The 137,410-nt window shown below is 37.6% G+C and overlaps 1 protein-coding gene and 1 pseudogene across 1 annotated transcript; one reads left to right on the forward strand and one right to left on the reverse strand.

Moving 5' to 3' along the window:
* Window positions 1-6,179: 6,179 nt before the first annotated feature.
* LOC140515397 (eIF5-mimic protein 2 pseudogene) lies at window positions 6,180-108,844 on the forward strand (annotated as a pseudogene).
* On the reverse strand, window positions 51,059-52,015 carry LOC140516307 (mortality factor 4-like protein 2). The gene has a single exon (XM_072627309.1). The coding sequence runs from the start codon at window positions 52,013-52,015 to the stop codon at window positions 51,059-51,061; it is 957 nt and encodes a 318-aa protein (XP_072483410.1).
* Window positions 108,845-137,410: the final 28,566 nt, after the last annotated feature.

The raw sequence follows: 137,410 nt of genomic DNA on the forward strand, positions 1-137,410 counted from the left end.
GTTATCATCATCATCATTATCATATCACTGAAATTTTGAGGTTGGTGGCAGGAAAGATGATGGCATTCCATAACATGCCTCATTGCTAATGAAACAGAATACGAGGTTAGAGTAACCATATGGGTTTGAACTAGTATAATAATTCTGACGTTCTTAATGCATTTTTGAATTTTCCAATAGGGATCAGTCAGAACTATTGCAAAATAAACTTTGAAATTAATACACTAATGAATTAAACTGTTAATTGTGTAGGAAACAGAGGAAGGAATTCTGTTTCCACAGGTTAATCAGAGTTGTGATCTGGCACGGTCAGAGTAAAGGTCAGAAATTTGTGCTCACACTTGATGAGGTGTTTGAGGGAAAGACTATCAGAGAGGAGAACATGAAGTCATGTAGCAATAGATGGTGTGGTGGGAGGTCCAAAACTCAGAACAGTATATGAAGCTTCCACTGGTCTGAACAAATTGTACTCTTCCTGTAACCTTACTTGGGAAGCTACCTGTGCATTCAGGGGGAATGAACCTAAAGATTAATAAAAGCTTTCCTGATTTCTCAACAGCTATTGTGCTTTGTTTCAGGTGAGCATGTTTGTCACAGTTGGGGGCTAGTTAGTTGGGCTCACTTATCACAATAGTTGTATTAATATTTAATCCTGACACAAATTGTAGACATAGGTAATATCATACAATACCATTGTTCTCTTTAGAGTTTCATCTTAGGAATTTGAGGACAGATTGTCTGACATATTACTGAAAAAATTGTAAATTTTAATTGATTAAAATTTTGGATTTTAATTTGGAACAAGGTAACAGTAAACTACTTATATATTCTTTAGGATCCCTGAGATGTTCACAGTGCAAGCAAACATACTATTGCTGTGTAGCATGCCAAAGAAGAGACTGATCTGCACACAGCATTGTGTGCAAACCTATTAAACAAAAGTGAGTATATGAGATTTTTAGAGTTAAAAATTGATCTGAAAGATCAATATATAGCTATTCATGGTATTTATAAGCACCAGTTTTATTAGAGTTTTACTGTTGAAGATATTAATATTTTGAAGTTCCAGGTACTATTTATCTTTTTCTTAGGGTTAATTGCCTTTTTTTCCTTTTATTTTATTCCTTGTGACAGGTGATGTAGATGATGTGTCCATTTGGTGGTGCTGTTAAAACATAACCTAATCATTTCTAGCTGACTTCCATGCTTTCTGCCTTCTTCAGAGATTTTTATCAGTTAACTAGAATGGAATACATTTCAGTCAGGAGGTGACATTGCCCTCAGGCCACCATCCCCTTGGCTACACCAGAGCCTGTCTTATTTAGGTGTGTTTGCACTGACTTTTCCCAAGGTTACAGTATCTCTTCTGCTTACTAGAGAGTGCTTGCCTAGAAGTTCGTAGGCTGCTGTCCTTTTGAGCTAGGAAATGAAAATAGAATATCAGAATTATGGGAATCCCTGTAGGTCTTTGGCCCTACCCTGTATGTGAGAAATTCTTTTCAATCTGACCAACTTTCTGTATTTCATAGCATTCTACAGTGTACTCACACACATGTTCATCATACACAAAAAAGGATTCAGAAAAGAATTTTTAAGAACTACTCAGTATAGGACTATGATGGCTTCACCCTCTCCCTCAGTGCTTTCAAGCATTTCTTCAAGTAGAAAATTTTCTTCTGAACACTTCTCCTTTTACTCAGGTGATGAAAGGATTAGGGGCAGGAGATGTCAGTTCTAGGACCTCATTTTAGAGGGCTGAAGAGTCATTCAAGACATTCTCTACTTGGGAATTCCTTTGTTTCCTGTCTCTATCTTTGTGATTTTACCTGTCCTTCAAAACCCAGATTTAATGCTACTTTTTCCAGGAAGCCTTTGAATTATTTCACTCTCCTCCCCTTCAGAAGTTTTTTTCCTTCTCACCTTGAACTTCTCTTGTATGCTTATTATAGTCTTCACTATGCTTATTGATTATGTATTATTCCTCTGCTTGTCATTCATTTCAACAAATGTGCAAGGCTCCTTCTGGATTAGAAACTCCATGAAAGAAGAGAATATGTCTTACTTAGATTTTACTTTTCTTAGCACCTAGTATGGTTTACAGATATGACATAATAAATAGTAGGTAAATAAATCAATTAAAATATACCTTATTAGATTTAATACAGTGTAATTTTCAACACCTCTTTAAGTAGTATTGAGGAGAACCATAATAATACCTTTATTATCACTCAGCTATCCGGGAAAATTTTGGATATCCACCCATGCTTCACTGTGTTCCTAGCATAGAGCTAATATTTTACTTTATGGTTGCTTTTTTCTGTAGAGAGATTAAGCTATTTTTGTTTTTAAGGATAATTGTGTTTTAATTGCTTCTTTAATTCTGTAGTATTAATATTTTAACCATTTGCTATGTTCCAGTTTCACTTACCTGAAGATACAAAATTATCTTGTGAAACAAAGAAAATGGAAGTAAATAAAGAGGTATAACACGTTTCTCTTCACCTTTAGATTTAGAATTTGGACCAAAATTTTACGGAATTAAGAGTAAGCACCTTTATTGTCATCAATGTACTTTGCTTCTTTGGGCTTTTTTAATAGTTTTGTTGGAGCAGTGGTATACCATTATATACAGTATTAAGAGTAGAGCCCAATGTTGCCAGAAGTCATTTGTAAAATCTGAGGAATAGCACTGAGGTAGTATAACATTAATGCAAACTCTTTGAAAAACCTCATTTTCTTTCCTATTCTTCCTTTCTTCCCTCTCTTTTCTTGCTCCCTTTTTCTCTCCCCACTTACCCCGTCCCTTTCTCTCACCTTAGGAGTAGGGATCAATGCATTATGTTTCTATCCCTTGAAACACAGTAAGTGCTTAATAAATATTTAATTGCATTTTTCCTTTTAAAAATATGTGTCTTTATTAAAGTTTTGGTTACAGATGAGGGATTATTTCCACTTCTTTGTATATCATTTTGTTTTTTTAAAAATTAAATATAATTTTGTCATAGAAATTTTGAAGTTGTTCATCTTTTCTACAAGTAGTCAGACTTAGTGTGATGAAGATGGGATATTATATGATGAAGCTGGAGAGGCTGTTAATGACTTTAAGAGCCTGAAAGAGAAGTTTCACATGACTAGTATTAGAAATAAGTTTTACATGATTGCACATAATAAATAACCTTTATCAAATTATTTACTGTTTTAGGGAAGGGGGAATTGAGGAAGGGAAAAATTTGGAACTCAAAAAAACTTTTAAATGAATGTTAAAAATTGCCTTTACAATGTAATTGAAAATAATAAAATGCTATTTAAAGGTAAATAGAAGTTTTATGTTTTATTTCAGAGGCCATAACTAGAGTCTGCAGTTAAAGTTGTTTCACATGACATAAAATAAAAGAATTTTAAAAAGATTTGCATCTGTGATTTCTCTAAACCAAAACAACTCCAATTAAACAGACATGTAATACACCATGGTTGGAAATGAAAAATTGTTTTTTATGGAATTTTAAAGTTTTACTTAAAAATTTGAGGTTTCTGGATAAAGCTTCAATATAAAACATACATTTAAACATCATTTATAGCTTTTTAAAGAGGAAAATCAGTTGCTATTGCCCATTCTTTCAATGTAGAATACCTTTCATTTCTTTCAGGCCATAAAATGCTTTGTTGCCAGTGTAATTCCAGCAGAAGGAAGTTGCAACAATGACTGTGCCAATTCTATTACACACTTAAAAACAGTATTGTTCTTCTAAAATTCTTGATATATTACAAGAAGAAATGATTTCTTTTGCTGGTGATGTTTGGCTTCTGGTCTCTGGTAAGATCAAAAAATCATTTATTTTCTATCCTTCTGTAGAATTTAAAGCATTTCAGTTTTCTCATTTATTTTCCAAGTATTCCTGAAAAGACGGTAAGGAAACATGAGACTCATCCCAGCCATTTTGAAAAATTCATCTTTTATTTTTTAAATTTGGGAAAGAGCTTCTTCCCTTAAGTAATTGATGTTTAAGTCTGGTCAGTAAAGTCTCTTTGAGAAGTCTGCATAAATTTGAATTTCATCACTGTATCAAGCAGGCATTGTAAGCACCTCAAAATCATTGGGCTTTGTAATTTTTTAAGGACTTTGTATTCTAGACTTTTAGAATTTAAAACTAGTCTTCCTTGATTCAAGCCTAATGCAGTTGAAATGATGTATTTGAGTGAATTCAGTTAATATGATATACTTAGCACTGATCTCTCTTTCAGTTTCTGATACTGTATCATTGCTGATTTTGAATTTACATGGTATATGTTGAAATTACTGTAACTGAATAGAGCATGGGCTTTGGACTTAGGGGGACCTGAGTTCCAATCTGGCCTCAGTCACTTACTAGCTGTGTGGAAATCACTTTACCCCAATTCCCTTCCAAAAAAACTCTAAGAAAAAAAATCATTCTTAACTCTTTTCAGGACTTTTAGAAAACACACTTCTATAGAATTTTTTTAACTATTAGTTAAGTGATTTACCACTATTTGACTGATATGTATGTGTAATATATAATGACATCAATATTTGAGTATCTTTTCAGAAAACTTTTGATAATCTTAATTTTTACAGTATTTTCAGTAATTTTCACTGAGCATAACCTTTAGGTGTGTTAAGTGATTACTATTTTAAGGTTCATTTTTTTTGCATTATGCCACGTTTCCCATTTTTTAATTTTATTTTTTAAATAGCTAGCTAGCTATCTCCCAAAACATAATGCCCTTAAGCTCAAAAGAGCTTCATTTACTAAATATTTCAAGTCTTGTTCTTTGTACCGAATTTACTAATAAATAATATTTGGAGATATGTAATCTATGTTGTACTATTTGATTAAAAATATAGCATACATTTTTAAAAGAAGTAACTGCTTTCTTATATCATATAGGAAAACCCTCAGATCATGTACTTTTGGAAATGGGGTATAGTTTGAGATCCATGGGACAAAATTCCAACATGCAAAGTTCAGATAAAAGCGAGTATTCATGTTTTTGAAATATTTTTGTCAATAATATTGACTTCAGATGGAGAAAATTAACTCAGTTTGAGATTGCGGAATAAAATGTCTCTTATTGCTTCCCCCCATATGCTTTTTATATAGTTTCTTGTTCCATGTATAGTAGGTCACCCTCTTAAATTTAATTGTGAAGAAATCTTTTTCTCATTTTGTTTTAAATGAGGTCATACTTAATAATTTGGGGAAGAGGACAGACTTTTTTGTTGGCATGAGGTTCAGAAACTTATTGAAAATTATGTCCACCTTGGACAGTTGGTCAGGAACTGAGAGGATGCTAAATGACCAGAGGCAGGGCTTCAACAACTGATCCCCCTGAATTCCATGGCCAGACTTCTTCGGTAGACCATATTATTTAAAATAAGAATAGACATTTCCATGGTGCTTTTAAGGTTTACAAAATGCTTTCTTCATCCCATCCCTATGAAAGAAGTATTGAAAATAGAGTTAGTTCTACTTAAAAAATAAGGTTCAAAGAGGTTGTTACCTTTCCTTGGTCATACATATCAAAACATGGATTTTTCAATTCAATAAACTATTATTAAATACCTTCTATATGCCAGGCATGGTACTGGGCACTGGGGATATATATATAAGAAATACAGCCCTTGTCCTAAAGGAGCTTTGCTGTCTAATGGGGAAAGACAACACATAACAGGAAGGGAGAAAGAGGAGGGGGCTGATTGTAGGAGGTGCCTGGCACAGGGGAGTCATGTTCTTTGGACTTCAAACCAAGCAGAGTGGAAGATTGAATGTGGAGGATTCTAATTGAGTCTCCTGATTGTTTTCCAGCACTGTCCTTCACAAAAGATTTGTTCCTGGTTTACCAGTTTTGTGTTGTAATTTTTAATCTGCACTTCACTGATTCAACTAAATATTTCCCTGATAGTGTGCTGATTCTATACAACAGATAAATATTATGGAGTATCAGGCTTAGCACTTTGATTTAATTTTTGTAGCTGTTAAAACTCATTTTAAAATAATTGATCCTAAATTTTTGTTATTTGAATTTTCTGGCAAGGTGATTTTGAAGATTCTGGAAGAAATACAGGTGAACATACAACACTGTCTGAATATAAAAGTAATCTCATTCCAAAGGTGTTATCCCCAAATGTTGGAGATGAATTTTGTGGTGTCGTTGCTCATATTGAAATTCCAGAAGACTTCTTTTGTCAACAAAGTGACTGTAAGTAAATTTCATTGTACCCACTAGCTGATGAATGTCAGCCCCCTTCACATTGTATATTTCTTCATATATTTTTCTTGCTAATTTACAAATGGATATTTGTATTTTTAAAAACATGTTTTCTGAGGGATAGTTAGGTGGTGCAGTGGATAGAGCACCAGCCCTGAAATTAGGAGGATCTGAGTTCAAATGTGGTCTCAGGCACTTTATACTTACTAGCTGTGTGACCTGTGGCAAATCACTTAACCCTGATTGCCTTGAAAAAAAATTAAAACTTAACTTCTGTCTACAGGCCAGCTTGCTGAACTTCAGTTGTCTCTCAGCAAGTACTGTAATAAAATATCTACCCAGTCTGACTTTTAACCAGCCATTGGAGGTATCTGGTGTGCACAGTTCTCAGAGAAGAGAAAATTATAGAACCAATTGTTATGTTTGATCAAGGCTACATCAGACTGTCTCGACCCACTGCTGTTAAGGATTTTCAATAAAATTATCCATTTTCTTCTCTTTAAGTGATCTATTGCAGTTAGGACTAATTACTAACTAAGAGCAATAAAAATAAATTTTTCTAAATTTTCTCAATAAAGTTTTGCTACAGCAAAAGCTAAGTTATCAAAATAAATCAATTCTTTAAAAAAAAAAGCAACTGAGGCAGAGCCAAGATCATAGAGTAAAGGTAGGAACCCACCTGAGCATTCTCAATTTACCCTCCAGATAACTTTAAAATTAATTACCACAAATCTAATTCTGGAGTGGCAGAACTAACAAAAAGTTGGGTTGAAACAATTTTTCAGCCCAAGACAATGTAGATGATTGGAAGGAAAGTTCTGTCTGAGGTGGTGGTAAGGCCTAGAGCATAGTACAGTGCAGGTTGTGTGCTGGCAAACCAGCAGCAGGCTTTGGAGGCAGTTCAGCAGTGGCAATGGAAGGAGGTCTCAGCCTGCAGACCATGAGTGGGTCAGATAACTAATCAGAAAGAGATTACAGTGCATCCTTTGCTGGCACTGGATGTAGGACACTGTTGCATTGACAATGTGCAGTTCTGAGTTGCAGTCTTAGGGCAAAAAGGAGCAAAAGCCCACTAACATTTATTGCCATAGGGGAGCAGGGGCCCTGATCACAGTTCCAGAGTAGAAAATAGTGCTTGTGGTTGCTCACAAGAGAATCGGGGTGCTGTTATCAAGTTTAAGGCTTCAAAGACTGTTTTGGCTGTCCACATAGCAGAGCATAGGCCAGGACAACAGTGGCTGTACCTCTCTTTAACTGCTACATCATTGGATGAACTGACAACTTATGGGTCCAGTAGAATTGACTTTGAAAACAGAAGCACAAAAAAATCTGAAACTTGGGAACAGTGCCTCATACACCCCAGCATCAGAGCCCAACTTTAACATAAAGTAAAAAGTCAAGAAATAGGCTAGAAAAAACAAGTATAAAGAACCTGACCATAGTGATTACTGACTGTGATAACAGGGAAGATCAAACTCTAATCTCAGAAGAAGACAAAAAAATCAAAACAGCTATGTGCAAAGACAAAACAAAACAAAACAAAACAAAACAAAACTATTGGTTGGACACAAGCCCAAAAAGAATTCCTGTAAGAGCTCAAAAAGGATTTTAAAAATCAAATTAAAGAGGTGGAGAAAAAAATTGGGGATAAAGAGAGCAATAGTAGAAAATCATGAAAAAAGAGTCAATAACTTGGTAAAGGAGGCACAAAAAAATGCTGAAGAAAATAACACCTTAAAAAAGCACAATATACCAAATGATAAAAGAGACACAAAAATCCATTGACGAGAACTCCTTTACAAAGCAGAACTGGCCAAATGGAAAAAGTGGTATGAAAGCTTCTTGAAGGAACTAATTCCTTAAAAATTTAAATTGAGCAAGTGGAAGCTAATCCAATGATTCCATGAGATATGAAGAAACAAAAGAAAATTGAAAGAATGAAAAAAATTAGAAAAAAATGTGAAATATATAATTGGAACAAACAACTGACCTGGAAAATATATCAAATAAGAGATAGGCTCAGAATTATTGGACTACCTGAAAGACATCATCAAAAGAAGAGCCTAGACATCATTTTTCAAGAAATTATCATAGAAAACTGTCCCAATATCCTAGAAATAGAGAGTAAAATAGAAATTGAAAAAATCCCCTGGTAATATCCAGAGCTAAATAGAAAAGTTTTACTTTAAAATTGAGGACTCACGGGAAGTAGAACAAGGTAAACATGAAAGAGAAATTATAAGGGATTCAGTAAAGTTAAACTATATACATTCCATATGGAAAGATGATACTTGTAACTCCTAATAGCTTTATCATTATTAAGGAGACAAAAGGCATGAGTGTAAGTTGGCTATGATGGGATGATTTTTGAAAAATAAAATTAAGAAGTGAGAAAGTGATTCACTTGGAGAAGGTGGAAGGTTGAATATGGAAAATTATATCCTATAAAAAAGGTGCTAAAGGCAGAGCTTTTACTAGAGGAGGAGTTGAGGGATGATAGGCAATACTTGAAACTTATTCTCATCAGAATTGGTTCAAAGAGGGAGTAATACACACTCAGTTGGGTATAGAAATCTGTTTTACCCAATAGAGAAGTAAAGGGATGAGAAAAGGGGGAGTGATAGAAGGGAGAGTGGATTAGAGGAAGTAGTAATCAAGAGTGAGATTGACTTTTGAGAAGGAACAGCTTAAAAACAGAGCAAGAAAAGGATAAATGGGGAAAAATAGGATTAAGGAAAATATATAGTAATCATAATTGTGAGTGGGATGAACTCACTCAAAAAACATAAGCAGATGGTGGAATGGAGTAAAAATCAGAATCCGATAACATGTTGTCACAAGAAACATATTTGAAACAGAGGGACACCCAGAGTATAAAAAAGGACTGTTGAAGCAGAATCTTTTATGCTAAAAAAGTAAGGCTAGCAATCCTGATCTCATTCACAGAAAAAGCAAAATTAGATCTAATTAGAGAGATAAGAAGGGATTACATTATGTTAAAGGTCCCGTAGACAATAAAGTGTTACCAATACTAAACATTCTAAACTATCAATACTAAACTATATATACCATCAAATGGTATAGCATCCAAAGTTTTAAAGGAGAAATTTAATGAGTTTAAGGAGGAAGTAGACAAAAAAATATACTAGCAGAGGACCTCAACTTCCCCATCTCAGAACTAAATAAATCTAACCAAAAATAAACAAAAGTTAAGGAGATGAACAGAATCTTAGAAATGTTACATATGATAGACCTCTAGAGAAAATTGAATGGGACTAGAAAGGAGTATACCTTTTTTAACCTTCACAAAAATTGACCATTTTTAGGACATTTAAACCTCACAACCAAATGCAAAAAAGCAGAAATATTAAATGCACCTGTTTTAGATCATAATGCAGTGAAAATTATATACAATAAAGAGCCATGGAAACAACTGATACCTAAACGAGAAAGAGAGATCAGAGAAAGAAAACTATAGATCTTATTTCCCTAGTGAATATTGATACAAAAAATGTAAATAAAATACTAGCAAGAAGAATACAGCTATGTATCACAACGTTCATACGCTGTAACTAAGTGGGATTTATTTCAAGAATGTAAGACTTGTTCAGTGTTAGGAAAACTATCAGCATAATTGATCATATCAGTAACAAAATCAATAAAAATCATGATTATCTGAATAGATACAGAAGCTTTTTACAAAATATAATACCCATTCCTATAAAAATACTAGAGAATAGGAATAAATGGAGCTTTCCTTAAAATAAGTGTTATCTAAAACCATCAGCAAGAATTATCTGTAATGGAGATAAGCCAAGCAAGGATGTCCATGATCACTACTGTTATTCAATATCGTACTGGAAATATAGCTATAGCAATAAGAGAAGAAACAGAAAGTGAAGGAATTGCAATCATCAATAAGGAAAGAAAACTATCACTTTTTGCAGATGTTATGATAGTGTACTTGGAGAATTCTAGAGAATCAACTTAAAAAACTACTTGCGATAATTAACCACTTTAGCAAAGTTCCAGGATATTAAACAAACCCACAGTAACTCTTGGCATTTCTGTGCATTGCCAACAAACTCGAGCAGCAAGAGATAGAAAAGTTCCATTAAAAATGTAGACAGTATAAAATATTTGGGAGTCTGTCTGCCAAGGCAAACCTGGGAACTAACATGATTACAAAACATTTTACACAAATAAAGTCAGGTCAGAAAAAATTGGAAAAATATTAGTGTCTCATGGATAGGCCAAACCAATATGATAAAAATGACAATTCCACCTAAATTAATTTACTTTTTCAGTGCCATACTAATCAAACTACCAAAAATTATTTAATAAAGTGTAAAAAATAATAAAATTCCCCTGGAAGAAATTAAAGGTCGAGAATATCAAAAGAATTAATGAAAAATGTGAGGAAAGGTAGCCTTAGCAGTATCAGAAATCAAAATGTATTATACAGTGGTAATCATCAAAACAATCTGGTACTGGCTAAGAAATAGATCAGTAGATCAGTGGAATAAATTAGGTATACAATACAAAGTGGTAAATTATCATAATAATCTAGTGTTTGATAAACTCAACGATCTAAGCTTTTAGGACAAGAATTCACTATTTGACAAAAATTGATTGAAAAACTGGAAAAGTTTGGCAGAAGCAAGGTATAGACCAATATTTCATACCATATACCAACATAAGATCAATATTGAACATAAACAGTAATACTGTGAGCAAATTAGAGAAACATGGAATATTTTACCTTTCAAATCTGGCTAAGGGAAGAACTTATGACCAAATGACACCACATTGTGCAATGTAAAATGGATCATTTTTATTATATTCAGTTAAAAAGGTTTGCACAAACAAAACCAGTGCTACCAAGATTAGAAGGAAATCAGAAAATGGTGGGGGGGGGGGGAATTTTATAGCAAGCTTTTCTGATTAAAGCCTTATATCAGAAGTATATAGGAAGGTGAGTCTAATTTATAAGAATATAAGTCTTTATCCAATTGATAGTCAAAGGTTATGAACAAACAGGTTTCTGATGAAAAACAGAACTATATGTAGTCATATAAAATGCTCTAACTTGTTATTGGTTAGAAAAATGCACATTAAAACAACACTGTGGTACATACCTCACACCTATTTAATAAGACAGAAAAGGAAAATGATAAATGATTGCAAGGATATGGGAAAGCTGGTATGTCAGTGCACTGTTGGTAGAGTTGTGAACTGATCCAAATATTCTGAAGAGAAATTTGAAACTATGGCCAAAGGGCTATAAAACTATGAATACCCTTTGACCCAGCAATACCACTATTAGGTCTGTATCCCACAGAGATAAAATGAAAAGGACCTAGAGTGTATAAAATATAGCAGCTCTTTATGTGGTGACAAAGAATTGGAAATTGAGGGGATACCTATCATTTGTAGAATGGCTGAACAAGTTGTGGTATATAATTGTGACAAAACGGTATCAAGCTTTAAAAAATTATGATTATATTGCTTTCAGAAAAACTTGAGAAAACTTGGCTGAATGAATATAGAATGAAGTAAGTAAAACTAGGAGAACATTGTACATAGTAACAGCATTGTTGTATGATGATCAATGTGAATGATTCAACTATTCCTGGCAATAAATGATTCAAGACAATTCTGAAGGACTTAGGATGAAAGATGCTGTCTACCCCCAGAGAAAGAATTGATGGAGCCTGAATGCAGATAAAAGCATTCTTTTTTTACATTATTTTTCTTTTTTTTTGGCTCAGTTTTCTATTGCAACATGGCTAATATGGGAATGTTCACTGTACATGTATACTCTATATCAAATTGCTTGCCTTCTCAAGGAGGAGTTGAAGGGAGTTTTAAAGTTTTTAAAGTTTCAAAAAACATGTTAAAATTGTTTTACATGTAATTGAGAAAAATGAAAAAAGTTTGAATTTTCTAAAAAGTTCTCAGTTTTGTATGAAGTAAAATTTTAAAGTTTACAGAATTGTGAACTTTTCTGAGATGTCAAAAGATGAGTTAATAAGCCAAGTCTTTTCAGTATTGTACTATTGCACAATAGAAGTAGTGGAGTTGACTATAGAAAACTGGCTTCAGAGTTAGGAGAACTTGTGTCCCAGGTCTTGCTCTGAGTGACTATAACTCTAAGCAAATCACTCAACTTCAGTTGATCCAGGCAACTCTCCAAGTTGTACATCTGTACTGGTAAAAGCAGTTTCCTCACCACGGTTTCTTCTAACTGTGAACTCAGAGTTTGGACTGGAATTGCTTTAGATAATTTATTGTATCATAGCCATATCTTGCATGTACCATTTATTTTGAACCTTTCTAAAATCGTTCAAGACAGCAGTTGTTATTAAGTGTCTACTCTGTGTATGGCACTGTGCTAAAACACTGGGGATGCAAAGGACAGAAAATAGTCCTTACTCTCATGGAACAAACAGCTGTACAAACAAGACATATATTGGATGAATTGGGGATGATCTCATAGGGAAGGCTCCGAGGTAAAGACTTCTTGCTGGAAGTGCGAGTTGAGCAGAGACCAGAGGGAAGCCAGGAGTTGGAGTTGAGGAAGGAGAGAGATCCAGGCAAGGAGGATGGTCAGAGAGAATGCCAGGAGCAGAAAAATTTAGATATGGACTTGGGAATCAGAGCCATTCTTTTCTTGTGGAGATTTGGATAGAGGAAGACATAATTTTTCTATTGCAGAATTCTTTATTATTGTGACATAAATTGTTGTACACTTACCACCAAAATGAGGTTCAATTGGGCACATTGTGAGTATGCAGTAAAGAATTGTTTATTAATTGAACCTAAAGAAGTTTTACCTAACAGAGTTCACATTTCCTCTGAAATGGAAGTTCTTGAAGACATCTTGGAAAAATGCTACATTTGAGGAAGTGGTGGCTAAAGAAGAGATATGCTACTCTTGTTAAAACAGATTTCCAGTTTGCTTAAAATACATTTAATATTAAATAGATGTGTTACTATAAATGTTAGAAAAGTATTTTGGTTCTAACACATATGTATACATATGCATACATATATATGTACATATATACTATATATGTATCTACACATATGTATATGTATATATGTCTGTATTTTTCAGAGGATAATCAGTGGTACCTTGCCTCAGTACTGGCATATGCTTCTGAAGTTTCTGCTTTAGTGGGCTACGTTGATTACGGAAACTTTGACATCCTTAAATTGAATAAACTTTTGCCCCATGGCACCAAGATTATTGGAATTGCCAGTGCAGGCCATAAAGTGTATCTTGGCCAGTATAGAGTAGTTAGACATTTTTATATCATTTTAGGGTTCAGACTAAAAAATTATGGTACGGCAATTTATAGACTAAAGACCAAAGTAAAGGTGTTGCGTTGAGAGTGACAAGCGTTTTGCTTTTTCTTGGAAGCTGAAAATATTAGAAGAGGGAATGTGAGGTTTGTACTCTAATTTCTACAAAGGGATGAATTTTACCCATAATTTAAAAGAAAGTGACATGAAAGGAATAATTGGGAATTTATACTATGATTTCCATAAAAGTATTTTATTCATTATTGACTATATTTTATTTTGGTTCTGGGCTTCTGTTGTTGAATTATTCCTTTGAAAAGGATAAGCAATGTTTTAAAAAGAACTGTTTTAAGGACTGAAGCCATCACCAGGAATCTGGTCACTGGAGGCAATTTGAGTCAGGAAGAAATTAATATGAAATAAGATCATTATGGTGAAAGTTGTACGCAAGAAGGAAAAGAGTTCTGTAGCGGAGCTTATAGATAAGTCATTTAAACTCTGCGTCACTGTTTCTAAAATCCTCATCAAAGCCAGCTTTGCTGTAGGAGAGGGCAAGATATGGACAACAGATGCATCCAGTGACTTGAGAGAAATTAGTTGTAAGTAAATATTTGAGTAGTCACTCTTAATAGCATATATAGTGGAGTACTAAATGGGAAGTGGTCTAAGTTCAACAAAGACATGAATAAAACTATGAACATACCTGACTGATAACTTGATTCATTCACAGGATAGGTAGACTGTGATAACAGGAATTCATTTAAATATCAAGGAGGAAGTCTTGTTATCTCCGATTCTATCCCTAAATGTGCTCTGATTCTAAAATGCCTCTGATTCTAACCCTAACCCAATTCTAACCCTAACCCTAATCCTAAATGCTCTCTGATTCTAACCCTAAACCTAACACTAACCCTAAGCCTATCCCTACCCCTACCAGGCAAGAATAGACTAATCCTTGTCCTCAAGGAATTTATATTCTACTGAGAAAGACAAGAGCATTAAGAATATAGATGGTATTAACACAAAAAAGGTAAAACATAATTTTGGGAGAGTACTAGTAGCTGCAGAGATCAGGAAAGGTTTCAAAAAGAAGTTGGTGCCCGATCTGAGTCTTCAAGGATGTAAGGGATTCTGCCAGCTGAAGGCCACAAAGAGAGAGTGTTCCATGCACGAGGCACAGCCAGTGAAAAGAAGAGCAAGAAAGGAGTAATGTGTAATGAAGCTGGAAGGATTGATGGAGGCCAAGTTGTGTTTTTTTTTTAAATAATTAATTTTCTCCCAGTTAAAAAAAACAATTTTTCACCTTAGTTTACAAAATTTTGAGTTTCAAATTCTCTCCCTTACTCACTCCTCAACCCTCCATTGAGAAGGCAAGAACTAAATATAGGTTATACATGTACAGTCATGCAAAATATATCCATAGTACTCATGTTGTGAAAGAAAACATACACAAAAACATTTAGGAAAATAAAAACTATTCTTCAATCTGTATTCAGACACTATTAGTTCTTTCTCTGGAGATGGATAGCATTTTTCATCGTAAGTCCTTCAGAGCTGTCTTGCTAAGAATAGCATTTTTATGCTGATCATCTTACAGTATTGCTGTTACTTCATACACGGTATATTTCACCTTGCTTCAGCCCGTGCAAGTCTTCCTTAGATTTTTCTGAGACCATCCTGCTCATCATTTCTTATAGTACAATAGTATTCCATCAAAATCTCATACCACAGCTTGTTCAGCCATTCCCCAACTGATGGGCATCCCCTCAATTTCTACTTAGCTGCCCCTAGAAATGAGCTACTATAAATGTAGATCTATATAAACATAGGTCCTTTTCCATTTATTTTTTTTAAACTCTTTTAGGATACAGCCATAATAGTGGTATTGCTAAGTCAAAGGGTGTGCATGGTTTTGCAGCTCTTTGGGGTTCCAAATTGTTCTACAGAATAGTTGAATCAGTCACAATTCCAGCCACAGCACATTGAAGTCTTGTTTTTCTCACATGCCCTCCAACATTTTCATTCAGCTTTTCAGTCCTATTAACCTATCTAATAAATATGAAGTAGTACCTCAGAAATGTTTTAATTTGTATTTCTCCAATCAGTAGTGAGTTAGAATGTTTTTTTCATATAGCTATAGATATACCACCTGAAAACTGATCATATCTTTTGACCATTTATCAGTTTGAAAATGGTTCTTATTTTTCTAAATTTGACTCAGTTCTCTATATGTTTGAGAAATGAAACCTTTCTCAGAGAAACATGCATCAAACATTTTTTTCATAATTCCTTTTACTCACTTTATTTCCCTCCATCCTGTCCCACCTCCTCCATTTATTCTGTTCTCTCTCTGCTTTCACCCTGTCTCTCCTCAAAATATTGCTTCTGATTACCCTCTTCCTCAATGTGCTTTCCCTATCATAACCCTGTCCCTTATCCCCTTCCCCTCTTACTTTCTTGGAGGGTAAGATGTCTATATACACTCAATTGAGTGTGTATGTTATTCCCTGTTTGAGCCAATTTTGATGAGAGTAAGGTTCACTCACTCCCCCTCACTTCACTTTTCTTCCTCTCCACTGTAAAAGCTTTTCCTTGCCTCTTTTATGTAAGATAAATTACCCCATTCTACCTCACCCTTTCCGAAGACGCCAAGTTTTAAAGGGTTTAAATGACAGAGGAATTTATGTATTTGATATTAGTGTTAGTTACATGTTATGTTGCATGAATTATGTGAATTATAACTAGTTCTTCATTAGGGGTTCACTGGAGTTAGAGCAGGGAGTGACATGGTCTGACCCATAAGAAAAATTACTTTGGAAAAACTTTAGGAAAAATTATATTAAGTGATATATAGTGAAGTGAGCAGAACCAGGAGAACAGTTTTTACAGTAACAACAGTATTATAAAGATCATTAATTTGAAAAGATTGAATAGCTCATCAATATAATGACCAACCATAATTTCACATAGTCAATAGACTTAGAGAACAGATTGAAGTATAATTTCTTCTCTTTTTCTGTTTAATTTTGAACATGACAAATGCAGAAATTTGTTTTGTGTGACTACTCATATTTTTAGATGTTTTGTTTTCTTTGCTGTCTTGATGAGTGGGGGAGGGAGAAAGGAGAGACTTTGAAACTGAAAACATAATTGAGTTTTTTTGAGAAAAATAAAGTTAAAATAGGAATATCACTAGCAGCTGTGTGGAAGATGGATTGGAATGGGGAGAGATTTGAGTCAGGGAGGTGAATTAGGAAGCTTTTGCAATAGTTCAGACAGTATGTAATGCAAGTTTGAATGAAAGTGGTGGTTTTATGAATAATGAGAAGTATGAGGTAAAAACTTTTCTGGGAGTGGGGCATAGAAACAAGATTTGACAATCATTTGTGAATGTGGAGTGAGATACATGTAAGTTGAGCATAATACTGAAGTTGCAAATCTGGATGACTGGAAGAACGGTGGTACCCTTGACAGAAATAATGCAGGTCTAAGATGGTCGAGTTACTGAATTGGAGATAGCTATGCGCCATCTAATTTGACATATCTAATACACAGTTGAAGATGCAAGATCAGAGTCAGGAGCGAAGCTAGAGCTGAATCTATGGATCTAAGAGTTATCTCCATAGAAATGAGACAGATGTTTAAAAACAAGAGGGAAGTGATGGAGAGAGCAGTCAGAAGGAGGGAGGGAATTGAGGTCAAGGGCCGATGTAGAAAACTGTCTTGTTAAAGAGAGTCAGAGGCGATGTGGGTTTTGAAATGGAGTAAAAGGACAAAAACACATTTTTTCGACAGATCCTAAGTTACCATTAGAAGACCAAGGACTGAATTTAGTGTTAAAGGTGACATCCAATTGAAGCAGGTAGGTGGCAGTGCATAGAGCACTGGTCCTGGAGTCCGGAAGACCAGAATTTTATTTATTCAAAATTTTCAAGATTCATTTCCACAAGCTTTTGAGTTCCAAATTTTCTCCCCATATCTGCCCTCCCCCCACCCCAGGCAACCAAGCTTTCTGATTATCCCTTTCCCCAATCTTCCTTCCCCTCTGTCACACCTCTTCCTTCCCTTATCCCAATCTTCTCTCTTTTCTTGTATGGCAAGACAGATTTCTGTACACCATTACCTGTATTTCTTATTTCCCAGTTGCATGCAAAAACACTTCTCAACATTTGGTCCTAAAACTTTGAATTCCAACTTCTCTCTCTTCTTCCCTCCCCACCCACGCTCACTGAGAAGGCAAGCATTCAATATAGGCTATGCATGTGTAGTTATGCAAAAGACTTCCGTAATAGTCATGTTGTGAAAGACTAACTATATTTCCCTCCATTCTATCCTGCCCCCCATTTATTCTATTCTGTCTTTTGACCTTGTCTCTCCCCAAAAGTGTTTACTTTTACTTTTAATTACTCCCTCCTCCCATTTGCCCTCCCATTCCCTCACTCCACTTATCCCTTTCTCCCCTAATTTCTTGTAGTGTAAGATAGATTTTAAAATGAGATTCAGTGTGCATGTTATTCCCTCCTTAAGCCAAATGTGATGAGAGTAAGCGTCACTTTTCCCCTCTTACTTCCCCCCTTATTCTCTCCATCGAAAAAGCTTTTTCTTGCCTCTTTTATGAGAGATAATATGCCCCGTTCCATTTCTCCCTTTCTCCCAATATATTCCTCTCTTACCCCTTAATTTTATTTTTCTGGATATCACCTCTTCCTATGCAGATCACCCTGAGTCCTGTGTCTATATGTATGTGTATAATCCCTCCAACTACTCAATACTGAGAAAAGTTTCAGGAGTTACAAATATTATCTTTCCATGTAGGAATGTAAACAGTTCAACTTTAGTAAGTCCTTTATGATTTCTCTTTCCTGTTTACCTTTTCATGCTTCTCTTGATTCTTGTGTTTGAAAGTCAAGTTTTCTATTCAGCTCTGGTCTTTTCATCAAGAATGCTTGAAAGTCCTCTATTTCATTGAAATATAATTTTTCCCCCTGAAGTATTGTACTCAGTTTTGCTGGGTAGGTGATTCTTGGTTTTAATCCTAGTTCCTTTGACTTCTGGAATATCCTATTCCAAGCCCTTCGATTCCTTAATGCAGAAGCTGCTGGATCTTGTGTTATCATGACTGTATTTCCACAATACTCGAATTCTTTCTTTCTGCTTCACCTGGGAACTCTGAAATTTGGCTATAATATTATTAGGAGTTTTTCTGTTCGGATCTCATTTAGGAGGTGAAAGGTGGATTCTTTCAATATTTATTTTACCCTCTGGTTCTAGAATATCAGGGCAGTTTTCCTTGATAGTTTCCTGAAAGGGCAGTTTTCCTTGATAATTTCATGAAAGGTGATGTCTGGGCTCTTTTTTTGATCATGGCTTTCAGGTAATCCCATAAATTTTGAATTGTCTCTGCTGGATCTATTTTCCAGGTCGGTTGTTTTTCCAATAGATATTTCACATTGTCTTCTACTTTTTCATTGTTTTGAAAAGGGAGTCAACAGCTTGTTAAGGAGACTCAAAAAAAATGCTGAAGAAAATAATAGCTTTAAAAATAGACTAAATCAAATGGGAAAATAGGCCCAAAAAGCAAATGAAGAGAAAAATGCTTTAAAAAGCAGAATTAGGTAAATGAAAAAGGAGGTTCAAAAGCTCAATGAATACAGACCCAGGAAAAAGTGAAGCTTACTCTTATCACATTTGGCTTAAGGAGGGAATAACATGCATACTCAATTTTGTATGAAAATCTATCTTATACTACAGGAAAGTAGAGGAGAAGGGGAGAAGTGGGGTGGAGGGAAAAATAGAAGGGAGGGCAAATGTGAGGAGGGAGTAATTAGAAATAAACATTTTAGGGGAGGAAGAGGATCCAAAGAGAGAATAGAATAAGTGGGGGCAGGATAGGATGGAGGGAAATATAGTTAGTATTTCACACCATGACTATTTTGGAAGTCTGTTGTAAAATTACACATACATAGCCTATATTGAATTGTTTGCCTTCTCAGTGGTGATGGGTGGGGAAGGAGGAAGGGAGAGAAGTTGGAACACAAAAGTTTTAGGAATTAATGTGCTTTTTTATTTTTTATTTTATTTTTAATTGATTATTAAAATTTATTTTGAGTGTTCTGCAATCATTACCATACAATTTAGATTTTTTCCCTCTCTCCCCCTCCTTTTCCCCTTCCTCCTCACTCCCTCCCTGAGACAGCATACAATTTTATATAGGTTCTACACATACATTCCTATTAAATATGTTTTCACCGTAGTCTATACTGTAGTATAGAAGAATTAAAATGATTGGGAGACATCACATAAGAAACCAAAATGTAATACACAAGAAAATGATCTGCTACATTCTGTGATTGAATTCCCTATTCTTTCTCTGGATGTGGAAGGCATTTTGCCTTAAAAGACCACTGGGAATTTTTTAAGTCCTTGCATTGCAATGAAGTTGTAAATCTATCAGAAAAAAATTCTCACACTGTGGTTGTTGCTGTGTACAAAGTCCTCCTGGTTCTGCTCCTTTTGCTCAGCATCAGATCATATAAGTCTTTCTGGGCCTCTCTGAAGTCTTCTTGTTTATCCTTTCTTATAGCACAATAGTATTCCATTACATTCATATACCATAATTTATTCAGCCATCCCCTAATTGATGGGCATCCTCTTGATTTCCAGTTTTTGGCTACCACAGAGAGTGCTGCTATAAATATTTTAGTACATGTGGGACCATTTCCCATTTTTATGATCTCTTTGGGACACAGTCCTAGAAGCAGTATTGCTGGGTCAAAGGGTATGCATATTTTTGTAGCTCTTTGGGCATAGTTTCAAATTGCTATCCAGGATAGTTGGATCAGCTCACAGCTCCACCAACAATGAATTAGTGTTTCATCCTTCCCACATCTTCTCCAACATTTATCATCTTCCTGTTTTGTCATGTCAGCCAATCTGATTGGTAGAATGTGATATCTCAGAGTTGTTTTGATTTGCATATCTGTAATCAATAGTGATTTAGAGCATTTTCATATGGCTATAGATATCTTTAATTTCTTCCTCTGAAAACTGCCTGTTCATATCCTTTGACCATTTATCAGTTGGGGAGTGACATGGATTCTTGTACATTTGCCTTAGTTCTCTATGTATTTTAGAAATTGAGGCCTTTATCACAGATACTAGCTCCAAAAATTCTTTCCCAGTTTTCTGCTTCCCTCCTAATCTTGGTTACATTGGGTTTGGTTGTGCAAAAACTTGTCAGTTTAATGTAATCAAAATTATCCATTTTATACTTCATAATGTTTTCTATCTCCTGTTTAGTCAAAAATTCTTCCCTTCTCCATAAATCTGATAAATACATTATTCCTTGCTCCACTAATTTTGTTTATAATATTAATCTTTATACCTAGATCATGTACCCATTTGGACTTTATTCTTGTGTACTGTGTCAGGCATTGGTCCGTGCTTAGTTTCTGCCACGCTGTTATCCAGGTTTCCCAGCAATTTTTGTTGAACAGTGAGTTCTTATCCCAGAAGCTGGAGTCCTTGGGTTTATCAAACAGCAGATTGCCATATTCATTGCTTATTGTGTCTTGAGTACCTAGAATATTCCACTTGTCTACCCTTCTGTTTCTTAGCCAGTACCAAGTGGTTTTGAAAATTGCTGCTTGATAATACAATTTGAGATTTGGTAGAGCTATGCCAGCTTCCCTAGCTTTTCTTTTCATTAGTTCCCTGAGTTGGATCTTTTGTTTTTCCAGATGAATTTTGATATTATTTTTTCTAGCTCTAGAAAGTAATTATCTGATAGTTTAATTGGTATGGCACTAAATAAGTAAATTAAATTAGGTAGAATTGTCATTTTTATTATATTGACTCAGCCTACCCACGAGCAAGTGATGTTTTTCCACTTATTTAGGTCTGATTTTATTTGTATAAAAAGTGTCTTATAATTGTGTTCATATAGTCTCTGGATTTGTTTTTGGCAGGTAGACTCCCAAATATTTTATAGGGTCTACCCTAGCTTTAAATGGGATTCATCTTTCTATGTCTTGCTGTTGGACTTTGTTAGTAATATGTAGAAATGCAGAAGATTTCTGTGGATTTATTTTATAACCTGCAACTTTGCCAAAGTTGTTTATTATTTCAAGTAGTTTTTTACTTGAAACTCTGGGATTCTCTCAGCATATCATTGTATCATATGCATAGAGTGATAACTTTATTCTTTGCCTGTTCTAATTCCTTCAATTTCTTTGTCTTCTCTAATTGCTGCAGCTAACATTTCTAGTACCATATTGAATAATAGTGCTGAAAATGGACTTTCTTGTTTCGTCCCTGATCGTATTGGAAAGTCATCTAGCTTATCTCCATTGTATATAATGCTCCAATGTATATAATGCTGAAGGTTTTAGGTAGATACTGCTTATTGTTTTATGGAAAGTTCCCTTTATTCCTATGCTTGCCAGTGTTTTTAATAGGAATGGGTATTGTATTTTGTCAAAACCTTTTTCTGCATCTGTTGAGGTAATCATGTGGTTTCTTTTAGCTTTGTTGTTGATGTTATCAGTGGTGCTAATAGTTTTGCTAGTATTGAACCAGCCCAGCATTCCCGTTTTGAATCCTACCTGATCATATTGTATTATTCTCATGAGAAGTTGCTGTATTCATTTTGCTAAAATCTTATTTAAAATGTTTGCATCTATGTTCATTAGAGAAGTTGGTCTATAATTTTCTTTCTCTGTTTTGGCTCTTCATGATTTAGGTTTTAAAAACCATATTTGTACCATAAAAACAATTTGGGAGGGCTACTTCTTCCCCAATTTTCCCAAATAGTCTATATAGTATTAGAATTAACTGTTCTTTAAATGTCTGATAGAATTCACTTGTAAATCCATCTGGCCCTGGAGATGTTTTTCCTAGAGAATTCATTGATGACTTGTTCAGTTTCTTTTTCTGAGATGGGGCTATTTAAGTATTCAACATCCTCTTTTGTTAATCTGAGCATTTTATATTTTTTAAAATAGTCATCCATCTCTTTTAGATTGTCAAATTTATGGGCATAATGATGGGCAAAATAATTTCTGATTATTATTTTAACTTCCTCCTCATTGGAGGTGAGTTCATCCCTTTCATTTTTGATAGTGGTAATTTGATTTTCTTCTTTCTTTTTTGTAATCAAATTGACCCAAGGTTTATCAATTTTATTGTTTTTTTTCATAAAACCAAACCTTAGGTTTTATTTATTAGTTCAACAGTTTTCTTAATTTCAATTTTATTAATCTCTCCTTTGGTTTTCAGTATTTCTAATTTGGTATTTACTTGGGAATTTTCTATTTGGTTTTTTTTTCGAGCTTTTTCAGCTGCATTCCCAATTTATTGATCTCCTCTTTCTCTATTTTCTTCATGTAGGTATTCAAACATATAAAGCTTCCCCTAAGAGAATTGTTTTTCCATGCAAGAGGGAAATAAGAAATACAGGTAATGGGGTGTAGAAATATTATCTTGCTCTACAAGGAAAGAGAGAAGATGGGGATAAGGGGTGGAAGGATGTGATAGAAGGGAGGGTAGATTGGAGGTAGGGGTATTCAGAATGCATGGTGTTTGGTGGTGGGAAAGGGGAGAGATGGGAGATGGAGAGAAAATTTGGAACTGAAAATCTTATGGAAATGGAGGTTGAAAAGTAAAAATAAATAAGTAAATATTTTTTAAAAATTTTGCCAAATGGCAAGAGATCCAAAAAGTAAATGAGGAGAAGAATGCTTTAAGAAGCAGAATCAGCCAAATGGAAAAGGAGGTTCAAAGGCTCACTGAAGAAAATAGTTCTTTAAAAATTAGAATGGAGCAGATGGGGACTAATGACTTTATGAGAAAACCAATAAATTACAAAACAAAACCAAACGAATGAGAAAACAGAAGGCTGTGAAATATCTCATAGGAAAAACAGCTGACCTGGAGTATAGATCCAGGAGAGACAATTTAAAAATTATGGGACTACCTGAAAGCCATGCTCAGAAAAAGAGCCTAGACATCATCTTTCATGAAGTTATGGAGGAAGTCTGTCTTGATATTCTAGGATCAGAGGGTACAATAAATAACGAAAGAATCCACCAATCACCTCCTGAAATAAATCCAAAAAGAAAAACTAGGAATATTGGAGCCAGATTCCCGAGTTCCCAGGTCAAAAATAAATATTGCAATCAGCTCAAAAGAAATACTTCATGTTTTGTGGAAAGTGAGATTGTCCTTTGTTGCTGAAGAAGACCACGACATCAGAGAAATGATGACATGACTTGCACTTGACTTTGTTTTGGGGGGGGGGGGTGCTGTGCAGGTCACCAGCCTCACTTCTCCTCCAGAGCCATCTGAATCCAGTGACTAGATATTCATCAGGATGACTGGAGATGACCCAGGATGAAGCAGTTGGGCTTAAGTGACTTACCCAAGGTCACACAGCTGGTGAATGTCAAGTGTCTGAGGTGAGAGTTGAACTCAGGCTCTCCTGAGTCCTGCACTTGTACTCTACCCACTGCACCACCTATCTGCCTCTATGTTTTGTGGAAATACAATTAGGATAACACAAGATTTAGTAGTTTCTTTATTGAAGGAATGGAGGACCTGGAATATGATATTCCAGAAGTCAAGAGATCTAGGATTAAAACTGGCAAAACTGAGTATAATGCTTCAAGGGGAAAAAAGTAGTTATTCAGTGAAATAGAGGACTTTCAAGCATTTTTGAAGAAACAACCAGAGCTGAATAAAAAATAGAAAAAAAACCCAGAAAAAGAAGCCGTAAGAGACTTCTTAAAGTTGAACGGTTTACTTTCCTTCATGGAAAGATGATATTTGTGACTCATGAGACCTTTCTCAGAGTTAGGGTCATTGGAGGGAATATATACACACACATATACATATACATATTAGTATATGTACATACATATTTACACAGAAGGAGGGATGATAGAAAAGAGGGCAAATTGGGGGAGGGGTAATTAGAAGCAAACACTTTTGAAGTGGGGTCAAAGGAGATAATAGAATAAAAGGGTAGCAGGACAGGATGGAGGGAAATATAGTTAGTCTTTCCCAACATGACTATCATGGAAGTGTTTTCCATGACTACACATATGTAACCTACCTCAAATTACTTGCCTTCTCAATGAGGGTGGGTGGGGAGGGGGGAAGGGAGAGAATATGGAACTCAGAATTTTTCAGAGGAATGGTAATAATTGTTTTTCCATGCAACTGGGAAATAAGATATATAGGCAATGGGGTATAGAAATCTATCTTGCTCTACATTTAAATAGAAGGGGAAGGGGATAAGAGAAGGGAGAGCAGATTGGGGGAAGGGGTAATCAGAATGCATGCTGCCTTTAGGTGGGAGGAAAGGAGAGATGGGGTTAAAATTTGGAACTCTAAATCTTGTGGAAATGAATGTTGAAAATTAAAAATTAATTAACTAATTTGAAAAAAAAATTCCTGTGGTGAATTCATAGCTGGACTTGTACAAATGTAATATAGGTTCAGTAGGCATGGGCAGGTTGTAGTCTGCATCACTGGAAGAAATATTCGTGTTGGCTTTGTTATATTGAAATGAGACCAGTTTAGGTGATTAAGGGAGTTTGAGTTGATGAGTATTCAGTGATATGTGTAGAAAGACAGATTAATTGGCTTAAGGACTTTCAGGAGAAAGACTTAAATGCCATGCTAAGGAGTTAGGTTTTTTTCTTGTGTACAATAAATAACATTTTGATACATTGGAAAATTTTACCCAGAATGTGACACAGAACAAAACAATTTAGAGTTAGAAGCACCTTTGACTTCTGTCAAGCCATTCTTCTCCTATTTCGTATTTGTGATGTTGATTTGTAAAAAATCTTAATTATACTATTTTATTTGGCTTTACTGATTTTCACCTTCATTGACCCCAATCTTCTCCTTTCTCCAAAAATGTTTTTGATTTCATTGCTCAGCTCATTATAGGTTACCTCTCTTTAGTAGCTTTGGATCACTTGTAGATGTGATGAACATGATAGGTATACTGTTATCCAGGATACATTTTAAAATTTTAAACAGCACAAGATCAATCACTGATTTCCTAAGATTCTCCCATAGATCTTTTTCCAAATTGAACAATTAACGACGCTTCTTTGTAGCTTTTTGAATTTTTTGAATCCATCTAATTGCATTATATAATCTACATCTCTTCACCTATTGGACAAGCGTGAGAAAACTTTTATCCAAAGCTTTGGTAAAATCTAGATAAACAGTGTTTGCAGCATTCTACTTTACCTCATAACCTTGTTAAAAAAAAAAAAACAAACTTGATTTAGTTTGGTTCTAGCTATGCTTGATGAAGCCAAGCTGACTGTGATTGATGCTTCCCTATTTACATGATCACTAATTGCCTGGCTAGTTTGATGAATATTTGATAAGTACCTACTGTGTGTCAGACACTGTGCTAAGTGTTGAGAATACCACAAGAATGCAAAGATAATTCCTGACCTTAAAGATTTCACAATCTAATGGGAAAGACATCTTGCAAATAAATATAGACAAACAAACTGCATACAGGATTAATTGGAAATGATTAAAGAGGAAAGGATTGAGATTTAGAGCTGTTGGGAGCAACTCTGTGGAAAATAGGATTTTAGTTGTGAATTGAAGGATGGTCAGTGAATCAGTATGCAGAAGTTAGGAGGGAGAGAGCATTCCAGGGATGGGGAACAGCAAGAGAAAATGCCTAGAACCAAGAGATGAAGTGTCTTGTTTATGGAACATGGAGGACAGTGTCACTGGTTCAAAGAGTAGTGCTGGGGAGTATCAGGTGTAAAAAAAGTAGAAAGGTAGAAGAGGACTAGGTTACAAAGGACTTCAAATGCTAAACAGAGGAATTTGTATTTGGTCCTAGAGGTTATAGGGAATCCATTGGAGTTTATTGAATGAGGAGAAGGAGTGAATTAATCAGACTTACAGTTTGGAAAAATCACTTTGGTGGCTGATTGGAGGCTGGACTGGAGTAAGGACAAACTTGACGCAGGTAGACCTACCAGCAAGCTGTTTCAGTAATCTCGGCATGAGAGGATGAGGGCTTGCCCCAGAGTTTCAAAAATATCAGAAGAGAGAGAGAATGGATTTGAATCCTACATTCAAGAGATGTTGCAAAGGTGAAATGAAGTGCCTGGAGAACAGATTGGATATGAGGGTGACAGATAGTGAGGAGTCAAGGATGACACCTAAGTTTCAAGCCAATAGAACTGGGAAGATGGTGTTGCCCTCTACATTAATAGGGGAGGCCTATTTATTAATGTATTCTAGAATTTTTCTTGAAATTGAAATCAAACTCATTGGCTGCCATTATCCTTTTTTGACCATCAAGACATTTGCACTTCTCCAATCTCACAGATCTCTTCCTTTCTCCATAATCTTTTAGATATCCCCAACACGATAAAACAAAGGTGCTGCCTCTGTTTACTCTCTCATGGCTATAATGACCATTTTAGCTTAATATTGTAATTCTCTAGTTGTTTCAGTACCGTAAGATGTAGATATCTATGGTAGGGACTTAAACGCATCAGGAACAATTAGGTCTTTTATAATTTTCTCCCTATATACCTTGGAAACTGATTCCCTATTAGTCATTTTCATTCTATTCTTTCCAGGCCAAATTCCTTATTAGAGAAATGAAGCTAAGTAAGTTTTCTTTATTAGTAATCATCCCTTCTACCCCATCAGCAGTCCTATTCCTCCTTTTGCCCTCAATGTATCTTTAAAAAAACATCACTTTTTATTTTCCTTAACTTCCCTCACTGGCCTCAGCTAATTCTAAGCTATAACAACACTAACATTCTATTAGGAATCTTTTGTAATCATCCTCTTACTTCTGGCTTCTGACATGACTTAAAAATGTAGGTTGATTAAGTGAGTTCCTTGTGCAAGTCTTTTTGGAGAACCGTTCCAGATCTAAACCCTTCAGGATATGAACGATGAGGGCAAATGTTGAGAATGCTGACCTTTCCTTTCAGTTTTCTTGGAGTTAATCCATTTCGGTACCTTATCCCCATACTTACTGTTGACTGTTGATTGTTAGAGGTTGTTGAATAGAGTGGGATCTCCTAACTTGTCTTTGCTTGGCTTATGCCCTGAGTTGGCATTCTCCAGCCTGAACAACTGTTTGGATCCTATTTACTTTCCTCTCTGTGTTACCTCAAAAATGATAACTGTCGGGCATGATTCCAAAAAGGTTGTAAGGAGGAAAGGAGAAGATACAGAAGGAATACAACAATAAAGGAATTTGTTAATGCTTGCTTAAGTTTACATATCAATATCTATATGTCTGTAGATCCCTGTGTATATACATATATACACGCACATACAAACACACACATACACATGTGTGTCCTGGGCCTGATGTAAAAGTGTAAGCATTTGGAGAAAGGAGGACAATCCAACTGTGCTATTACTGTCCTTTTATATTTTTCTTCTGAAGCATTATCTCTACTTCCTTTGTGTTTGTGTGTGTGTGTGTGTGTGTGCATGCATGCGTGTGCATGTGTCTGAACCATTGTATGTGTGATCAGATCATAATTTGTTTTATGGTTCTTTTTCGTATTGTGTTTGAGATGTTTGTGATGGTTAATAATTGTTGGTTTCACAGACACACACACTCATAGTTCTTTCTAGGCATTGCTCAAGTCGTTATTGTCTGGCATATAGACAGCTAATGAATGCTTGACCGCATCCCCAATGTATTAATTCCACCAAGGTTACCATCTTGTTTTAAAATAGTCTTATTATTAGCATCTGGCTAGTGATAAGCACTGCCTCCACTAAGATGAAGAGGGTAATCACTGTTACTTTTGAGATCTATACCATAGCTAGATATTATTTTTTCTGAGCATTTTAGTTTTCCATATAAACAGAAGAGGTGATTGTCAGGACATGAAACCAAGCTCTGTGTTGTGAAATATGTTTACTTGATTGCTCAAATACACTTTCTCCTTTCTATATAATTTATGATATTTTTCAGTCTTCCAAAGCATACCTTCAGGGAATATGACTGAGAGGTTTAAAATATATTATGAAAACTTTCTAACCATTGGAGAAATTTGTGAATTTGTGTCACAGTGTATTCTATATTTTGGGGTAGAGGGTAATAAAGAATTTCACTAATAATATGCACTTCAGTTGAGAATAACTTTTATAGATATTTCATTTTTGTTTCACCCTTTTTGTTCAAATAATTAACCAAAACAAAAGAGTGCTGGGGTGATTAGGACACAAATGGTACTGAAACCTGGTGGTCATCTCTTAGAACTGATGGAACTATGACTGCGAATATGCATACCAATATAAAATAAAGTCTTGGTCACAGAATTAGAATTAGTCTCAGATCTCAAAATTAGTATTAAAATCTCAGAACAAAAAATTAGAATTAAAGTCTTAGAACACAGTCAACTCTTACGTCTCTATTATTATAAAATCAAATTTGGAAACTTTGAGGCCAGGGAGCTTACATTTTTATATTGGCCAATTGTCATGGTGATATATCTAAGAAACTCAAATAGAAACAGAAAAATTAGAACCCAGTTTTTGTCCTTAGCATTATTTATTCCCCCACTAGCATGATGAGATTTCAGTATAAAACTTTTTATATGAAGGTGGACTCCAATACATAAACGAATTCATTTAAAAGTTTCCCAGTTAACACGAGTGTTGCAAAAGAATCAGCAGTAGTACACATAAATACGTTGAATAATCAGTTTTAAAACAGTGCATATCAAGTAAGTTATTTCCAATAAAATATTTCCAAGTTCTAGCCATATTCAAATGAATAGCCTTTAATTAAGGTGAATGCTTCTTTTAAGGCATTTACAAGATAGGCCACAACCCATTCTTTTTCTAAGACAGCTAATTGTAATACAACTGAGAGGGATATGACATTAACTAAATTAACAGAATCATATCTTGGTTTCACAAGGCTTTGAAATAATAATCTCCACACCATTATGATTAATTAAACCACCTTAACTTATAGAGAAATATATGACTAGGCTTAATATAGAAACTCAAAGATGTTCCACTATCAATCTCTTATTTAATAGATTTAATATTGTGGGTGCTCATCATTTCTAATTACACAGTTAACATTCCATTACAGTCATAAATCACAACTTGACCTGCCATTCCCCAAATGGTGTGTAATGCCTCAGTTTCCAGTTCTTTGCCACCATAAAAGAGCTGTTACAAGTATTTTTGTACAATTAAGTCCTTTGCTGGTTTTTTTGTGATCTCCTTCAGATATGGACTTAGGGATGGCATTGCTGAATTGAAGGGTATGTACAGTTTTATACCTGTTTGGGCATATTCCCAAATTGCTCTCCAGAATGGTTGGATAAGCTCACAGCTCCACTAGCAATGAATTAGTGTTCCAACTCTCCCACATCTTCTCCAACATTTATCATCTTCCTGTTTTGTCATGTTAGCCAATCTGATAGGTGTGATGTGGTATCTCAGAGTTGTTTTGATTTGCATCTCTAATCAATAATGATTTAGAGCATTTTTTCATATGACTACAGATATCTTTAATTTCTTCCTCTGAAAACTGCCTGTTCATATCCTTTGACCCTTTATCGATTGAGGAATGACTTGTATTCTTGTACATTTGACGCAGTTCCATATGTATTTTAGGAATGAGGCCTTTATCACAGCCACTAGTTGCAAAAATTCTTTCCAAGTTTTCTGCTTCCCTCCTAATCTTATTTTATGTAAATTCACATTTTGCAAGTTGGACTTAGTGTAAGAAATTCCATAAGAAATCTGCATTCCCCAAAAATCACCAATGTAAACTTTACCATACTGTACTGGGATCTCTTTCTGTTCCTGCCCTCAACTCCCAGAAAAACTTTTTAAAAATCCTCCACGTGAAAGTAGAGGAACTGACCTGCAGAGAGACAGCCACCACCACTGGTGGATCAGGGCTTGTCTTGAGCTCTCCAATGCTGAGAGAAGGGACCTTGGTGTCAGACACCTACCCACCAGAGAGTTTGGTCCCTGCTTTTTGGTATTTTGTCCATGCATGTTGGGGTACCATGTGTCTGTCATCTTCTGAATGTTGCTGTGCTCTGCCCCCATGCGTCTGCCTGCTAGAGTGTTCTTCCTTTCAGTTCCAGCCAGACCTTCATGGGACTGGCCCCAGCAGCCTTCTTTTGCTCTTGCTTCTCTGTGCCCAGCCCTGGTGTGTCCTTCAACCATGTGCCAGCCCCTCTCCCTTGGGAGTGCAGCCCTTTCCACCTCCCTCCTGCCCGTTTCCACATCCATGGGTAAATTCACATTAATAAAGGATCTGCAGAATGATCCACTTACATTGTTTTATAATAGTTACTTAGTATTTTATTTTCTGCCAATTACAAGTAAAAATCATATTTTTACTTTTGTTTTTAATTTTTTTAGTTCCATATATATTACAAATGAAGTCTTTATCAGAAACACTGACTAAAAAATGTTTTAGAGCTTTCTGCTTTCCTTCCAATCTTGGTTGCACTGGTTTTGTTTCTGCAAATCCTTTTTTTATTTGACCTAAACAAAATTATCCATTTTTCATTCATTAACACTCTGTCTCATTTTTGGTCATAAATTCTTTCCTTCTTCATAGATATGACACATACATTGTTTCTTGTTCTTTTAATTTGTTTATAGTGTCACCTTTTATGTCTAAATCATCTACCCATTTTGACCTTATCTTTGTATGCACTATACCTAGTTTCTGCCGTACAGTTTTTCCAGCAATTTTTGTTAGATTCTGAGTTGTTATTCCAAAAGCTAGTCTTTGACTTTATCAAAGAGTAGATTACTAGAGTCATTGACCATAGTGGCTTGTATACCTAACCTATTCCAATGACACATCACTTTATTTCTTAGCCAGTACCAAACAGTCCAGATGATTGTCCATTCATAAAATAATTTTAGATCTCATACAGCCAGACCACTTTCCTTCACATTTGTTTTCATCAGTTCCCTTGATATTCTTGACCTTTTGTTTTTCCAGATGAATTTGTTATGATTTATGTTTTAGCTGTACAAAATAAATTTTGGGTGGTTTGATTGGTGTGACACTAAATAAGTAAATTAGTACATGCAATCTGACATAAGTTCTAGTCATTCATTTTAAACATATTTTCACATTAGTCATGTTATAAAGAAGAGTTAGAACTAATGGGAGGAAACATGAGAAAGAAGAAGGAAAACAAAACCACAAAACAGAGTAAATAGTATGCTTGCATCGACATTCAGATTCTAAAGTTCTTTCTCTGAATGTGGATAGCATTTTCCTTCATTAGTCATTTGGAGTTGTCTTAGATCCTTGCATTGCTTAGAATGGTTGATAAACTTATCAAGGTCAGTCATCGCACAGTGTGGCTGTAACTGTGTACGATGTTCTCCTGTTTCTGCTCATTTCACTCTGCATCGGTTTATATATGTCTTTCCAGGTTTTTCTGAAGTCCAACTTCTCATCATTTCTTATAGCACAGTAGTATTCCGTTAGATTCATAAACCAGAACTTATTCAGCCATTCCCCAATTGATGGACAGCCCCTCAATTTCCAATTCTTTACTGTCACAAAAAGAACTGCTATAATTATATTTGTACATGTGGGGGTCCTTTTGCCATTTTAATGATCTCTTTCGGATACAGATCTCGAAGTGGTATTGCTTGCTAAATGTGTATGTCCAATTTTATAGTTCTTTGGGCATATTTCCAAATTTCTCTCCAGAATGGTTGGATCACTTCACAACTCCACCAATATTGCATTACTGTTCCAATTTTCCCACATCTTCTCTAAAGTTTACCAGTTTCCTGTTTTGTCATGTTAGCCATCTGATAGATGTGATATGAGATGCTAGAGTGGTTTTGATTTGCATTTCTCTAATCAATAATGATTTAGAGCATCTTTTCATGTAACTATAGATAGCTTTAATTTCTTCCTCTGAAAACTGTCGCTTCATATCCTTTAACCATTTATTATAATTGGGGAATGACTTGTACTCATAAATTCGACTCATTTCTCCATGTGCTTTAGAAATGAGGCCTTTATGAAAGTCACTGACTGAAAAATTGTTTCCCAGCTTTCTGCTTTCCTTCTAATCTTGGTAGTATTGGCTGTGGGCATTTTTTTTCAATTTAATGGATTCAGAATAATCCATTATGCATTTCATAATGTTCTCTGTCTTTTAGTCATAATTTCTTCTGTTCTCCATAGATTTGATCTCCTCATTTGCTCACATTGTCATCCTTTATGTCTAAATCTTCTACCCATTTTGACTTCATCTTTTTATATGGTATAAATGTTAGTCTATGCCTAGTTTCCGTCATACTATTTTACAGTTTTCCCAGCAGTTTTTTTTTCATACAATTTATTTTCAGTTTTCAACATTCACTTCTATAGGATCTTGAAATCCAAAGTTTTCCCCATTTCTTCCCTCCCATCATGCCAGGATAGCATGTATCCCAACCACCCCTATCTTCAATCTGCCCTCCCTTCTATCACCCCACCTTCTCCCAACCTCTTCCCCTCTGTTTTCCTGTAGGGCAAGATACATATATATCAATACCGCATTGCCAGTACCACTTATTTCTCAGTTGCATGAAAAACAATTTTTAACATTCATTTTTAAGGCTTTGAGCTCCACATTCTCTCACTTCCACATTGAGAAAACAAACAGTTCCATATAGGTCATACGTGTGTAGCCATGCAAAACATTCCATGATAAGTTATGAAAGATTAACCAAATTCCCTCTGTCCTATCCTGCCCTCCATTTATTTCATTCTCTCCCCTGACCTGTTCCACCACAATAGAGTTTGCTTCTGATTGTCCCTTCCCTGAATCTGCTGTCACTTCTATTATCTTCCCTCTCTTATCCCCTTCTCCCCTGCCTTCCTGCAGGCGAAGGTAGATTTCCATATTGAATTGAGTGTGTGTTATTCCCTCCTTAAACCAAATCAGATGAGAGTAAGGCTTACTTATTCACTGTCACCTGTCTCCTCTTCCCCTCCATTGTAAAAGCTCTTTCTTGCCTCCTTTATGTGAGATGATTTACTTGATTCTACATCTCCCCTTTCTCTTTGTCCCAGTGCATTCCTCTCAGCACTTTATATTTTAGGTATCCTACCTTCATATTCAGCTCACCCTGTGCCCTATCTCTATTTATATCTGTCTGTCTGTCTGTCTGTCTGTCTGTCTATCTATCTATCTATCTATCTATCTATCTATCTATCTATCTATCTATCTGTCTGTCTATTTTTCTATCCATCTATGTAAGTATATGTGTATATATGCAATGTGTATATATGTGTATGTATATGTATATATAGTATACATATATACACATATACCTACACACACAAATACATACACACTTACATACATGTATATATATGTATATGTATATATGTATATCCATGTGTTTATATTTGTGTGTGTATATATGTATTCACACACATATATATTCCTTCTAACTACCCTAATACTCAGAAAGGTCTCATGAGCTACAAATATCATCTTTCCATGTGGGAATGTAAACAGTTCAAGTTTAATGAGTCCCTTCTGGCTTCTCTTTCCTGTTTATCTTTTCATGTTTCTCTTGATTCTTGTACTTGAAAATCAAATTTTCAATTCATTTCTGGTCTTTTCAACAAGAATGTGTGGAAGCCCTCCATGTCATTGAAATTCCATTTTTCTGGGTAGGTGATTCCTGATTTTAATCCTAGTTTCTTTTACTTGTGGAATGTAGTATTCAAAGCCCTCGAATCCCTTAGTGTAGAAGCTGCTAAATCCTCTGTTATAGTGATTGTGTTTCAAATTGTTTCTTTCTGGCTAGTTGTAATATTTTCTCCTTGGCATGAGAACTCTGGATTTTGGCTACAATGATCTTAGGAGTTTTCCTTTTGGGATCTCTTTCTTGAGGTGATCCATGAAACCTTTCCATTTCAAGCTAACCCTATTCTAGAATATCAGTGCAGTTTTCCTTGATAATTTCTTGAAAGATAATGTTATGCTTTTCTTTTTGGATCATGGTTGTCATTATTTCAGGAAACACAAAATGGCCATTAGACCAATAACTTTTAAATTGTCTTTCCTAGATCTGTTTTCTAGGTTAGTTGTTTTTCCAGTGAGATATTTCACATTGTCTTCTATTTAATTCATTCTTTTGGCTTTGTTTTATTATTTGTTGATGTCTCATAAAGTTATTAGCTTCCATTTGCTCGATTCTATTTTTTGTTTTGCTTTTTGTAGGGGGGGAAGTAAGGAAATTGGGGTTAAGTGACTTGCCCAAGGTCATACAGCTAGTAAGTGTGTCATGTGTTGGAGGCCAGATTTGAACTCAGGTCCTCCTGACTCCAGGACCAGTATTTCACTCACTGTGCCACCTAGCTCCACCCATTCCAATTTTTAAGGAATTCTGTTTTCAGGGAGGTTGTGGACCTCCGTTTCCATTTGGCTAATTCTCCTTTTTTAAGCCATTGTTCTCCTCATTGGCTTTTTGGTTCACTTTTGCCATTTGGATGAGACTATTTTCAAATTCAGCATTTTTTTGTGTCTCCTTAAGCAAGTTGTTGAGTTATTTTTCATGATTTTCTTACATCACTCTCATTTCCATTCCCTTTTTTCCTTTACTTCTCTTACTTGATTTTCAAAATCCTATTTGAGCTCTTCCATGGCCTGAAACCATTGCATGTTTTTCTTGCAGGTTTTGGATGTAGGATAGTTGACCTTGCTGTTTTCCTCTGCATGTATGCTGTTATCTTCCTTGTCAGAAGAAAATTCCTTTTCACCAAGAAAAGAGCCTTCTATAGTCTTATTTTTCCCCTTTTTGGTCATTTTCTCAGGTAATGACTTGATTTTTGAGCTTTTTGTTAAGTCGAGGGTGTACTGCCCCAGGTTTCAGGGTTTTGCACAGATGTTTCAAGACATATCTCTAGGGACCTGTAAAGTTTCAGTATCTCCAAAGTGATATGAAGGCAAGCAAGGTGTTTACTTCTCTCCTGGTCCGTACTGTGGTGTGTGAGCAACCATAAGCTCTCTTTTCTTCCCTGGAACTGAGAGTAGGTTTCCCTCGCCATAACCACCACCAGTTCTGTCACTCCAGTGCTCTGCCTCACCCCAGTACTCAATACTGTGACCTCGATCAGCTATTAGATTCCCCCACCTTCTGTAGGCTGAGTGCTCGAGAAGGAGCTGCCACTGCAGCAGTGCCTGCTGCTGTCCTGGGGCTGGGGCCAGACCAAGTTCCTCTCTCAACCAGGTGAAAGAGCTTTCCCACTGACATTTGAAGCTGTCTTTGGTGCTTGTGGGTTTAGAAGTGTGGAAAACAGTACAGCTGCTAGTGATTTAGCACCCTGAGACTTGCTTCAGTTGCATCTGTGCCCATACAACCCATCCTGGCCTGTGCTCTGCTCCAAACCTGATGCAAACCCTTTCTGTCTGCCTATCAGATTGTCATGGGCTGCATTTCTGATTTCCTCCATCATTTTCTTGCTTCTGCTGCTTTAGAATTTGTTTAGAATAATTTTTTACAGGTATTTTGAGTGGTTTGGGGGAAGAGCTCAGGCAGGTCCCAGCTTCTACTTCACCATCTTGGCTCTGGCTCCCAGCAGTTTTGCCAGAAGCTGGAATTATCAAATAGTAGATTGCTGTAGTTGTGACCTGTTGTGTTTTGTGTAGCTAACCTATTTCACTGATCCACCACTTTTTTCTTAGCCCCTTCCAAAGTAGTTTTCATGATTGCTGCTCTATAATACAATTCAAGATCTGGTATAGCTAGGCCACCTTCCATTGCATTTCTTTTCTTTACTTCCCTTAATATCCTAGATCATTTTTTTCTTCCAGATGAATTTTGTTATTTTTTTTCTAGCTCTATAAAATAATTTCTTGGTAGTTTGATTGGTATTACACTTAGTCAATAATTTCATGTAGGTAGAATTGTCATTTTTATTACATTAGCTCAGCTAATGAGCAACTGATATTTTTCCACTCACTTAGATCTGACTTTATTTCTGTGTAAAATGTTTTGTAATTGTGTTCATATAGTTACTGGGTTCATTTTGACATATAGACTTCCCAGTATTTTACAATATCTACAGTAGCTTGAAATGGAATTTCTCTATCAATCTCTTACTGTTGGGCTTTGTTAGTTGTACTTAGAAGTGCTGGTGATTTACTTTATATCCTGCAATTTTGCTAAATTTATTATTTCAAGTAATTTTTTATTTGATTCTCCAGGATTCTCTAAGTATACCATCATTTCATCTTCAAAGAGTAATAACTTTTTGTTTTTTTGCCTATTCTAATTCCTTCAATTTCTTTTTCTTCTCTCTTTACTAAAGCTAACCTTTCTAGTACAATATTGAATAACTGGGGGGATAATGGACATCTCTTTTTCACCCCTGATTTTATTGGAAATGCTTCTAGCATATCCCCATTACATATGATGCTTGCTGATGGTTTTAGATGCTGCCATTTTAAGGAAGACTCCATTTATTCCCATGCTCTCTTGGTGTTTTTAAAAGGAATGGGTATTGTATTTGGTCAAATGCTTTTTCTAAATCAGCTGAGATAATCATACGATTTCTTTCAGGTTCATTGTTGATATGCTCAATTATGCTGATGATTTTCCTAATAGTGAACCAGCCCTGCATTCCTGGTATGAATCCTACCTGGTCATAGTGTATTATCGTCATGGTAAGTGGCTGTGATCACTTTGCTAATATTTTATTTAAACTTTTTCATGTATATGTGTTAGAGAAATTGTTCTATAATTTTCTTTTTCTCTTCTGGCTCTTCCTGGTTTAGGTCTTAGCACCATATTTGTATCATAGAAAGAATTTGGTAGGATTCCTTCTTTGCCTGTTTTCCCAAATAGTTTATATAGTACTGGAAGTAATTGTTCTTTACATGTTTGATAGAATTTCCTTGTAAGTCCATCTGGACCTGGTGATATTTTCTTAGGGTGTTCGTTGATGGCTTGTTCAATTTCTTTTTCCAAAGTAGAGTTTTTTAAGTATTTTATTTCATCTTTTCTTAATCTGGGCAAATTACATTTTTGTAATTTTTCATCCATTTCACGAGGCCCCAGTGTGTGCCCAAGAGTAGGCTTTTAATACATATTTTTTGACTGAGTGCCATTGGAGCTGATGTCACAGTCTTTTCCTGACATCTAATGGTGAAAAAAAGAAAGATATTGGAGAATATTATAGCAATGTCTTCTCACAGCTCAACATTGCAGAATTTAGCAGCCTTCGGTGTCATCTTGTGGACAGACAGAATATTGCAGTGTAATCAAAGTTTTAGACCAGAGTAGGAATATATTATACAATGGAGATCCCTGCTTTGTGTTCAGTGCAGATATCGCATTTCTAGTCTGTCATCTAGTGTCCAAGTCAGCGACTCGTTTTAAACCATGTTTTTATTAAATTTTATCCCATGTTATAGCTCCTTTCTGTCAGGCCTAGAGGCCTAAGGGCTACCCGAGTCTTACCTTACCTATCGCAGGTCTTCGGCTGGCCAAACCAGATAAACGTATGAGAGAAGAGACTTTCCAGAGTCGAACAAGGGTTAGGCTTTATTCAGGGTCTTGGTTACATGTGCAGGGGGAACTCTTTCTGAGGAGAGAGAAATCTCCCAAGGAGGCAAAGATCTTACAGTAAGAGAATGGAAGTGGAAGTGGGAGTGGAAGAGGGAGAGAGGGAAGAGAGAAGAGAGGAGAGAGGGAAGAGGGGCCTTCTGTCCTCTAAGGGCCCCTCAGCGCTAAGAGTGCCTTCAGGCTTTCCTGACCCTACTTAAGCTCTCCCGCCGCATAGTTTGCACCTGAATACCGTGCCTGTTAGACAACAATAGGTGTGCTCAGACCCCGGGCCAATCTCGAGGGCGGGGATGCTCTCTCCCAGCACGTTTCCCACGGGAAGAGGCGGAAATGCACGAGATAGCCTGGTCTCACACCTCAATTCCCAGCTGTTCCCTGGGGGGCCTCATGAGAACTCTAAGGTTTAGAAGTCCTCACTTTTACCTGCCCGAGACTGTCCACATGGAACTGAGCTTACACCCCCAATACCTTTCTGGTTAAGCACGCAGAATAAAATCGTAAATTTATGAAAGGAATAGAGTATGGAATTCCTTCAGGGTCAATATGAATTGAGACTGAATCATCACCCTCAGAATTATCTGTGAAACTCTCCATAATATCAGAAGTCATCCAGTATGGCAAAAGACTTCATAGCAGTGGGGGGAGCAGGTTTTACCCTCCAATGTGGTTACGTGGATAAAGTCTTAATGTTACCCACCCAAAAGTGTCAAAAATTGTGATGACATAAATGCAAAAAAAAACTACTCTTTGTTTTGAAGGAAATTTATGAAAGAAATATCATGTTTGACTGAGACTTGACCAGTAAGAAATCAGACATTCAGGGAAATATTTGTCCAGTTGCCCAGGGGTGCTGCTGTGCAGTTACTCAGTGATGCTCAAATTTGTGTGATGCCATAGACTTCTATCCGTGAAGTTTTCTTAGCAAAGATACTGCAGTGGTTTGCTATTTTCTTCTCCAATGTATTACCATATTCCAGATGAGGAACTGAGGCAAATAAGAGTTAAGTAACTTACCCAGAGTCACATTGTAATTATATAAGGCCAGACTTAAACTGAGATCTATCTGGCTCCAAGCCCTGTTTCCACCAACTAGCTGCCCTATGCAGGGACACTAAAAAACAAAACACAGCAAAACCTAAACAATAACCCTGGGAGTATGCAAAATCAGATAGTAAGTCTCTAGCTATATGCGTTGCCCTCAGTAGAGAACGTAGGATTCCAATCCAACTTTTTATTTCAAGATCTCATCTTCTTGCTGGGAGAAATTATTTTTCCTACCATATTCATAACCAGATATTAAATTAAGATTAGATTTTTCTGTTTTCCTCATTCAGAGACCAACCCCTATAAGTCAGTCAGTCTCTGGAAGACTCTGCTGATAAAGGAGATATTCAAATCCTCAGGGAACAGTCTCCCTGATCCTGGGCAGCACCTCAACCAGCTAGAAGACCTTACCTCTGATTGGAGTGTAAATAGAATGAAATCCAGGTGAATTACAGCCCTAAAGCATTAAGCCTATGCCCATGCAGAACCACAATGTGATTTAGGATAAGGAAGCTCATGAAGCAGAAGCACTCTGGTTGGCCAGAGTGGTCTGGGTAGAGAAGGATTCCTTTGTCCAGATTGCTGGAGGTGGCTGAGTCTCATGATGAAGCCATATTCTCAACAGGAGGATCTGAAAACGTTGAGCCCAACTCCTCATATTAACTTACTCATTGTCTCATTCATTGTGAACCAATCAGGCTTGATTTTTTTCCTGTCTCAGGCCACTCTTTTTCCAAAAGTTTTGAAACATTAAGTCACCTCCATGGTTTTACGTTTGATTATGGAAAGAGACCACTGACTATCAGTTTTCAAGCATTCATCTATATTCATTAGAGAAATTGGTGTATTATTTTCTTTCTCTGTTTTGGCTCTTCCCTGTTTAGGTATCAGAACCATATTTGTATCATAAAAATAATTTGGTAGGACTCCTTCATCAATTTTCCCAAATATTCTATATATTATTAGAATTAACTGTTCTTTCAGTGTTTGATAAAATTCACTTGTTAATCCATCGGATGCTGGAGGTCTTTTTACTAGGGAGATCAATTTTTTTTTTCTGAGATGGGATTAAGTATTCAACTTCCTCTTCTGTTAATCTGGGCAAATTATATTTTTTTAAAAAATATTCATCCATCTCATGTAGATTGTCAAATTTATAGGCATCCAGTTAGGAACAAATTGAATTTTTGAAATCAGGACTTTAGAAAAATGGGGTAACTCTGGATCTCCCCAAATCATTGATTATTAAAAATCGTTTCTCTCAATTATCCAGAGCAAGAAACTGGGGCACAGGGAAGTGAAGTGACTTGTTCTTACTTATTTTAAAGATCACTGGTCTATACCTGGCAGGACTCTCAGAGTCATTTAATATAGACCCTAAATTTACAGAGGAGGAAGCTGATATCCAGGGAATGGAAATGACTTGCCCCTTTCATACTAAAGGTCCTTGATGGAAAGAAAGTCCCAAGAAGTCCAGTATAACCCAGTCAGTTTACAGAGGAAAAGACTGAAGCCAAGACAGCTGATGAGACTTATTTGAGATCACACAGCTAGCCAGGGACTTTAGCTGGATTTGAATTCAAGTATTTGTACCCCTCAAGTTCAGCAATGTACACACTCCATCCTGTTGCCCCTATACTCGCATCTCCAGAGGTTATTCTCACCTCTCTAGATGTTCCTAGACTAAAGTGGAAGGGATCAGTAATTTCTTTTAATTTTAAAAGGAAAAGAATTTCCCAAAATGTAAAGTTTCATCTCGTAAACACTAAAGAGTTATTTATTGGCTAGAATGGAATTCTTTGGCTTCCTCTCCACATAAAATTTATGTAGAATAAGAGAATTCCTGGAGCCCATCACTGTCTTTTGATAAAATGAGAGGTTTGAAAGGATTTGCATAAAAGTTTAGTTTATGACACCCCAAAGCCTCTAAAAAATCACCCGATAATTCCCAAACATGATGAAAATGCTCTGCAGGTATCTGATCACTGAAATAACTCACATTCTATAATACTCACACATGCACCAGAGGGGTCCTAGGGTGACTTGGTAGTGCTGTTGCCCTGCTTTTCTCAGAATGATTTTTGCCTGCCAGTGTCTGGTAAAAACTTAATATCTCCTCTTCACCTAGCTCAGCACATATGACAGCAGGCAAACACATCAGTGTTCCAAACAACATAATAAAGAGAAAAATACAAATTAGGTATAGAACATGGCTCATTAATAAAATGATTAAATTACCTGGAAATCATGTCTCTCCAACTTTAAAAATGTCACATACTGATGGAGTATGGAATACATGATCTCTGAAATTTTATAGATTTCTCAATAAAAGGTATTGATATTGGTGCTGTGCTACCTGAGCAGAATAACTGAAAACATCAGACATGATGCCATTGGTTGTCATTTTTCTGGTATCAAAGCTTCCAAAACCATTGACAACGAATCTACTATATGTAGAAAAGAGCTGATGTGATTCCCAACAAAGTATAATTTTCCATTGTTAATTGTGTGCTAAGAGAAGTCTTGCTGGAGAGACAATGATGAAAGAAAACCACATTTTGGCTGTTGGATGCTAAAGGCCCAAATCTTTTAGTATGCGTCAAAGTCAGAGAAGAAAAATCTTAAAGCCTTAGGCTTTAGTCTTAGAAATTGTGGAAAGATGAGGGATCATCACTGAACTTCACAGTCACAAACACCTGAGGTCAAATTCTGTGTCAGACAGTGCTTTTGGTTTCAATCTCTTTCATTTCATGTTGAGAGGGTTAGACTTGATGGCATGGGGTGTGCTTTCTAGGTGTAGGTTACTTAATATGACATTGGGCAAGTTATTCTTGTTCTCTTGGCCTGTTCCTTCATCTGAGTAATGGAGGAGGGGGTGAAATAGATGGCCTGTGAGGTCCTTCCTAAGCTTGTGAACCTGTATTAGGGGAATGAGTGGGTGGAGAGGGAATTGAGGCCAAACATGTAGACCACATATCTGGAAAGGTTAACAGTGAAAAAATAGAAAGGGACATCTTTGTTCAAAGTGAAGGTCCACCAGGCAGACGGGTGGCAGGAGGTGGAGGAAGACATAGTTCAGTGACAGGAACACTGTATAGATTACCTAAGATTATCTCAGGTTATTTGAGAGGGGCCTGCCAACTTTAGGGTGAAGTCATAACGGTCACTAAAACTTTCTGGTCCTCAGGTTCCTTCTCAATGAAAAGCCTCAGTAAAAGTATATGACCGTCGTGTGCCCTCCCAGCCTACGTGGTATCTAACATCAGGAAAGTCAGCTTTCTAGGCCTCAGTTTTGCTTTCAGCAACAGCAATGAGTTAAATTATATGAGCTGAAAGGGCCCTGGTAGCCTTTGGGTGATCTCACACCAGTCACTCCAGCTTGCTAGGCCTTATTTTGGCTTTCAGTGAAAGCAGGGCTAAGGACTCCATTGTCTTAGAGAAGCCTGCTGGCTTATGCCTAATCCCAAACCAGTCACTTCAGCTTGTTAGGCCTCAGTATCCCTTTCGGTCCCTTGACAAGAATAAAGTAAGTGAACTGAGGGGACTCTGCCATTCTGTGGGTGATCTCACAACAGTCAGGTCAGCTATCCAGGACTCAGGTTCCCTTTGATTAACAGGAGAAGGTCGGACCACTTGATCTGACATGGGCTAGCCATTTTCTGGGTGATCTTACAAAAGGACCCTTCAGTCCTCTCAGCCTCAGTTTCCCTTTCTGTAACAACATCAGGTAAAACTCTTTGATTTCACAGGCCCCTGCCATGCGTTGGGTGATCTCGCACTAGTCACTTCTGTTTTCTAGGCCCAAGTTTCCCTTTCAATAACAGGAGAGAGTTGCACTGCATGGTCTGAGGTGCCCCTCACTGCCATCCTCTGGGGGATACTATGGCATTCACCTCAGCATTCTAGGCCTCAGTTTTCCTTTCGATAACAGGGCCTGATTAAATTATGTCTATTGACAAGGCCATGCTAACCTATATGTGGTCTCACATCAGTCCTTTTTTTCCCCTTTTAACAAAATCAGTGCCTGGGACTAAATTAACTGACTGCAGCCTAGCAGCATATGGGTCAAATGAAACAATCAATCCAGCTCTAGGTCCCTCACTTTCCTCTTCTGTAAAATGAGGCACTTAGACTAAGTGGTCTAAGTTGTCTCTCTGCTTCAAAGCTAGAATACTGTATAGTCCTCCCTTCCACATCGAGGCTTTCCCCATCATGGTTTTGATACATTGCAAGTTGGCATAAGAAGTGAAATGAGAATTTTGAGGGAAGTTTTGTAGAAGCCCAGAAGACAGGTTTTGACCAGCAGATGAAATAAAGCCTATGGCCACAATCTTAACCCAAATTTTACGATCAAGTACTGTAAACAACCCATAACAGAAACATAGAAAAATCTGACTTCTTGTCTCCGACAGAGAGAGAACCAAAAAGTTTTACATGGATTCACCAGATGGAGGAGGTCCCCTAGTCCCTCAGCCCTGTGATGTGGAAGGGAATCACTGTCATGCAAAGGCAAATCCTCTGTACCTACGTCATCTTGTTCAGGATCTCTCCTCCTAGGCCCATCCTGCCGGCAAGGCCTTTTCCTCTGAACACCTGGCTGACAGCTGGGATTCTCTGAAAGGTGCTGGGAGAACACAGGGTCAGGTTCTTTGTTCAGGAAAGGCCTCAGACAATAGCTTTGTCTGGCTGTGGCCTAGGTAGCGTTGGTGCTGGCTGCCACAGGAAAACCAGCTGGAGCTGGAGGCAAGTCCCCACACTCCAGAGCAGGGAAAGCTGTTGTGGGGGGTGATCCCTGCCTTCTTCCTGTCCTCAGCTCAGCTCCCCCTTCCCAAAGGAGGCCCAGCCTTGCCTCTCCCCTTCCTCCATCACTTAGTCATCTTTCCTTTTTGCTTTGTTGTTGGTAAATCAATGTCCTTTCTTAAAAAAATCTTATATTCCTATTTTTTGGCTTAGTTATATTTGCTTTCAAACAGTATTTATTAGTGAAATTCCTACTTGAAATAGATATCTAAGACTATTAAACATTATTTTCTAATCATGTGCATGGATATACACCTTGTAGTGCAAGAATAATTTTCAATGTCAAGTGGACTGTAATCCCCCCCATAAATCTCATGTACACTGAAGAATAAATATGCTTTTACTTTAAAGAAGGCAATATGCTTTAGAAAATTCAGAAATGAGAATGGAAATTCTGAAGGCATCAAATTTCTTCTACACTGGTTGGTGAATGTCAAATTGAAAGGTAGATTAAGTGATTTTCTGTGTAAGAGGATTTGATGTATCAAGTGAATTGATGTTATCTGAGTGGTAATAGCTGTGGTTTTATGTTTTTAAAATCCATGATGTTGGTCATGTTATTTGAAAGTTTTTAATTTTTCTTGTATTGTGATTTTTTGGAAATCATTGTATAAGAAATGCTCTGAATTTGAAAACTATACCTAGAGAGTGATGTAATTGTATCTTTAGAAAATTAACTTCTCTTTTAATTGGGATGCTGATAGATTATTACTTGAGCTGATAGAGAATTTAGTCACAACTTGCAGGTTAAGATTTTTTTGTTAACATTTTAACTGTGAAGCTCCTTGGGGACTTATCAGGTTCGTTGGGAGTTTCTGTTTGGGTGGGATCATAAAATTCCATCAGCTTTTCTGACAGCATGTTGTGAAATTCTAAAGCAGGGGTGAGGAACCTACAACCTCAAGGTCACATGTGAACTTCTAGGGTCTCAGGTGCATCCTTTTGACTGAGTCCAAGTTTGACTGAACAAATCCTTTTATTAAGGAGATTTGTTCTGTGAGTTTTGAATTAAGTCAAACGGCAGCAATTGATGTCCTAGAGGGCGACATGTCACCTCAAGGCCACAGCTTTCCCACCCCTGTAAAGGAATGGAGTGGTTTAATGAGAAACTAGGATATGCCACAGTTGAAATGAGGGGACTTACAAATTTGATTTCTAAGAGGAAATTTTTATCTGAGAGACTGTTTGGCCGTGGCTTATACAAATTATGAAATTGTATCTAGAGCAGTATATATTAAAGTCAACTAAATCTTAATAGACCCTAGATTTAAAGATTTTATGTTTACCTTATTAGGGGTTAATATGTAATCTCTTCAGATATGGCTATCTGTCAGCATGACAGCTTATAGAGGGTCACAGTATTCCTGAATTTTGAGCAAAATCCCAAGTGTGTCATTATACACACTGTATGTGTGTAATTGTAGAATGTGACTGTTTTCTTAATTTCTAACGATTATGCTTCAGGATGGATTTAAACTAGAAAGGATGAATGTACATCCTTATATGAGTAAAATAATGATATTTGTACCCAATCCTAATTTAGGGTAAGATAAAATCTCTTGAGACTATATTTTGTTATCTTGTTCTGACTTTGGATTTCGAGTATGATCCTCTGAATTTTCATTAAGTCAATAATATGTCATTCAAGGGAAAAGACATGGGCTGCTGAAAGGGAGAGATGCTACATAAGAGAAATGCTACAACTCTGTGCCTGGTGAAGATTGAGAAGATGACCTTGCATAGGCAAAGGCAAGGGCTTTATGACTCAGTTTCCCTGTTGTGCTATTTCTTTTCTGAAGAGGAGATTTTTCCACCTGGCTAATCCTGAGCCAGGCCATAGCCAGGGAAGGTATTATATTCTGTTACTAACGTAGAATTTTGCTACATGATTCACTGTTATCTTTGAGTCTTCCATGGAAACGAATAGCCTTAAAGAAACTTTATCCTGCTATGTTTATGTCAGGTCAGCTCATGCCCTTGAAGGGACACTTTTGATTTTCTTATGCCCATGTCCTTCTCCCTTCCTTTCATAGCAAATTTCTCTAACTAAGGCAGGTGAGTTGTAAAAATTGTTGTTGTCTATATGATTCACCTTATTGTTGCAATAACCGGATATCTCTCAGGGACTACAACAGGGTGCAAGTACGAAAAAGATGAAAGGTTTTGATTTTCCTATCCTGTATTTGTGGTCAGTAATTTTTTCCACTTCCTAGCCTACGCAGCTAGATAAATAAGTCCTTAAGCTTGTCAGGCCATCCCTTTGTTAATGTTTAAGCATTAAGATCAGATCTGTAGAATACCACCTCTGTTCTGCACGCTGTAATGAGATAGATAGATGGATGGATGGATAGATAGATAGATAGATAGATCCTAAAAGTGGACAGTGAAACAAAGATTTGATATGATCAAGATGTAAAAAGGTTATAAGTTTCAAATTTTATGTAAAAGTATCCAATTTTAATGGAAGAGTGAACTTCACTTTGAGAAAAGCAACAATATTAGACTGTTTTTTAAGAAACACTGCATATATATGTATATGCATGTATATACATACATATACCTGTATACATGCACAGACGCTATATGTGTGTGATTGTATTCAAAAATGTTTCTATTAAGAACAAGGACAAAAAGACAAATAAACATGATGGACGGTACATTTTAAATACTTTTCTTTTATTCTGAAGGTAATTAAGAAGAAGACTGAAAAGGTATTGAACAAAGTACTGAACAATCCTTCAGGTTCAACTGAATATATATATATATATATATATATATATATATATATATATATATATATATATGAATTTTTAAAAAACTTTCTTCTTTCTTTCTACTGGGGTATACAGTAATAAATTCTCAAAATTGGATTAAGTATTTTACATGTAAAATTGCTTTAATAGTAATAAAATATAAATTATAAATAATTTTCAAATATATATTTAATTTTAATACATAAAATATATGTTGTGTATAATTACATGATATAGAATATGTTATATATGATATATTATATATGTAATATATGTCTAAATATTTTATATATAATAATTAAATTTTGAATTGTATTTTTTTCTGTTTTCGAGTAGTCTAATATCAATAAGTAATATTAAGAGACAGAAAGGGTTATTTTCCAAGTCAGGCCCTTATGGATCCTTTAAAAGAGTCTTCCTGCATCCCCTTGATGGCATTGTCCATATCAGGTACAGGGTTCAAATGAAGATAGAACGAGCAAGTGTGTAAAAACTGAAATTCTCTGCCTTTTCCGAAAAAATTGCAGGTTTCTAATGTAATATTCTTCATGTGGCTTTGTTGTCAATAAGGTTAGTACCATAATATTTAAACTGGATTTCACCACATGAACTAATTACTGGAAAACCAAATTTCTAAAGCTATATTAGGCCTTACTAAATTGTCACAAGTCTAATCACTAGCAGATTTTAGCAACCTTACCTTGGCAACCTCTGCAAGTGAGTTAGAACCAGGGAGGCAGATGTACTAGGAAGAACCCCTGCACCTGCCCTGATGATGAGGTCTGTGCCCAAATTGCTAAGGGATAATGTTTGCAAGCACTTAGCGCTTCTTAGACAATAATCCTAAGCTGATGAAAGGCACATTTGGAATGAGGTAACAGAAACAAGCTGATCAAGGAGATCTTGCGTTATTTAATGTGGATGATCATTATATGACTCTTGTGTAATATTTCCTGGTCTTCCGTTTACCTGCAGAGGTATATGCCCATAGTCAAATGTGAACATGTCCGTGAGAATGGGGGAAATTGTGATGGGAAATATTCTTCTTTCATTTCCTATTACTAATTACCTATGTATCTATCCATCAATCTCTCTGTCTGTTTCTTTGCTTGCTTATTTATTCATTTATTTTTGGTAAGGCAAACGGGATTCAGTGACTTGCCCAGGGTCACAGAGCTAGTAAGTGTCTGAGACCCCATTTGAACTCTGGTTTTCCTGACCCCAAGGTTGCTGCTGTAGCCATTGTGTGCCTTAGCAATCTTTAAAAAGAAAAAAACCTTTTACATCCTGAAAGAATGTATAAGATTATAACATGTGAAAGAATTATTTCTCTGCCACTGGCATAATTTCGTCTGTAAAAGCCTCTTTAAAATCCTAATTTTTTCTCAGGATTATTTTTCCACCTGCTGAACCTATGCTTAAGCCTAATAAAACCTAAGTTTTTGCCTCTCTAATTTCAACATTGTGGTAGATTTATTTCAGCAGTAGTAACATACCACACAATCTCAAAGGTATCTTTTTCCCATAATAACATAAACAAGACCTGGATATATAAATTAAGAACAAGCAGGTGAGATTTGAACCCAGGCCTCCTGATCCTAGGTCCAGAACCCATTCTATGACACCACACTGCCTGTCCTAGGCCCCCCAGTCAGCAGGGCTTCCCTTCTCCAATGTAACAGCACACGGAAAGGTATTTACTATTGGAGCATGAAAGGACTGCCAGCTTCCTTTCCCTTTTTTGTTGGGTAGCCTACTCCAACCCCTCCACCAAAGGATTCCTAGTGCCCTTGGCAGCTGGGTCCTACAGGGCATGGAGTACCAGACCTGGAGTCAGCAAGGGCTGAGTTCAAATCTGGTCTCAGACACTTAATTAGGTGGTGACCCTGGAAAAGTCACTTAAGCTCTGCCTGCCTCGGTTTCCTCATCAATAAAATGGGGATCATAATAGCACCTCCCTCCCAGGGTTGTTGTGAGGATCAAATGATATACTGATGATAAAGTACTTATCAGTACTGTCAGTGCTTTATAAATGTTAGCTGTCACTGCTATTACTGCTTTGTACTTGTTCAGTGCTTTATAAATGCTAGTTACTACTGCTACTTGTACTACTACTACTACTACTACTACTTTGTGGTTGTTCAGTCATTTAGGGTTTTCTTGGCAAAGACACTGGAATGGCTTGCCATTTCTGTCTGCAGCTCATTTTCCAGCCTGAGAAGTTGAGACAGATATTAAGTGACTTGCCCAGGATCCCACAGCAAGTAAATGTCCGAGGCTGGAATTTGAACCCAGGGAGATGAATCTTCCGTATTACAGTCCTGACCCTCCATCCACAGGACCACCTGGTTGCCCTACTCCTCCTGCTCCTCCTCCTACTTCTCCTCCTCCTCCTACTGTCTTGAGGACGGAGGGCAATTTGCATGACCTGGTGCCAGTGTAGTCTGTAGGTATATGAGTAATATGTGTGTGTGTGTGTGTGTGTGTGTGTGTGTGTGTGTGTATGTGTAGCAGCTGCAGGAGTGAGGGGCAGGAGTTGGAAAGGCAAATGTAAAAGACTGAGTTTTCCCCAACCTTCCAAAAAGCCAGAGTGGGAAAGTGTTAACCTTGGGGGTAGAACCCTGAGCCCTGAGTCAGGGAAGAGGTGAATAGAGACCAAAGCTAGTTAGAAGTCAGAACTAAGGACCTCTGCCTAAGAGGGACAAGTCAGACAGTCTTGAGAGCTACCAGAATGACCCGTTGCTGGGCCAACCACACAGGACTGTAGGCCTGACAGAGCTGGTCAGGGCACACAGGCTTAGGGGAGAACTGCTGAAACACAATACCGGTCCACCTCATTAGGGGCCATTGCTTCTAGAGAATGTAGGGGAATGTGAGTGAGCATCTCACACTGGAGATCAGTGCATGCATGCTTCCAGGATCTCTGTGTAGGAAGACGAGGTAGGGGAGGCCTCCAACCCAGGGTTATGGCCAAGAGCAATGTGGCTTTCTCTGTCTCATGGTCTTTACCTGGTGCACCAAGGCTAGAGGGCCTCCAGGATCCCTGATTCTATATAATGTCCTTGCAAATATCCGGTAGCACCCCCTTCTTCTTGGGCCCACAAAAGTTGGAGGGAGTGCACATGGGACGGGATGTTAGACCCCCTGCTGGGGCCACTGCAGGTAATAAGTAGAAGCTTTAGAACAAGGTTGAGTGGCCCTTACAGACACTTGGGGAGACCTCCCCACATTCCTAAGAGGAAATCCCCAGATGAACTAGGCCCAAATCTTATGGGGTCAGAGTGTATCAACACCAGGGCAAAGGCAAAACTCACTCTTACTTGATTTCATAGCTGGGTGTATCTCTGGGGTCTATTGGCACTCACAGAACAATAAACACACGCATTTTTTTTATTTTGAAAAAACTCAATGTATTTTCAGCATCTGAACATTTTCATCATCTGAAGAAGGAACTTAGACATCTGTCAGTATAGAAAATATTTTCTTATCATGTAAATGTGTATTGGAATCAATTGGGGCACAGAGATAAGCAGGCAGAAGACATCCAACGTACCAGATAATCCAACACTCTCACCCCCTATGCCCTCCCATTAATGTGATGACATTCTTGGCACCAACAGTCATCAATCAAGGTTTTTGGACACTCAACATTCACATAGGTCCTAAGTGCTGAGATTTAAAAGCACAGAACCATCAAAATATGTATACCTTTTTTGGGCAGGAAAATCAGTATATTTTGGGACACTTGTAAAAGTCCTCTGAAGGAGGAACTTTGCCTCAATGCAGATGGTGTTTTTTGTCTTATCACTCAGTTACGCATTGGAGTCCACACAGCAAACAGCAGAACAGTTCTATAATGGACACAGAGGGACAAAGCACGTGGGTGGTCATGTTGCAAGAAGGAACAGGTAACCATTTATCTGGTTATCCCGGACTACCCTGTTAAAGTGGCAGTGTCGTTGGCACTGACAGTCTTCCCTCAAGGTCTTCTGTCCCTGAGCAGTCCCACAGGTCCTAAGTGCTGGAGCCAAATGCAAAGTCCCCGGCATGCCATGTGGTCTTCCAGGCAGGCGGGAAGAGTCCCACTCAGCATTCCAGTCTCTATGTCCATTGCTGCAAGCACTAGTGACTGTTCTGCAAGAAGAGAAGAGGCTTCCTCCATGGAAGAAGTTAAGGAAAACATTAAAGAAACAAACATCAACCCCCCAAAGCACATTACAGGAACAGATCATTTTGGCAAGGTATGGGCTGATACAGCCAGTCTACTGGCACCAGGAAATGCTCATGCAGCAGGAGCCCAAACCAACATGCCTTTATGCAACTACTTTCAGATGGTCCTCAGAGGCAGGCTTGTAGTCGCTGGTTTCAAAAAACAGCAGAGAAGAGTTGTGGGCCAGATAATCTAGGAAATTTTGCAAATGGCTCAGCAGCACATTCATGCTGCTGTCATCCAGAGTAGTGCAGGTGAGCATTGGGCCCAGATGCTCAAAGAGGCGCAACAGGTGGATACCTCCATAGAGCTCGCACATCTGGCTTGAGGGGTAGCTGACCACCAGTTCATCATACTGTGGCCTCTTGAAATCATAAAGCAGCTGGGGGCTTAGGAGTACATTAAAGTATTCCTTGAGCACAGCCACCAGGCCCCAGACAGCGCAGCTTTGATCTCTGGTGCAGTGCTTCCGAGGGAAGGTGGCATATTCATAGAAGATGGCATCTGCGCTGACCTTGGCTGGCAGGTTGCAGAGCATCTTCCTGAGGGTCACCATGTCCCAGTCTAGCACGAGCAGGGGCCTCAGGGACATGGGCAGGTCAACCTGGACTTCACGTCTGCCTGGGGTGGCATCCTGTTGGGGATCCTCAGCAACAGCTTGGCAGCTCGCTCCCCGTGATCCGGACTCTCCTTGTACCTTTTCAGAGCAGCTTCGCTTGGGGGGTGGTGGTGGCATCATTCCAGAGGTGCTCCCTTCACCTGGGTCATGGTGGCCGTGACCATGACAGGTGCGGGAGCGTCTGCCCTTGAGGGCAGCCTGTTCCTGCTCTTTCCTGGCAGCGGACAAGCGGATAGCTTTGTTCCTATCCTGGTTCAACTGGTCCCGAGAGTAGCGGAGCACCCTTTTCTGGGGGATCCACTCGTACTCCCAGCAGGCGAGCGGCTCTTGGGGGGCTTCTTCGGGAGCAGAGGATAGTGGGCCACTGGTGCTGGCTCCCCCGACTCCCTGAGGAATGGGCGCGCTGCTCTGGTTTCTCCCACAGGGGGCCTCATGAGCCATGGCGCCCCCTAGGGAGCTGCTACCGGTGCTGGTGCTGCTGCTGCTGCTGCTGCTAGTGCTGGTACTGGTGCTGGTGCTGGGGCCTGCTGGGCTGGTGCTGGTGCTAGTGCTGGGGCCTGCTTGGTTGGTGCTGGTGCTGGTGCTGGTTCTGGGGCCTGCTTGGCCGGTGCTGGTGCTGGTGCTGGGGCCTGCTTGGCCGGTGCTGGTGCTGGTGCTGGGGCCTGCTTGGCCGGGGTTGGTGCTGGTGCTGGGGCCTGCTTGGCCGGTGCTGGTGCTGGTGCTGGTGCTGGGGCCTGCTTGGCCGGGGTTGGTGCTGGTGCTGGGGCCTGCTTGGCCGGTGCTGGTGCTGGTGCTGGTGCTGGGGCCTGCTTGGCTGGTGCTGGGGCCTGCTTGGTTGGTGCTAGTGCTGGTGCTGGGGCCTGCTGGGCTGGTGCTGGTGCTGGTGTTGTGGCCTGCTGGGCTGGTGCTGGTACTGGTGCTGGTGCTGGTGCTGGTACTGGTGCTGCTCCTGCTGCTGTGGCCTGCTTGGCTAATGCTGTTGCTGGGGCCTGCTGGGCTGGTGCTGGTGCTGGTGCTGGTGTTGGGGCCTGCTTGGCTGGTGCTGGTACTGGTGCTGGTGCTGGTGCTGGTGCTGGTCCTGGTGCTGGTGCCTGCTTGGCTGGTGCTGGTGCTGGTGCTGGTGCTGGAGCCTGCTTGGCTGGTGCTGGTGCTGGTGCTGGTCCTGGTGCTGGTGCCTGCTTGGCTGGTGCTGGTACTGGTGCTGGTGCTGGTGCTGGTGCTGGTGCCTGCTTGGCTGGTGCTGGTCCTCGTGCTGGTGCTGGTGCTGGGGCCTGCTTGGCTGGTGCTGGTCCTGGTGCTGGTGCTGGGGCCTGCTTGGCTGGTGCTGGGGCCTGCTTGGCTGGTGCTGGTCCTGGTGCTGGTGCTGGTGCTGGGGCCTGTTCTGCTGGTGCTGCGCTTGGCCTTGACACTAGGCGCTACTGACTCAGGCTCCTGGGCTGAGCCCGGGCCACAGGAACGGTGGGCCTTCCGGGGCTTGGCACAGCGGGGGCGGGTCCCAGTCGCTGGGCTGTCCCAGGTCCCACGTGGGTACCGTACCAGGTATTTCACTTCCTTGTCTTCCACCATCACTTTGATACAGTGGCCCAGGCGCATGGTGGGGCCACGGAAGATCAGTGCCGGCTCCTCTTCTGGGAGCTCCTGGGCTGTCTCCCTCTCGGATGCGGAAAGCGCCATCCTGACTCGCAGGTGCGGGCCTCGAGCACTGGGGCTGGTGGCGCAGCTTCAGCAGGAGGGCCTCACAGCAGGAGGGCCTCACAGCAGGAGGTCCTCACGGCACGCGGGCCGCCTCGCACCTCCTCAGGTCTCGGGACTGCCCCCGACTGGCTAGAAGGAGGCTGCCCCTTCTCGGCTCTGACTGGAACGCTCAGGCTCTCAGGGCGATGAGACTGGAGGCCGAGGCCCACTGTGGACAAGCTCGCACAGCGTGGCTCTTCCCAGGAATGTGACTGGGAAGAGGAAGGAGAGCCGTTGGAGGCTCCTCTTATGGGCAGGGGAGCGAGGCTGTAAAGGGCATCAGCCAGTCATCTGGCGCTGCTGGGGGAGGGGCAGGGACTGAGGCCAGTGGGGGAAGGGCGTGTAACGGTCTGGCCATCTGGTGGGGCGGAAGCGCCTCTCTGAATTCGAAAGTCAGCTTCCTGGCGGGGCCGTCCCCTCCCCCACCTCAGGTTCTCCATCTTCAAATGGGGAGCATGGGGGTCATGACGCTGAAACCTGCTCCATGGCTCATACTGTTTTTTGTGGGGGGACGTTAGCAAATTTTGAAATCACATTGCATTTCTGTGTTAGTTTTTTTTCTTTGGGAATTGGTTTATGTCTTGCTAAATTTCTTTTTCTGATACTGAGTTATTTAAGCAATCTAATTCTCTTTTCTTCATCTGGGTATTTTATATTTTTGTAATTTTGCATCCATTTCCTCTAACTAGTTATGTTAGTAAACGACTGCACAAAATAGTTTTTAAATTTTCTTCGGAATTATTGTGAGTGTTTCTTTTGCATTTTTGATAGGAGCCATTTGATATTCTCCTCTTTGAAAAAATCAGATGACCTAACTACTTCTTCATTTCATAATTTTTTAATTTTAATTAATTTTACTTTTCGAATAACCAGTACTTTAAATCCATCTGTCCTTCCCAATACTCGCGCTTCCCACTCCCCAGTTGAGTAAATTTTCAAAATGAAAAGCATATCCCTCAACACATAAGCACATTTTCTGGAAAAAAAAAAAAAGAAAAAAAGTTCCCCCATTAGCCATGTCTAAAAACGTAGGCCCCTTTTTACCCTTTAAGTTCACCACCTTTCTGTCTGGACGTTAGCTGCAGGTTTCCTCTTTCTTCATAAGAGGTTTCTCATTTTGTCATCATAAACTCTTTCTGTGGATCCCAACAGTACCTTGTTCCTTTCTCCTCTAATTTGTTTATACTTTGACCTTGTATATCTGAGTCCCCCATCCATTTGAAGCTCACCTTGGTGGAGGCTGTGAATGGTGGTCTACAGCTCAGTTCTGTCAGTTTACTTTCTAATTTTTCCAGAAGTGTTTGTCAACTAATGAGTCCTTCCTCCCACAACCTGGGAACTTTGGGTTTATCAGACAATTTGTTTCTGTAAGCTCTGTAACTAAACTTTTCTGCTGATAGACCTTTTTTAAACCAATATCAAACTGTTTTATGATTACCGATTTGTAATAAAGTTTGAGATCCAGGAGAGATAGGCCTCCTCACTTCCCATTTTTCCATTATTATGCTTCATATTCGTGACTGCTTTGTACCTCCAGAGTGATGGTTAAGTTATTTTTCTAGCTCTACAATGTATTCTTGTGGGAGTTGTATTGGGACAACCTGGAATAATTATGTTAGTGTTGTCATTTTTATTATATTAGTTCTACCTACCCTTGAGCAATTAAGTATTGATACTGATTGTTCCTGACAATTGTGATCTATAAATTAAACTGCTGCTTTGACCCTCCTGCCAGTCTTTTCTTCTTGTCTCACCCATGATCCCAGGTTCTTACTGTTCTTTTTAATCCGCCCTTCATGTTCCTCTCTCCAGCATTTCAGTTTATTTTGCTTTTGATTATTCTCTTACCTATCCTGCCCCCTCTCTTAAAGTTACTCTCTGGCCTTCTCTTGTCATTTTACTGTTTTCCTTTTCAGTTTATTGTATTTCTGTACTGAGATCTGTGTGTGTGTGTGTGTGTGTGTGTGTGTGTGAGAGTGTGTTGTGTTTCGGAGTGGGGTGTAATTTTGTTTAACTCCCTTTATCGATTTCAGATGAAAGTGAAGTAAAGTTTCTGGTATATACATTTCTCTCACCCTTTCTTCCATAATTAATTACTTTTCATCTGATTCCTTCATTGTATACATGATGATGATTTCCTTCTCCTTTCCTTCCAAGTATAGTGCCCCCATTTTCTCCTATTTTTACCCCTGACACAATCAAAACAGAAGACAACCATCCAAAGGTCCTCTGTCTTATTTTCCCTTTTTGTAACCATTAAAGATAATAGTATTCCCATTTCTTCTTCAGCATGTAAACAATTCCTCCTCACATAATGCCCTTTCAATTGAACAAATATATGGACCTTTCTATGTTTCTCTTGACTCTAATATTTCCATTTCAAAATGGCTACTTGGGTGTCAAGACTTTTTTAATCATAGTTTTAGATGGTCTGATATTTCTTAGATTATCTTTCCTTGGCCAGTTTCTGGATCACTTGTTTTTCCTATAGTTTCTTACATTTTCTTATTATTTCTTTGTGTTTCTTTTTACTATTCATTAATTTTTGCGTGTGATTTATTTCTAATTAGTTCCTCTGCCAGGCCTAGAGGCCTGTATTGGGCTACCCGAGTCTTTCTTACCTGTCCCAGGTCTTCGGTTGGCCAAACCGGATAAACGTATGAGAGAAAGGACGTTCCAGAGTCGAACAGGGGTTGAGCTTTATTACAGGGTCTGTTTACAAGTGCAGGGGTGTCTTCCTTAGGAGGAAGAGGGGGAGATTTCCTAAGGAGGCTAAGCTTAAGGGATTGGAAGTAGAAGTACAAGCGGGGAGAGAGGGGGAGGGGAGAGAGAAGAGAAGAGAAACAGAGCCTACTGTCCTCTTGGCTCCTCACGTGCTAAGAGAGAGCTTTCAGGCTTCCTCAATCCTACTTAACCTTCAGCCGCACAGTTTGCATCTCAATACCGTGCTGTTAGGTAACTAGGTGTGCTCCAATCTGGGACAATCTCGAGGGCAGGGAGACTCCACCCATCACGTATCTCCCGGGGAGAGGTGGAAATACCCGAGCTAGCCGAGCTAGCTCAGTCTGACCTTCTCGAACCCCCGCTGTTCATGGAGGGCCTCGTAAGACTCTAAGATTTAGAAGTCCCACTTTTACCCGCCCGAGACCGTCCACACGGAATTGAGCTTCCAATCCCAACATTCCTCCAATTAATAAATTTGTTATCTTATTTAGTCATTGTTTTCTGTTTGATGCATTGTGATTTCCAGGGAATCCAGGTCTTGCCTAAGTTATCAATTCTCCTTGGCTTCTATCCTCTCTATAGATTTCATTATGCATCTCTTCTTTCATTTCTTCCAAGTACTGCTATAATCCTTTGGGCCAAAACTGTTTTCCCCCTGACGCTTCCCTTGCAGAGACAGCACCAACCTTCTTGTTCCTTGGGTTTACCTGTTGGGCCTCTCTCCCTTCAAGGTATTTCCTTACAGTATTCAGGTGAGTAGGAGGGATTGGTTGCTTCTCTCACCATCCCTTCACTAGGGTTAAGCTTGCCCATAATTATATAGCCCTTTCTTTTCTTCTTTCCTCTTCTATCACTGTGGTCTTTGTGTATATTTTTTCCTGGTTCTGATTATTTCGCTCCACATTTATTCCCATGAGTCTTCCCATGAAAGGCTTGAGATTTATGATCAGCTTTAGATCTGTCCATCTTTGTCCCCCACAACAAACAACCACACACTTCTCACTGTGAAGCACCTGAGTTCTACCTGCCAAAAATGGGGCATATAAGATAGTCAAACTATTTTTTATAACTAGGAAGTATAATGGTGAATACACATTTAGGACAGTTACTTTGAATGGTCCCTAAAGTGTAAAGGGGAGCATTTCTACAGTACCTCCTATGTGCCAGATACTGTGCTAAGAGCTTAGATCCTCACAGCAACCCTTCCAACTGGGTGTTATTATAATCCCCATTTACACTTAAGGAAAGTAAGGCAGGCAGGGGCAAAGTGACTTATCCAAGGTCACACAGCTAGGAAGCTTACTGTAATCATTTGCTGCTGTGTGTTGCATGTCTACTCTGTTCTACTTATCTGTCTTTCTGTTTCTCAGCCAGTACCAGGCAGTTCTTACAATTGCTGCTTCATAGTTTAGTTTAAGATCCAGCACTGCTAAACCTACTTCCTTTACATTTTTCCTTAATTCCTTTGATATTCTTGATATTTTGCACTTCCAAATGAATTTTATTATTATTTTTTTCTAGCTCAGTAAAATAACTTTCTGGTTATTTTATTCAGATGGCATGGACTAAATAGATTAGTTTAGGCAAAACTGCCATTTTCATTCAAATGCTTTCTTGTAATTGCTTTTATTTCATCTTCGGTAGTGGTATATACACCCTATTCATTTTTAATATTGGTTGTTTGTTTTTTTTCTCTTCTTTACTTATATTAACTAATGGTTTATCTATTCTTTTTTCATAAAACCAAGTTCAAGTTTTATTTATGAATTGAATGGTTTTCTTATATTCAATTCCATCAATCTCACCTTTAATTTTTAAGATTTATCATGTTTAATTGGAGTTTTTTAAATTTATTCTTTTCATGGTTTTTTATTGTATACCCAATTCATTGGTCTGCTCTGTCACTATTTTTCAATATAAGCCTTTTGAGATATAAATTTTCCTCTGACTATTGGTTTTACTGCATCCTATAGTGCCCGGGGCGACTCCCGGGCCTTCGCCTTCTACTTACCTATCCCCGGTCTTCGGACGTCTCCGGCCCCTCTCCTGGTTGGGGAAAGGGAATTCCCTCTCCCTGTTGGGGGAGGGGAATAAACAGGCAGAGCACCCGAAAGGAGTTGCAGCCAGCAAGCTTTATTGCGTTTCTTCTCCTCCAGCTCTCGTGGTCATCCCCTTTTATTATCCCCTGTCTCCTCCCCCGTACCTCCCATGGGCGGGCGAGCTCCTCCCAAGTGCCTCCCCGTGGGTGGAGCCAGCCTGTTACCAGGGCCATCCCAGTACCCCACAAGGGGGCAGGTTCGGACCCTCAGGCGTCTCACGGTCCTCACGGGGGACCCCGGTCCAGAGCTGTCCCCCAACACTATAGGTTTTGACATGTTGTCTCATTGTCATTCTGGAGATCATTAAAAAACAATCTCCCTTCTAGATTAAAGCATTTTTGTAAAAAACTGTAGGTCTTAAATAGTTTGTGAAACTTTACAAAGTTCAAATTATAATACAGATTACCCAGTGCAGATGTCTTCTCATTTCATGTTTAAATCTATTATGATACTTCATTTTTTTTATTTTGTAGAGTAAAAAATATTGAGGAAGGGTAGATTAGATCATCTCATAGCACCTCTTAATCTCTGACCCTTTGGTTCAAGACTGGCAGACTCTTAGAGATAGGACACAGGGGAAAGGACTGTTGCATTTCGAGCAAAAGGCCCTGGGTTTACATCACCCTAGATACATTGTATCTTTAAATCAGTCTCTTTCCATCTCAGGACTCAGTTGGTTCCTCTCTAAAATAAGAGGGCTATGTTTAGTGATCTTTAAAAGTACTTTTCATCATTTACTTTCTATAATCATGCAGTCCCTTTGACATTAGCAGAGGGTCATTCTGGGATCCTCCAATAGCATCTCCTTGCAGAATAAGCTAGAACATATGACTGGCATCACACGGTCTGAATTTCTACAAAGGCTCTGTTGCTGTCTAGTTGTGTGACTCTGGAAAAAGACCCCATGGCAGGGTACAGAAGGGGAAGGGGAGAGAATAAAGCATTTATAAAGCACCTACTGTGTGGCAAGCACTACAGTAAACTCTTAACGAGTATTATTTCATTTGATCTTCGCACCAACCCTATGAGTTAGGTGGTATTGTCACCCCCATTTTACAGATATGGAAACTGAGGCAGACAGCACTTAAGTGACTTGCCCATTGTCACACAACAATTAAGGGTCTGAAGCTGGATTTGGGCTCAGATTTTCCTAACTCCAGGTCTGTCCACTGTTCCACCAAGCTGCCTCATGACTAGTCTATATTAGGTGACCTCATATGTCCCTGCAGGGCAGAAAGGGAGGGAACCATTCCTGAAGCATGACTCTGATGTGCAAGGACAGCAGCCACAGAAGGAGAGCATACCACAGGGGAAATGGACATCCCCTACTGCTCCCAGATCCATGGGAGTCAGGAGGCTTTGGAGCCTGGCAGGATGAACAGGACAATTCAAGGCCTAAAAACACTTCTTCAGGGCTCCAATTTAGGGAGAGTTGTAGACAAAGAGCTGACATGGTACTAAGAGGAGATTTCCCACATCAATAAAGGAAGGCAGTGGGACAGTCTAGACCAGAGTACATTAAATACATGCCCAGGCGAGGCCATTCACCTCGGCTTTCTGCACCTCAGTTTCCCTTCCAGGAACAGCAAGGGGTTAAATTTTATGAGCCCAATGGGCCCTGACAGCTTTTGCGTGATCTCACAACAGTCACTTCAGCTTAAGAGGCCTTGATCTGACTTTCATTGAAAGCAGGGCTGAGAACTCCATTATGTGAGAGGGGTCTGCCAAATTTTTCCTGATCCTACCCCCGTGGCTTCAGGTTGTGGAAGTCAGTTTCCCTTTCAATACCTTGCAGTCTTATCACTGAGAGGGAAAGTCAGGATCAGAAAGATTTAGTGACCATTATGATTTCTTCCAGAAGATGGCAGGCTGCTTTCAGATAATTTATTGCTAGATACAGATTTCACTGAAAGGGAAAGTGAGGTCTAGAAAGCTGAGCTTCCAGGTGTCAGAACAACCAGAAGTTTGCAGGGCCCTCTCACTCCACATATTTATTCTGACCCTGTTCCTGAAAAGGAAAATGAGACCTAGAAAGCTCAAGTGGCAGGTGGGAGATCACCCAAAGTTTGACCTGTCATTCGCAGTGGACATACTTCATCAGTCCCTGTTGTTGAAAGGGAAACTGAGGCCTGGAAAGCTGAGGGAAATGGAGTGATATCCTCCACAAGGAGGCTATGAGGGGCATCTCAGACCTTGGAACCCAAACCCTCTTGTTACTGAAAAGAAAACTGAGGCTTAGAAAGTTGAAGTTACCGGTGAGGGATCACTGAGAGGGCAGCAAGGAGGGGCGTCTAAGACCATGGAGTCCAACCCCCTGCTGTTACTGAAAGGAAAACTGAGGCCTAGAATGCTCAGGTGAATGGCATGATATCCCCCAAAGAGTGGCAGTGAGGGACATCTCAGTCCATGAAGTCCAACCCCCTTATATTACCAAAAAGAAAACTGAGACCTTGGAAGCTGAAGTGACTTGTATGAGATCCCCCATTAAATAGCAGTGCCTTTGAAACCATAGTGTTCAACCTGACGCTATCACAGAAAGAGAAACTGAGACTCAGAGGACTGAAGAGACTTTTAAGATCCTCCACAAAGTGGTTGGCCCCTGTGAGATCAAGGGGTCCAACCCCCTGCTATAAATGAAAGGGAACCTGGGTCCTGGAGAGCTGAGGAAGGAAACTGAAGTAACTGGTTTGAGATCACACAAAAGCTGCCAGGGTCCATTAGGTTCATATCATTTCAACTTTCTTGTAAGAAATTTTTAACTTTTTTTTATAGTTACTAATAACTACTAATCTTAAACACAGAATTTGCAGACATCAAAGGAAAATAGTCTATTCTTATTGAGACCCTTATAATTGGTCATTGGGTATGTACATTATATTTCTCTACTTTTTTATGTCAAATGTTCTATTAAGTTGAGGGTTTTTTTAAACAAGGTCTTGAAAGTCTGACAATTCATTAAATATCCACTTTTTTCATTCAGAATTATGCTTAACTTTTCTGAGTTTAATATTTTCGTCTAGAAACACAGTGCTTTTGCTCTTTGTTGTACGGTGTTCGAAGACGTATTATCTTTGAGTGTACTTACTAGTAGGCCTTGAGTGGTTCTAAATGTGGTATTACCTAATGTATTTTTTTTTTCTTTTTGCTCATAATATTTTATCCTTGACTTGGGGGTTTCAGAATTTTTGTATAATATTCCTGTGAGTTTTCCTCTATCCTCACCCTCCCACCATTTCTTCTGTTCTCTCCTTTAACTTCTCCTTCCACCAAAGTGTTTGCTTCTGATTACCCTTTCCCCCAATCAGCAGTCATTTCTACCATGCCCCCTCTCTTATCCCCTTCCTCCCTGCTTTCCTGTAGGGTAAGATCAACTTTCATATCTGAATGAGTGTGTATGTTATTTCCTCCTGTAGCCAAATCTGATGAAAGTAAGGCTCATTATTCCCTCCCATCTTCCCCTTCTTTCCCTCCATTGGAAAAGCTCTTTCTTGCCTTTTTAATGTGATATGATTTACAACATTCTACCTCTCCCTTTCTCTTTCTCCTAGTATATTCTGGTCAACTCTTAATTTTCTTTTTTAGATATCTTCCCTTCATATTCAACTCACTCTATGCCCTCTCTCTATCTCTCTGTCCCTCTGTCTCTGTCTTTCTCTTTTGCTCTCTCTCTCTTAACATATACATACAAATACCATACATATACTATACACACACACGTGTATATATATATATATATATATATATATATAGTATGTGTATATCATATACCACATACACACACACACACACACACACAGATACACACATTCCTTCCAACTGTTCCAATTAACCTAATACTGAGAAAGGTCTTCTGAATTATAAATACAATCTTTCATGTAGGAATATAAACAGTTAAACTTTAATATGTCCCTTGTACTTTCTCTTTCCTGTTTACCTTTTCATGGATTTCTTGATTCTTGTATTTCAAATTAAAATTTTCTATTCAGTTTTGGTCTTTTTGACAAGAATGATTGGAATTTCTCTATTTCATTGAAGTTCCTTTTTTTTTTGCATTAAGTATTATACTCAGTTTTGTTGGATAGGGGATTCTTGGTTTTAATCCTATCTCCTTTGAAATCTGGAATATCATATTCCATGGCCTCTGATCCCTTAGGGGAGAAGCTGCTAAATCCTGTGTTTTCCTGATTGTATTTCCACAATACTTGAATTGTTTCTATCTGCCTGCTTGTAATATTTTCTCCTTGACCTGGGAACTCTGAAATTCAGCTACAATATTCCTACCTGTTTTCTTTTTGTGATCTCTTTCAGGAGGTGATAAGTGGATTCTTTGCAAATGCAAAAAATTCTATTTTAACCTCTGGTTCTAGAATATCAGGACAGTTTTCTTGACAATTTCTTGAAAGATGATGTCAAGGCTATTTTTTTGATCATGGTTTTCAGGGGGTCCAATAATTTTTAAATTATCTCTCCTGGATCAATTTCCAGGTCAGTTGTTTTTTTCAAGGAGATACTTCACATTATCTTCTATTTTTTTCATTCTTTTAGTTTTATTTTATTATTTCTTGATTTCTTCTAGAGTCCATTAGCTCCCATCTGCTCCATTCTAATTTATGAGGAAGTATTTTCTTCAGTGAACTTTTGAACTTCTTTTTCCATTTGACCCATTCTGCTTTTTAAAGCTTTCTTCTCCTCATTGACTTTTTGGATCTCTTTTGCCATTTGGGTTAGTCTAATTTTAAAGCTGTTATTTTCTTCAGGATTTTTTTTTGGCTTCTTTTAGCAAGTTATTGACTTGTTTTTCGTGATTTTCTTGCTTTACTTTCCTTTCTCTTCCCAATTTTTCCTCTACTTCTCTTACTTGGTTTTCAAAATCCTTTTTTAGCTCTTCCATGGCCTAAGACTAATTAATATTTTTCTTGGAGGCTTTGGATATAGGAGCTTTGGATTTGTTGTCTCCTTCTGGTTAGATGTTTTGATCTTCTTTGTCACCAATGACAAGAAAATACCTCGTCACCAAGAAAGTAAGAATCTGTAGTGTGTTTCATTTATGTCTTCAGACACAGAATCCAAATTAATCTTATAATATGGAATTATAATTAAAATCTTAGAACATGGAATTAGAATGAAGGTCTAAGAAGAGAGAATCAGAATTAGTCCCAGAAAATAGAAATAGAATTATCCTCAGAACCCAGAATTAGAACTAAAATCTTAGAACACAGAATCAGAATCAGTCATAGAACGCATAATTAGAATGAAAAATCTTAGAACACAGAATTAGAATTAATGTCTTGGAACACAAAATTAGAATTACAGTCTTAGACCCCAGAATTAGAATTTGTCTGAGAACATAAAGCTCATTCGAAAAGAGAAACTGGTTGTTTGGAGTTAGCAGTCATAGGCCATCCCATCCATCCCCCATTTTCTAGCTGCCAACCTTTAGCTTTCCCTAAAGAATGGAGGTTTCTCTTATGCTGAAACTAAAAATAAATCAATGTGATCAGTACTAACTGGTTTCCTTTTCATTCTCCTTGATATTCTCTTGTCTGTATTTGAGGGACACCACTCTATTCCAGTTCTCTTCCTACCAATATGACAACTCCTTCTCAGTCTCCTTTGCTGCATCCTTGTAGGGTTGGAAAAAAGCCCTAAAATACAGTAATTAAATTGAATGTAAGATGGATTTTACCGTGTGTGATGTTGATTTTTATTCTTTTTCAGATAATTTTTCCAAGGTTTCTGGTCTGAAAAACAGTTTTACTACTCTTGCGCATTATTATATAACCTTGGAAAATATAAAGATTTGTACTTAAAGTCATAAACATGTGCTGTTTGTGTGTGCTATGCTGAATTGACATGATATTGCTAAAATTTAAAGTCATCTTATGAAGTTACTCCTTGGCAAAACGCCTTCTTTGTTTGTTACCCTATGAATCCAGTGGGCACTGGCTCAGGAGCGTGGGTGTCTTTTCCTCACTTCTCCTTGTCAGCCGCCATTCCTCCATTGCCTTTCTTTGGTGTGGCTGAATCCAGTGTGAACCTGCATGAAGCTGAGTTCCTGTGTTACATAAGTGAAAAGCCATAAAAACTTAAGCTGTGAAAGGCAAAAACCTAAACTTGGCGACCTGATTAAATTTTATTTTAGTCACTGAGTCAAAACTTTAGATATTATTATCTTCAAAAGCCATATAAGAATATCATGACCCATATATAACAGGGCAATACTAATCAATACATAAACTTATATTTGGACATAACATGGGCTCAATGACCAAGCTCATTACTAAGCAAAAAACCAAAAATGACCACCAATCAGTGGTGTTGTGCTTTCTAGCTCCTCCTGCTTTTGTCTGTTTTGTATAATTACCACAGCGATTTGGGGGTAGTTCAGTGGGGATTCACAGAATTGGTCTGGCTGCCCTCCCCAGAACGATGATGATTAATATCTTAACAGGGATCTATCATACGGCCCCAAATGTAAGTAAGCCCAACTGTTTAAATTACTACCAATAATCAGTTTGGAACTCCTTGGCCTCTTCCTTTGGTATCAAAACAACACCCCACAATTATGGGAGAGGTATACATTTCACCAGGTGGGAGAATTCCAGACCTTACCTTCCCCCTCCAGATAATGTAAGTATTGATGTCCCTCAGGGCCCCTTCCTGGGTCCTCTCTTCTTCTCCCTTTCTGCACTGTACTTGGTGCTCTCATCAGTTTCCATCAATTTAATTACAGTGTTTATGCTGATGATCCTCAGATCGACCTATCCTGTGTTAACCTCTCTGCTGACCTCTAGTCTCTTATTTTCAACTGCATTTCTTGCATCTCAAAGTACATGTCCAGTCTGCATTTTAAACTAAAGATGTCCAAAATGGAATTCATTATCTTTCCCCACAACTTTCCCCTTACCACCAAAGTCCCTAGAGGGCAACGCCATCTTCCTATCCTTCACACTCCCAACCTAAGAGTCATCCTGGATTCCTCCCTATCTCTCACATGGCACCACACCCCTGCCCATATCCAAAATGGCCAAGACCTTTTGATTTTAACTTTGTAACATCTTTGGCCCTCTTCTCTATCTATACTTTTTCATTTGATATTCTCATCAGTTCACATAGGTTTATCTGTCATCTCTTTCTTCCATAACCACCAATGAAGAACCGTGCCCAGGCTATCCATCTTTTCATTTCCCATCTAGATATCCTCCTTTGGACTTCTCCATTAGGCTTCCACACCACTCCAACACTCATGCCTTTTCAGCCTTCTTTCTGGTTTTGTCTCCCTCCCCATTCAATTGTAAGCTCTTTGAGAAGAAAGGTTCTCTCCTTTTCATATCTGTATCCTCAGGGATTATCCTGGCACACAGTAGACACTTAATATATTTTTATTGCCAGGCTGTCTATTCCAATGTTTCTCAGATCTACTTATCCAACCCTAACCTCTCTCCTGATCTCCAGTGTCACATTTCCAACTGAGTCCTGGACATTGCAACCTGGAAGACCCAGAAGACATATTACACCCATCATCTTCAAAATGCAGTTCATCATCATCCATCCAGGCAAACTCTCCTTGCCCCCTTAACCTCTCTCTTACTGTAGAGGGTACCATCATCCTCCCAGTCATCCAGGATTGAGACTTAAGTGTTATTCTGGACTCCTCACATTCTCTCTCCTTTCCTTCCCCCAGATATAATCTGATGCTATGGCCTGTTGACCTCACCTTTGCAACAGCATCTCTCCAATTCATCCCTACTTTGACATTGCCACTCCCCTGCTTCAGGTCCTCACCACTTCGCACCTGCCTACTCTAATAGCCTGCTGGAGTATTTGCCTGCTTCAGATTTCTCCCCACTCTAGTCCATCCTCCATTAAGCCACCAAAGGGATTTTTCTAAAGCACAGGTCTGAGCAGGTCACACTCCCATAACTACTCAATAAACTCCAGTGGTTCCCTATCACATCCAGGATCAAATGTCGAATTTTCTATGGGGTCTTTTGTGACCTTATTTTTCTGTAAGAAAATGTCACTTTTCTTACTTTTTATTCTTTACATTCAGACCTCCCCCTCTCCAGCCCCCCAACCATATTATGAGTGATCTAGGGATACTGATCACCTGGCTGTTTCACAAGCAAGACACTCTATCTCTCATATCTGCATTTTCTCCAGCTCTCCCCTGTGCCTGGAATGTTCTCCCTGCACTATTCTACTGACCTCCCTGGCTTCCATTAAGTATCAGCTAAAATCCCACCTTCTACAGGAAGCCTTTCACAGTCTAGTGTCTTCTCTATTCATTTCCTACTTAATCCTGTATAGTACTTGTTGCTACACCATTATTTGCCCTTTGTCTCCCCCTTCTCCACTGTCTCTGTCCTTTCTTTTTGTCCCTAGTACTTACCACTGTGCCTGACACATAGTAGGCACTTAATAAATATGTATTGACTATCTGACTAACTGCCAGTCACTATGTTAAAACCTTAAGGGAAAAAGGAAGGCAAAAAGCTGCCACCCCTGCCCTGAGGGAGTCCACATTCCATTGGAGGGATAGGGGAAAGGAGAACATGCAAACCAGCAATTCGCATACAAGATATGTACAGTGTAAAGAGGACATAGTCTCAGAGGGAAGGTAACAGGATGGGCTGGGGGAAAGGGGTCGTGACAGAAAACCTCCTCTTGCAGAAAGTAGCATTTGAACTGAATCTTAAAGAAAGCCAAAGGATTCAGGGGGTAGAGGTGAGGAGCGAGGGCATTCCAGGCAGGGAGAACAGCCATAGAAAAAGTGCAGGGTCAGGAGATGATGTGCTGTGTGTGAGCAACAGCAAGAAAGCCAAGATGTATGCAGGGAGGATAAGAAGCCTGGAAAGAAAGGAAGGGGCCCAATCACAAAAGGTTTCAAATACCACAAGGTGTTCTTTGGGTTCCTCGAGATAGTAGAGAGCCTCTGGGGTTTATTGAGGTGATATGGTCACATTTTCCTTTATTTTTAAAGTATATTACATTTTATATTTGTACATTTGTTTTTAAAACACTGAGACTTTCTTGCATTCTTTTTCTCCTGTTCGAAATTCTCTCCCTCCTCCCACCGCATCTCCTACCCAATGACAAGGCAACCAAATTCAAACCCATTACAGGTATGTATTACAATGATCAATGATAACACCAGAAGACTGATGATAAAACATGCTTTCTGCCTCTTGCCACAGAAGCAATGTCCTGTACATCCAGAAAGAGGAAATATTTTCAGGCATAAACAATACAAAATAAATCTGATTTGCTTCACTATATTCATATAGAGGGTTCCACCCACCCACCCCCCTCCAGTGAAATATAGAAGGCCCATGCTTCTCCACTGAGCCAGTCAGTCAGAGGCATGAACAAGCTCCAGACCTCTGTTGAGCCAATCAATCAAACATTTAAGCTAGATGCAAACCTGGGGTGAGGGAGAAACTGGGACTGATTGAAGAGTTCATCCCGCCCTATGGAGATTGGAAAAAAGCAGCAAAATAGTATGGAACCCAGCATCCCAGTGGCAATACAACTTACTGATGTAGAAACTTCAGCTAAAGCTCTAAGAGAGAATTGTTTGTGGGGAGAGAGAGACTGTCTCATTCCCACCCTCATGCTTGATAGATCAGAAACGACCTTTCAACCTATTTCAAGGTCAGGAAAGATTTGTGCCCAAAACCACATCTGCATTGAAAGCTTATGAAGTGCATATGAAATCATATTGAAGACAGTGTAGACACTTTACAGAAAAGCACCTTCAAGAATCTACAAAGATCCCAGCAGAAAGGTACAGCATTCCGATAGGAAGCCTTACACAAAAGGGAAGAAAAAACTTCCAGCAACCAGGAGCTGGGAGAAATAACCCCTTTTGTCACACGTACTATCTAGTCTGAAACCCTCTTTCCACTGCCTCTGCATGTACTCATGAGAGAATATGTTTCTGGTTAGAGAGCATGTATGTGTGTATACATATATATATGCACATATGTATACATAAAAATATATATTCATGCATATATCTCCACCTCTGACTTCTCCCTCTCTCTCCACATGCCCACACATACCCACAGTCATATATATAGTCATGCATATATGTCCACCTCTAACTGCTCTCTCTCTCTCTCTCCATACGCACACATGCACAGACAGACAGACACACACACATACACACATATATGTATACTGGAGAATGAAATGGAAGACGACTCCATTATCTCTGCCAAGAAAACCACAAATGGGATCATGGAGAGTTGGATATGACTGAAAAATGACTTAGCAACCACAATATGAGGAGATATGGATATGGATTTTTAAAAACCAATTGTTCTTAATCTCCCATCTTAGTGTACTAGGGTGGTAGTCAGTGGCAATGCCTTCCAAAAACCTAGGGCAGCATGTTCTGCCTGTTGTCAGTACATGTGGGAGAGGCTGGAGAGACTGCTTATAGAAAGGCATGATGAAATGCAATGGAAAGGTCCTGCTTACAGCCATTCTGACTCCTTCTGGTCCCTTAACATGTGAGGAAAAGGATCCCATGACTTCCTGCTGAGCCAGAACAGAGAACTGATGACATTGTAGTTCCTTTGGAAAATCCTAGAGAATCAGCAAAGATACAAATAGAGACCAAAGATGTAGGCTACACAACAAACACTCAAATATTAGCAGCATTTCTAAATAGTAATAAAAAGTCGGAGGCCATCACAGGGAAATCCCGTTCCAGATATCTTCAAGATGCATAGAGTGTCTGAAAATCAATCTGTCAAAGCACAGAAAAGACTTTAATAGATTCAATTACAAAATTATCCTTGAAGGAATAAAGAACAAGGTTAAATAACTGGAGAAACTTTCCATGCTCATGGCTAAGCTATATGAGTCTAATAGAAATGAAAATGTAGCTTAGGTCCAGATTAGTGCAAAGAAAGAATTTCGTGAAGTGGTCACATTCTGTGAATTTGCACTGCATGTTTGATTGGGCTGGGACCACTTAATCATAATTTATATCACTGTACCTTCAAATAGTGCAAATTCCAGGACATACAACTGCATGAGATTCATTTTTCACACGTCAGATCCTAGCTGTACTACCAAAATCAATTTACATTTTTAATTCTATGCCAATCAAATTATCAAAGGCATCCTTTAAAACCTTGAGAAATTCCCCAATTGATAAATGGTCAAAGGATATGAACAGGCACTTTACAGAGGAAGAAATTAAAGATATTTGTAGGCATATGAAAAAATGCTCTAAATAACGATGGATTAGACAGATACAAATCCACACAACTCTGAGATACCACATCACACGTATCAGAATGGCTAACATGACAAAACAGGACGATGATAAATATTGGAGAAGATGTGGGAGGGTTGGAACACTAATTCATTGTTGGTGGACCTATGAGCTGATCTAACCATTCTGGAGAGCAATTTGGAACTTTCTCCAAAGTGTTCCAAAAATGTGTATACCCTTTGACCCAGCAATACTGCTTCTAGGACTGTGTCCCCAAGAGATCATAAAAATGGGAAAGATCCCACACGTACAAAGATATTTATAGCAGCACTCTTTGTGGTGGCCATAAACTGGAAATCAAGGGGATGCCCATCAATTGGGGAATGGTTGAATAAATTATGGTATATGAATGTAATGGAATACTATTATGCTATAGGAAGTGATGAACAGGAAGACTTCAGAGAGGCCTAGAAAGACTTATATGATCTGATGGGGAGCAAAAGGAGCAGAACCAGGAGAATTTTGTACACAGCAACAACCACAGCGTGCGAGACTTTTTTTCCGGTAGACTTAGAACTTCATTGCAATGCAAGGACTTAAAAAAATTCTCAATGGTCTTTTAAGGCAACATGCTTCCACATCCAGAGAAAGAATTATGGAATTCAATTGCAGAATGTAGCAGAACATTTTCTTTTGTATTACGTTTTGGTTTGTTATATGATTTCTCCCATTCATTTTCATTCTTCTATTCAGCATGACTATGGTGAAAATGTATTTACTAGGAATGCATGTGTAGAACCTATACAAAATTGTATGCAGTGTTGGGAGGGAGGGGGAGCGAGGTGGGAAGGAAGGGGAAGGAGAGGGACTTTATATAAGAGAGCACATTGCTTAAGTCTTTTCCGCATGCCAGATGCTCTGCTAAGCACTGAGAACGTAAATGCCAACAAGTTAGAAGAGACAGTGTCTATCCTCAAAGAGCTCACTCTCTAGTCAGGGAGGGGAATGCATAAAGGGAAGCTGGAAATGGGAAAGAGCATCAGGGTGGTTTAGAGCTGATGAGTGGGAAATGAGGTAAAGACTTGATTCCATGTAAGATTAAGTGAGAGTAGTTCATCTATCAGAAGATGACTTTAAAACTGCAGTCCTGGCTGACTGGAAGGATGGAGTGTCCTTGAGAGGGAAAGTCCAAAGAGAATAGATCTGGGGAAAAGATAATAAATTCTGTTTTGGACTTGTGACGATTGAGTTGCGTGTAGGTCATTGAATTTAAAATGGGAGAGAGAGAGAGACAGAGAGAGACAGAGAGACTGAGGAGGAGGGGGGTTGTTCAGTATGTAGTGCTTGCTTCCTTGTTGGAGGAAAATGAAGAATGTGGTCACCAGAGGAGAACCCCAAATTGACTCCCAAGTACAGTGACTAAAGCAGTACCCTCACTTATTATGTGACTTTGCATCCTGGAGTATTCCAAAATAGGTTGAGGTAAAGATTTTGATAAGTCTTGCCCACCTACAAAATATTCACCTCCATGTATGATCTAGCACTGGTGAAGCCTCAGTCAAACTTGTGATATTTATGTTATAGTTTTGCATCAGAGTTAAGAAATATTGCTAAATGTTTAGCCATTCTCCTTGTTTTATTCTTCCAAGATTTGTTTTCATAGATGGGCAAGAGGTACATGACAGGAAACAGCTCAATATCATCTCCACTGGTTTGGAGCCTAATCCTACATCAGATGACCTTTGACAGTGATAAGAATATAACTGGCAATTTTACTGTGGATGATTTAGTCTGATTTCATATTGACTCTGGAGAATTTCATAACTTACTTCACTTCATACATGGCACATTTCTAGGCATTAGGAAATGTGAGACAGAAAGAGATTGAAGGTAAGTGATAGAGAGGGAGCAATATGTTGGAGGACATGGTATGGAAGGACACATAGAGGGAAGGTAGAAGGTTGGCCCTGTGTCGCCATGTGAGATAAGAATGAAGGAAGAGATAATAGCAGAAGGCATCTGTGTGATAGACCATGGAAAAGAGAGGAAAAGGTGGAGATCTGTAGTGATGGAGACTGGAATGTGAGTTACTGTCGAGGTTTTCCTTGAGACTTGTACTCCTGAGAGTACATGCAAGGATGGGAACATCCTGACCCTGCCTGCATCCCCCAAGGTTGTATTGCTGGAGGAACTGGATTAGAAAGGATGAGAAGTAAACTAAAAATGTTCTCATGGGAATAACCTTGCTTGCTTGAATGTCCTCATGGGAATAACATTGCTTGCTTGCCTGTAGAAAATCTATATAAACCTTTGCCCTCAGATTAATAAACGGGAGTTGTTCTCTATGCTCCTTGCCTGACCCACGGTCTGTCTTCTTTGTCACCACTTCACTGGAACACTTGGGGATGCTGCCCATCCCCCACACTGAGATCATGGCTAATGGCTTCTATATTTTATGGAAAATATGAAGCAAGATCCTGAGCTGATAGGGTAGAGGAGGGGGAGCCATGGCAGGGTTGAGGAGGGATTCTTTGGAAGAGCCACTATGGAGAGAGGGAGAGTGAGTTGATAAGGGAGGGGTGAAAGGGTCACCTAGCAGTAGTGATGGCTTAGTTGAGGTTGGGTAACACATTTGTAGTAGACAGTCAAAACAATATGAGCTGATGCTTACTGAAGGGAGCAGAACCAGGAGAACGTTGTACACAGTAATAGCCACGTTGTTCGACAACTAACTTTAACTTAGCTCTTCTCAAGTATACATGACCTACAACAACTCCAAAGACTCCTGATGAGATTGAAGCATACTATTTGATCTCTCTCTTTATTCTTTTTCTTTCCTTTGTTTCCTCCCATTTGTTCTAATTCTTCTGTACAGCATGGATAATGTGAAAATATGTTAAAAAATATATATAAATATACATATATATTACAATGTATATAAAATATGTTTAATTAGAATATAGAGCCTATATCTGATTGCACACCATGTTGAGAGAGGGATGGAGGTGGAGAAAATTTAAAACTTATGGAAGTGAATGTTGAAAATTAAAAATAAGTAAATTTATTTTTAAAAACAAAAGAATAGAAGACCATTTCTTTTGTCCAATAGGAGGTCATGGATAATTTGGGAGAGAGCAGTTTCACTAGCATCATTGGATTGGGAGTCTGATTGCAAAGAGATAAGGGGATCCTCATTATTGCCAATGTAAAGGACTCAGGTATAGAAAAGTTTTTCATGAATTTGCCTGGTTCAGGGTAGAAAGAAAGGATTTTTTTTAAGAACAGGGGACACTTGAAACTATAGACAAGATAGTGAAAGACTGACGATGATAATAACGCTAAGGACTGACATTTGTGCAGTTCTGAATTTTGAGAGAGTTGTCCTTTTCATACTTGATCTCTTGGAATCCCCACAACCACCCTCTCAGGAAGGAACCTCTGGCATGCTGACCTACTTCATTTTGCAGATGAGGAAACTGCATCTCAGGCTCTCCTCTCTCTCTTTGTGAACAAGAGGCAGTACAAGGCAAAGGGAAGAGTCTGACCTTGCAGACATCATACTTGGTTTTAAGCCTCGGCTTTGCCAAGTATTTCCTGTATTGTTACATTAAAAATAACATAAGTAGCCCCATTTTGTTTTTTTAACATCATTTTCTGAAGTTTCAACTCCATATAAGTCACCTGGTTTTGGAGATGGCACAAGTTTACTCCCCCTCCCTACAGTCACCTCACCACAGGAATACAACTCTACTCTCCACCTGAATGTCTAGATCAACTCCATCAGTAAGAACACAGGAAGCTTAAGCCTTAATCCTGTTTATCACTCTTTCCACTTTGTATATTAAACTCTATAGAAACCAGCATTCAGGGCCTCTTGTGCTGAGAGCCTTGGGCCTGATTTGTTTCTGTGACTGCGTGTTTTGCTGAATACATTGCTTGCCTGGATGATACTCATTTTTTTTTTCTTTTGATGTAACAATATGTTCTTTGACAACTCATGGAGACCTCTCTTTTTATGTATTTCCTACTGTGTCAGAGAGGGAAGGGAATGTAAAAACAAATAGATGTGGAATATGGGAGATACGATGGTAGAGTTTGTCCAGTGTATTGGGTACGTGTACAGTGACTGTCTTAAGAGATGCCTAGGGAGATGGGTAGCAATCAGATTGTGAGGAGGCCTGAATAGGCGATTTCCTGGGTCATTTCCCCTGATGACTGTTCCAAACTTTTCACTGTCTCCTCAAGCTGTCAACCAAGGCACAGGACACCCTCCACACACTGTCACTTGAATTCTTAATCCCCTGCCTCACTAAGGGAATTGAGGATACCTAACTGGACTTTCCTTGATTTCCTTTCTCCAGTTCTCAAAATTTTTCATTACCTACAGTCATTTCATGCCCTTTCCTGCTTATCTCATGACTCCTATCTAAAGCAAATCCCTCCACCTGTGCCAAGTGAGTCCTCACACCTTTACTTGGTCCATATCTCCACTACCCTCTTTCTGACTGCTGAACCTGTCACAGGCAGGAAGAATTAGGCTCACATCGCAGGTCCAGGGCTTTCTACTTATGAGTGCTCAGATATGTCTCTGAGCCTCAGTTTTCTCTTCTGTGAAATGCAGCAGGTAAGCATACCAGGATTTCCTACTGAATGTAGTGGTTGTGAGGGTCCTGTGATATCAGGTATGGAAAGGAAAGTTTGCCATCCTTGGGGTTCCATCAGTGTGAGCTGTTACTGTTATTATCATCTTCAGTCTTTCTCTCTCCAGTCTTTTCCATCCATCTAACGCCTCATCTCACTAATCTGGTTGCTTAGGAAACACTGCCATGGTCCCCAGTTCTGCCTCCTTTTCTTCCTGAGTCCTGGAAGGGGGAGGGCGAGTGGTGCTGGTGATGCTGATTGGAGGATCCACGAGTGACTACAGTGGACTGCAGGGCACATACTCTGCAGGGTAGGGGTATAAAGGAGCCACGACCAGGAGAAAGAGGATGGATGGGTTAGACAGGTGCCCCTATGCCCAAGGTGCTGTGAAGCTAGTGAGTGAGAAGTTGGGGAGCTGGAAGATGGAGATGTAATAATCTGATTCCTCCCTCCTATCTCCCTCTCCTCACTCCATCTCTATTCCCCCTCTTTCTCTTACATAATCCCCCTTGCTTCCTCCCTTCTACCTTTCTCTGTTTTTCCCCATTATCCCACCTTTTCTCCTCTTTTGCCTCCACCTTTTCCTTCTTGTCTCTCCCTTTTTCCCCTCCTCTTCCATGTAACCTCCCTCTCCCTCTTGCCCCTTCCACTCATCTCGCTCTTTCTCCTTCCCCTTCCTCCTCTCTTGCTTCTTTCCCCTTTTCTTTCTATTCCCTGCCTCCTACAATTTTGAGCTTCTTCTAAGCTCCATGCCACATGAGCCTATCTGGGTACAGCTAGGTGGCGATGGAGTTTGAACTTGGAGGGGTATCAGGATCTTTTTGGATTCCTCATGAGGCCTCTCTTTCTGAAGGAGACTTTAAAGTTCCCAGGTGCTCACCTCCTCAGGAGATAGAGGTTTTCTTGTGTTCTCTAGCACTATTTTCTGGGTTCCACCAGTTGCTCTTCAAGGTAACTTTCTGGATTGGACTTGCATTTGGAAATTATCAACCAGTAAAGTGACTAGGCTGAGTGGTCAAATTCAACCCCCCCTGAGAATCTGGGAACCTCACCCTCCCTCCCTTAGGTAGATCTGATCTTGGGTTTGTGCAGCCCTTTGCCTTCCTGAAGAAGCAGTGTGTGGCAGTGGACTTGGTGTAGGGAAGACCTAGCTTCGAATACTTTCTCTGCTGTTTCAACCTGGGGCTGTCCCACTGGACCCTAGATTCAGAACTACAGGGGACCTTTGAGTGCATGTAGTCTTCCTCTTCCTCCCTGATATTTGAGCTCTCAAATGAGGAGCTGAAATCCAGGAAAGTTAAGTGCCTTGCCCAGTTGAGCAAGCCCTAGTCAGATCAGCCTTCAAACCCAGTCCTCTGGCTCCAGCCCTGAGCATATTCCCCTCTCCCAAGGATCCTTTCCTTAACATCCCGGATTCTAGCTTGGGCTTGGGTTTGAGATGTGGGCAAGAAGAAGCAGGAACAGCTGATGAGAGGGACCACAATAAGATGGCCTATTTCTTTGATAAGAAAGAAAAGAGACAACCTCTCTTCTAGCGTCCTGTATTCAGTCTTCATTTACACCTTAGCTGTGGGAGGATTGATTTCAGGACAGAAACTCTTTCCCCCTGAGGAAGGTAGCCACTCAGCTAGGATTATCCTGGTAGAGGAGTGCTTCACATGCTGAGCAATGATGAAGTACATTGCCTCTCCAACCATAAATAGACCAATTGCCAGGAGCCTTTGTCTTTGTGGATTAGAGGCAAATCAGGCTTACTCTGTCAACATGATGATGAAGCAATATCACTATAGACCCCATCTTTTCTAGAAATCTTCGAACCAATACCACTTATTCTGGAATTTCATGTTTAATTTGTTTCAATAACGTAATCCATTTTCACATTCCCAAATACTTAAGAACTAAAAAAAAGCCAGAACTTAGCCTGCTGTCGCTGTTCCAGTCTTTTTCTAAGAAATAACTATATCCCAATTAAATGCTTTAAATGTGAAGGTTCTTATAGTCTTTCATTTTCCTTGTGTTAATATGAATACTTTTTGGGAAATGGTGCCTATCCCGTTGATGGAGGTAAATTCACAACCTGAGAAACGTATAAGATTTTTTTTGTTGCCTGATGGAAGTTATTCAACAGATTATCAAGATAACTTATTCTAGACATGGTCTCATTATTGTCACTCAGGTGCATGAGTTGATGTTCACTTTTCATGAGGTAATGTGGCTAAATCTGGCCCTAAAAGCACAAACACACACACACACACACACACACACACACACACACACACACACACACACACACACACACTGGCACTATGGGAGGTTGTGAAAATATGCCTCCTCTCTCATCATCACCTATACTGTCTACTGTGTGCCAGGTACCATGCTAAATACTCTACAATTACCATCTCATTTGATCCTCACAGCCACCCAGGGAGATTGATGCTTTTATTTATCCCCATTTATTTCAGTTGAGGGCATGAGGCAAAGGATGCCTTTAGTGACTTGCCCAGGGAATAACAGCTAGGAAATGTCTGAGGCCAAATTTGACATCATTCCCAGGGCTCTATTCACTGACCCACCCAGCTGCCACTAACTTGTCAAAAGTGTGATGACAACACATGCTTCCATATAGACCATGTGGGTGTTTGATGGAATGAACCCTAAAAGTCACTAAAACTCGGTATCTTTCCAAGTGTGCTAGTAACAAGCCCGTGTCTTGGTATCTGTCTATTTTCATAGACCCCAGTATGACGATCAAATAATTCTTAGTTCTAAGGAACTATAATTTCCTATTCAAGGCAGTGAAACTTTTGAGAACAATTACTTGTCTTGTTCCTCACATAAATCTCCATTTAAAAACAGAAGTACACTGATGTCTTTGGTTTTTTACACCATCGAGGTTTAGCCCAATTTCTTCCCCCTCCTTTCAGACTGCAATATGACAAATGGTACATAACAGAGTATGCTATCAGTTTATTTTTATTGTCTTGCTGCTGTTGCTAACAATTCTATAGTATCAAATAGCATAGAGAAGAGCTTGGACATCCTTGTTTTTGTCCCATTCTTTTTGAAAAGACTCTGGTGTGTCTACATTGCGTATGATCATTGCTTTTGATTTTCGACCCTTTTAATGATATTAAAAATATCCCTTCATGCCTATATTCTGTAGGGCTTATGGCACACATGAGTATTATACTTTGTCAAACATTTTTATGCTTCTAGTGAGATAATCATGTGGGTTATATTATTTTCATCTTGACTCTGTTGAACTACTCTGAGTGTCTTCCTAATGTTGATCCATCCTTTCATCCCTGGTATAAAACCAACTTGATCATTATTAGTGACTTCTTGCGTGATGGACTGTAGCCTGTGTGACAGAATCAGTTTTCATGAATGATACTGGCATCTAATTCATCTGTGTTTTATCCTTCCATGGGTTAGGTATTAGGAATCTGTTTGTCTCATAAAAGAATTCTTGTAGGGTGCATTCTTTCTCAATTTTTGAGAATTTGCATGGTATGGGTAAAAATTGTTCTTTTAAACACTTGATAGAATTCTCTCACACCACAACAACCAGGAGATTTCCCCCCTCCACTTTGGTAGTTCCTTTACATTAAGTTCTATGTCTTTTGCTGAGATAGGGTCTTTAAGATGTTTCTTTGGTCTCTGTTGGTTTGGTATTTCACAGTTTTGAACATGTTTCTCTTTGTCTTTTGTATTCTCCTGTTTATTTTTGTTTTTGTTGCTTTTACAGTTATACCTGTAACTGATTATTCTTTTAATTACTTCTGGTTTTGTTGTGATTTTCCCTTACTCTAGCACAAGGTACTGTGCTAAGTGCTGGGGATTTGAAAGGAAAAAAAAGAGAGTCCCTTCTCTCAAGGAGATTACTATGTACTGGGAGAAAATAATGTGGAATCCTCATTCCTGGGCTGGGGAAATAGGTAGACAGTGCACAGCTGGCCTGGGAGTCTTCTTCAAATGGATGAGTTCCTTGCTCCACCCCATAGCCCCAACTCAGAGAGTACTGTGACATTGGGAACAGCAGAGCTGGTGAAGTCTCCCTGGATGATGAGTATCTCAATAGGAAGTTTCCTGGGGATTGGTGGTATCAAGGAATGTAGAATTGTGGGAAATGTTAGTAGTTTTTTTTTCAAAGTACCAGTTTTTAGTTACCCTCTCTTTAGAGATTTCTTTGTCTTTTGGTTTGTTTCCAATTGATGTCCTCTAATTTCTAATATCTCTTCTTGTGTGCTTATTTTAAAGTTCTATGTTTATTTTCCAATTATCTAACTGCATATTCAGTTCATTAATCTTCTCTTTTTCTATGTTTGTAGAGTCATCATTTTCTCCCTGAGGACTGCTTTGGCAGCATCTCAAAAATTTGGATATGTCCTTCAACTGATATCATTTTTTTCATATAATTAGTGATAGTTGCTTTGATTTGTTCTTTTACCAACCTTTAGAATTTCATTGTTGTCTCCATGTGGACGTGTGTCTTTTTTGTGCTCCCTAAAAGGAACATACTCTTCTTTTTCATTTTGGTGTGTAAAAGATGTTTTCTCCCCACCTAATAGTATTTTATCTTTTCCAATTATATGCTAAGATAGTTTTCAACATTCATGTTTACAAGATTTTGAGTTCTGACTTTGTTTGTTTTTTCTCCCTCCCCACGATGGCATGCAATCTGATACAGGCTATACATATACAATCATATTAAGCATAAATCCACATTAGTCATATTGTGAATGAAGAATCAGGACAAATGGAAAAAAAAAGCTATGAGAAAGGAAAAAGAGAGAAAATAGTATGTGTTGATCTGTAAAACCAAAATTCCTATAGAGAATTAAAAAATTAAGCATATCAAAATAAACCTTTTCTTCATTGCATTATTGAGAAGAGCTAAATCTATCAAAGCTGGTCACTGCACAGGGTTGCTGTTACTATGTACCTTGTTCTCCTGGTTCTGCTCACTTCACTCAGCATCAGTTCATGTACATCTTTCCAGGTATTCTTCTCATTATTTCTGATAGAACAATTGTATTCCATTACATTCATATACCACAACTTATTCAATCATTCCAGGATTTATGGTTATCCACTCACTGTGCAATTCTTTGCCACCATGAAAAGAGCTTCTGTGAGTGTTTTTGTAGGCATGGGTCCTTTTCTGTTTTTTATGATTTCTTTAGGATACAGACCTAGCGGTGGTATTGCTGGATCAAAAGTATGCACTATTGACAACCCTTTGAGCATAGTTGCAATTTACTCTCCAGAATGACTGGATCAGTTCAAACCTTCACCAACAATGTTTTAGTGTTCCAATTTTCCCACATCTTCTCCAACTTTTATCATTTTTCCTTTCTATCATATTAGCCAATCTGATAGGTAGCAGGTGGTACCTGAAAGTTGTTTTCATTTACATTTCTCCAATCAATGGTGATTTAGAACTTTTCCTATATGACTGTAGATAGCTTTAATTTCTTTATCTGAAAACTACCTGTTCATAACCTTGGACCTTTTTTCAATTGGGTAATAACTTGTATTCTTATAAATTTGACTCATTTCTCTATATATTTTAGAAATGATTCCTTTATCAGAGACCATGATTTTAAAAAATGTGTCCTGTCTTTCTGCTTCTCTCCTAATCTTGGTTGCATTAGCATTGTTTGTGTTAAAGCTTTTAAATTTAATGCCATCAAAATGATAAATTTTGCATTTCACCATCTTCTCTATCTCTTGTTTGGTCATAAGTTCTTTATTTATCCATAGATCTGAAAGGTAAACTGTTCCTTGGTCTTCTAATTTGAGAAATTGAGATAATCACGTGGTTTCTGTTAGGTTTGTTGTTGATATGATAAAAAATGCTAATAGTTATCCTGATATTGAACCAGCCCTGCATTCCAGGTATGAATCCTACCTGATCATGATGTATTATTCTTGTGATAAGTTACTGTATTCTTTTTGTTAAAATCTGATTTAAAATTTATGCATCTATGTTCATTAGAGAAATTGGTGTATAATTTTCTTTCTCTGTTTTGGCTCTTCCTGATTTAGGTATCAAAACCATATTTTTGTCATAAAAAGAATTTGGGAGGACTCCTTCTTCCCCAGTTTTCCCAAATAGTCTATATAGTGTTGGAATTAACTGTTCTTTAAATGTTTGATAGAATTCATTTCTGAATCCATCTGGCCCTGGAGATTTCTTCCTAGGGAATTCATTGATGGCTTGTTTAATTTCTTTTTCTGAGATGAGGTTATTTAAGTATTCAATGTCCTCGGCTTTTAATCTGGGCAATTTATATTTTTTAAAATAATCGTCCATCTCACTTAGATTGTCAAATTTATGGGCATAAAGTTGGGCAAATAATTTCTAATTATTATTCTAATTTCCTCCTCATTGGAGGTGAGTTCACCCCTTTCATTTTTGATATTGGTAATTTGATTTTCTTCTTTTTTTAAAAATCAAATTGACGAAAGATTTATCAGTTTTATTGGTTTTTTCATAAAACCAACTCTCAGTTTTATTTATTATTTCGATAGTTTTCTTAATTTCAATTTTATTAATATCTCCTTTGGTTTTCAGTGCTTCTAATTTGGCATTTACTTGGGGATTTTCAAATGGTTCTTTTTAAAGCATTTTGAGCTGTATGCCCAATTCATTGATTTCCTCTTCCTCTATTTCATTCAAGTAGGCATTCAAAGATATAAAGGTTCCCCTCAGAACTGCTTTTGCAGTGTCTCATAAGATTTGATGGGTTGTCTCATTATTGCCATTATCTTGAATGAAGTTGTTGATAGCTTCTATGATTTGTTGTTTAACCCACTCATTCTTTAGGATTAAATTATTTAGTTTCCAATTAATTTTTGGTTTATCTTTCCATGGCCTTTTATTACATGTAATTTTTATTGCGTTAGGATCCGAGAAGCATGCATTGACAATCTCTGCCTTACTGCACTGGATTGTGAGGTTTTTGTGCACTAGAACATGGTCAGTTTTTGTATGTGTGCCATGTACCACTGAGGAAAAGGTATATTCCTTTGTAGCCCCATTCAATTTTCTCCAGAGAGCTATCATATCTACCTTATCCAGAGTTTTATTCACCTCCTTAACTTCTTTCTTGTTTATTTTAAGGTTAGTTTCATGAAGTTCAGAGAGCGGGAGCTTGAGGTCCCCCACTAGTATAGTTTTGCTCTCTGTTTCTTGCTGTTACTCCGTAAACTTCTCCTCTAAGAATTTGGATGCTATACCACATGCAGCATACACGTTTAGTGATGATATTGCTTCTTTGTCTATAGTGCCTTTTAGCACAATATACTTTCCTTCTTTATCTCTTTTGATGAGATCTATTTCTGCTTTTGCTTTGTCTAAGATTAGGATTGCTACTCCTGCTTTTCTTACATCAGATGAAGCACAATATATTCTGCTCCAACTTTTTACTTTACCCTGTGTGTATCCCCCCATTTCAAATGTGTTTCTTGCAAACAACATATTGTTGGATTATGGTTTTCAGTCCATTCTGCTATCTGTCTCCATTTTATGGGAGAGTTGATCCTTTTCACATTCACAGTTATGATTACTATCTGTATCTTTCCCTCCATCCTCTTTCTCCCGTTTGTGCGTTTAGTTCTCCCTTCTCCCTTCCCCTCCAAAACAGAGTTTTAATTTTTGACCCCCACCTCCCCCAGTCTGCCTTTCCTTCTTAAAGGCCCCCTCCCTTTTACTCCCCTTTGCTCTTACTTCTTCCCTCCCTTTTAGCCTCCCCTCCCCTTTGTTTTCCCCTTCCTCTCCTACTACCTATAGAGCTAGATTTACATACTTAATTAATTTGTTGTTCCCTCCTTGAACCAAATCAGATGAGAGTACCTGTCAAACAATGCTCATCTCTCTCCCTTCTTTCCCTCTATTGTAATATAATTTTGTGCTTCTTCCTGTGATGTAATTTACCATTTTCTACTTCCTCCTTTTCACAGCTCCTGTTACAATCTGTTCACACGCTTAAATGACATTTTAATCATCACATCATTCACTTTATACCTTCTCCCTCTACTTATGTATATCTCTTTTATTTTTCATACTAAATGTACAATTCTCAAGATTAGCAAATATCATCTTCCCTTATAGGGAGGTAAACAGTTTACCCAAGTTGAGTAACAAGTTTTTCTTTTCCCCTGTTTACCTTTCTGTGCCTCTCTTGAGACCTGTGTTTGTAGATCGAATTTTCTATCCAATTGTGGTCTTTTTATCAGGAACGTCTGGGAATCCCCTATTTCACTGACTATCCATCTCCTTGCCAGAAAAGTTATGCTGAACTTTGTTGGGTTGTAGTCGTAGCTCATTTGCCTTATGGAATATCATATTTCAATTCCTTAAGTCTTGTATTGTAGAAGCTACAATATCCTGTATGATCCTGACTGTAGCTCCTCGGTATCTGAATGGTTTCTTTCTGGCTGCCTGTAGTATTTTCTCCTTCACTCCATAGTTCTGGAATTTGGCAACAATATTTCTTGATGTTTTTAGTGTGGGATCCCTTTTGGGAGGTGAACCGTGGATTCTTTTGATGACTATTTTACCCTCTGCATCGAGCACTTCTGGGCAGTTTCCCTTGATGATTTCTTGGAAGATATTGTCCAGGTTCTTTTTTTCATCATGGCTTTCTGGTAGGCCAATAATTCTTAACTTTTCTCCCTTAGATCTATTTTCCAGGTCAATTGTTTTTCCAATTTGATACTTTACATTTTCTTCTATCTTTTCATTCTTTAGGTATTGTTTGACTGATTCTTGATGTCTCATAGAGTCATTAGCTTCTGCTTGCCCAATTCTAATTTTTATCAAATTTTTTCTTCAGTTAACTTTTGCATCTCCTTTTCCATCTTTCCAATTATTCCTTTTAAGAACTTATTTTCTCCAGTAATTTTTTGTACTTCCTTTTCCATTTATTCAATTTTCCTTTTTAAAGAGCTCTTCTGTTCAGTGAATTCTTTTTTCATACTTTTAAAATCATTGATCAGTTTTTCTTCTGTTTCCTTCTTCAGCTCTTCCAAGAGTGCTCTTTGTGCATGTGAGCAGGTCATAATCCCTCCTTAAGCTTCAGATGGAAGTACAGTCTCGATACTGACCTCTTTGGTATATTGTTTTAGTCTTTGTCCCCATAGAAAGATTCTATGGTCTTTTCCTTCTTGCTTTGCTTCTTACTCATAATGATGACACTTTATTATTGTGGCCTCTGGTTCTTTCAGCTAGAAGCTAAAGAACCTGGTGCTGAGCTGGCTGGTGTGAGAAAGCAGAGGCCAGATGAATTATTTATTTATTTATTTTGGTTTTGTTTTGTGTTTCCCTGGATTAGCTCTGGAGCTAGCTTGTTAAGTGTAGGGGAGAGGTGGTCTGGTCATGGGAGATCTCCTCAGCTGAGCTAGAGCAAAGGCACGCTCAGTGGTTCGTGATCCTGGCTGCCCTGTTGTCCTTCTGTTTCCCTTGGAGTACTGAGGCATGCCCGAGTTCCTGATTTTGGCGGTTATGAAGCTCCACCACCCTAGAGCTCTGAATCTTCTCCTGGTTTGCTGAGGTTGGGCTGTCTGGGACAGCTCTAGTCCTGCACTGTTCCACTTCCACCACTGTAAGAGGAATACTCCTTAGAGATTTTTCTGTCCTCACATGCTAGAATACTGCCCCTTCTGCTGATCCCACTGATACAGGATTTTTTTGGGGGGAAATATTTTATGGTTCTTTCAAGGTCAACAAAGGGAAGGGAAGAGAACATTTACTGATCACTTTGCCATGTTGGCTCTTGGAAGTTCAAGTAGGTGACTTACAGACGTTTAATCTGGCCGACTGATAGTCTCAGGAGCAGGTGTTGCTGATACCTGTGGCTACATGGCTCTTACTTGCTCAGCTCTGTTGAATTCCCACCCTGGGCTGCTTTTCCCTGGTGCTGCCGCTGCCTCACAACACCCTGGGGCTTTCATTCTCAGAGCTGCTGCAGCAGGGAGGTGTTACACTGTTCACTGTAGGTTCTTTCACCCCTGTGGAACAGATCCTTCCTGTCGACCTTCCATTCTGTCCTGATCTGTGAATCTGCTACAGTTTGTCTACTATTGGATTCTGGACCTCAAACATTTGGTTAGATTCTCTTTTTGGAGGTAACTGAAGGCATTTGTCTAAGAGCTTATTTGAGTAGCTGCTCTTACCCTGCCATCTTGGCTCTGCTCCTCTAGACCAATATTTCATACCATATACCAAGATAAGATCAAAATTGAACATAAACAGTAATACCATGAGCAAATTAGGGAAACATGGAATAGTTTACCTGTCAAACATATGGATAAGGGTAGAATTTATGAAAAAAAGGCACAGCACTGTGGGATGTAAAATGAATCATTTTCATTATACCAAATTAAAGAGGTTTTGCACAAACAAAACCAATGCTGCCAAGATTAATAGGAAAGCACAAAATGGTGGTGGTGGGGAATTTTATAGTAAGCTTCTCTGATTAATGGCCTATATCTAAAGTATATTGAGAACTGACTCTAATTTATAAGAATATGAGTCTTTATCCACTTGATAATCAAAAGCTATGCACAGTTTTCAGATAAAATAATCTGTATGTATTCATATAAAAATGCTCTAACTCACTATTGGTTAGAAAAAAATGCACATTATAACAACTCTGTGGTACACACCTCATACCTATTCAATAAAACATAAAAGGAAATGATAAATGATTGTGAGGATGTGGGAAAGCTGGGACGTTAATGCATTGTTAGTAGAGTTGTGAACTGATCCAACCATTCTGAAAGGCAGTTTGGAACCATGACCAAAGGGCTATAAAACTATGAATACTCTTTGACCCAGCAATACCACTATTAGGTCTGTATCCCAAAGAGATAATAGGAAAGGGACCTAGAGTGTATGAAATATTTATAGCAGCTCTTTTTGTAGTGGCAGAGAATTGAAAATCAAGGGAATATCCATCATTTGGAGAATGCCTGAACTAGTTGTGGTATATAATTGATAGAATGGTATCATGCTTTAAAAAGTTATGATTACATTGCTTTCAGAATATCTGAGAAAACTTGGTTGAATGAATATGGAATGAAGTAAACAGAACCAGGAGAACATTGTACATAGTAAAAAACAGTATTGTGTGATGATCTATGTGAATGACTTAACTATTCTTAGCAATAAATGATCCAATACATTTCTGAAGGACTTAGGATGAATCCACCTCCAGGGAAGGAATTGATGGAGTCTGAATACAAATCAAAGCATACTTTTTTTAACTTTATTTTTCTTTGGATTATTTTTGGGGTCAGTTTTCTATTGTAACATGGCTAATATGGAAATGTTTTGCATCACATAAAATACATGTACATGTACATGTATTGTCTATATGAAACTTGTTTGCTTCCTGAAGGAGAAATTGAAGGGAGTTTTAAAGTTTTAAAAATTTCAAAAAGCATGTTAAAATTGTTTTACATGTAATAGAGAAAAATGAAAAAGGTTAAATTTTCTAAAAAGTTATCTTTTGTATGAAGTAAAGTTTTAATGTTTAGAATTATGAACTTTTCTGAGATGTCAAAAAATGAGTCACTAAACCAAGTCTTTTCAGTACTGTACTATTGTACAATAGAAGCAGTGGAGTTTACTGTATAGAAAACTAGCCTCAAAGTTAGGAAAACTTGTGTCCCATGTCTTGCTCTGAGTGGCTATAACTCTAGGCAAGTCACTCAACTTCAGTTGATCGAGTCAACTCTCCAAGTTGTACATCTGCACTGGTAAAAGCAGTTTCCTCACCACAATTTCTATCAACAGTGGACTCACAGTTTGGAATGGAATTGCTCTATATAATTTAATATGTTGTAGCCATATCCTGGATGTACCATTCATTTTTAACCTTTCTGAAGTCAGTCAAGACAGCAGTTATTATTACGTGTCTACTCTGTGTCTAGCACTGTGCTAAAACACTGTGGATGCAAAGGACAGAAAATAGCCCTTACTCTCAAGGAACAAAGAACTGTACAAACAAGACATATATTGGATGAATTGGGGATGATCTCATAGGAAAGGCTCCAAGGTAAAGACTTCTTGCTGAAAGTGTGAGTTGAGCAGAGACCAGAGGGAAGCGAGGAGTTGGAGGTGAGGATGGAGAGAGATACAGGCATGGAGAATGGTCAGAGAGTATTCCAGGAGCAGAAAAATTGAGGTATGGACTTGGGAATCAGAGACATTTTTTTCTTGTCGAGATTTGGATAGAGGAAGACACATAATTTTTCTGTTGCAGAGTTCTTTATTTTTGTGACATAAATTGTTGTACATTTACCACCAAAATGAGGTTCTATTGGGCACATTGTGAGTATGTAGTAAAGAATTGTTTATTAATTGAACCTAAAGAACTTTTACATAACAGAGTTCATGTGTCCTCTGAAATGAAAGTACTTCAAGACATCTTGGCAAAACACTACATTTGAGGAAGTGGTGGCTAAAGAAGAGATGTGCTACTCCTGTTAAAATAGACTTCCTGATTGCTTAAAGTGTATTTAATATTAAATCGATGTGTTAATATAAATGTTAGAAAAGTATTTTGGTTCTAACACATATGTATACATACATATGTATATGTCTGTATTTTTCAGAGGATGATCAGTAGTACCCTGCCTCAGTTTTGTCATGTGTTTCTAACGAGTCTGCTTTAGTGGGCTACGTTGATTATGGAAATACTGAAATCTTAAATTGAATAGACTTTGTCCCATGGCACCAAGAGTATTGGGATTGCAAGTGCAGGCCATAAAGTGTATCTTGGCAGGTATAAAGTGGTTAAACATTTTATAACATTTTAGGGTTCAGACAAAAACATTGCTGTATGAAAATTTGAAGTTGAAAAGATTGCAAGAGGGGATGGGAGATTTGTACTATAATTTCTATAGAGGGATGAATTTTACCCATAATTTATAAGAAGGTGACATGAAAGGAAAAATTGGGGTTTCATACTATGATTTCCATAAAAGTATTTTACTCATTATTTAATACATTTTATAGTAACTACGTCTTAATAACATATATTGTGGAGTACTACATGGGAAGTGGTCTAAGTTCAGCAAAGACATAAATAAAACTATGGACATACTTGACTGATAACTTGGTTCACTCACAGGATCGGTACACTGTGATAAGAGGAATTCATTTAAATATTAAGTAGGAAGCCTTGTCATTTGCCAAGTGCTGGAGATACCAGGCAAGAATAGAGTAATCCTTGTCCTCAAGGAATTGACATTCTTCTAGGAAAGACAAGAGTATTAAAAGTATAGACAATATTAATACAAAATAAGTAAAACATAATGTTGGAAGAGTACCAGTGGCTGCAGAGATCAGGAAAGTTTTCATAAAGAAGTTGGTGCCTGATCTGAGTCTTCAAGGACGTAAGAGATTCTTTCAGGTGAAGGCCATGAAGAGAGAGTGTTCCATGCATGGGGCACATCCAGTGAAAAGAACAGCAAGAAAGGTATAATGTGTAATGAAGCTGGAAGGATTGAAGGAGGCCAAATTGTGGGTTTTTTAACTAATTAATTTTCCCCCAGTTAAGATAACAATTTTTCAAATTTGTTAATAAAATTTTGAGTTCCAAATTCTCTCCCTTGCTCCCTCCTCACCCCCACTCCACTGAGAAAGCAAGTATTTAAATATAAGTTATACATGTACAGTCATGAAAATATATCAATAATAGTCATGTTGTGAAAGAAAATGTAGACAAAAAAGTTCAGGAAAAATAAAGTTATAAAACATATGCTTCAATGTGTGTTCAGATACTATTAGTTCTTACTCTGGAGATGATAATATTTTTCGTCATAAGTCCTTCAGAGCTGTCTTGGATCATTGCATTGCTAAAAATAGCATTCTCTGCTGATCATCTTACAGTACTGCTGTTACTTCATACACAGTACATTTCACTTTGTATCAGCCCATGCAAGTCTTTCCAGGTTTTTTCTGAGACCATCCTGCTCATCATTTCTTATAGTACAATAGTATTCAATCAAAATCTCATACTACAGCGTGTTCAGCCATTCCCAAATTGATCAGCATCCCCTCAATTTCTAATTCTTTGCCCCTAGAAATGAGCTGCTATAAATATAGATCTTTATAAACATAGGTCCTTTTCCATTTATTTATTTTTATTTCTTTTAGGGTATAGCCATAATAGTGGTATTGCTAAGTCAAAGGGTATGCATGGTGTTACAGTCCTTTGGGGTTTCAAATTGTTCTGCAGAATGATTGAATCAGTTCACAGCTCTAGCTCCAGTATATTAATGTCTCATTTTCCTGACACCCCCTCCAACATTTGTCATTTACCTTTTCTGTCCTATTAACCTGTCTAATAAGTATGAGCTGAAACCTCAGAATTGTTTTAATTTCCATTTCTCCATTCAGTAGTGAGTTAGAATGTTTTTTCATATGGCTATAGATATATCACCTGAAAACTGATCATATCTTTTGACCATTTATCACTTTGAAAATGGTTCTTATTTTTCTAAATTTGACTCAATTTTTTGTATGTTTGAGAAATGAGACCTTTATCAGAGAAACATGCATCAATTTTTTTCATAATTGCTTTTACTAACTGTATTTCTCTCCATCCTATCCCACCTCCCACATTTATTCTATTTTCTCCTCAAAAGTGTTGTTTCTTACTAGCCCCTTCCCCAATGTGCTTTCCCTATCATAGCCCTGTCTCTTATCCCTTCCCCTCTTACTTTCTTGGAGGGTAAGATGTCTATATATACTCAATTGAGTGTGTATGTTATTCCCTCTTTGAGCCAATTTTGATGAGAGTAAAGTTCACTCACTCCCCCTCACCTCACTTTCCTTCCCCTCCACTATCAAAGCTTTTCCTGGACTCTTTTAGGTAAGACAAATTACCCCATTCTACATCTCCCTTTCAGAAGAGGTCAAGTTTTGAAGGGTTTAAATGACTGAGGAGTTTATGTATTTGATATTAGTATTAGTTACTGTTATGTTCCATGAATTACGTGAATTATAACTAGTTCTTCAATAGGGAGTCACTGGAGTTAGAGCAGGGAGTGCCATGGTCTGACCCATAAGAAAAATTGCTTTGGAAAACTCTAGGAAGAATTGTATTAAGTGATATATCGTGAAGTGAACAAAACCAGGAGAACAACTTTTACAGTAACAACAGTATTATAAAGATCATCAATTTGAAAAGATTGAATAGCTCATCAATATGATAACCAACCATAATTCCACAGAGCCAATAGACTTGGAGCACGGATTGAAGTATAATTTCTTCTCTTTTTCTGTTTAATTTTGAACGTGACAATTGCAGAAATTTATTTTGTGTGACTACACATATTTTTAAGAGTTTTTTTCTTGCTTTCTTGATTAAAGGGAGGGAGAAAGGAGAGACTTTGGAACTGAAAATCAAATTGAGTTTTTTGGGGAAAATAGTGTTAAAAAGGAATATCACTAGCAGCTGTGTGGAAGATGGATTGGAATGGGGAGAGATTTGTGTCAGGGATCTCATAGGCTAAAAGCACAGCTGTAGTTTTGTAAACTGTCATTTGATTCTTTGCAGATTAAGATGTTGGATGAGTTGAAATCATCATAGTACCAGAAAAATATTAGTATTTATAAGTTTTTTGTTTGGGGTATTTCCTTAGTACCATTGAAAGCACTATATAGTTTCTCAAGCATGATTCCTCCTGCTTTCTAACTCCCATTCGTTTCCATACCCAGATTATTTTCCAACTGTAGTGTCTATTTAAGATTCATTATTTAAGTTTCATGTGCTAATGGACCATCTCAGTGGATTTTTAATAAAAGCCGTTTTAGTAATGGTTTTTTTTAAAAAAATTTTGTTGCCTTTGGTTCTTGCACCACAGTCATTTCCTTTTCAGTCTTATATATCCATAGTTCCTTGTCTCTTTAAAAAAATTTTTTAACACAAAGATTTTCTAGCACAAAGATAAAGGAAGTATTACATGTGTATGAAATAAATTTCTTTGATGCTTTTTTAAGTTACATATTTAATAAGTAATGAAAGTACCTTTTTGGGTTTTTTGTTTGTTTTACTCAGTGGACATTTCACATACCTGCATATTATAGTCAACCAGAAATCTTGAGCTACCTTAATGTTTTCTGCATGGCTTTCTAGATGAAATCTTTCAAAGGTCGTAAATCTCATTAAAGAAGTTCTGTGTATTATTTTAGGGTTTAGTGCAGTCAATACCAGGGTAATCTTCAAGCAGAAGAAAGTGAAAGGTCAGAACATCCACAGGAAATCCCTCTTCTATATTTGTAAATAATCATTTCACTTAAATTGCCAGATTTATTTGTCAGTTGGGCAAAATAGCTCCTAATTATTACTTTAATTTCCTCATTCTTGGTGGTGAATTCACCCTTTTCATTTTTGATACTGGTAATTTGATTTTCTTTGTTCCTTTTTTTAATCCAATTAACCAAAAGTTTATCTATTTTATTATTTTTTTTCAAAAAATCAGCTCTTAGTTTTATTTGTTGGTCCAAATAGTTTTTTTTTAATTTTACTTTCAATTGTATTAGTCTCTCATTTGTTTTTAGAATTTCTAATTTGATAATTAACTAGGGGTTTTTAATTTGTTCTTTTTTTGCTTTTTTAGTTGCATTCCCAACTAAAGATCTCTTCTTTTCTATTCATGTAAGCATTTAGAGATATGTAATTTCCCCTAAGAACTGCTTTGGTTGCATCGCGTAAGTTCTCTCATGTTGTTGTCATTTTCTTTGATGAAATTATTGATTAAGTGGGACACTCACTCATTCTGGATTAGATTTTTTAGTTTCCAATTAATTTTTAGCCTGTTTTTCCATGTATTTTATTACTATTATTCCATGTATACTTATTGCATGTAATTTTTATTGTATCATGATCTGAAAAGGATGCCTTTAATATTTCTGCCTTTCTGCATTTGATTGTGAGACTTTGTGACCTACAGTATGATCAGTTTTTGTGTGGGTGCCATTTACCACTGAAAAAAAATATTCCTTTCTATCCCCATTCAGTGTTCTCCAGACATCTATCATACCTAACTTTTCTAAAGTTCTATTCATCTTAACTTCTTGTTTATCTTATCGTGACCATTATTAGGTTCTGAGAGGGAAAGGCTGAGGTCTCCCACTAGTATAATTTTGCTGTTTGTTTATTCATGTAACTTAATTTCTCTAAGAATTTGGATGCTATGTATACTACTTGGTACATATGTGTTTAGTATTGATATTACTTCATTGTATATGGTAACTTTCAGCAAGATGTAGCTTCCTTCCTTATCTCTTCCTTATCTCTTTTAATTAGATCTACTTTTGCCTTTGCTTTGTCTGAGATCAGAATTTCTACCCCTGCTTTTTATACTTCAGCTGAAGAAAAATATATTCTGCTCCAGACTTTTACCATTCCTCTTTGTGTATCACTTGCTTCAAATGTGTTTCATGTAAACAACATATTGTAGGATTCTGGTTTTTAATCCACTTTGCCATCCACTTCAGTTTTATGGAAAGTTCATCCCATACACATTCACAGTTATGATTATTATGTATTTCCCTCCATCCTATAAAATGTTTTTTTCTTTTCTGTTTACCTTTTTATGCTTCTCTTTGGTCTTATATTTGAAAATCAAATTTTCTGTTCAGCACTACTCTTTTCATTGGGAAAGTTTGAAAGTCCCCTATTTCATTGAATGTCCATCTCTGGAAGATTTTGCTCAGTTTTGCTGGGTAGTTGATTCTTGCTTGTAATTCAAACTCCTTTACCTTCCAGTATAACATTTTCAAGCCCTCTAATCCTTTAAAGTAGAAATTGCTGATTCCTACATAATACTGACTACAGTTCCTTGATAATTAAATTCTTTCTGGCTGCTTACAGTATTTTTTTCCTTGATCTGATAATTCTGGGGTTTGGCTACAATATTCCTTGAAGTTTTCATTTTTGGATCTCTTTCAGGATGTGACCAGTGGATTCTTTCAGTGACTATTTTACCCTCTGCCTCTAGGACATCATGGCAGATTTTCTTGATTATTTCTTGAAAGGTGCTATCCAGGCTCTTCTTTTGACCATGGCCTTCAAGTAATCTAAGAATTCTGAAGTTATCTCTCCTGTATCTGTTTTTCAGATCAGTTGTTTCTGAATTAAGATATTTTACATTTTCTTCTATTCTTTTAATTTTTTTGACTGATTCTTGATGTCTCATCGAATAATTAACTTCAGCTTGCCCAATTCCAATATTTAAAGAACTCTTTTCTTCAGTTAGCTTTTGTGCCTCCTTTTCCATTTGACCAGTTCTACTTTAAAATTTTTTTCAGTCAATTTTTGTTCTTTCCCAAGCTATTGACTCCTTTTTTCATAATTCTCTTACACACATCTCATTTCTTTTCCCAGGTTTTCTTCTCCCTCTCACTTGATTTTTAAAATCCTTTTTGAAGGATTCCCCTTTGAAACTTCACATGGAGGCATTTTCCCGTTGTTGTCCTTGTCTGAGTTTGTTTTGATCTCCCCTGTCATCTTAGTAGCTTTCTATGTTCAGGGCTCTTTCTGTTTCTTTTTCTTTCAAATTAATTTGTGGTTTTTAAAATTGAGCTCTGTTCCTGGGTCACAGAGCACACTATACAAAGCTTCTTATACCAGGGACCAGGGGTCTTGCCACTAGTTTTCCACACCAGGGACTTAGGTGCTTGTGCCTTGTCTACTGTGCCATGGTGACCTGGCCTAGTTGTGACTGTTGTGTCAAGGTTCTACGTCTTGAAGTTTGCTTTCTGCAGTAGGGTAATGGATTCACACAGCCTGTTGAGGCAGGACCAGAGGGCCTTGGTTGCTGATTTGTGCTGTGGCTAAGAGCCTCCCGCTGACTTGTGCAGACACCATCTGTGCTGAGCTGTGCTCCCATTTTGCCCCAGTGAGACAGACATTTCCTGAAGTTCTTCTAAGTTATTATCTTAAGCTGGAAAATTGTTTCACTCTTTTTGTTGCTTCTGTCTCTCCAGAATCCATTTAGAAGCTTGATTTTCCTGTTGGCAAGAAAAACTGTAACGAGCTCCGGGAACTTTCTGGCTTCTCCTTGCCATCTTCCATTATTTGTTTTACCAACGATTTCTAAGTATCCAGAAAATTTTAAGTAATAAGTTTATATTTTACAGGGAAAATGTATTAAATATTCCCCCAAAGTTTCCAAAAAGGAATCATTGGCAGAGTTCAATCACCATATAACTTGTATTCTTGATTAATTCTTTCCTAAATAATTCTATAAGACAAATTTTGATTTTATGACCTAACTCATAAGAAAGAGAGATTTAAGAGATCAAGCAGTAAAACATTTTTATTTTATGGATATGGAAATTGAGCCCTAGGGTGGGAAAGTAACCTGCCCAAAGTCATAGGGTGAGCAAAAAGCTAATTGGAAAATAGAACTGAGGTCTTGCGTGTTCCTAAGCAGTGCCACAAAATTATACCTGAGTGGTCCCAGGTTAATGATTTCTTGAAACAAAGTGAGGTCTTAGTGGAATCACCTCAGTTAAATTACCAAGGATTTCAGGAGTATGGATTTCAAAATAAGAAACACATAGAAAGATGCTTTCAATTGTAATCCCACTTTTGTAACTGATGAATGATTCTAGTTGGATTGAAGATACTTGGACAGGACTAGATTCCCATACAAGGAAAGAAAAAGTGGAAAATTCTTTCCAGGTGGGAGAAATTTCTTATGCAGAATTAATGGGTCAAGAAAGAGCAACATATTTTTAAGTGATTGATCAGCTGGGTGACACAATGAATAGAATGTGGGCCTGAAGTCAGAAAGATTCATTTTCCTGATTTCAAATGTAGTCTCAGACATTTAATAGCTGTGTGACCCTGGGCAAGTCATTTAACCCTGTTTGCCTCAGTTTTTCACCTGTAAAATGTAGCTGGAGGAGGAAATTGCAAACCACTCTAGTATCTTTGCCAAGAAAACCCCAAATGGGGTCATGAAGCATCAGACACAACTGAACAACAGTAACATGTGGCAAGACCAAATTACACTCAGTGGGTAGCTTTCCTGCTCCAGTGTTGCTCTCCCTTCATCAAGAGAACATTATGAATATCCACAACATTTTAAGTAAATTTTCTGGGGGGGAAGGGTAGAGCCAAGATGGCAGAGTGAAGCAGGGACTTCCTTGAGTTCTTCAAACCCCTCCAAATACCTTTAAAAAGTGACTAAACAAATTCTAGAGCAACAGAACAGACAAAATGACAGAGCCAAGCAAATTCCTAGCCAAGACAGCCCGGAAAGTCAACAGGAAATGTCTGTTGCATCAGTTTGAGAGATGAGCATAGTCTAGTGTAGGCTGCACTGACCCTAGCAAACCTAGAGAAGCCTCGGGGGACTGAGTCATTGGAAGCTGTGGTGGTTCCCAGACTTTTCAACCCACAAACGCCAAAAACAACTTAGAAGGGTCAATAAGAAAGGTCTGTTAGACCTGAGTGAGAGAGGACCAGGATCTGGCCCTAGCCCCAGGGTGGTGGCAGCAGCAGTGGTGGCTCTGGCTGCTTCGTGGCCCACAGATCATGGGGAGGATCAAGGAACTGCAGGGATCTCTTTTCTCACACTGATTCTCTTGCTGTGCCCTTGCTTGAATCTTGATTACAATCCTAGGTGGCTGTCCTGGGGCAAGGAGGAGCTCTGGCATGGCAGAGATTGTGGGTGGCTGTGGGAGGCAATCTTCCTCACAGTTCCAAGGGAGAAAAGAGTCCTTGTGGTCACTCACAGACCAGAGCATAGACCAGGAGGGTAAAAACCTCTCCTTTGATCATACAGTCTTGGAAGAACTAAAAATTTACAAGTCCCCAGAAATATCTCTGAAAACAACTGCACAGAACTCCTGAAGCTTAGGACAGTACACTCTCATCTCTGGAAGCAGAATCCTACCTTTATAAACGGCTGAAATGTCAAGCCATTAACTGAGAAAATGGACAAACAGCAGGAAAATAAAGACTATAATAAAATCTTACTTTGATGACAAGGAAGATCAAAATACACAACCAGAAAAAGACGGCAAAGTCAAAGCTCCTACACTGAAAGCATCCCAGAAAAGAATGGTCTTAGTCCATGGAAGAGCTCAGAAAGGCTTTTGAAAATTGAGTAAGAGAAGTAAAGGAAAAATTGGATAAAGGAATGAGAGTGATGCAAGAAAATCATGAAAAATGAGTCAACAACCCGTTAAAGGAGACCTCCCAAAAATGCTGAAGAAAATAACACCTTAAAATTAGTCTATTAAAAATAGACTAATCCAAAAAGGAAAAGAGGTGCAAAAAGCCAGTGAGAAGAAGAATGCCTTAAAAAGCAGATGTGGTCAAATGGAAAAGGAGGTCGAAAAACTCACTGAAGAAAGTCCTTAAAAATTAGAATGGAATAAATGGAATCTAGTGACTCTGTGAGAATCAAGAATTTATAAAACAAAACCAAAAGAATGGAAAAAATAGAAGAGAATGTGAAATGTCTCATTAGAAAAACAACTGACCTGGAAAACAGATGCAGGAGAGAGAATTCTAAAATTATTGGATTACCTGAAAGCCATGATCAAAAAAAGCCTAGACATCATCTTTCAAGAAATCATCAAGGAAAACTGCCCTGATATTCTAGAACCACAGGGTATAATAGAAATTGAAAGAATGTACTGATCACCTCCTGAGATTCTGAAAGGAAAACTCCTAGGAATATTGTAGCCAAATTCCAGAGTTCCCAGGTCAAGAAGAAAATATTGCAAGCAGTTAGAAAGAAACACTTCATGTATTGTGGGAACAAAATCAGGACAACACAAGATTTAGTAGCTTCTACATTAAGGGAATGGAGGGCCTGGAATATGACATTCCAGAAGTCAAAGGCTCTAGGATTAAAACCAGAAAAACTGAGTATAATACTTCAGGGGAAAAAGTGGTCATTCAATGAAATAGAGGACTTTTAAGCATTCTTGAAAAAAAAAAAAAACAGAACTGAATAGAAAATAGAAAATACCAGGAAAGAGAAGCCATAAGAGACTTCTTAAAGTTGAACTGTTTACATTCCTACATGGAAAGATGATATTTATAACTCATGAGATCTTTCTCAATATTAGGGTCATTAGAGGGGAAAAATATATGTATATACATATATAGACACATAGATATGTACATAGATATTTACACACATACATATATATATACATACATATATGTGTATATAGATAGAGGGCACAGGGTGAGTTGAACATGAATTGATAATTTCTAAAACATAAAATTAAGGGGTGAGAGCAGAATATTTTGGGAGAAGAAGAACAGGAGTGGTAGAATGGAGTAAGTTACCTAGCATAAAAGAGGTAAGAAAAAGCTTTTACAGTGGAGGCGAAGAGGGGGGAGGTGAGAGGGAATAAGTGAGCCTTACTCACATCAGATTTGACTGAGGGAAGGTATAACATACACCATCAAATGGGTATGGAAATCTATCTTACCCTACAGAAAAGTAGTGGAAAGGGAATGGGAGGGATGATAGAAAAGAGGGCAAATCGGGGGAGGGGTAATCAGAATCAAGCACTTTTGAGGTGGGGTCAAAGGAGATAATAAAATAAATGGGGAGCTGGACAGGATGGAGGGAAATATAGTTAATCTTTCCCAACATGACTATCATGGAAGTATTTTGCATGACTACACTGAAATAACCTACATCAAATTACTTGCCTTCTCAATGAGGGTGGTTGCGGAGGGAGTAAGGGAGAGAATATGGAACTCAGAGTTTTTAAAAGGAATGTTAAAAAATGTTTTTTACATGCAACTGAGAAATAAGACATATAGGCAATGGGGTATAGAAATCTATCTTGCTGTATGTTTAAATAGAAGGGGAAGGGGAAGGGGATAAGAGAAGGGAGGGCAGATTGGGAGAAGGGGTAATCAGAATGCATGCTGTCTTTAGGTAGGGGGAGGGGAGAGATAGGGGAAATTTTGGAACTCTAAATCTTATGGAAGTGAATGTTGAAAACTAAGAAGTAATTAATTTTAAAACAAAAATAATATTCCTGTGGTGAATTCATAGGTGGACATGTACACATGTAATATAGGTTCAGCAGACATGGGCAGGTTGTAGTCTGCATCACTGGAAGAAATACCCATGTTGATAAAATCACACATTCTTTGATATATTGAAATGAGACCAGTTTGGGTGGATAAGGGAGTTTGAGTTGATGAGTATGCAGTGATAAGTCTAGAAAGACAGATTAATTGGCTGAAGGGCTTTCTTTTTTTTGTTTGTTTTCTTTTTAAAAATATCTATTTATTTATTTTGGTTTTCAACATTCTTTTCCACAAGATTTTGAGTTCCAAATTTTTGCCCCATCTCTCCCCTCCCCCCAACTCAAAACACCGTGCTTTCTGATTACCCCTTCCCCTAATCTGCCCTCCCTTCTATCACACACCTCTTTTCCCTTATCCCCATCTTCTCTCTTTTCTTGTAGGGTAATATAGATTTCTATACCCCATTATCTCTATATCTTATTTCCCAGTTGCGTGCAAAAACAATTCTTCACATTTGTTCCTAATACTTTGAGTTCCAACTTCTCTCCCTTCCTCCCTTCCCACTCATCCCCACTGAGAAGGCAAGCAATTCAATATAGGCTGTATATGCACAGTTTTGCAAAAGACTTCCATCATAATAATGTTGTGAAATACTAACTATATTTCCTTTCATCCTCTCCTCCCCCCATTTATTTTATTCTCTCCTTTGACTTTGTCCTTCCCCAAAATGTTTACTTCTGATTACTCCCTCCTCCCATTTGCCCTCCCTTCTGTCATCCCCCCCACCCCACTTCTCCCCTACTTTCCTTTAGCGTAAGATAGATATTCATACCAAATTGAGTGTACCTGTTATTCCCTTGGCTTAAGGACTTTCAAGGGAAAGACTTAAATGCCATGCTAAAGAGTTAGAATTTTGTCTTCTTTACAACAATGCAATTTGTTGCATTGGAAAATTTTACCAAGAATGTGACACAGAACAAAACAATTTAGACTTAGAAGTGCCTTTATGGTCATGTAAGTCAATATCCTTACATGACAGACTAAAAAATTTCAAGCATTAGTTATTAATTAAGGAACTATTTAAAATTGTCTGAATAACAATGTTTTTTGACCTTTAGAATTTCACTGACAATAGATTATTCAGGCAGATTATGGAAATGCTTCTCTGAAAACCTTTAAAAGCAGAATGGAGTTTTCTCCATCCCCAAGTGTTTGCTTATTTAAAGTAAGGTGTATTATTGTTATTATTATGACTATTATTATTAAACACAATTACTTTAATAGTGAATTGAACTTGGAATCTCTAATAGTACTATGATTTTGTTTTACTTTTTTCTTTTAAAATGCGTGTTTCTTAATTAAAATTTATTTTAGCTCCACTCATATGTGAAGTAAAATAGTATTCAGAATTTCTTCTTCTTGTGTTTTCAGCTTTAAGTGGGTTAAATGAAATGAATATGTCTCTAGCAGAATACTGCCAACAAAAAATGCCCATTGGTTTTTAAACCTGAAATTGGAGAGCCTTGTTGCTCTTATTTTACAGGTAAGATACCCATGATGTATTCTTGACTTCAGTAGAACCTCTGTTCTTTGTACATTTTTTGCCTTTTTACTGAAAGTATCCTTTCTTTTTATTTCACTAATTGGTTTTCCTTTTGGCATGGTATTTCTCTTCATTTCTTCTAAGAATATTCAGATAACATTTCCTTTTCTTAGGTAAATTTGTTGAGTATTAATTATTTTTTTCTTTCTAGCACCTCTGTTAATACGTGTGAACTTCTGCTTAAACTATGTTGTTCTTTACCTTTTTGTGCTTTGGAAGCTTTTGTCCATCTGATGAACTATATGGACTCCTCAGAATAATGATTTTAAATACATAAAATGATATATGTAAGATGACAAAGGAAAGCAATTATATTGAAATAGTTATTAAAATATCAACTTCATCGGTACCAGGTTAAGAACCTTTGTTTTAATCCCTTACTTAAGGGTAAGTTTCAGTTGAAAGACTAGCCAAATTCAGTTCTTTGTAGTTTAATTACCTGTAGTCATCTTTTATAAATGCTGTTTTGCAAATCTTCAGGAAAGTAAAATAATAAAAAAGTGACTAAACAAAGAAGCAAAAAAAAAAAAAAAGACAAAAAGAAAAAGAGTCTGCAGTGGGGGAAAGATAATACTCCAAAGGATATTTGAATTTAGGAATGAGTTTGCTTACTATTATTTAATACCATCATTTTGTTGTTTGTGTCACACAAAACAGGACCTGAGATCAATGGTAATAAAAGTAAATTATCATGAATAGATTATCTTATTTATGATTTTTATCAAACTTAAAAATCTTAGCTACAGTTTAACATTCATTTAGTAGGTGAATTGTGTATATAACATTTATCTTACATTTATCTGCCTTCCCAAAAAAGCTGATGGTCCCTTAAGAGTTAATGACTGTCTAAAGGGCAGCTAGATGTCATTGATGGCATTCCGGGCTTGAAGCCAGGAAGACTCATCTTCCTGAATTCAAATCTGGCCTCAGACACTTTAGTAGCTATGTGACCCTGTTTTTCTCAGTATCCTCATCTGTAAAATGAGCTGGAGAGAGAAATGTCAAATCATTACAGTATCTTTGCCAGGAAAACCTCAAATCGAGTCATGAAGTGTCAGAAATGATTGAAAAATGGATGAAAAAACAACAACAAATTACATTCATCCAGCAGCAATGAAAAAAAGCAAATAAGTGTACAATAAACACAGAAGACTAAGTTACATATTACTTGCAATATTTAACATGTTGAAAAAAAATTTTGCCACAGATGTACTTAAATTTTTTATGTAAAATCTAAATGATGGTAATTGGTATCATGCTTTAATAAAGAAAATATTATCATATGCAACCGTTAAAGTGCAGTTTGTGGATTATGGAAACACTGAAAAAGTTACTACAGATAAACTTAGAAAGATGTCATCCAAATTCTTAAAGCTTCCATTTCAAGGAATCTGGTGCTGGGTAGTAGGTATGTTGGGGAATATAAAATTATCTTAATAATAAAAATAGTTAGAAAGCTATGATTATTAAACAGTATTAAATGTCAAGGCATCACATTTAATTTTGTTGTTGTTCTGATGCTTCCATTACAGTGGAAAATAGTACTTCCCATCATGAAATCTTGAGAAATAAATATTTTACACTGACTCAAATAGTCACACCAACTCCTAAAGAAAGTAATTTTGGGTTTTCTCTCCTCCTTTATTTCCAGTGTCTTTTATGAATAATCAAAAGCAGCAAAAACCAATGTTATCAGGCCAGAGTTTTAAAACTAGAAAAAGTTATGATAAAGAGTGGTTTGACCCCACTCAGTTTCAGGACTGTCTTATTCAAGGCTTAACTGAAACTGGCACTGATTTGGAAGCAGTAGCAAAAATTCTTGATGCTTCTGGGGAAAAACTTGATTATTTATGATATGCACAAACACTCTTTGACATTCTGGTGGCTGGTGGCATGCTGGCCCCAGGTGGTACACTGGCAGATGCATAGAGATATCTGTGTATTTGCAGTACAAGAAGAACTAGAGACCATGCAAGCTTTTGCTCAGGTATTCAGCAAGTTAATCAGATGATACAAATATCTTCACATGGGATTTGAAGATGAAGTTAAAACGCTGCTGCTATTCCTGAAAGGTTTTTAGAGTCTGAGGGGAACAAACCGGTCACGTTGACTGGGGTTCTTCTGATCAATGGGACACTTAATCCATCCATTCTTAACAGCCCTTATAATGAGAATTTGGTTCAAGGACACATTTAAGCGGCCTTTTCTGTAAAGCTGGTTAAATCATGGATAAATGAAGAAGATATCAATGCAGTAGCTGCTAGTCTTGGAAAAGTCAGCGTGGACAACAGACTGATGGAACTTTTTCCTGGTAACCAACAAGGTGTTGAGCGCTTCACAAAATATTTTACCAAAGCACATCTAAAAGAACTTTCTCAGTATATTCGGAACCAACAAATCATAGGAACTCTTAAAGAGCTACAGAAAGAACTTCAAGACCAAATGTCACATGGTGTTCCATTTAAGGATATAATTTTATATGTCAAGGAGGAGATGAAGAAAAACAATATCCCAGAACAGATCGTTATAGGCATAGTCTGGTCAAGCGTAATGAGCACTGTGAAATGGAACAAAAAGGAAGAGCTGTAGTAGAGCCATCAAACATTTGAAGCAATACAGCCCCCTACTTGCTGCCTTTACTACTCAAGGTCAGTCTGAGCTGATTCTGTTACTGAAGATTCAGGAGTACTGTTATGGCAACATTCACTTCCTGAAAGCCTTCCAGAAAATCGCGGTGCTTTTTTATGAAGCTGAAGTCCTGAGTGAAGAGCCCATTTTGAAGTGGTATAAAGAAGCACATCTTGCAAAGGGGAAAGGTATCTTTCTTGAGCAAATGAAAGAATTTGTAGAGTGGCTCAAGTATGCAGAAGAAGAATCTGAGGCTGAAGAGGAAGAAGACAACTGAATTGTGAAACTACAGGCTCAGTAAAGCAAACAGGAGTTGTAGATAAAATGTCATGTCTCGTGTCTGTCTCGTTCTTACATCTTCCTACCTTCCTGTATCAAGCGTGACATAAGGACTTTCATGACAAATTTATTTTATCTGTTTTCTATGGTTACTGAAAAATGTTGGGTTTAGTTTTTAAAGCTACGTTTTAAGTAGCTACAGGAGCTATAGAATTGCATCTAATGTTGCATTAGTCTTTTCAATTATCTTCTACCTCCTGTGTTTTCTACTGTAACAATATAATTTAAGGCCTTCCACAATAAACAGTTCATTTTATCTGTGGGTTTTCTGTAAACAGTTTACAAGACGTGATTTGATTAAAAACAATTTTTTATGGAAATTCTGTTTGCAAATTAAACTGTACAAGTATCCAATGTCAAAATGCAACATGAAATGGTGGTCAGAGCCCCATTCATCAGATGATAATCTACATAAGATGTCAGGTTAATTTCTGAACATTGATTCTAACATAATTGGCTTACTTTTTGTTGATATTACTAAAAAGTATTTCTGTTAACACTTATTTTTGACATTATTAAACTTTAAGCAAAGGGTTTCCAAGTAGCCTACAGCTAAAATTTCTATTACCCTTGCTCCATGGTTTCTCATATTTACTTAAAGGAATTAGTGGGAAACAATTCAGAAAAATTAAGGAAGCACAAGTGACCAGGGAGGTAGAAAGAAGAAAATTCAGATCTCTGCACCACATACATTTCTGCATTCAATGTTTTAGTCAATAAGAGTAGGTGAGTGTCTCCTGTGCCACCACCTCCAGGTCTGTTTACAAATGTGTTATTAAAACAGTTTTGCCATTCACAGTATCTTGCACTCCAGAGAACTGTAAGTTCATGAGAAATCATTAGAAGGAGTGCATGTAAAGAAATGACGAATATCCTAAACCCAGTAAAATGTTTAATATGTTAAGTGACCAATGTGTTCTAGCTTACAAAGAGCCCCTTTGGGATTCCAAGCATAAGTGTCAGATCTGTCCTCCTGCTTGTTGTATTGAAATATAGGGGTGGGACACGACTTGGCCATACTGGACTGGACTGTCTTCATTCTATAGCATATACAGGGATGATGTAAACATTTGCCTAGTATCTACCCCAATGCGATTTTCCTCTTGCCACAAGCCAAAAGAGTTTCTTTCCACATCCCAATCTTTTTGTACTGATAGCTCACCTTCTTACTTTATCTTTGCTGATAATTTGTCTATATACCTAGCCATAGCCATTAGAAGAGAAGGTGATTGTTGCCTCATTTTTGTCAGCTAAATTTTGTGGTAGAGAAAAAAAGATTTTAGTAATCATTTTAAAATAAGTTGTTCTTAACTAAAGCTGGAAATAGTGTCACCAGGACGTCAGTAAAACGTGCCCTTTCTTAGCATGTGCCATTAAGAGCCAAGAATTTGGTATTTAAAATTAAAAGTGTACCTTGATCAAATGAAGTGTAATATAATTTGAAACTATATAAGGAAGAGCATTATAACTGAGAGTCTTGTGAGTGGAGTGTATGTTAAGTTTTCATATGTAGATATTATGTATCTATCTAATAGGTTTCTGCTGTACTGATCTGTTTCTTTTGTAATTTGTAGTCCTAAATACTTTCCTTAAACTTTAAAAAAAGTAATTTTTAATAAGCTGAATAATTTAAAATAATCTGGGAAGAAGATTAAATAATATCACATTTAACCATAAAAATGAGAAAGTGCCCTTTGACTACTGTAGCTATAATAATTTTAAAACTTTTTGAAATCTTACATGTGTGCCACCATGGCTTAGTAACATTGCTGTATTTCTTGAAGGAATGTTTTTAATTTCTGAAAGGAATTTCTAAATTATGAAGATCCTAAAGCACAATTCTATTTTTTAGTATTTTAAATGTGTTAAAGGACCAAAGACCTTAAATAGGACGTGTGATGCACTAATAGGTGATTAAGGACATTTTCTCCTAGAAATCTTATTAAAGACATTGTTGTTCTCCATATATAAAACCTAGAAGCAGGCACTGGAAAAAAGAAGCCACAGTGAGATTTCAGATGTGTGTTACAGGGATCAAACTTCAGGTTAAAGTAGTGGACCTCACAGACAGTAGTGCTGGAGTTGAACTCACTGACCTTTCTACTGATTATCCAACAATTATAAGTGATATACTTACTGGTGAACATTTGGTTTTAAAAGGTGAACCACCATGTAAAAATACAAACATGATAAATCTGTTAGTCAAATTGACTTGCCAGTTCATCCTGATGTTCTTCAACGTAAGACTTCATTTAAATATGCATTTGTTGTAATAAAACATTTTGTTATAAAGGTAGATTTTAGGATTCCCTCTTCCAAGTCAACATAATTTTCCAAAAGCAATTTAATTCAGTGAACATCTTTTGAGTATATATTATACATAAAAATGTGTTCTTTATTCAGTTTAGAATCTTGCCTATAATTTTTCAGAAAATAAATTCTGTATTAGATCCAAGCCTCAGTAATTTTGTCAGTATCTATTAACTGTTGAAATATTGTAAGGAACTGCTTCATGGAAAACTAATACTGTATACAGGGGAGCTGGGTGACTCAGTGGATAGAGTGTTGGATTTGACATCAGGAAGACCTCGGTTCAAATCTGGTCTCAGACACTTACTAACTGTATGACTATGGGCAAGTCACTTAACCTTTTTTGCCTCAATTTCCTCATCTGTAAAATGAGCTGGAGAAGGAATGGCAAACCACTCTAGTATCTTTGCCCAAGAAAACCCTAAATAGGGTCACCAATATCTGGACATGAATGAACAGCAGCAAGAATATTATATACATTGCTAATGTAACTTCCCTTACAGGTATGATGATAGATCACATTTATTTATACAGCACTTGAAAATACACACACATAACAACAAGAACACTGTGAAGTAGGTAGGTTAGGGATAGGGACTGAACTTGAGATTTTATTGCTATAGGGAACTCCCTGGTAAGGAAATTTCCTCTATTCATGAAGGTTGGTATCTTGTCCGCAACTGAAGAGTCGTATAGAGTTCAACACTGAGAGCTTACATGACTTTCCTTTGTTCACACAGTTAGTGCATGTGTCAATAATAGAATCAGAACTTTACTAAGCCATGCTGTTTCTTGTTTCATATTATTTTGTGTAGTAGATCTGTTACTGAAAAGTTTCTATTGATGAAATTTTTAGAAAATCTAATCCTGTTTTAAATATACCTGGGAGTTTCATATTTAAAGATATTGTATTGTAATCTATAGATTATTCTGTAAAATACTCAGATAATTTTTGTGATATCTTGATTTTTATGGATTGAGTTGGCTACATTAGCTATGCCTGTGTTTTAAATTTTTCCAATCTTTTCTCTAGTATGAATTTAAAAGTATGTAGTTACTTCCTGTTCAGCCATTTGCCTCCGGGTATAATGTTGGCTGAAGCTTTTTACTATTCTAGATGGTGGCTATTTTCTATTGTATTCATATATCCTCTGAAGACAAAAATTCTTTTTTCCTTCAAAACTTATCTCAAAGCCCTTTCTGTTCCTCCTCCCCCTATCACCTTATGTATATTTTGTACGTGCTTATGATTGCATGTTGTCTCCTCTGATAGAATATAAACTTCTTGAAGACAGATTATATCAAGTCAAACATGCAAGTATTTTCTGTAGCTACTCTGTGCCAAGTGCTGTGCTAAGTTCTGGGGCGGGGCTATCAAGAAAGGCAAAAGAAAACCAAAATAATTTCTTATTGCAAGGAGTCTAATAGAGGAGAAAACATGTACACAACTTGTACAAAGAAGATACATGCACAGGATAAATTGGACATAATTCCAGAGGGAAGGCACTAACATCAAGGAGTTGTCAGGAAAGGCTTCTTGCAAAAGATGGAAGTGTCACTGAGACTTGAAGGAAGTCAGGAGGTGGGCACAAGGAGAGGGAGTTCCAGGCCTGGGAAACACTATTGAAAATATAAAGTTGAGAGATGAAATGCCTTGTGTGAAGAACCTTAAGGAATATTAAGACTGGTATCACTAGATCCCAAAATATATGGTGGGGAGTAAGGTGTAAAAAGGCTGTAAAGGTAAGAAGGAACCAAATTTTGGAGGACTTTAAAAGATGAGTATTTTACATTTGATCTTAGAAGGCATAATAGAGAACCAGGAATTTATTGAAAAGCGGATGGCATGATCAGATGTGTGTTTTAGGAAGAGCAATCTGACAGCTGAATGGAAGATGGACTAGAGTAGGGAGCCATTTGAGTCCAGGAGACTACCCAGAAGGCCCTTGAAATTGTCCTGCTATGGGGGCATTCAATTTTGCACTATGGTGGTTGCAATGTCATATTGATGTCACTAAGATTAAAACAGCAATATTTGGCAACTGCTTAGATATGGAAGATGAGAAAGAATTTGCTGCAAAGGATGACCCTAGATTGCAAGCCTGTGTAACTAAGAGAATTGTGGTAACCTTGACTGTGGCAGCAAAGTTGGGCAAAAGGGACAGTTTGCAGGGAAAGATATTAAGATGTCTGAGGGACATTCCTTTCAAAATGTCCAGTGAGCAGCTAGAGATGTGATACGGAAAGCTTAGGGCAGGATAAGTAGATATTTCCATTTTGTCTTAGCATGTACAATGTCTGATACGTAGCAGGTACTTAATCAGTCTTTGATCCCTACCACTCCTGTCTCTTATGGAAGATTGTCAACCTTTTCTTTCCCTATAAATTTCACTATCTCCTTGTCTGCTGGCTCCTGCTGCACTGATCAATAGGACTGGGTCTCCCCCAACCGCAAGAAACTCTTATTTGACTTACTCTTCTTAAATACTGTATATCTCCCCTTCACAGTCCATCTAGAGAGGTTATCTTAACTTGAATTTCACTACTTTTCCTCATTTCTTTCATTTCTTATATTGAAGTTAAACACATGAAGAATCAACATTTTCATATTCACAGCAAAGCACAAAAAAGATTGCATTTAAAAACTGTGGATCTCTACTTCATGTTGATGTTTAAAAATTTTATGTAATGAATTCAATTCATTATTTTCAAAACTTTCCTGTTTGTATGCTCTGAACTTCATTTCCCTTTTCCCTAGCATTTGAAAATGTTTCAGTGGTCCTATTCTTTTCCCTCATCACTTTTGCTAACCCTTCCCCTCCTCTATTAAAAACAGGGAGAAAAGCACCTTGTAACAAATAAGCATAGTCAAGCAAATCAAATCCATATCTTGATTATGTTTGAAAATATATGACTTTTCTGCAGTGTCCATCACCTCTGTCACCAATGGCATAACATACTTCAACATGGGCCCTCTGGACACATGGTGTTCGGCATGGTTTTGATCAAATTCTTTAAGCCTTTCAAAATAAATTGTTTTGTACTTTTATAAATTGTTCTCCTTGTTCTGCTGTTCACCTTTTCATGGTTCTCTTCATTCTTGAGTTTAAAAGTCAAATTTTCTTTTCAGCTCTGGTCTTTTCATCAAGAATGCTTGAAAATCCTCTATTTCATTGAAAGACCAATTTTTCCTCTGAAGTATTATACTCACTTTTGCTAGGTAGGTGATTCTTGGTTTTAGTCCTAGTCCTTTGACTTCTGGAATATCCTATTCCATGCCCTTCGATCCCTTAATGTAGAGGCTGCTAGATCTTGTGTTATCCTGATTGTATTTCCACAATACTTGAATTGTTTCTTTCTAGCTGCTTGCAATATTTTCTCCTTGACCTGGGAACTCTGGAATTGGGCCACATTGTTCCTAGGAGTTTCTCTTTTTGGATCTCTTTCAGGCGGTGTTCTGTGGATTCCTTGAATATTTATTTTGCCCTGTGGTTCTAGAATATCAGGGCAGTTTTCCTTGATAATTTCATGAAAGATGATGTCTAGGCTCTTTTTTTGATCATGGCTTTCAGGTAGTCCCATAATTTTTAAATTGTCTCTCCTGGATCTATTTTCCAGGTCAGTTGTATTTCCAATGAGATATTTCACATTATCTTCCATTTTTCCATTCTTCTGGTTTTGTTTTCTGATTTCTTGCTTTCTCATAAAGTCTTTAGCCTCCCTCTGTTCCATTCTAATTTTGAAAGAACTATTTTCTTCAGTGAGCTTTTGAATCTCCTTTCCCATCTAGCTAATTCTGCTTTTGAAAGCATTCTTCTCCTCATTGGCTTCTTGAACCTCTTTTGCCAATTGAGTTAGCCTATTTTTCATGGTGTTATATTCTTCAACATTTTTTTGGGGTCTCCTTTAGCAGGGTGCTGAGCTGCTGTTTATGCTTTAACTTCATGTCTCTCATTTGTCTTCCCAACTTTTCCTCCACCTCTCTAACTTGATTTTCAAAATTCTTTTTGAGCTCTTCCATGGCCTGAGCCCATAGGGTGGCCTGGGACACAGAAGCCTTGACTTCTGTGTCTTTGCCTGATGGTAAGCATTGTTCTTCCTCATCAGAAAGGAAGGGAGGAAATGCCTGTTCACCAAGAAAGTAACCTTCTATAGTCTTATTTCTTTTCCCTTTTCTGGGCATTTTCCCAGCCAGTGACTTGACCTCTGAATATTCTCCTCACACCCACCTCGCCTCCTGATCCTCCCAGCCAGCGTTTGGGGTCTGAGATTCAAATGCTGCTTCCAGCCTTAGGGCTTTTGGCGGGGCAGGGCTGCTATTCAGTGTGAGATTAAGTTCAGATGCTCAGGTCAGGGCAGGGCCGCCTCCCAGGCTCAGTTCCCTCAGGGAGTTTATGCACAGACCTTCAACAATGGATCCGGGCTCCTGCCTGCTTGGGGAACCCTGGTCTGCCGCTGCCTCTCAGCTTCTGCCTCCCTAGGGGGCCTGAGTTATGGAGGCACCTCACTCGCCTCTCAACCCGCCAAAGAGACTCTCTCACTGACCCCCGTCACCTGTGGGTGGAGGGACTTGTGCGGCCGCTGGAGATCCTGTCCCTGAAGCCTACTCGGATCTCTTCCTCTCGGTGCCGCGGCCGCGGCAGGTCTGGGCTGGGCTCTGCGTCTGCAGCGTGACGGACCTTTTGAGAGAGGTTTGCAGGTCCCTCTGGAACAGAAATCTCCTTCGCTCCACTGTTCTGTGGCTTCACTGCTCCAGAATTTGCCGTGAGTTACTTTATACAGATGTTGTATGGGTTGTGGTTTCGGAGCTATGTGTATTTCTGTCTTTCTACTCCGCCATCTTGGCTCCGCCCCCCACACAGATGGTTTCTGCTATTATCTTTTCCTTTACTGCTTTCTCACATGAAGAGACAAAGCCCACCTTGTACCTTCCCTCTAGGTGGACATGGAAATGGGAAAGCACTCCAGTATCTTTGTCAAGAAAACCCCAAAAGGGGTCACAAAGTGTTGGACACAGCTGAAAATGATTAAAGAACAACAAGCTTTACAATGCAGTTTAAGGTTTAGAAGAATTATTACCCTTTTTCCATTAACCCTTATCATCTCTTCCCTTGGCATTCTCAATCCCATTTTTTAAAAAGTGTTTGTGTTATTATTCTAACAAGGTTTTTCTTTGAGGGGCCAACAATCACTTGAATCAAGCACATATATTATTCATTTAGTTCAGGGAAAAAAGTGGGCACCATGAACTTCAGAGAAAATACAGAGAAGTAAAGATCAACAGACAGGGCTTCCCCATAAGCAATACATACACAGTTACCAGAGAGAGAAGCACCAACATCTTGGTTGTCAAAGCCAGGGGACTCCTTACCTGCTTCCCAGAGTCTTATATGGCCAAACATTTTTCCAGTGTATAAGCCACAAAACACAACCTTACCTCAGGGTATGTATACACTTTTCAGAGCTAGAGGACAGGACCCTCTGAAGTAGTGTCTCATTAGAAATATTTTCTATTATTTCCACATTATTATTTTTACTTTATTTTTACAATTTATTTTCAATGTTTTACAATCACTACCATGTAACTTAGATTTTGTCCTCTCCCTCTCCCTTTTTCCCCCTTATCTCCTCCCTCCCTCCTGAGACTGCATACAATTTTATTTCAGTTCTACACATACATTCCTCTTTAGCACATTTTCCCCATAGTCACGTTGCATAGAAGTATTAAAATGAATGGGAGAACTCATATGACAAACCAAAACGTAATACAAAAGAAAATGTTCTGCTACATTCTGCAATTGAATTTCATAGTTCTTTCTCTGGATGTGGAAGACATTTTCCATTAAAAGACCATTGAGAAGTTTTTACGTCTTTGCACTGCAATGAATTTCTAAGCCTATCAGAAAAAATCATCGCGCACTGTAGTTGCTGCTGTGTGCAATGTTCTCATTCTGCTCCTTTCCCTCACCATCAGATCATATGAGTCTTTCTAGGCCTCTATGAAGTCTTCCTGTTCATCATTTCTTATAGCACAGTAGTATTCTGTTATATTCATGTATCATAATTTATTCAGTCATTTGCCAGTTGATGGACATCCTCTTGATTTCCAGTTTTTGGACAACACAATGAGTGCTACTATAAATATTTTTGCACATGTGGGACCCTTTCCCATTTTTATGATCTCTTGGGGGTATACTCCTAGAAGTGGTCATGCTGCCTCAAAGGGTATGCACATTTTTGTAGCCCTTTGGGCACAGTTCCAAATTGCTCTCCAGACTGTCTGGATCAGCTCACAGCTCCACCAACAACGAATTAGTGTTCCAACTCTGCCACATTTTCTCCAACATTTATCATCTCCCTGTTTTGTCACGTTAGACAATCTGACAGGTGTGATGTGGTATCTCAGAGTTGTTTTGATTTGTATCTCTGTAATCCATAGTGATTTAGAGCATTTTTCCATATGACTCTAGATATCTTTAATTTCTTCCTCTGAAAAGTGCCTGTGCATATCCTCTGACCATTTATCAATTGGGGAATTTGCCAAGGTTTTAAAGTAGACTTTGATAATTTGATCTGCATGGCATTGAATGTATAATTTGACTTTGGTAGTACACCTAGGATCTGACTAGTGTGAAAAATGAAACTCACCCAGTTGGTTGTCTTGGAGTGTGCAGTATTTGTAGGTACAGTGATGTAAAATATGTTTAATTTGTCCCAGCTCAATCCCATACTCACTGAAAATTCACAGAATGTGACACTTCAGGAAATTCTTTCTTTGCGTTAATCCGGACTTAAGTTACATTGTCGTTTCTGTTAGACTGGTACAGCTCAGCCATGAGCATGGAAAGTTTTTCCAAGTATTTAATCTTTTTCTTTGTTACTTCAAGGATTATTTTCTAATTGAATCACTGCACGTCTTTTCTGTGCTTTGGCAATTGATTTTCAGATACTTTATGCATCTTGAAGATATCTGGAATGGGATTTCCCTGTAATGGCCTCCTTTTTATTACTATTCAGAAATGCTGCTAATATTTGAATGTTTATTGTGTAGACTACATCTTTGCTGAAGCTATTAATGGCTTATATTTGTATGTTTGCTGATTTTATTAATGGTCTCTACTTGTATCTTTGCTGATTCTCTAGGATTTTCCAGTGAAACTGTAATATCATCAGTTCACTGCTCTGGCTCAGCGAGAAATGATTGGCTCCTTTTCCTCACATGTTAAGGGACAAGAAGGAGTCAGAATAGCTGTAAGGAGGACCTTTCCATTGCATGTCATCATGCCTTTCTATAAGAAGTCTCTCCAGCCTTTCCCACATGTACTGACAGCAGGCAGAACATGCTGCCTTAAGCTTTTGGAAGGAGTTGCCACTGGTTACCACCCTAGTACACTAAGATGGTAGGTTAAGAACAATTGGTTTTTAAAGATCCATATCCATATCTCCTCCTATTGTGGTTATTAAGTCATTTTTCAGTCATATCCAACTCTCCATGACCCCATTTGGGGTTTTCTTCAGTGAGATAATGGAGTAGCTTTCCATTTCATTCTCCAGCATACATGTATGCATGTGTAAATGCATGTTTGTATGTGAGTGTGTATTTGTGAGGAGAGAGAGAGAGAGAGAGAGAGAGAGAGAGAGAGAGAGAGAGAGAGAGACAGAGACAGAGACAGAGAGAGAGAGAGAGAGAGAGAGGGAGAGAGGGAGGGAGAGAGAGGGAGGGAGAGAAGGCAGAAGTGGAGATATGTGTATGAATATGTATTTGCATATATGCATATGTATATATACACATACATGATCCCGAACCAGAAACATGTTCTGTCGTGAGTACATGCAGAGGCAGTGGAAAGAGAGCTCAGATTAGATAGTTTGTGTGACAAAAGGGGTCATTACCCCCAGCTCCTGGTTTCTTCAAGTTTTTTATTCACTTTTACAGCAGCCTCACACAGTTTCCTATCAGAATGCTTCAGCTTTCTGCTGGGATTTTTTTAGATTCTTGAAGGTGCTTTTCTGTAGTGTTTACTCTGTCTTCAGTATGATTTCATATGCTCTTCATAAGCTTTCAGTGCAGATGTGGTTTTGAGCACCAATCTTTCCTGACCTTGAAATAGGTTAAAAGGTCGTCCTTGATCTATCAAGCATGAGGGTGGGAATGAGACAGAAAGAGTCTCTCTCCCCCACGAAGAATTCCCTCTTATCTCTTTAGCTGAAGATTCTCCACCATTAGGCTTTCTTCCCACTGGGATGCTGGGTACCATACTATCTTGCTGCTTTTGTCCAACCTCCTCAGGGCGGGACCAACTCTTGAATCAGTCCTAGCTTCCTCCCCAGCAGGTTTGCATCCAGCTTAAAGTTAATTAATTGATTCAGCAGAGTTCTGCAGCTTGTTCGTGCCTCTGACTGACTGGCTCAGTGGAGAAGCATGGGCCTTCTATATCTGACTGGAGGGGGATGGGTGGAACCCTTTATATGAATACAGTGAAGAAAATCAGAATTATTTTGTGTTGTTCATGCCTGAAAATATTTCCTCCTTCTGGACGTACAGGACATTACTTCTGTGGCAAGAGGAAGAAAGCATGTTTTATCATCAGTCTTCTGGAGTTATCATTGATCATTTTAATACATGTCTATAATGAATTTGAATTTTGTTGCCTTTCTATTGGGTAGGAGATGGGGTAGGAGGATGGAGAGAATTTCGAAGAGAAAAAAAAGACTACGTGAAAGTCTCAGTGCTTTAAAAACAAACGTATAAAAATAAAATGTAAGATATTTTCATAATAAAGAGCAAGTGTGACCATATCAGCTCAATAAACCCCAGAGCCTCTCTACTATCTCCAGGATCCCATAGAATACCTTGTGGTATTTGACGCCTTTTGAGATATGGACCCTTCTTTTCTTTCCAGGCTTCTTGTCCTCTTTGCATATATCTTGGCTTTCTTGCTGTTGCTCACACACACAGCACATCATCTCCTGAACTTGTACTTTTTGTGTGGCTGTTCTCCCTGCCTGGAATGCCTTCCCTCCTCACCTCTACCCCCTGAATTCTTTGGCTTTCTTTAAGATTCAGTTCAAATGCCACTTTCTGCAAGAGGAAGTTTTCTGCCACCGCCCCTTTCCCCCACCCAATCCTGGTGCCTTCCCTCTGAGATTCTGTCCTGTTTATACTGCACATACCTTGTACGTGCAATGGTGGTTTGTATGCTCTCTTTTCCCCTATCCCTCCATTGGAATGTGGGCTCCTTGAGGACAAGCTAGACAGACTTTTGTCTTTCTTTTTCCCTTAAGGTTTTAATATAGTGACTGGCAGTTGATCAAATAGTCAATACACATTTATGGCGTGCCTAGTATTTGCCAGGCACAGTGGTAACTACTAGGGACACAAAGAAAGGCCAGAGAGAGTAAAAAAGGGGGAGAAAAAAGGCAAATAATGGTGTAGCAATAAGTTCTATACAGCATAACTAGGAAATAAGTAAAGAAGACACTAGATTGTGAAAGCCTTTCTATAGAAGGTGGGATTTTGGCTGGTACTTAAAGAAAACCAGAGAAGTCAGTAGTATAGTGGAGGAAGAATTCTCCAGGCACAGGAGAGAGGTAGAGAAAATGCAGAGATGAGAGATAGAGTGTCTTGCTTCTGAAACAGCCAGGTGGCCAGTGTCCCTAGACTACTCATAATGTGGTTGGGGGACTGGGGAGGGAGAGGTCTGGATGTAAAGAATACAAAGGCCAGAAAGGTAAGAAAAGACTAGGTCACAAAAAGCCTCATAGAGTGTTTGACATTTTGTACTGGCTGTGATAGGGAGCTACTGGAGTTTAATAAGTAGTTATGGGAGTGTGACCTGGTCAGACATGTGCTTTAGGAAAACCCCTTTGGTGGATGAACAGAGGATGGACTACGATGAGGTGAGACCTGAAGCAGGGAAATCCCCTAGCAGGCTAAGTAGTTGGCCTAGTAGGCCAAGTGTGAGGTGATAAGGACGTGAAGCAGGGCCGTGGTAATGTCAGCATAGGGATGAATTGGAGAGATACTTTTGCAACGGTTAGGTCAGCAGGCCATGACATCAGATTAGATCTGGGGGAAGGGAAGGGGAGAGAGTGTGAGGAGTCCAGAATAACATTTAGGTCACAAGCCTGGATGACTGGGAAGATGATGATACCCTCTACAGTAACAGAGAGGTGAAGGGGGTGAGGAGGGTTTTTCTGGATGGATGATAATGAATTGCATTTTGAAGATGATGATGGTAATGTCTTTTGGGACTTCCAGGTTTCAGTGTCCAGTACTCAGTTGGAAATGTGACACTGGAGATCAGGAAAGAGGTTCGAGTTGGATAAGTAGATCTAAGAACCATTAGAATAGACAGTCGGGCCACAAAAATATATTAAGTGCCTACTGTGTGCCAGGGTAATCCCTGAGGATACAAATATGAAAAGGAGAGAACCTTTGTTCTCAAAGAGTTACAGTTGAATGGGGAACCTAAAAAGACATGGAGGGTTGGAGGGAGTGGTGTGGAGGTTTAATGAAGAAGCCCATAGAGCATATCTGGCAGGGAAATGAAAAGATGGCTAGCTTGGCCACTTTCCTCCAGTGGTGACTGTGGAAGGAAGAGATGACAGATAAATCTGTGAGAACTGAAGAGAATATCAAATGAAAAAGTATAGATGGAGAAGAGGGCCAAAGATGTAACAAAGTTAAAATCAACAGGTCTTGGCGATTTTGAGTATGGGCAGGGGTGTCATGGCACGTGAGAGATAGGGAGGAATCTAGGATGATTCCTAGGTTGGGAGTGCGAGGGATAGGAAGATGGCATTTCCTTCTAGGGAATATGGTGGCAAGGGGAGAGTTTTGAGGAAAGGTAATAAATTCCATTTTGGACATCTTTAGTTTAAAATGTGTACTGGACATGTAATTTGAGATGCCTAAAATGCAGTTGAAAATATGAGACTAGAGGTCAGCAGAGAAGTTAATGCAGGATAGCTCGAACTAAGGATCATCAACATAGACATAGTAATTCAATTGATGGAAACTGCTGAGAGCACCGAGCACAGTGCAGAGAGGGAGAAGAGGAGAGGACCCAGGAAAGGGCCCTGAGGGACATCTGCAGTTAGAGGGCATGATCCAGAGGAAGAAAGTAAGGTGTGGAATTCCCCCACCTGGTGAACTGTGTACCTCCCCCATAATTGTGGGGTGTTGTTTTGATACCAAAGGAAGAGGCCAAGTTGCTCCATACTAATAATCGGTAGTAGTTTCATCAATTGGGGTTACTTACATTTGTGTGTTAAGGCTTCAATTCTCATTTTGCGTTCTAATATTTTAATTCTAATTCTGTGTTCAAGACTTTAATCCTAATTCTGCGTTCTAAGACTTTTATTCTAACTTTGCATTCTAAGACTTTAATTCTAATTCTCTGTTCTAAATTTTTAATTCTAATTCTGTGTTCTGAGATTAATTCTCATTCTGTCTTCAAAGACGTAAATTCTAATTCAGTGGTCTAAGATTTTAAATCATATTCTGCGTTCTAAAACTTTACTTCTTTTTCTGTGTTTTATGATTTTAATTTTAATTCTGTGTTCTAAGACTAATTTTAATTCAGCTTTCTAGGACTAACTCTGATTCTGTGCTCTAAGAGTATAATTCTAGTTCTGTGTTGGAAGACTTCTTGTAGTTCTGGTTCCCAGACATTAATTCCAATTCAGTGTTCTAATACTTTCATACTCATTCTGTATTCAAACACTTGCCTTCTGATTCTGGGTTCTAAGACTTTACTTCTAATTCTGTGTTCTAAGAATAATACTAATTTTGTGCTCTAAGAATATAATTCCAATTCTGAGTCCTAATATTTTACTTCTAATTTTGTGTTCCAGGAATCGTTTTAATTGTGTTTTCCAAGATTTTAATTCTAATTCTGTGTTCTAAGATTTTAAATCCAATGCTGTGTCCTAAGACTTTAATTGTAATTCTGTGTTCGAAAACTAATTCTAATTCTGCGCTCCAAGATTTTAATTCTAATTCTGTGTCCTAAAAATAATTGTAGTTCTGGGTTCTGAGAAAGATTCTAATGCTTCCTTCTAAGATTTTAATTGTAATTCTGTGTTTTTAGACTACTTCTAATTCTGTGTTCTACGACTTTAATTCAAATTCTATGTTCTAAGACTAGTTCTAATTCTGTTTTCCAAGATTTCAATTCTAAATCCGTTTTAAAGCTTTAATCCTAATTCTGCATTCTAAGACTTTAATTTTAGTTCCGTATTCTAAGACTAAATCCAATTCTGTATTTTAAGACAAGTTCTAAATCTGTATTCTGAGACTTTAATTCTAATTCTGTGTTTATAGATTTTAATTCCAATTCTGTATTCTAAGGCTTCAATTCTAAATCTGCTTTCTAGTATTCTAATTCTAATTGTGTGATCTAAGATCTGATATCTAATTCTGTTCCCTACATCTTTATTTGTAATTCGGTCTTTAAGAATAATTCTAATTCTGTGTTTCAAGACCAATTCGAATTCTAAATTCCACTATATTTTGAGCACAAATAAGTATCCCTGAGCAGAAATCAGTTTTGTCTAAGTGAAGTAGCTTATATCATTTGATAGATCTGTCATGCAGTCAGAAATTAATTCCATTATACCATCACTACGGCTTTATATTCGACATGCAATAGAAGTTTCCGCTTTCCACATGATTAAACAAAAGAAAATGCATTTTATGTTGGTATGCATGTTCATAGTCATAGTTCCACCAGTTATAAGTGATGATTGCCAGGGTGTAATACCATTTGTGCCTGAATCATCACAGCACTCTGTTGTTTTGGGTAATTATTTGAATAAAAAGGTTGAAACAAAAATACATATTTATAAAAGTTATTCTCAATTGAAGTACACATTATCAGTGAAATTCGCTATCAACCTCAGCCCTAGAGTATAGAATACAGTGTGACACAAATTCGAAATTTCTCCAATGGTTAGAAAACATTCATAATATATTTTAAACCTCTCAGTCATACTTCCTGAGGGTATGCTTTGGAAGGTTGAAAAAAATAATGAATTGTATAGAAAGGAGAAAGTATATCTGAGAGATGAAGTAAACATTTTTCATAATGCCAGAACCTGGTTATTCTAATATTGCATCCAGTGTGCAGATGAAACCGTAGATGTATTCACTGTATGAAGAGGAGTTATTTCCATTGAAATCTCACTTCCATGGTGCTTCATGTCCCAGAAGTGACCTAGATTCTTGAAAGTTATGTCAGCAGAGTGCAAGTTCTGGCAGGTCCTACAACCAAGCTGGAAAGGCTTCCAGTTCGGGCACAGTGATACAATGTCATCAGCATGAGGCTCAGCCTTGCTAAGATCTGAAAGGCATCATCAGAACACCTGTCACAAGGTGGTGGGCATTTTGGCCACAGCAAGTCATGAAATCATCTACTAAACATGAAGGAGCTGAATGATGTATGTACCCACACTGATGAAATCACAGCTCTTTTGACGTCCCGAAGAACACATCATTACATTCCATTACACAGATCTCTTGTTTGTCTACCAGTCCTGTCAAAAGGCTGCCTTCATAGCAATTAAAAAACTGAAAATACTTATATTGTTTTAAAATTCATCCTCACAACACTCCTGTGAGATAGGCACCTGGTTCTGATGAGAAGACTGAGGCACAGCAAAGTTAAATGACCTACTTAATGTTTTACTGTGATTTAGTGGCAAAACAGTTATGTTCTTGCCATCCATGTTCATATGGATCAACAGTATTGTTCATGAAGCTGGCTTTGATGTTTAATATGTGTCTGAGTTACAAGTATCTAAACAAAGAAGAAATTTTACAACTCTACAGAACTCAATATGTGTTTTTTAAAGACAGAAAGCTCTTCGTTATATTAAACCTGTGATCCTAGGGTCTCAGGGAAAAAGCCCCCAAATCCTAAAATACGAGTTGTCTTTCATTAGTCATCCAGTGGATTGGTTTAGAAATTGGATAGCTTTCCTGAAAAAAGAAAATAAGACAAAGAGGACCAGAAAACAAAAATGATGCGAAACTCCCACCCCACTATTCATCTAATATTTATTAAGTGGCTAGATATGCAGTTTTATTAAACCGGAATCAATGAAGCCACAAATAGATTTGTTTTGATAGGAAATACAGGCTACCTGTGTGCTTTTAAATAAGTAAATTCTATCTACTTCAATACTAATTTCTTTTGCATAGGATTTTCAGGAACAGTACTAAATTATAACAGATATCATTGTATAAAAATTAAGATAACCTGAAACCAGATTCTAGGTAATAAGGTTTTACAATAAAGTTATTCCAAAATGTTATTCAGTAATATACATTCAAATTTCACAATTCAATATGATTTTATCCAGCAGGTACAAAAAATAAATTACATCTCATTTAACATACTTAACTTTTTAGCAGCTTTTTTCATTTTGGGAAATAAATCTTCATTGGTTGGGTTATTTAAAAAGAAGAGTAGTATCTGTTCATGTTTTTCCACCTATGGGTATAAAAGACAAAATTATATTCACCGTTACTCAAAATTTTTGAAGTTCTTTATCATTTTAATGGGATTTAACTTACTTGTTTCCTTAACTCTAAGCCGCAACAATTAGTCTGTCCTACTGGGAAATACAAGAAATACCAGAAACTATTAGGAAACCAAAAAATGAGCTATAATAACAAAAATCAAGTACTCTGAACACAAGTAAATGTTCCACTTTAACTATTTCTACATTTAAAAAAAGTTCTGAGAGATATCCAAATGAATTTTGCTAACAAATGAATCTAAAAGTTCAATTTAAGTTTGGGAAAAAATTATCTTTATTCAAAACACTTTGATTCTTAGTTGTGATGTGCTTTGCCAGACCTTCCATTAGCTAGCTCATTAGCTATGTTAATAGTACGATTTTCAGAATGGTTTTCAACAGACATTGCATGGATTGTCTTAATGATTCCTTTTACTCAAACCATGACATTCTGATTGAGCATGAGTTTATTTTTTAATTGCTCTATTACTAATTGTAATAGAGCATCTTTCCGATTCCATTATTTCTGGAAAAAAAATTTGTTATAATAATCAGGTGACAAAAATGGCAGCATTTCTACATTCTCTTATTCTGTGAAGCATAATCTTGATTATAAAAGTGATGAAAATTGGGTAATTTACTAATATACTGATGGTTGCTGACATAAATTGACATATTTTCAGCTGGGTTTATAAAACTGTCTCCATGTACTATTTTCCTATTTAAGAAAATTTTAATAGTAAATTTGACTCTTCTCAAAAATTTTGTATTATGAATCAGTCTAATTTTATATAACTGGATCTATAATTGGGATGTCCAAAAATAGTGGACTTTACTTATGTGTATTAAGGAAAAAAACCTTATACTCTCAGGAAGTAGGAACAGGCCCTAGAAACTGGGCTGAAAGAGGAACAAGCTCAGAAGCATGCAGGAGTGGTGAGGATCGAGGCCCCAGGAGCAGAGTAAAATCTCTTTCAGCTTTTAGCTCAAACTGAAGCCTGAAGGTGAAAGAGCAGGACAAGAATCCTAGACCCAAGGGGAGACTGCAACTCTGTCAGTCTGAACCAGTAGTTTTCTAGCTAGTTGACAATTCAATATCAATTTACTTATAGTTACTGAGACCCCAACCCAGGTTAGCAACTTGCAGAATTTGGACCAAGGGGTTATCAATTAAACATTTCTTTGGATCAAACCACTTTGGAAGTACCAAAAGCTTCCAGGTCCTCAGCGTAAGCTGCCATGGCATCAAGAATCACACAACATTCAATACCCCCCAAAAGCAGCTATAGGACTACTCCTGACCTCCCCACTAGAAGTATGCAGAGCTTGAGGCTAATATAAAGTAGTCCAGAAGAATGAGCAAGCCACAAAGTATCCCATCATAAAAAGCTATTATGTTATCAGGGATACTCAACACACAAACCTGGAAGAAGAAAATGATTACAACCATCTACAAGCAAAACCTAACCCCCCCACCCCCCTCCCCAAACAGCGTAGGCACAAACTGAACTAGAATTTCCAGAAGACGTGAAACAAGAGTTGAAATGAAAGGAGAACACTATGGAAGAAAGTATGATATGTAATGGTAAATGAACGTTATTGGTGCTGTGAACAATAATCAAAGGAATGATTTCAGAGAAACTTGGGAAGACACAATCTGATGCAGAGTAAATTGAACAGTACTAAAATAATTGGTATAGTGATAATAATACGAAAAACATACAACCATGAAAGTCTTAGGAATTCTAATCAGTGTAATGACCAATCAACAATTCCAGAGGACAAATGATGAGACATGATTCCATCTTTCTGAGAGAGGATTAAAGAGTCAGCATGGAAAAAGACTTTTTTTTTTTTTGCATGACCAGCATGGGTTTTGTTCTGCTTCACTATACATAGTTGTAATAGTCATTATTTTTTTCTTTCTCAATTCAATTTGAGCAGGTGGTTGGAGTAAGAACACAGATTTTTGCTTTTCGAAAAAGACGAAATACAATTTTTAAAAGGCACTGAGTTTAAATAAAGAAAGAGAAAATAGGGGTAAATTCTATTTTGAGGATTTTCAAAACGAAAAGAGGAAGAACGGCAAAGGGTATATACTGGTGAATAAAGGAGGAAAAATTGAAAATTGATATTCCTCATAATTGCAATGCATAAGGAAAAGGAATTTATAAATTGCTAAAACGAGGTTTGAACACAGTCATAGACTTTGGTGTAGAAAATACCTTGAGTGGGAAACATGTCAGGAAAGGCATGTGTATTGTGGTTTCAAAAGGGGTTCGGATTCGTCCAGTTATGTATGATTAAGGAAATTTATGGTTCAGATTCGCACCTACAATAAGACACATTTGAGAAGAAGAAGCTGGATATTTTATTGATTTACAGAAAAGGCAAATGCATGAACAGTTTAGAGCTACAGCAGAAATAATTAATATAGCCTAGTACTAATATAATTATAGCAATATTAATATAGATATAAGAGGAAATAGAAAAACATCACCAATTCGAGGAGCACCAACACCTGAATTACATCAGCTGGGGAATCCCGGGATACAGCGTTCAGGGTCCGAATTGGGAGCAAAGAGGTCACAGGCAGAGCGTCCTCTCCATGGGTGAGATTCCGAGGACTTGCACTAAGCGAGGGGAGTTTATAGGGACCTAGACAAAGAAGGGTTTTTGCCAACGGCTCCACACACTGTTCTAAGCTGGTCAGGCACATGGCCATGGGAATGCAGGTGTTTGTTCGTCAAGGACATATCATACGGGGCCCACAAGATATAAGCTAATTAATCATATACTGGGAGGACTAGCCAGATCCTCCAAGTATTATCTATGTGTTCTGGGAGTGGCTAGTTCCCAAAACATTAAGGCATGGCCAACTCGCACATGTTATGTTCCTTGAGAGGTCACCAAAAGGACAGAGTGAACTTACTTTATTCAAGGGATATGAAATATTCCTTCAGCATGGAAGGTTTTGAGAGGGAGACTGATACCAGGGATAGAAGAGTGGTGGGCAAAACATATATCCTGATCCGAAAGTGAGAATAGAATTAAAAAGAAGAGGAAAACTCAAAGAACTGGAAATTAAGAGGATGCCAATCCATTGAGGAATGCTTGAGTAAACTGTGGTGTATGAATGTAAGAGATCATTACAACCCTGTAAGAAACCTGAGAAAGCTGCGCAGATTTGTTTTTCCTGGTGTTGAGTGAAGTGAGCAGAACCAGGAGAACAATTAATAAAAGAACAAAAAAATTTATTTTGAAAGGCTTAAAGAATTTGATCCTAGTAACGTCCAATGCCATGTCTCCAGAGGGCCCATGTGGAAGCATCTTATGCAACTTGTGACAGAGGTGATGGACACAGTGCAGAAAAATCCTATATTTTCAAGTACAATCAAGATATAGATTTGTTTTGCTTAACTATGTTTATTTGTTACAAAGTGCTTTTCCTCCAGTTTTTAATAGTGGAGGGGAGGGGATTAGTAAAAATCATGAGGGAAAAAATAGGACCATTGAAATATTGTTAAAATGCTAGAGAAAAATGAAATGAAGTTCTGAAGAAAACACGTAAAAACGGGACAGTTTTGAAAATCATGAATTGGATTCATTACATAAAATTTTCAAAAAGCAGCATGAAGTAGAGAGCCACAGTTTTTAAATGCAATCGTTTTGTGTGTTTTGTGGTGAATATGAAAGTGTTAATTTTTCATGTGTTTAAGTTCAGTATAAAATATGAAATAAGTGAGGAAAAGTAGTGAAATTCAAGTTAAGATAACTTTTCTATATTGGCTGTGTAGGGGAGATATATAGTATTTAAGAAGAGTAAGTCAAATAAGAGTTTCTTACAGATGGAGGAGACCCAGTCCTATTTGGCAATGTAGCAGTAGCCAGCAAGCAAGGAAACGTTGAAATGTAGAGGGGGAAAAAAGGCGGACAATCTTCCATAAGAGACAGGAGTGGTAGGGATCAAGAAGTGGTTAAGTACCTGCTATGTGTCTGACATTGCGCATGGCAAGACACAAAGGAAATATCTATTTGGCCAGTCCTAACTTCTCTTTTGTCCTCTCAGTATCACATCTCTAGCTACTCACTGGACATTTTGAAATGGATGTCCCTCAGACATCTTAATATGTTCCCCGGAAACTGTCCCTTTTTCCCAACTTTGCTTGCAATCTAGGGTCATCCTTTGCTGCGAATTCTTTCTCATCTTCCATATCCGATCAGTTGCCAGATATTTCTGCTTTAACCTTAGTGACATCAATCTGACATCACCACCACTATGTGCAAACCTGAATGCCCTCATACCAGGACAATTTCAAGGGCTTTCTGGATAGTCTCCTGGACTCAAATGGCTCCCTACTCTAGTCCACCTTCCATTCAGCTGTCAGATTGCTCTTCCTAAAGCACAGGTCTGACCATGTCATCCATCTATTGAATGAACTCCTGGCTCTCTATGATACCTTCCAAGATCTAATGTAAATTCCTCATCTTTTAAAGTCCTCCAAAATTTGGCTCCTTCCTACTGTATAGTCTTTTTACACCTTACTCCCTGCCATGTGTTTTTGGATCTAGTGATACTAGCCTTAATGTTCCTTAATGATCTTCGCACAAGGCATTTTATCTCACAACTTTACGTTTTCAATTGTGTTGCCCAGACCTGGAATTCTCTCTCCTCTTGTCTAACGCCTGACTTCCTTCAAGTCTCAGTTACACTTTGATGTTTTGGAAGAAGCTTTTCCTGACAACCGCTTGATGTGAGTGCCTTCCCTCTGGAATTATATCCAATTCATCCTGTGTATGTATCTTCTTTGTAAGTGTCGTTTGCATATTTTCTCCTCTATTAGACTCCTTGATATTAGAGGTTATTTTGGTTTGTTTTTCCTTTCTTGATAGCCCCAGAACTTTGCATAGCACCCAGCACAGCGTAGGTATAGAAAAGGGTTGCATGTTTGACTTGATATAATCTGTCCTCAGGAAGTTTATATTCCATTAGCGGAGACAACATGCAATCATAAGCATGTACAAAATATATATAAGGTGATAGGGGAAGGAAGAACAGAAAAGGCTTTGAGATAAGTTTTGAAGGGAACCAGAATTTTTGTCTTCAGAGGATATATGAATGCAATGGAAAGTAGCCACCATCTAGAACAGTACAAAGCTTCAGCCAATATTATACCCAGAGGTAAATGGCAGATCAGGAAGTAATTACACACTTTAAAAGTCAAACTAGAGAAAAGATTGGGAAAATCTAAAACACAGGCATACCTAATATAGCCAGCTCAGTCCATTAAAATCAGGACTTCACAAAAGTTGTCTGGGTATTTTGCAAAATAATCTATAGATTACAATACAATTTCTTTAAATATCAAACTCCCCTGGTATATTTAAAATAGAATTTGATTTTCTAAAAATTTAATCAACACAAACTTTTCAGTAACAGTTCTCCTACACAAAATAACATGAAACACGAAACAGCATGGCTTAGTAAAGTGCTGGACCTGGAGGTGGGAGGAATTTTAGGAGGAATTGTATTAAAATTCTGAGTGATACTTGAGCTATGCTTATGATAAGCAAATCATGTAGCTTTTTGGAACCTATATCTCCTTCTCCATAAAGGGGAGATAATAAGTGAATTCTCATCTCGAAGTCATTGTAACTGAGTGGCTACAGAAGTAGCATTGAATTCGGGAAAACCTGGGTTCTGATTCTAATACTGACACATGTACTAACTGTGTGACCAAAGGAAAGTCATTTAAGTTCTCTGTGTTGAGCTCTATAGCACTCATGTTGCAGACAAGATACCAACCTTCCTAAATAGAATAAATTTCCTTACCAGGGAGATCCCTACAACAATGAAATCTCAAGTTCAGTCCCTATCCCTAACCTATCTACTTCAAAGCGATGTTGTTGTTACGTGTGTGTGTATTTTCAAGTGCTGTATAAATAAATGTGAGCTATTATCATACCTGTAAGGGAAGTCACATTAGAAATGTACATAATAATTTTGCTGTTGTTCAGTTCTGCCCAATCCTTTGTGAGCCCATTTAGGGTTCTCTTCGGCAAAGATACTAGAGTTGTTTGCCATTCCTTCTCCAGCTCATTTTACAGATGAGGAATTTGAGGCAAACAAGGTTTAAGAGACTTGCCCAGGGTCACACAGCTGCTAAGTGTCTGAGACCAGATCTGAACTCAAGTCTTCCTGATGTCAAATCCAACACAATATCCACCACGTCACCCAGCTCCCCTGTGTATAATATTAGTTTTCAATGAAGTGGTTTCTTACAATATTCCAACAGTTAATAGATACCAACAAAATAACTGAGGCTTGAATCTAATACATAATTCATTTTCCGAAAAATTACATGCAGGATGCTACACCGAACAAAGAACAGTGTTTTATGTGCAATATGTACACAACAGATGTTCACCGAATTAAATTGCTGTTGGCAAATTTTGTTGACTTGGAAGAGGAAATCCTAAAATCTACCTTTATAACAAAATGTTTTATTACAACAAATGCATATTTAAATGAAGTCTTACCTTGAAGAACATCAGGATGAAATGGCAAGTCAATTTGACTAGCAGATTTATCATGCTGTGTATTTTTACATGGTGGTTCATCTTTTAAAACCAAATGTTCATCTGTAAGTATATCACTTATAATTGTTGGATAATCAGTAGAAAGGTCATTGAGTTCAACTCCAACACCACTGTCTGTGAGATCCCCTACTTTAGCCTGAAGTTTGATCCCTGCAACACATATTTGAAATCTTTCTGTGGCTTCTTGACTCCAATGCTTCTCTCTAGGTTTTATATCTGGAGAACAACACTTCCTTTAATAGAATTTTCGGGAGAAAATGTCTTTCATCATCTATTAGTACATCACATGTCCTACTTAACGTCTTTGGTCCTTTAATACATTTTAAAAACTAAAAAATGGAATTGTGCTTTAGGATCTTCCTAATTTAGAAATTCCTTTCAAAATTAAAAACAGGCCTTCAAGAACTACAGCAATGTTACTAAGTCATGGTGGCACACATGTAAGATTTCAAAAAATTTTAAAATTATAATAGCTACAAATGTCAAAAGGCACTTTTTCATTTCTATGGTTGAATTTGACATTATTTAATTTTCTTCCCAAATAATTTTAAATTATTCAGAATATTCAAAATTTTTTTAAGTTTAAGGGAAGTATTTGGGACTATAAATTACAAAAGAAGCAGATCACTACAGTAGAAACTTATTAGATAGATACATAATATCTGCATATGAAAACTTAACGTGCACTCCACTCACAAGACTATCAGTTATAGTGCTCATCCTTATAAGGGTATTATATAGTTTCAAATTGTATTACACTTCATTTCCTCAAGGTCTACTTTTCATTTTAAATACCAAATTCGTGACTCTTATTGGCACATGCTAAGATAGGGCACATTTCACTGACGTCCTGGTGACATTGTTTCCAGCTTTCGTTAAGAACATCTTATTTTAAAATGATCAGTTAAAATCTTTTTCCCTACCACAAAATTTAGCTGCCAAAAATGAGACAAATCACCTTCTCTTGTAATGGCTATGGCTAGGTATGTAGAAAAATTATCAGCAAAGATAAAGTAAGAAGGTGAGCCATCATTATAAAAAGACTGAGACCTGCAAAGAAACTTTTTTGACCTGTGGCAAGAAAAAAATAGCAATGGGGTAGATACTAGGCAAATGCTTACATCATCCCTGTATATGCTAGAGAATGAAGACAGTCGAGTCCAGTATGCCCAGGTGGTGTCCTGTCCCTGCATTTGAATACAACAAGCAGGAGGCCAGATCTGATAGTTATGCTTGGAATCCCAAAGGGGCTCTTTGTAATCTAGAACACATTGGTCACTTAACATATTAAACGTTTTACTGGGTATAGGGTATTCGTCATTTCCTCACCCACACTCCCTCTAATGATTTCTGTCCTATGAACTTACAGTTCTCTAGAATGCAAGATACTGTGAATGTCAAAACTGTTTTAATAACACATTTGTAAAGGGGCCTGGAGGTGGTGGCATAGCAGATGCTCACCTACTCTTATTGGCTAAAACACTGAATGCAGAAACGTATGCAGTGGAGAGATCTGAATTTTTTTCTTTCCACCTCCCTGGTCACTTGTGCTACCTTAATTTTTCTGAATTGTTTCTGATTAATTCCTTTACATACAGGTGAGAAACCAGGGAACAAAAGTAATAGAAATTTTACTGCAGGCTATTTGGAAACCCTTTATTTAAAGTTTAATAATGTCAAAAGTAAGTGTTTACAGAAATAATTTTTAGTAATATCAACAAAGTGAGCCAATTAGGTTAGAATCAACGTTCAGCAACTAGCCCGATTTTCAAATACAAGACTCAAGAGAAGTATAGAAAGGTAAAGAGGAAAGAAAAAAACACTTTATAGGATGGAGGGAAATGCCTAGTAATCATAACAGTGAATGTGTGTGGAATGGACTTTCCATATAACTGAAGTGGATGGCAAAGTGGATTAAAAACCAGAATCCTACAAAATGTTGTTTGCATGAAACATATCTGAAGCAAGAGATACACAGAGCACAGAGGAAAGGTAAAAGTCTGGAGCAGAATATATTTTGCTTCAGCTAAAGTGAAAAAAAGCAGGGGTAGCAATTCTGATTTCAGACAAAGCAAAAGCAAAGTTAGATCGAAGTAAAAGAGATAAGGAAGAGATAAGGAAGCACACTACATCTTACTGAAAGTTACCACACACAATGAAGTATTATCAATACTAAACATATATACACCAAGTGTTATAGTATCCAAATTCTGAGAGAAGTTAAGTGAGTTACATGAGTAACTAAATAGCAGAATTATACTAATGGGAGACCTCAACCTTTCCCTCTCAGAACCAGATAATGCTAACCATAAAATAAGCAAGAAGTTAAGATGAATAGACACCTACACAAAAACTTATCATATCATAGGGCACAAAATCCTCACAATCAAATGTAGAAAGGCAGAAATATTAAATGCATCCTTTCAGATCATGATAGGATAAAAATTACGTGTAATAAATCAATCTGGAAATCTGTTTTAACAGAAGTAGCACATTTCTTCTTTAATCACCACTTCCTAAAATGCAGCATTTTGCCAAGATGTCTTGAAGTACTTTCGTTTCAGAGGATATGTGAACTCTGTTATGCAAAAGTTCTTTAGGTTCAATTAATAAACAGTTCTTTACTACATACTCACAATGTCCTCTACAGAACCTCATTCCGCTGGTGAGTGTACAACAATTTATGTCACAAAAATAAAGAACTCTGCAACAGAAAAATTATATGTCTTCCTGTATCCAAATCTCCACAAGAAAAAAAAAATGGTTCTCATTTCCAAGTCTATACCTCAATTGTTCTGCTGCCAGCATTCTTTCTGACCATTCTGCATGCCTGGATCTCTCTCCTTCCTCACCTCCAACTCCTGGCTTCCCTCTGGTCTCTGCTCAACTCGCACTTTCAGCAAGTTTACCTCGGAGCCTTCCCGATGAGATTCTCCCCAATTCATCCAATATATGTCTTGTTTGTACAGTTGTTTGTTCCTTGAGAGTAAGGACTATTTTCTGTCCTTTGCATCCACAGTGTTTTAACACAGTGCCAGACACATAGTAGACACTTAATAACAACTGCTGTCTTGACTCATTTCAGAAACGTTAAAAATAAGTGGTACATACAAGATATGGCTATGACATAATAAATTATATAGAGCAATTCTAGGCCAAAATGTGACTCTAGTGTTAGAAGAAATTGTGGTGAGGAAACTGCTTTCACCACTGCAGATGTACAACTTGGAGAGTTGCCTGGATCAACTAAAGTTGAGTGACTTGCCTAGAGTTAAAAGCATTCAGAACAATACCTGGGACCCAAGTTTTCCTAACTCTGAGGTCAGTTTTCCATACAGTAAACTCCACTCCTTCTATTGTACAATAATACAGTTCTGAGAAGACTTGATTTAGTATCTCATTTTTTTACATCTCAGAAAAGTTCATAACTCTATAAATATTAAAATTTTACTTCATACAAAAGATTACTTTTTAGAAAATTTAAACTTTTTCATTTTTCTCCATTACATGTAAAACAATTTGAACATGGTTTTTGAAACTTTTAAAACTTTAAGACTCCTTTCACCTCCTCCTGCAGGAAGCAACCAATTTATATTGACAATACAAGTACAGTGATGCAAAACGTTTCCATATTAGACATGTTGCAATAGAAAACTGACCCAAAAATAATTTAAAGAAAAATAAACTTAAAAAAAAGTATGCTTTGATCTGCATTCAGACTCCATCAATTCCTTCTCTGGAGGTCGATAACATCTTTCATCATAAGTTCTTCAGAATAGTCTTGAATCATTTATTGCTAAGAATATTTAAGTTATTTACAAAGATCACCATATAATACTGTTGTTAACATGTACACTGTTCTCCTGGTTCTTTATACTCCATTCTACATTCATTCAATCAAGATTCCTCAGGTTTTTCTGAAAGCAATGTAATCATAATTTTGTAAAGCATGATACCATTCTGTCACAATTACATATCAACACTTGTTCAGCCATTCTACAAATAATGGGTGTCCCCTTGATTTCCAATTCGCTGCCACCACAAGAAGAGCTGCTATAAATATTTTATGCACTCTACGTCTTTTCCTCTTATGTCTTTGGGATACAGGCCTAATAGTGGTATTGCTGAGTCAAGGGGTATTCATAGTTTTATAGCCCTTTGGCCATGCTTCCAAATTGCTCTTCAGAATGGTTGGATCAGTTCACAACTCTACCAGCAGTGAATTAACGTCGCAGCTTTCCCACATCCTCAGAGTAATTTATCATTTTCCTTTCCTGTTTTATTAAATAGGTGTTAGGTGTGTACCACAGACTTGATTTAATGTGCATTTTTTAAACCAATAGAGAGTTAAAACATATATATATATATATATATATATATATATATATATATATATATATATATATATATATATATATATATATATATATATATATATATGTAAACAGAGAGTGGAGGCTGTGTTAAATCAGAAGACATGATATCCACACAAAAACAAAATAAAATAAAAATTACGAGTTGAGGGAAGATAATACTGGAAGGAGAAAGGGAGAAATGAAATGCGGCAGGCTATAACTCATAAAAGAGATAAGAAAAGTCTTGTCCAGTGGAGGAGAACAGGGAGAAGGGGAGAGGTGGAAAGTGAAGCTTACTCTCTTCATATATGGCTTAAGGAGCGAATAAGATGCTCACTATATTTGGTATGAAAATCTATCTTACACTACAGGAAAGTAGGGGAGTAGGTGACAAGTGGGGTGAGGGGAATGGCAGAAGGGAGAGCAAATGGGAGAAGGGAGTAACTAGAAATAAACACTTTTGGGAAGGTACAAGGCCAAATGAGAGAATAATAAAATAAAGGGTGATAGAGTAGGATAGAGGGTAATATAGTTAGTATTACACAGCATGATTATTATGGAAGTTTTTTTGCAAAACGACACATATTTAGTCTGTATTGAATTGCTTGCCTTCTCAGTGGGGATGGGTAGGGAGGGAGGGAGGGAGAGAAGTTGGAATTCAAAGTATTAGAAAGGAATGCTGAGAATTATTATTGCATATAATCGAGAAATAAGAAACACAGGTGATAGGGTATAGAAATTTATCTTGCCCTACAAGAAAAGAGAGAAGATGTGGATAAGGGAAGGGTGGGCGGTGATAGAAAAAAGGGTATATTGAGGGAAAGGGTTATTGGAATGCAAGGTATTAGGGAGTTGGGGGAGGGGAGAGATGGGGAGAAAAAATGAACATGTTACAAAGTGATGTAAAAGCAATTAGTATTAAAACAATTAACTGAGTTAATACTGAGACCAAACCAGAGACATCTTTACTTTGTAGAAAAGAATTTTAGTCTAAATGTCGTAGAGGCAGGTAACTTCAGGTAAAATTTGGCATTGATGGAAAAGTTAAGGTTTTGATGGTAAATTTGATTTTATGATTGTTATTTAATCAGGAACTAGCACATGTATAGAAATGCATTAAGACACTTAAGACTTGCCTAGAAAGATGTTTCTTAGCTAATATGAAATTACAATCCTATCTGAAACCTGGTTATTGGAATTTGCTATTTTAATATTCTATGGGATTATTAACTGACTGTTCTGCTGAGTCTGACTCCAGGTACGGATAGCAAGAAAGGTAGTCTGAGCCTCCAATCCATGATGCCAGTAAGCCTGTGAGGTGCTGGTATGAACTGCAAAAGGTGATCTCATGGGAAGAGTGGGAGAGCAGCTATTCATCCTGGCCTGAGGTAGGATTCTCCTGACTCAGTTTCCTCACTGACACGTGGCGGACTTTAAGCCTGACTGAGTGCAAGTTGACAATCTACTCCTTCGTGGAATTTACATGAAGTTGGAGAGATATTGTTTCCCTGCAATGTCCCTACTCTTAGTGGCAATTTCTTATAGTCAAAAGGTTTGTAAGCATAATACCAGATCTATTAAATTACATACTGTTGTTAGGGGAACATCCGAGGTTAAGTCTAAAATTAAGCTATTACACTTAGGACTTTAGAAAATCAGTAATAAGTTAGGGTCCTTTAATTCTTAGCAATACTGTGGAGACAATTAGGTTAAGGGTTTGTGAAATTAGCATACATAATTACTATTTGTGTCTTAGTTGGTTAATGTTAAAAAAAATTCGTTTGTGGTCTATACCGTAAATATTTCAAAAGAAGTATCACCTGATCAAGAGTTGGAATTTTTTTATGTAATATGAACTGTGTTAAAAATGAAAAACTAAAAGAAATGAAAAATAGAAAAGAATGAAAGAAAATATTCTTACAATTAAAAATGTATATACATACATATACATATATATTATATATATGTGTGTGTGTATATATATATGTATATATGTGTGTGTGTATATATATGTATATATATATATGTGTGTGTGTGTATATATATATATATATATATATATATATATATATATATATATATATATATATGACCAAGAAATATTGCTGCCAAAGTCCAGAACTATGAAGTGAAGGGGAAAATACTTCAGGCAGCCAAAAAAAAACTACTCAGATATAAAGGAGCTACAGGCAGGATCACACAGGATCTTGCAGCTTTGACTTTAAAAGAATGAAGGAACTGGATTATGATATTCGTAAGGCAAACAAGCTGGGACTATAACTCAGCAAAGTTCAGCATAACATTTCAGGCAAGCATGTGGATATTCTGTGAAATAAGGGATTTCCAGACCTTCCTGATAAAAAGGCCAGAACTCAATAAAAAATTCGATCTTAAAAGACAGGTCTCAAGAGAGGCATAAAAAGGTAAACAAGGGAAAAGAAAAACGCGTTACTCAATTTGAGAAAACTCTTTGCCTCCCTATAAGGGAAGATGATATTTGTTAATCTTGAGAATTTTATGTTTATTATGAAATATAAAAGGTATATACAGAAGTAGAGGGAACGAGTATAAAGTAAATGATATGATGATAAAAATATGTTGCAAGCATGCGAGGAGATTGTAATAGCAGAGGTGAAAAGGAGGAAGCAGAAAATGGCAAACTGCATCACAAGAAGAAGCACAAAATTATATTAAAGTAGAGAGAAAGACAGGAGGGAGATGAACATTGTTTGACAGGTACTCTCAACTGATTTGGTTCAAAGCCAGAACAATAAATTTAATTATGTAAATCTGACTACCTCTATAGGCAGTAGGAGGGGAAGGGGGAAGAAAGGGGAGGGGAGGCTGAAAGGGAGAGAAGTAGTAAGGGCAAAGGGGAGTAAAAGGGAGGGGGGCTGAAAGAAGGAAGGGAAGACTGGGGGGAGGTGGTGGTGAAAAATTAAAACTCTATTGTGGAGGGGAAGGGAGAAGGGAGAACTAAAATCGCAAATGGTGGGAAAGAGGATGGAGGGAAAGACATAGATAATAATCGTAATTGTGAATGTGAAACAGTGAACTCTCCCGTAAAACACAGACGGATAGCAGAATGGAATGAAAATCATAATCCAACAACATGTTGTTTACAAGAAACACATTTGAAATGGGCGGATGCACACAGGGTAAAGTAAAAGGCTGGAGGAGAATGTATTGTGCTTCAACTGATGTAAGAAAAGCAGGAGTAGCAATCCTAATCGCAGACAAAGCAAAAGCAGAAATAGATCTAACCAGAAGAGATAAGGAAGGAACTAAAAGGCACTACACACAAAGGAGCAATATCATTGCTAAGCATATATGCTCTAAGTGGTATAGCATCCAGATTCTTAGAGGAGTAGTTAAGGGAGTTAGAGCAAGCAGTATACAGCAAAACTATACTTTTGGGGGACCCCAAACTCCCCCTCTCTGAACTTGACAAATCTAACCTTAAAATAAACAAGAAAGAAGTTAAGGAGGTGAATAAAACTCTGGATAAGGTAGAGATGATAGATCTCTGGAGAAAATTGAATGGGGATAGAAAGGAATGTCCCTTTTTTCTCAGAGGTACATGGCATATATACAAAAACTGAACATGTTCTAGGGCACAAAATCCCCACAATCCAGTGCAATAAGGCAGAGATTGTCAATGAATCCTTGTCAGACCCTAATGCAAGAAAAAATATATTTAATAAGAGGTCATTGAAAGATAAACCAAAAGTTAGTTGGAAACTATCATCTAATCCTAAAGAATGAGTGGGTTAAACAACAAATCGTAGAAACAATCAATAACTTCATTCAAGAGAATGACAATAACGAGACAACACATCAAATCTTGTGTGATACTGCAAAAACAGTTCTTAGGGGAAACTTTATATCTTTGAATGCCTACTTGAATAAAATGGAGGAAGAGGAGATCAACGAATTGAGCACGCAGCTGAAAAAGCTTGAAAAAGAACAATTTGAAAATCCCAAAGTAAATATCAAATTGGAAATACTGAACACCAAAGGAGAGATTAATAAAACTGAAATTAAGAAAACTATTGAATTAATAAATATAACTGAGCATTAATTTTACAATAAAACCAATAATATTGATTAACTTTTCGTCAATTTGATTTAAAAAAAGAAAGAAGAAAACCAAATTACCAATATCAAAAATGAGGAGGAAATTAAAACAATAATTAGAAATTATTTTGCCCAATGTTATGCTCATAAATTTGACAATCAAAGTGATATGGATGATTATTTTAAAAAATATAAATTGCCAAGATTAACGGAAGAGGAAGTTGAATACTTAAATAACTCCAACTCAGAAAAAGAAATTGAACAAGCCATGAATGGACTCCCTAAGAAAAAATCTCCAGGGCCAGATGGATTCACAAGTGAAATCTATCAAACATTTAAAGAACAGATAATTTCAATACTATATAGACTATTCTTGAAAATAGGGGAAGAAGGAGTCCTCCCAAATTCTTTATATAATATAAATATGGCTTTGATACCTAAATCAGGAAGAGTCAAAACTGAGAAAGAAAATTATAGACCAATTAATCTAACGAATATAGATGCAAAAAATTTAAATCAGATTTTAGCTAAAAAAAGTGCAGCAACTTATCACAAGAATAACACACTATGATCAGGGAGGATTCATACCAGAAATGCAGGGCTGGTTCAATATCAGGAAAACTATTAACCTTAGTGGTCATATCAACAACCAAACTAACAGAAATCACATGATTATCTCAACAGATGCAGAAAAAGCTTTTGACAATATAGGACACCAATTCCTATTAAAAATACTGGAGAGCATAGGAATAAATGGAACTTTCCATAAAATAATAATCAATATCTACCTAAAACCTTCAGCAAGCATTATGTACAATGGAGATGAGCTAGACGCTTCTCCAATAACATTAGGGGTGAAACAAGGATGCCCATTATCACTACTGTTATTCAATATGGTACTAGAAATGTTAGCTGTAGCAATAAGAGAAGAAAAAAATTGAAGGAATTAGAATAGGCAAAGAAGAAACTAAGATATCACTCTTTGCAGATCAAATGATGATGTACTTAGAGAATCCCAGAGATTCAAGTAAAATACTGAAAAAAATAAAAGAAAAAAACGTAATTAAAAAAAAAGAAATATTTGTCCATACCTCATTTCTGCCAGTTTTCCAATCACTTTTTGTCAAATAGTGAATTCTTGTCCTAAAAGATTAGATCTTTGGATTTATCAAACACTATATTATTATGATCATTTAACACTGTGTATTGTGTACCTAATTTATTCCACTGATCTATTTCTTAACCAGTACCAGATCGTTTTGATGATTACCATTGTACAATATATTTTGATTTCTAATATTGCTAGGCTACCTTTCTTCACATTTGCAATTAACCCTTTGGATATTCTTGATCTTTTATTCTTCCAGGGGAATTTGATTATTTTTTAAAGTTTATATAATCATTTTTGGTAGTTTGATTAGGATGGCAGTGAGTAAGTATATTAATTTATTTAGAATTGTCATTTTTATCATATTGTCTTGGTCTATCCAAGAGATACTAATATTTTTCCAGTTTTTTTGATCTGACTTTATTTGCGTAAAACATTTTGCAATTATGTTAGCTCCTAGGTTTGACTTGGCACACAGACTCCCAAATTTTTGTACTGTCTATATTTTTAAGATAATTTTTCTTTCTCTTGCAGCTGGAGTTTGTTGGCAATACAAAGAAATGCCTGTAGTTTATGTGGGTTTGTTTCATATCTTGCAGCTTTGCTAAAATTGTTAATTATTCCAAGTAGGTTTTTAGTTGATTCTCTAGAATTCTCCAAGTATACTGTCATATCAACTGCAAAGAGTGATAGTTTTGTTTCCACATTGCTTATTCTAACTACTTCAATTTCTTTTTCTTCTCTTATTGCAATAGTTATGTTTCCAATATGATATCAAATAACAGTAGTGATCATGGACATCGTTCCTTGGCTTATTGCCATCACAGATAATTTTTGCTGATGGTTTTAGATAATACTTATTTTAAGGAAAGCTCCATTTATTCCTATACTCTCTAGTATTTTTAATAGGAATAGGTATTATAATTTGTTAAAATCTGCCAGCAACCAGCGGACCAGAGGCGCGGCGGTTATAGAAAAGACAGAGATAACAGCAGAGGGGGCTAGGCGAGCCTGTACTATCAGTACATGACTGGTTTATTGATCTGAGGGTCAAATTCATATACTCTGTTAAGCAAGCAAGCAAAGTTATTCTCATGAGAATATTTTTAGTTTACGTCTTTTACTTCCTTATCTTAGTTTCTTCTGCGTAACAACCTCGGGGGTACACAATCAGGGTCAGGACAATCTCATCTTTACTTATCAGGAGTAGGATGCTGCGTCCATCCTGAGAACGTCAGTCTTGACGCTAGTACAAGTCTCAACCTGGACAATACCTCACATTCTGAACTCCATAAGTACTGGCCCTCTACAGAAAGCTTCTGTATCTATTGAGATAATCATGATTTTTATTGATTTTGTTCTTGATATGGGCAATTATGCTGATAGTTTTCCGAACATTGAACAGGTCCTACATTCTTGAAAGAAATCCCACTTAGTTGCAGTAGTGATTGATCCTTGTGATACATTGCTGTATTCTCCTTGGTAGTATTTTATTTATTTTTTGCATCAACATTCATTAGGGAAATGAGATCTATAGTTTTCTTTTTCTGTTCATTCTTCTTTGTTTAGTTATTAGCTGTTTCCATGACCCTTTAATGTATATAATTTTCACTGCATTATGATCAAAAACAGATGCATTTAATATTTATGCTTTTCTGCATTTGGCTGCGAGGTTTTTAATGTCTTAAAAATGGTCAAGTTTTGTGATGTTGAAAAAAGGTATACTCCTTTACGTTCCCATTCAATTTTCTCTAGACGTCTATCATATCTAAGATTTCTAAGATTCTGTTCATCTCCTTAACTTTTGCTTATTTTTTGGTGAGATTTATTTAGTTCTGAGATAGGGAAGTTGAGATTCCCTGCTAATATATTTTTTATTTTCTATTTCCTCCTTAAATTGACTTTTTCTTTTTTAAGAATTTGGATGCCATACCATTTGGTGGTATAGTTTAATATTAATAGCTTAGGATGTTTGGTAGTGATAACCCTTTATTGTCTATGGTACCTTTACCAAAGTGTAATCCCTGCTTATATCTTTTAATTAGATATAATTTTACTTTTTTTGTGACTGAGATCACCATAGCTGTCTCTGCTTTCTTAGCTCAAAGGATTCCGCTTTTTTTTTTTTTTTTTACTGTGTCTCTCTGCATCCAGAACGTTTCTTTTAACAACACATTGTTGGATTCTGATTTTTACTCCATTCTGCCATCTGCTTCTGTTTTTGAGGGAGTTCAAACCATTCACAATTACGATTACTATGCATTTCCCTTAATCCTATTATTCCTCATTGAACCTTTTCTTGCTCATTCATTTCTTCCTTCACTCATTCCTTCCTTCCTTCATTTATTTATTCATTTAACCATTCATTCATTCATTTATTCATTCATACATTTCTTTATTCATTCAACCACTAATTCATTAAACCGTTCATTCACTTATGCATTCATTCACTCATTTATCCATTCATTCATCCATTTATCCATTCATTCATCCAGTTATCCATTCATTCATCCATTTATTCATTCATTCATTTACTCATTCATTCATTCATTTATGTATTCATTCACTCCTTTACCTATTCATTCATTCATTTATGTATGTATTTATTTATTCATCTCTGATTTATTCATCTCTGTATTTATTCATCTATATATTTATTCATTTATTCATCTCTTCATTTATGTATTTATTCATTTATGAATTTATTCATTTATGTATTTATTTATTTATATATTTATTCATTCACTCACTCATTTATTTATTTGTGGTTCCAATATCCCGAGTGTTTCTCCTCCCCATGCCTCAGCTGACAGTTTG

This window comes from Notamacropus eugenii, chromosome X (assembly GCF_028372415.1).
Source record: "Notamacropus eugenii isolate mMacEug1 chromosome X, mMacEug1.pri_v2, whole genome shotgun sequence".
Taxonomy (NCBI): domain Eukaryota; kingdom Metazoa; phylum Chordata; class Mammalia; order Diprotodontia; family Macropodidae; genus Notamacropus; species Notamacropus eugenii.

Bases quoted from the DNA above. Each gene is read 5' to 3' on its own strand.
- LOC140516307 (XM_072627309.1), bottom strand. From the start codon at position 52,015: ATGGCTCATGAGGCCCCCTGTGGGAGAAACCAGAGCAGCGCGCCCATT.